Source organism: Bufo bufo, chromosome 6, assembly GCF_905171765.1.
Source record: "Bufo bufo chromosome 6, aBufBuf1.1, whole genome shotgun sequence".
NCBI classification, from domain to species: Eukaryota; Metazoa; Chordata; class Amphibia; order Anura; family Bufonidae; genus Bufo; species Bufo bufo.
This window is the reverse complement of record NC_053394.1, coordinates 285,420,944-285,565,122: the sequence shown is the minus strand read 5'-3', so window position 1 is coordinate 285,565,122 and position 144,179 is coordinate 285,420,944. Positions and strand designations below refer to the sequence as shown.

The following is a 144,179-nucleotide window of genomic DNA, read 5'->3' as shown; positions in this document are numbered from 1 at the left end:
TAACATGTATAAATACAAGAATACATAACTGTTATATATATTGTGTATAAATACAAGAAACAGAACTGGATCGCACATCCTCAATACTATGCTTTTATCTAACTGCTTCTCAGCATAATAAACATCGCTTCTCAGCGTAATTTATCGTATACCTACCCCTATGCTGCATGCTAGACATGAGGCATTAGTATACAATTTGATCAAAAAGCATAGGCCCACTCACCGCTACAAGGTTGTCTCTTTGAATGGGACCCTATTCTAGATTTGGTGCAGCACTGCACAGCGACCACCGATGCCGCAGCACCACTCCAGCAGGCAGCGGGACCCAGCAGTAAAACAGCGCCCCTGCTGTATGACAAAGCCACCATGGCACTGGGCCCCACCAACCCGTCAGGACGACACCAAAGCAACAATGGCCGCCGTGCAGTACCGCACCATGTGAACAGGTGTAGAACCAACCCCATCACATACACTCACCATGTGAACAGGTATGGAACTCACCCTATCACATACTCTCCGGAACGCCAACTGAGAGGTAGGAATATATACCCTTATGCAGTCTCCTGCTAATTAAAAGCACCTGTGTCGAATGGGGAGGAGTGCTGATACCAGAAGGGAACTCATGTCTAGCATGCATCATAGGGGTAGGTATACGATAAATTACGCTGAGAAGCGATGTTCATTATGCTGAGAAGCAGTTAGATAAAAGCATAGTATTGAGGATGTGCAATCCAGTTCTGTTTCTTGTATTTATACACAATATATATAACAGTTATATGACATCCAAACATGAAGTAACAGTAAATAACTCTGTTTTTGTCTTTAACACACAAACATAGGAACTGTATTAAGGTTGTTGGCAGGTTTAGCTGTATAAACACACAAGCTATATTAGCAACCTAGGACAGGTCTTAGCTGGCCAGCTACACTCCCACCAAAATTACCTAGAATTCTATGTTCTTAGTGGTAGGACTTGAACATGAATTTGAGGAATTTTCCATCAGGTTCTCAACTTCCAAGTGTCCTTTGTCACTCTCAAGTAGAACAACTAACTTCTGTAGAGGACGTTCCAACTTGAGTGGAGTAGTGAGACATTTTCCTTTTTTGTCAAGTTTTGAGTCTCCTACTTGTAACAACACTCTTCTTACTGTCTTCATCCTTTTGAGCTTCTAAAACTTTGGCTAATTTCCATTGACTTCCAGGTAAATCTTCTTCTTTCAATAACACTATGTCACCAACTTGGACAATTCTTCTGGGTGTTTGCCATTTACTTCTTAGCATCAGATTGGCTAAGTACTCTTTTCTCCATCTATTACAAAACTGTTGTGATAGATATTGAACTCTTCGCCATCTCCTTTTAGCATATAAATCCTCTTTGGTGAACTTGCCAGGTGGTGGCTGTATGTAATCAGACTTAAGGTGAAGTATATGGTTGGGAGTTAAAGGGTCCAAACTTGTTGGATCGTTGATGCTATCAACTGTAAGTGGACGATAGACATTACTTCATAGAACAGGGTCCTTAAGCATCATCCATTCTTCCGGCGTTCTTTTTAAACACTGAACTTAACACATTTCTTACAGTTCTGATTTGTCTTTCCCAAACTCCTCCTGTAGGGCTTGCATGTGGAGCATTCATGTGAAAATCATACTGTTTCTCTAACAAATACTCAGTTACTTTTTCTTTATCGATCTCTTTTAGAGCTTTTTTCAATTCATTCTTCGCTCCGACAAAATTAGATCCTTGGTCAGATCTAAGCTCTCTGACAGTAACTCTAATGGCTATGAAACATCTCAAGGCGTTGATGAATGCGTCAGTTGACATATCTTCTAACATTTCCAGCTGAATTTCTCTGGAGCTTAGACATGTAAATATTAGTCCATATCTTTTGTACTCCTTGTGGTTCTGTTTGCTGATGAATGGGCCAAAACAATCCATTCCGCTATAAAGAAATGGTGGTGATGGGTTTACACTATCTGCCGCTAAATTTTCCATTCTTTTTTCTTCGGTAGGTCTACATGCCTTTCTGCAGACTACACATTTACTTATATACTTTGCTATAACTTTGCTTCCTTTCACTGTCCAGTAACCACCTTCTTTCAAACAGCTTTGGGTAAAGCTTCTTGCTTGATGCACGGATTTGTTGTGGTAGTGATCAATAATCAATCTTGTGAAGGTAGAGTTTTTGGGTAGAATTACTGGATGCTTCACTCTGATAGGTAACGATTCATTTTCCAGTCTCCCTCCCACCTTCAGTATACCATCCTGCAGAACAAGAATAAGCTTGTACAGTGGGTGGTTGTTTGGAAGCCTTTTAGGTTATTGACTAAGTCTCTTCAACTCTTCACTGTAGAATCTCTGTTGAATGAGTCTTATGATTCTTCAGCTTTCATTCTTTCTTCTACATTCAACAATTCCTTCTTTTTGATTCCCTTTGCCAAACATTGAATTTAAGCTACTACGTTTATGACCGTATTCCGTTTTGAACATCTGGCTAGTCTTTCAAGTATGTCATCTTGACACTTGGCAGCAGTGCTCAATGTTTGTACAACTTTTACTTCTGGATTACCCATAGAGAATTCTGTGTAACCTTTACTGGGCGTGATTTCCTTTTCCCAAAGGAACTCTGGACCTGTGAACCAATTAGAATTTTTTAATTCTGTTACATTCAGGCCTCTTGAAGCATGATCTGCTGGGATATGCTTTGTGTCAATGTGATGCCATTGTTCCGGATTTGTTATTTCCCAAATTTTCTCAACTCTGTTGGTGACAAAGATATGGAATCTCCGAGCTTCGTTGTTTATGTATCCTAGGACAATTTGTCAGCCTGTCCAAAAATATTCTTCATCTGTTTTCAATTCCAATTCTTCTCTCTGAAACTTGCTTACTGATGCTGAAACAACAGCTGCTGTCAGTTCAAGTCTTGGTATTGTCTGAATACTGGTAGGTGCAACTCTGGCCTTTCCCATAACCAGGGAACAGTGTATCTTTTCTTCTCCTATCACTCTGATGTAGGAGCACTGACCATAACCATAGCTACTGGCATCTGAAAAGTGATGAAGTTCTATTTTCTTGTACTTTCCGAAATCATGAGGTACAAAACATCTAGGTATTCAAAACTCTCTCAAATTTTGCAGGTCTCTTATCCAACTCTCCCACCTTGGCATCAAAATTTCAGGTATGGGCTCATCCCATCCCAACTTCTGTCTGCATAATTCTTGTAGTATTTATTTTGCTCTGAGGATTACTGGGGCCAAGAATCCCAATGGATCAAATATAGAAGCCACTGCGGAAAGAATGCTACTTCTAGTTGCAATTTTCTCTTCAATAGATACTTCAAAGAAGAACTTGTCATTCTCTACATTCCATCCCAACCCAAGTACACTTCTGGACTGGAAGATTATCATAATTGAGATCTACATTCTTCATAGTTTTTTTGTTTTGTTTTTTAAATTGAGTTATCTTTATTTTATATCCAAAACATAACAATTTAGATAACATGATGGTACACAAATACAATAAATATCCACAAATGTGCTCAACTTATCTATCATGAATACTAAATTCATTAAAAAAAGAAAATAAAAATCCTATTTAATCCTACTCACCCACCCCGCCACCCGCCCTCATTGTCTCGGAGCACATCCAAGGCAAACAGGACCTTATAGCCATGCTGACCAAGTTCTATCCCATCTAATTCTCTGACTCTTATTATGAATAGCGAGTTTCTCGTATTTCTTCACTTTATCAAGATACAGATACAGCCAAAGGGTTATTCGAGCCCCAGTTCCTGGCAATTACAACCCTGGCCAGCATCAGCGACTTCATCCAAAGCATATTTTCTCGTCCCTGCCCATCAAGTAGGGGGGCACCTAAAACAGCAGTAGTTATATCTGCATCATAGTTAAGTGAGGAGCATCTACAAAGCTCAGAAAAGAGATTGGTCCAGAAACCCTGAATCACCGGACATAACCAGATAAGATGTATAAAATCCTCTCGTTGAGCCTGGCATCTACGACATCTATCTGAGACATTATTATAGAAGCGGGAAAGAGAGAGGGGTGTATAATATAAACGGTGTAGAATCCTAAACTGAATTAACCTGTGATTCCCAGATATAGAGATTTTCCGAGTATTTCTATATATTGCATCCCATTTTAATGTTTTATTATTCCCTATTTCTTGAACCCATTTCACTTCACTTCTAAACTTATTCATTTTACCCATTTCCACTCTTAATTTACTATAAATTAGTGAAATAGACATACTATTCTGATATGAGTTAAGACACCAATCCATGAAGTCATGTGATTTGATCGTGAAAACCTCTTTATCTTTAGTACACATAAAAACGTGTTTAACCTGCAAATATTTATACTTATCTAACATATTAACTATGCCCAAATATATTCACTAAAGTCCTGATGTCACCATTGTGTATCATTTGCTCAACCCTAATTATTCCCTTCCTTTCCCAAAATTCAATATCATCAATCTTATTAAATTCACTGAAGTGCACATTATGTCATAGCGGGGTAAAATTAAATGCATGAGTGATTCCCAAAATTACTTTAAAGTATAACTGTCGTATTTTTTATTTTTTTTGGAGTATTGGATTGTGGTGATTAATATCTCCTTGGTGGCCCTATTTCAATTTTTCACTGTGTATTCAATTACCCTTTAATTTCACATTTTTGTCCCCTGTACTTCCTACTTTTACCTGTGCTTAACCACTTCCCATCTGGGCCATTTGCCCCCTTCCTGACCAGGCCAAATTTTGCAAAACTGACATATCTCACTTTATGTGGTAATAACTTTGGAACGCCTTTATTTATCCAAGTCATTCAGAGATTGTTTTCTCGTGACACATTGTACTTCATGATAATCATAAATTTGAGTCAAAATATTACACCTTTATTTATGAAAAAATCCCAAATTTACCCAAAAATTTTAAAAATTCGCAATTTTCTAAATTTCAATTTCCCTGCTTTTAAAACAGAAAGTGATTTATGTTGGCATCATTTTGGAAATGTCATTTTATTTTTTTAGGACGTTAGAAGGCTTAGAAGTTTAGAAGCAATTCTTCAAATTTATAAGAAAATTGCCAAAACCCACTTTATAAGGACCAGTTCAGGTCTGAAGTCACTTTGTGGGGCTTACATAGTGGATACCCCCATAAATGACCCCATTGTAGAAACTACACCCCTCAAGGTATTCAAAACCGATTCTACAAACTTTGTTAACCCTTTAGGCGTTCCACAAGAATTAAAGGAAAATGGAGATCAAATTTTTAAATTCACTTTTTGGGCAGATTTTCCATTTTAATCCAATTTTTTCTTTAACACATCGATGGTTAACAGCCAAACAAAACTCAATATTTATTACCCAGATTCTGCGGTTTACAGAAACACCCCACATGTGGTCATAAACTGCTGTATGGGCACACGGCAGGGCGCAGAAGAAAAGGAACTCCACATGGTTTTTAGATGCCATGTCCCATTTGAAGCCCCCTGATGCACCCTTACAGTAGAAACTCCCAAGAAGTGACCCCATTTTGGAAACTAGGGGATAAGGTGCCAGTTTTATTAGTACTATTTTTGGGTACATATGATTTTTTGATCATTCATTATAACACTTTATGGGGCAAGGTGACCAAAAAATTGGTTGTTTTAGCACAGTTTCTATTTATTTATTTTTACAGCGTTCACCTGAGGGGTTTAGTCAAGTGACATTTTTATAGAGCAGATCGTTACGGACGTGGCGATACCTAATATGTATACTTTTTCTCATTTATTAAAGTTTTACACAATAATAGCATTTTTGAAACAAAAAAATTATGTTTTAATGTGTCCATGTTCTGAGAGCTATAGTTTTTTTATTTTCTTATGTAGGGGCTCATTTTTTGCAGGATGAGGTGACGGTTTTATTGGTACCATTTTGTGGGACATACGCGTTTTTGATCACTTGGTGTTGCACCTTTTGTGATGCAAGGTGACAAAAATTGCTTGTTTTGACACAGTTTTTTTTTTTTTTTTTTTACGGTGTTCACCCGAGGGGTTAGGTCATGTGATATTTTTATAGAGCTGGTTTTTACGGACGCGGCAATACCTAATATGTATACTTTTTTTTATTTGTTTCACTTTAACACAATAATAGCATTTTTGAAACCAAAAAAATGATGTTTTAGTGTCTCCATGTTCTAAGAGCTATAGTTTTTTTATTTTTTGAGAGATTTTCTTATGTACGGGCTCATTTTTTGCGGGATGAGGTGACGGTTTTATTGGTACTATTTTGTGGGACATACGCGTTTTTGATCACTTGGTGTTGCACTTTTTGTGATGCAAGGTGACAAAAATTGCTTGTTTTGACAGTTTTTTTTACGGTGTTCATCCGAGGGGTTAGGTCATGTGATATTTTTATAGAGCTGGTTTTTACGGACGCGGCAATACCTAATATGTATACTTTTTTTTTTTTTTCTATTTTTTTTTTTTTTTTTTCATTCCTTACTTGGGGACTTTTTTTTTTTTTACATGTGAAACTTTTTTTAATTTTTTTATTTTCAACCTTTTATTTTAATTTTTTTTATTTTACACTTTTCGTCCCCCATAAGGTCATACAAGACCTCTGGGGGACATTTACTTCACTTTTTTTTTTTCACAGTTGATTTCTCCTGTAACTTCAACAGGAGTTGAAGGTGTTGCACTTTTTGTGATGCAGGGTGACAAAAATTGCTTGTTTTGACAGTTTTTTTTTTTTTTACGGTGTTCATCCGAGGGGTTAGGTCATGTGATATTTTTATAGAGCTGGTTTTTACGGATGCGGCAATACCTAATATGTATACTTTTTTTTATTTTTTCTATTTTATTTTTTTTTTTTTCATTCCTTACTTGGGGACTTTTTTTTTTTTACATGTGAAACTTTTTTTTATTTTATTTTTTTCAACCTTTTATTTTTATTTTTTTTATTTTACACTTTTCGTCCCCCATAAGGTCATACAAGACCTCTGGGGGACATTTACTTCACTTTTTTTTTTTTTTTTTTCACAGTTGATTTCTCCTGTAACTGGGGCTGACATAGTAGCCCCAGTTACAGGACAAATACACCCCTATAGAGGCTGTACAGCAGCAATCCAGCGCTGTACAGCCTCACAGCAGGGCTGATCGAGGTCTCTGAGAGACCTCACACAGCTCCTGCACACTCGGGTCACGGCGGTCACATGACAGCGCTTCCTTCTCTGCAGACACAGCGCTCGGTGAGCGCTGTGTCTGCAGCGATCTAGAAGGCAGGGACACCTGGGCACTGTCCCTGCCTTGTCTTAGGGTTGCCCTGCTGTCACTGACAGCGGGCAACCCGATCAGCAGCTGCACGATTAGCATGCAGCTGCACTTTCTGAACGGACGTTCTGGAACGTCCGTTCAGAAATAGACGTCCACCCATAGGACGTTTATATCCTATGGGCGGACGTGAAGCGGTTAAAATAGGGTTGCTAGGCATGGTCCGTCCTCTTTTGAAGGAGGACGCAGAAGCAGGCTGCGTGCAAGGTCAGATTACTGACAGCCAGGGACTGTAAGTAAATTATTAAAGCCAGGTCCTCCCCAGCAGCTGATAACAGGGCATGGGCTGTGTGCACTTCTCCCTGTCCCTGCGCTTGGCAGACGCTCCCTCACTCAGCAGAGCTGGAGAATGCAGAGTCGAAGCAGCGCAGACCAGGGAAGGGAGATCTGCCGTCTGCTCAGTGTATAAATGAAAGCAACATGTGGTAAGAGGACCCCTTTGTGCTGCAGGAGATTAACCCTTTAGGGGGGGAGTGCTCTGGTTACTGACACTTTTGGGGGGCTATTGTTACTGGCTAGTGCATGTGAGGAGCTCAATGCATTGTGGGTAGTGAGGGCAGGCGGGATTAGCCTCAGGGGGAGGGCAGTGGCGGCCATCTTAACTGAATAGTGAAATTGCAGTTTTATGCAGACTGGTTGCTAAGGGCTGAATCTTATTAAATATGGGGTAAGTCAGTCTAATAGTAACTGATTCTGGAATATCATGTTATTAGTAACTACATATATGAAAATTGAAATTAGGGTCTAAGTGTGACAGTTATCTTTTAAGTGAGTTCCAGACAAGCTGCATAGAGTGTGATATAAACATTTTTTTCCCCCTTTCTCCCATATATCCAGTTTCTAGAATACTAAATATATCCCGCTGCGATCCTTTATAATCTCTGATAAGTTGGGGGTATATATTAAAGGGAGCAGAAAGATACCATTGTATTTGAGAAGCCAGGTAGTAGCCCCGCAGATAGGGGAGGGATAAACCCCCGTTCTCCTCTGCTAACCATAAATAATTCTGTTTAATACGTACTCTTTTTCTGCCCCAGATTAGTTCATTAAGCAATCTCTCCAGAACTTTAAAATGCGCATCTTCAATCCATATCGGGCAAGGAGCCAGTTGGTATAACATTTGTGGGAGAAGCACCATTTTATTTAAGGCAATCCTATCTGCCTGACCCATCGTCAATTTTTGCCATACACGTACTTTATTTTTTATTTTGTCTATTAGTGGAATGATATTCAATTTAGTAGAATCTCTCACCAAGGGACCAATCCGAACCCCCAGATATTCCAGTGAGTCAGTTAACATTAGATATCTAGCAACGGCCACTGTGACTGGGGGGGCCCTATTTAGCGGTAATAAGGCAGATTTCTGCCAGTTCACTTCATATCCAGAGAAAAAAACTAATTCGTTTATTATCTTCATAACATGGGGCAGGGCTGAATATCCATCCCTTAAATATATAAGAACAACCTGCATAAAGACTGATTTTATCCTGCAAATCCTGGCCTCCAAAACCAAGCATATGAATATCCTGTCTAACTCGACATGCCAGGGGCTCTAGAAAAATAGCAAATAAGAGAGGGGATAAGGGACAGCCCTGTCTAGTACCCCGATGCAGTTCAAATGGGTCTGATAAGGAGCCATTCACATTTATCCTTGCCATAGGAGATTTATATAATAACTTAATCCACTGAACAAAGTTAGGGCCAAAGTTCATCCTATGCATAACTTCCCATAAAAAGTCCTACTCCACCCTGTCAAAGGCCTTTGCGGCATCTAGTCACAGGATGGAGCGGTCTTCTCCCTCTCCTAGATAGATATTCATTAATGTTCTACGAATATTGGTCTGGGCTGAACGCCTTGGTATGAATCCCGTTTGGTCAGGATGGATTATTTTAGCTATTATCCTCTTGAGTCTATTAGCAAGCACTTTTGCACCAATTTTATAATCAGTGTTGAGTAAGGAGATGGGTCTATATGACCCCATATTCAGTTCATTCTTTCCCTTTTTTAAAACCAAGGTGATAATAGCTTCAGACATTGATGGCGGTAAACGACCCTCTTTCCAGGATACCTTTAATAACTGCAGTAAGTGAGGTAAGAGCCCATCACTATACAGCCAATATAGTTCAAAAGGGAGACCATCAGCCCCAGGGGCAGAATTGCCTCTAGTTGATCTCAGTGCTTCTTCCAATTCCAAGAGTTGGATAGGAATCTCTAGCGCAGTTCTATCTTCCTGAGAGAGAGAGGGGAGATTGATTTTATCCAGGTATAGTTTATGATTGACATGTCGCCCATTTAGATCCGATCTGTATAAAGTAGCGAAATAACTGACAAATTCTTGTTCAATATCTGCCATATCTGTACGTATCTTTCCCTTAGGAGACCTGATACTTTTAATTATAGTGGTAGTTTGAATCAGGGAGGCTAGTAATCTCCCTGGCTTTCCTGCCTCACAGAACTGTTTTTGACCTGAAAAAAAATCTTTTGTTGGCATTTATCTTGAAGGTGACAATTATATTCCTCCCTAGCTTTAAGTAGGCTCTGTTGTATGTTTACACTTTGGTCCGTAGCTATTATCCCCTGCAAAGAATGGACTCGCTGTTCCAGAATAGTCTCCTTTTCAGCGTAGGAAGCTTTAGCTTTTTGAATTCTGGAGTAGAGAATGCCTCGAGTGAAGGCTTTTAAAGTGTCCCAAATATAATGTATATGAGCAGAATTAGAGTTATGTTTCCAAAATTCTTCAAGCTCACTCTTTATTTCTCCCTGCTCTTGAATTATATTAAGCCAATGAGGGTTAAGTCTAAAAATGCGAGATCTCCTAACATCTTCCCGTTTTTTTATTGCTAGGAGAATTGGAGAGTGGTCCGAGATCGTATGTGGCTCATATTTCATACGAACAATCCTATTAATAAAATTAGCCGTTGTAAAGGCAAGATCTATCCTGGATAGGGCAGTACAGGAACGGCTATAGCAGGAGTATACTTTTATATTGCCATACAAATGTCGCCAAATATCTATTAGCGCCATTTCTTGGCATATATTGGATAATAACGAAATTCCTCCTGTTCCCGGACTGCTCTGGCATCCTGAAGAGATCCTGTCTAATCCACGGTCCATGACATCATTAAAATCTCCCAGCAATATAATTGGGCATTCATCTCTTTGGCTTACAAAGTCAAAGAGCTGAGAAATAATATTCAGAGAAAAAGGGGAGGAATGTAAACAAACGCCAGTATGCAAATTGTCTGAAACCACTTACAGTGAAGAAACACAAATCTGCCCTCTTTATCTATTCTTTGTCCAATGGGTTCATACTGTACTTTATTATGAATATACACACTGACCCCCGAAAATAAGAAGAAAAGCAAGAGTGATACTTCACTTGTGCCCACTTTTTTTTTCATGCAGGAGACTTTCTCGGGGGTCAGGTGAGTTTCAACTAAGCCCACTATCGCGGGAAGGTGTTTACTAATTATATCAGAAACAATCACTCTTTTAGTTCTATCAGCCAAACCACGGACATTCCATACAAAAAGTCTTTGTGTCATTAGATTATGACTATCCTGTGTCTAGGTCAACCATTGGAGGCTCAAACCTCCAGAACCTATCTACCCTGGATGTGCCCCGAGACCGCGAGTTCCCTCCCCCTATCCACCCCCCTAGCCCCCCTTCCTGGTCACCAGAGAGTGGCATCCCTCCCTCTTCCTATTTGCACTCCCCCCTCCCAGCCCTCGCCACCCACGCCAGCTCCATAATTTTAATTAGCAATACCCTCACGCTCCATCCAAGATATTAATCCTTCTAATTTGGGGAAGAATAAAGTCTTCCCTTCATATATTAGTCTAAGGGTTGCTGGATACATAATGGAATATTTAATTTTTACGGACGCGAGCTTCTTTTTGACCTCTCAAAATTCCCTGCGTTTATCTTGGGTATTTTTAGAAAAATCTGGATAAATCTCAATCCTGCTGTCATTAAACAGTAGATCTTTAATATCCCGCTTTTCCCTCAGGATCTTATCCCTATCTTTTTGGGACAGCAGTCTAACTAACATTGTCCTTGGGGGGGGGAACCAGAGTTTTTTTTTTAGCTGGGATCCTATGCGCCCTTTCCACACTAAAAGAAGGCGAAAGGGATTCTATCCCAATATTGTTTACCAACCAGCTTTGCACAAACTCTTCTACTGCATCACCCTCAACCCCCTCCGGAAATCCTATCAACCTCAAGTAAAATCTTCTGGACGTATCCTCCAGGGAAGCCAGTTTGTCTTTTAATAATTTATTCTCATATTCCAGAGTCTTGGCTTTCCCAGAGGTCACGTCCAGCTCTATTTTCATTTCCTTGGTAAATCCCTGCAGTTCCTTAACTTTATCCCGTATCTTATTCATTTAATCTTTTATAAGGGAAATATCAGATTGTACAGAGGCCATTGTTTATAGCACAGACCTTTCACTTACCAGTAGGAGGAGCGCCCAGCCGGCCACAGACACGGCAGGTAAGTATAATGCTTCTAAAATTGATAAGTAACCATGGCAGCCAGGACTGCAGTAGCGTCTTGGCTGCCATGGTAACCGATCGGAGCCCCAGCGATTAAACTGGGACTCCGATCGGAACTCTCCGCTGCCACCAATGATGGGGGGGTGATTTTAATTAGGGGGGGGAGAGGGGAGGCCGCACTGGCCACCAAAAAATTTAATACTGGGGAGGGAGGGGGGGGCCGCACTGGCCACCAATGAATTTAATACTGGGGAGGGAGGGGGGGGGGCCGCACTGGCCACCAATGAATTTAATACTGGGGAGGGGGGGACCGCACTGGCCACCAATGAATTTAAAACTGGGGAGGGAGGGCCCCCTGCTGCCTGGCAGCACCTGATCTCTTACAGGGGGCTATGATACGCACAATTAACCCCTCAGGTGCGGCACCTGAGGGGTTAATTGTGCGGATCACAGCCCCCTGTAAGAGATCGGGTGCTGCCAGGCAGCAGGGGGCCATTATGTACACAGTTCTTAGTATATTCTAACTTGAAGCGTCCCCATCACACGCCTCTGGGAACGCTTCTGTGTTAGAATATACTGTTGGATCTGAGTTTTCACGATGTGAAAACTCAGATCTGAAAAAGCTGTTTATGCAGACAGATCCGTTCTGAACGGATGCAAGCGTTTGCATTATAGGTGCGGATCCGTCTGTGCAGATAGAGGAAGAAATATACATATAAAACAAAACAAAATCACAGAAATATCGTGGCAAATATGGGGGAACTGCTCAAACCCCAAACACTGTAGCGTGTTTTTCATTGCCACAATATTTCTGTGATTTTGTTTTTTTTATATGTAGTGTATGTGCCTTTACCTGGCATTTAAACACTCCTTTGCACCTGGTAACCTCCATCACATGGTCTGATATGGGTGTGGCTTACAGTCTTGCTTTGTTCACATTGCACTAGTTGTCCTGCTAGGCGGTTGTGTGGAAGCTTGGCTGTGAGTTGGATTTCATAACCTTCAGACCTTGTTCACACCATAGTTAGCGTAGTGGTAGGACCCTTGCCATGCTGAGAGACCGTGACGTGGTGCATGATGGGCTCCGATATTTTCCTGACAGGAATATATTGGCAAAAGTCTCAGCTTTTAATATCTGCATTTATGACTAGCCAGTATAGTCAGTGGCATATCCATTTGGTGCATTTTTTTCTGTGATTCATCAGATATTAGTTACAATTAGTACAGTTAATATTAGTAAGGTCAGATTATTTACAATTTTTCCCGCCTTGCACCCCTTTCCCCCTTCTCCCTCCCCCAAATGGGAAGAGAAGAAAAAAAAAGGGGGGAAAGGTCCATCCAAGGCCCCAACAAACTCCACAGGTTTTCAGTGGGAGCAATTACATCTGGTGGTATATTGGTTAAATCAATAGTTAGTTGTAATTAACTATATTGACAGACAGGACTCGTACAGTCATTTAGCCGACAGTAGGAGGGGAACCTGTCCAGCTCAAGCCAGTCCCCAACCAAGGGATCCCCCACACAGGCCCAAACCAACCACAAGAAGGGCGCCCCAGCGCCGCACACGTGAGTAAAAGTAAGAGTTCCAGGGAAGCAGATTGGGTCATCTATAGCGACATATACCCAGCGCTATTGAAAGCGCAGATAGAGCAATTTCATATGCCGGGACATATCCACACACATCTGCCCGTCCGGTGCCACCATTCAGGTCTAGATCGACTCGGTTGCAATCGAATCACAGGCTTTAGCTGCAGGTAATCCAGGGCCCTCCTCGGCCTCAGCTTCCAACACCCCAGAGTCCCGCCTCCATCGGACGGGAGACAGCGGGTAGCCGGCAACCCGGACTCACTCACAAGCGGGGGGGGACAGGCCATACAGGCCATACATGGAGCCATACCCGGAGACCGGAGCGAGGTAGGTGAGGAGAAGGAAGGAGACCACGGCACGTCTACGTCACTACGTCATGCCGCACGCACGCCTTCTAGTCTAGTTGCAGCTTTCTCTTCAATAGATACTTCAAATAAGAACTTGTCGTTGTCTACATTCCATCCCAATCCAAGTACGTTCTGAACTGGAAGATGATCATAATCTACATTCTTTATTGTTGATGCAGAGTTCAGAGTCACTGCAAGGTTCAGAGTCACTGATGGATTCCAGTACCTCTCTGTTGTTTGAGATAAATTTGTGAAGGCGCAGGTTTCCTCTTGTGCATAACTCTTGGCTTTTTTTCACTAGTTTGATTGCAGATTCTGTGGACTCTAGACTTATAAGACCATCATCTACATAAAAGTTTTTCTTCAGAAAATTTGCTGCTAATGGGCAATCCTTTTCATTCTGATTGGCCAGGTACTTCATACCATAATTGGCGCAACCTGGAGATGATGCTGGTCCAAACAAGTGTACTTTCATTCTGTATTCTGCTGGCTCTGTATCTGTATCTCCGTCCTCCCACCATAGGAACCTCAGGAAGTCTCTATCTTCATTCGTCACATGAAACTGGTGGAACATCTTTTCAACGTCACACATGACCGCTACTGGATACTTTCTGAATCTACAGAGTACTCCAGGCAGAGTGTTTGTAAGATCTGGTCCTTTTAGTAGATGATCATTCAATGCAACACCATCTGACTTTGCTGAGCAATCAAATACCACTCTAAACTTATCTGGTTTCTTTGAGTGGTAAACACCTTGATGTGGGATGTACCACACTTCTCCTTCTTTAGGTTGGTTATTAACTTACTCTGCATGTCCTTCTTCGAGGATGCCTTCCATGAATTTTAAATAATCATTCTTGAGTTTGGAATCTCTTCCCATCCTTTTCTTCAAAGATTTCAATCTTGCTAGGGCAATATTTCTGTTATTTGGCAGACAAGGTAGTTCTCTAAAAGGTAAGGGCATTTCAAGATGACCTTGTTGATTCTGCTGAATACTTTCTTCTAGAGTGTTTACGAACTTTATGTCTTCTTGGGATACACTCTTTTCTTTAGAACTTATGTCTGCAAAGTCGGATTCAAGGATCTTGATTACTTTTGCTGGACTCACAGTTGGTAACTCTTGGACAGATATTCGATGACACAATCCTGTCACCTGTCTTGAGTTTGCAATCTGCTGTTTTCCTCCAACAACACCCCATCCTAGATCAGTTTGAACAGTGTAGGGTTCACCCTTTACTCCTGTGATTACCTTTCGTGGTACCAAGGCTTCGGGACAATCGTAGCCTATCAACAGTCCAACACCAAACTCATTGGGGACATTTCATGAGATATGACAGATAGGTGTTCCTATTTATTGCTGTTTCACAGGTAGGTATGCGATCTCGATCTAGAGGTATATCGTCTTTTGTATAAGCTGGAGGTAGATCTAATGTGAAGTTTGAATGAAGTCCTCTAACTCTCAGTACTTTGACCCTTTGACTGTTCACTACTATGTCTCTCCCCGTCATTGTGGTGAGATTGAGCTTCACTGGTTCTGTAGCCACTTGTAATTTCTTGCAGATTTCTTGATCAATAAAGGTGACGTCACTCTAGGCATCCAGTAGCGCATAGGCGTATACCTTCTTGTTTCTCCTTTTAGGATTTGAAATGCACACTGGTACAACCATTGATGTGCCGTTGCTTTCTCCTTCCCTCACTCTGCAAGAGAATACCAATACTTTCTTTTCTTCCTCAGTATCTTTAAGTATTGAGGATTTAGCTTTTTTGGATGTTCTTCATGCAGTGGTGTAGGATGGCATCCTTTGCAAACGCTGCATGTCGCCTTTTTCTTACACTCCTTAGTAACATGGCCTTTTCTTAGACATCCGAAACACAGTACAATTTATTTATTTTCACCTGGGGACTTCTCCTTCAATTGTTGTCACTTATGTATGGAGTGGTTTTCTCCACAGAACGTACAATTGAAGGTATTCTGAAGATTTGTCAGTTCTGTCTCTGTACTGATCCCAGTAGTAACTTTGAACTTGCTCTCATAGGTATCTGGACCTTTAGCTGCTGCGTTGGTTGCAAAGCTAGTTGCTCTTGCGGGTCTTATCTTTCTTGCAGGCCTTTCTTCTAAGGATTTTAAGATGTAAGCAGGGGCGTACCTAGAGCATTTGGCACCCGGGGCGAACCCTTTGTTTGGCACCCCCCCCCCCCCCCCCCCCCCCCAAGAAAGTTAAGAAAACATGCACAAACTTTTTTCAATGTTTTCAATAATATTTATAAATAAAAATAAAAACCCTTAATAAAATAATAAACCTCTGCACACCCCCTTAACGAAATAAACCCATTAACCCCCCTTAATAAAACCCATTAACCACCCCTTAATAGACCCCTTAACCCTTCCTTAATAAAATAAAAACCTGCACCCCCTTAAACCCCAGTATAATAAACATTGGTGGCGCAGTGCGCCCCCCCTCCCTAGTATAATAAACATTGGTGTGGTGGTGCAGTGCGCCCCCCCCCAACACCCTAGTATAATAAACATTGGTGGCGCAGTGTGCCCCCCCAACATAATAAACATTGGTGGCGCAGTGCGCCCCCCTCCCTAGTATAATAAACATATAAACATTGGTGGTGCAGTGCGCCCCCCCCCAACACCCCAGTATAATAAACATTGATGGCGCAGTGTGCCCCCCCAACATAATAAACATTGGTGGGCAGTGCGCCCCCCCTCCCTAGCATAATAAACATATAAACATTGGTGGGCAGTGCGCCCCCCCTCCCTAGCATAATAAACATATAAACATTGGTGGTGCAGTGCGCCCCCCCCAACACCCCAGTATAATTAACATTGGTGGCACAGTGCGCCCCCCCCCCCCCAACATAATAAACATTGGTGGGCAGTGCCAATGAGGGTTAAAAAAATAAATAAAAATTAACTCACCACCTCCAATTGATCGCGTAGCAGCCGGTCTCATGTACTTTTTCTTCAGGACGCAGGACCTGTGGTGATGTCACTGAGCTCATCACATGATACATCACATGATACATCACCATGGTAATGTACCATGTGATAGAGGCTGGAGCTCAGTGACGTCACCACAGGTCCTGAAGAAATTACAAGGAGACCGGCAGCAGCTACGCGATCAATTGGAGGAGGTGAGTTAATTTTTTATTTTTTAACCCTCATTGGCACTGCCCACTGCCCACCAATGTTTATTATACTGGGGGGGGGCGCCACAATCAATGTTTATTATACTGGGGGGGGGGGCCACTCTGAAGATAACTGAGCTGTTAATACAAATACAGGAGGCGGGTGCCGGAATCAAATAGCGGCACCCGACCTCTGTGACAGGGAGCGGCACCTAAGTGGTTAACTGCAGCTGATCGCAGCTCCCTGTCATAGAGGTCGGGTGCCGGCTATTTGATTCCGGCACCCGCCTCCTGTATTTGTATTAACAGCTCAGTTATCTTTATTGGTGGCGCAGTGGCCACAGCCCCTCCCCCGGCCCTGTCCCTCTTCTTATTCGCCGCGGCGGCAGCAGCACAGGGGGAGGGAGAGACCATCTGGAGCCCTGCCCCTATCACAGTGCCACGCCTGGGCCGGCCCACTCGCCACATATTTTTATTTTTTTTTTTATCCTCAGTCGCGGCTGGCACCCCCCTTGTGAGTGGCACCCGGGGCGGGCCGCCCCCCCCCGCCCCCCCATTGGTACGCCACTGGACGTAAGATTATGTTACTGGATTACATGCTATCCGTGCTTCCTTATTGACGAACTCAGAGAACTCTTTAAAACTTGGGAAGTTCTTGCCTAGATCTAACTGTTCAGTCACATAGCGATTCCATCTAGAAGCCACTTCTTCAGGTAGCTTAGCTAGCATCCTGTGGTTTTCTAGATAGTCGTTGAGTACTTCTAGTCCTTGAACATGTGGGATGGCATTGCTGCATGCTTGCAGGAAGTCACCATACTTTTGGAGTCTGAAGTGTTCTTTAGATATCTGAGAGAAAATCTATGGCACACCAATTTTGACTGATATTACAGTGTAGTTTTATTCATTCTTTTTTTGTACACTTTGTGTCACATTACATCCAATATTATTTCAAGGCATAGCATGCGATTATGTACAGTGGTCCCGACGTTTCGGTCACTAATGACCTTTATCGGGGGATCTAGAGACAAATATCATAAAGAAATGTAAATAACACAAAATGTAAAGCTAAGCTCGGGAAACGAAAAAGGGGATATTAATATATATATAGGCTTAGAAAATATATAGCGAATATATAGCAGAATCATTATGGTAAAATATAAGATATGAAGGAAGGCAATGTGCAATATACAGCACGATATAGCGCACAATATAGCATATACCGCATACACACTTATAGTTATGAGCTTTTGACCGTATGGAAGTATATACTGTGGGTACATGTATAATATTGAGCAGTTGTATCAATACCAGGAGGAAAAAAACAATTCACAGGATGTAGAGCAACTTGAGTGATACAGGAAAAAAAAATCAGCATGTTGTGAGGCAACCAAGTAATAAGTCTGTCCAAGATCCATGGGTATATAGCAGAACTATTATGGTCAGATATAGAATATGTAAGGAGGCGATGTGCAATATATTGCACAATATAGCATATACTATAGCTTTAAACGCATATAAAAACATAGTTGTAAGCTATTGACCATATAGGAGTATATACTATTGAACAGTTATGTCAGTGCCAAGAGGAAAAAACAATTTGCAAAAGTTGAGCAATTAAAATAATACAGAGAGGAAAGCATCTTGTGAGGCAATGCAAATAATGAGTCTGTCAAAAATACATGGGTCTAGGTTGGTGTGGAGAATATAACAGTATGGAGAATCGAGTTGTTATCTATATCAAGGAGCCAGATACCTACAATCCATGCGCCTGGGAGAGAAGGGACGTGTACACTAGCTCGGCGTGCGAGTATGAGTAGGTTAAAATGTACCGTCCCCCCGTATGGGGTGTGTGGGTCACGTGGTTTGCGTCATAGCGTCACAGGTAGCGTGCGCAGTGTGGATGGCCAGTAAAAGAGGGCAAGAAAGAAATGCCCATAATTGTGAAGTTGAATACAATCATATTAAATGAACCAATTATTGTAGGGGAGCGAAATAAGTACTAAAAGGAGTACTAGTAGTGTGAATGAGAGTATGTAAGTAAATAAGATGTATGTATTAGAAGGTTATGGACATACTAGTATAATAGGTATGATAAGGGACATAGTAAGTAGATGTAGGAAATATGCACAGAATCTAACTGTTCAGTCACATTGCGATTCCATCTAGAAGCCACTTCTTCAGGTAGATTAGCTAGCATCCTGTGGTTTTCTAGATAGTCATTCAGTACCTCTAGCCCTTGAACATGTGGGATGGCATTGCTGCATGCTTGCAGGAAGTCACCATACTTTTGGAGTCTGAAGTGTTCTTTAGGACCTATTTTAGGCCAGTTATTCAGTTTCTCTCTAAAGGCTCTTTGTACTAGGAAAGGATGACCATAACTTGCATTAAATTTTTCCCAAGCTTGTTTGTAGTCTTCTTCGTCTTTTCTATAGAAGTTACCTTCAAGAACTTCCTTGGCTTCTCCACCAACATATCTCTGAAGGTAGAATAACTTGTCAACTGGACTGAAGCAATGATGCTCAATGATTATCTCAAAACTTGCCTTCCACTTTATGAACTTCAGTACGTCTCCTGAAAATAAAGTAGGTTCCGGATCGGAAAGTCTAGCTAGGACTGTTCTCTGTGGTCTTGCTGGGACAATGGTTTTAACATTCTCCTGAGCATTGCTATGACATCTAGGAATATAATCATCCGGTTCTATTTTCTCTCTTAGTTCTGAATTAGGCGAGTCCCTTTCTTCATCTTTTCCGGTAGAGATAGAGGGTAAATTCACACACCTTTTTCCTAGTACTGCACTAGGCCTCTCTTTGTTTTTCTGAGCAGGGATGGAAGGATAATGACTTATTTCCTCACTACAAGCTGGAGATTTCCTTCCATTCTTCTGGGCGTATGAAGAAAAGTAGGAGTACAGATTTGAGTTCACTTAGTACAGATTTGAACCTACTCTGACTCCTATCCTCCTCGTGTACTCTGAGTCTGGCTTCTATGATCTTAACTTCTTTTATGCCTTTCCAGACTTTTTATCTGTTGGCACTGTGCTTCCATTTCAGCTTCCATCTGATGGCGTTGTGCATCCTTTTCAGCCATCAGTTGGCGCTGTGCCTCGATGGCAGCCTCCATTTCAATTTCTGCTCTCTTGACCTCAAGTTGTTCAGCTAGTACCTTTCTTTTGGCTGAAGTATTTGAGGACTCTGATATGTGGGTGGCACTTCTGCTAGCGAAGGAAGTCACACTTGAGATTGTGGTACTACTAAAGGACCTAGCATTGTCTCTCATAAAAAGCTCATTCATTCTATTTTTGCTTTAACTTCATCATAATCAGCTCCATATGAAAGTTCTCTCATGAACTTTACAAAATTTTTAGTGACCACAGTACATGTGTCCATGTTCCTTACAATATCCTGGGAAGGTGTCGTAAACGAACGCAGATTGACATATGCTACCATAAGCTCTGGTTCAGATTCTTCTACTGTCTCTACCATATCACTCAAGTTCCTTTTTATACTTTCTTGCTTTAGCTTTTTTACGAATGTCTTTAATGTATGATTTCCACCTATCATACATTCGGGCAAACTTTTTCTCTTTTAATGCTACTTCTTGCTCCAAATTTTCTTGCTCCAAATTTTCCAGCATCTTTGAGGTCGGTTTTGTGGCAAGTGATGAACGTCTTAGTTCATCTGTTTGGGCTATCTTTGTTTGAGGCAAGACTAATTCTGCATCAGACTCTTCTACCTCAGACAGGTTCCCTTGCTCCTCAACTTCTACCCTATCTATCTTTGTATCTTCTAACAGTGACATAGTAATACTAGGCTCAGACATTTTACTTTAAATGCAATACTGACAATCAATACGAACAATAAGATGCCTTTCACTTTAATTGCAATATTGACAAATGCAGAATTAAATGACTTTCACTTTAAATGCAATAGAGTCAGTGTATTACAAACTGTCCTTTGTCTTTTATTCCTGCACATGAAAATGTCTCTTTATACCAAAACCTATGTGCAATGATAAATAATAAAAGGAAAGTTCTGACCTTATTCTGAAGAGCAGGAACAAATGTCAGTCTTAAAGGAGACTTCTCTTTTCTTACTGTGATACGATGCTCTGCTCTGACTTTTGCGATGCTCTGTGATGACTTGCGATGCTCTGTGATGACTTGCGATGCTCTGTGATGACTTGCGATGCTCTGTGATGACTTGCGATGCTCTGTGATGACTTGAGATGCTCTGTGCAGACTTGCAATGCTCTGTGCAGACTTGCAATGCTTTGTGCAGACTTGCAATGATTGCGATACGCTGGCTTGGATTCGCTGCTGCAGGCTTTGGGCCTAGAGGCAGAAAACTAGCTGGCTGTAGTACGTGGTCTCTCCGTGGATAGCTGTGCGGGTACTCTAGCTCTGGACTTTGGCCTCCCACCATGCGTCTCTTTCTCTCTCTAGGGATCGCAGGAGGGTTGGCGCTCTTTCTCTGACTATTTTGCCTTTGCCGTTCTGCCACTTTAAGAGTCGGCAGCAGTTTGACTAATACACACGTTCTATGGCCTCTATTGTAGCTCCGCGGAAGTGTCTTTGCTTGCTCACTCAGGGAACAGTTGCTGCGCGGCTGTATATGCTGGCGCTCTGCTGCTCTAATGCGCTCTTTACTGTGCAAGTTGAAGAGCGCTATCACTTCGCCCTCTGAGGGTAAAAGTTCCACTTTGGCAGGCGCAGCACTATGAAGTGCCTTTTGCGCTGTGGCATTAGAAGAATTCTGATATCTCTGACTTTTAGTCTAACCAGACTGTCTATTACTCTGTAATTCCTCTAACGCCGTTCTATGGAAACAGTAGGTTTAAAGAGCACACCAAATGCTTGAAATAACTTCTTTATTAACTTCAACTTTTCTTCATATACAGTATAACACTGCCGCTTCCGCAGCAGATAGTCCATGTACATAACACGTTTTGAAAAGGTATCACAAAATGGAGGTATGCATAAGCTGGTGGTTCAACTGTTCAATCTTGTCATTTAACATAAAATGGTGGATATATTTCTCTCTTGAGTATCTGTACTCTCACTTTAAGTTATTTAAGCACTTTATGATCTCTCTGAGAGGTATATCTGAGGTCTAAATAATAGTTCACTTGCTGAATTTGGTCGCAATTTGCAATATGCAGTTAGCAGTAACTATTTGCAGATTGGTTGAGTATGATCTGGTATGGTTGTATGCAATTTGGATTGCAATATGGAATTTGAATTTGGATTGTGAACTTTGTAGTTTGCAGTTGGTGGAACTGTAAGTAAACACAAATATAACTGGTTCAGTATACAGTTCTAATCATTATATTAACAGTAGGAAAATTATATAACTATTTTAAATACCTATTTTGGCCTCTCTGCTTCCATAAAACACAGCTCTTAGTGGAGTGAATGTCTGTTCAGCTCCTCTCTCTGGTGAATAATGATTCCAGCAGCTCTTGCTAGGGGAATTTCCCACACAAGCTGTGTGTTAGGCTGGCTGTGATTGGTCAAAACTCCTGCTGTGTGTGAGGCTGGCTGTGATTGGTCAAGACTCCTGCCCAGCAACAACAGTTTAACTCTATGCTTTCTGTTGCTTCTGCTGTGTCATTGAGCTTACGTTACATTATATGATTGTCAGTATGGGATCTGCATCTCCACTGCAGGGTGGCAGACCGCTGTCTACACATTGCAGCACTATGGGTCCCAGTACTGGCTTACCTTATAGGAGACGCAGGTGCCCGCCAGCATACCGCCGCATCCGTCCTCTTTGCCAGGTGTCATCTGATGTGCTATAGCATGCGCGCGCGCACCTCTCCCTTTCTTATAGGAGTAGGCAGCTGGTTCCTGATTACCATCCCCACCCGGAGGCGGGACTATTTGTATTTAAGGCAGCTTCACTCATCATGAAGTGCCCAAGCGTGGTTGTTGTACCTCTTGACTCCCGCTGAAGCATTCATCTGTGTCTGTTTATTGGATTTCCTGGATTCTGACCTCTGCTTCGTTTGACCACGCATCTGCCTGCTGTCTGTTTATTGGATCACCTGGATTATAGATATCTGCACTGCCTGACAACGAGACTGCTTATATCTGCACAGCCTGACTACTCATCTGCCCATCTCCTCCTGTAAGTCTGCCTGGATCCAGATCCTGCACTGCCTATGAGACTGCTTATATCTGCACTGCCTGACAACGAGACCGCTTATATCTGCACGCTATATTGCTCTGAACTTTGTGTTGCCTGTATCTGTCAAGTGACTTTTTGAATATTGTCTGCCAGTAAAGACCATCTGTTCCTTTATTCTGCCTTTGTTGGACTCTGTTCACACTACTGCAGGTAGCTGCATTCAAGGTAACCAGTGCAGACACCAGGGTCCTGTCTCTGAGAGTCAGCAGTCAGCAATATTGGACTAATTCCCAGTCCTCTATCAGCTGACACAGAGGATCCACATCCTCTGGTCGTAACAGTACGCTTGGGCCATGGATCCCGCTGGCTCTAAACCAGGAATGTCTGAAGTACTACATGAACTTGAACAACAGCGTACCACCCAGAAACAAGTGATTAATTACTTGCAGCATGTAGCTGCTCGCCTGGACTCCCTTTCTACTGCACAGTCTGCACAGGCTCCTACTGCTTCTGCTGTCCCTGTTGCGGCTGCAGCACAGCCAAGCGTTTCCGGACCACGATTATCTGCTCCGCCCCGTTACAGCGGCAACCCGAAAGTCTGTCGTGGGTTTCTTAACCAGTGTACAATTCACTTTGAACTGCTTCCTCATCACTTTCAATCAGACCGCGCTAAAGTGGCGTTTATTATCTCTCATCTCGAGGGTGAGGCTCTGGCCTGGGCGAATCCAATATGGGAGAGATCTGGTCCTATCACCAATAATGTGGCACTATTTATGGACTCTTTTAAGAGGGTGTTTGAGGAGCCAGGTCGAGCTTCTTCTGCGGCCTCCTCTCTGCTGCACGTCCGTCAAGGAAGCTGGTCGGTGGGCCAATATGCGATTCAGTTCCGCACCTTAGCGTCTGAAGTTTCGTGGAATGAGGAGGCTTTGGTGGCGGCCTTTTGGGAAGGTTTGTCTGGACGTATTAAGGATGAACTTGCAGGTCGTGATGTGCCTACCTCCCTTGAGGCTCTGATCTCTCTGGCTATTAAAATCGACATACGGTTTTCGGAGCGAGCTCGGGAGGCCCGTCGAGAAAAAAGACTTCCACAACGCTGTTTAAGTCTAATACGTCTCAACCTCCATTACGCACCTCCTTTTCGGATCCTGAACCCATGCAGGTGAATTCCACTCGGCTCTCGGATGAGGAACGTCGTCTTCGCATGTCTTCTGGACTCTGCCTCTACTGTGGTGGTCCGGGTCACCGTGTCCGAAACTGTCCCCAGAAGTCGGGAAACTCCAATGCTTAGGGTCTTTGGGAGAGGCGGCCCTAGGCGAAAACTGTTCCACTCTTCAAATTCCTGTGACTCTGGTTCTTGGGGGCACCAAGGTCTCCATATCTGCTTCCTTAGATTCCGGGTCTGCGGGGAACTTCATACACCAAGCTATGGTGAGTCAATACCACATTCCTGTACGCCTGCTTAAAAATCCCCTGCTGGTGACTGCCGTCAGTGGACAAGTACTGACGGATCCAGTCCGGTTCATCACTGAGCCGTTGGAACTGCAGGTAGGGTGGTTACATGTTGAAAAGATTTCTCTATATGTGCTCCCTGAACTGTCCCATTCTCTTTTGCTGGGGTTGCCCTGGCTTAGGATGCACAATCCAGTAATCGAGTGGAGCTCTGGAGAGGTTCTTCAATGGGGTCAGCTGTGCCAAGGCAAGTGCTTATGTTCTATTCAACGAAGGGTCTCTATATCCCTCCCTAAAAACCTGGAGGCCTTGCCGGTGGTCTATCATTCCTTTGCGGATGTGTTCGATAAAAAAGAGGCTGAGACACTACCTCCCCATCGCCCCTATGACTGCCCAATTGATTTACTACCTGGGACTTCTCCTCCTCGGGGTCGTGTTTATCCTCTGTCTCCTGCTGAATCGCAGGCAACGGCAGATTACATTAAGGAGAACCTTGAGAGGGGTTTCATCAGGAAGTCTTCCTCACCTGCAGGGGCAGGATTCTTTTTTGTGAAAAAGAAAGATGGGTCTCTTCGCCCCTGCATAGACTACCGTGGTCTGAATAAGATCACCATCAAGAATAAATACCCTTTACCGTTAATTTCAGAATTATTTGATAGACTCCGTGGGGCTCGGATCTTCTCTAAGCTGGACTTGCGGGGGGCATATAATTTAATACGGATCCGTGAGGGTGACGAATGGAAGACAGCTTTTAATACCAGGGATGGCCACTATGAATACCTCGTGATGCCCTTCGGGCTCAGTAATGCCCCTGCTGTCTTCCAGGAGTTTGTCAATGACATTTTTCGAGATCTCCTCTATTCTTGTGTTGTTGTCTATTTGGATGATATTCTTATTTTTTCCAGTGACATCAGAACTCATCGCAGGCATGTGCAGGTGGTCTTACAACGCTTACGAGAGAATCGTCTGTACGCTAAATTGGAAAAGTGTGTCTTTGAAAAGTCATCCCTGCCCTTCCTGGGGTACATCATCTCAGATCTTGGTCTCAAAATGGATCCTGGAAAGGTGGCAGCAGTGCTCGACTGGCCCCGTCCCTCCGGCCTGAAGGCAATACAAAGGTTCTTGGGTTTTGCCAATTATTATCGTCAATTCATCCGTAATTTTTCTACCCTGACAGCTCCTATTTCCGGTCTGACCAAGAAGGGTGCCAATCCCAAACAATGGTCCCCTGAAGCAGAGACGGCATTTTCCTCCCTCAAGCAAGCCTTTTCTTCAGCTCCAGTCCTTAGACGCCCAGAACCCAACAAACAGTTCTTCTTGGAGGTGGACGCATCCTCCGTGGGAGCCGGGGCGGTCCTGTCACAGAAGAATGCCTCAGGTCGTATGTCTCCTTGTGGTTTTTTTTCTAAGTCATTTTCCACTGCCGAAAAAAACTATTCTATTGGAGACAGGGAACTCCTAGCAATTAAGTTGGCTCTAGAGGAATGGAGATATCTTCTAGAAGGTTCTAGCCTACCGGTCATAATTTACACCGATCATAAGAACCTCACCTATTTGCAGACAGCTCAACGACTTAATCCTCGTCAGGCCCGTTGGTCTCTCTTCTTTGCCCGATTTAATTTTCAATTGCATTTTCGGTCCGCTGACAAAAATATCAAAGCGGACGCTCTCTCGAGGTCCTTTGAAACCACAGATTCAGAAGACGAACCCCAGTTCATCATTGAACCAACTAAAGTAGTCCCAGTGGCTCCAGTTAACCTGTCCAAGGTTCCCCCAGGTAAGATCTTTGTTCCGGAATCTAAACGAAGGAAGGTTTTATGGTGGGGGCATTCATCCAAGATTGCTGGCCATCCAGGTCAACGGGGGACCTTGAATCTCATCTCCAGACATTACTGGTGGCCATCCATAACCGCGGATATTGTAGACTTTGTGGCTTCCTGTACCTTGTGTGCTCAGAATAAGTCTCCCAGACTGAAACCTGCAGGTTTATTATTGCCTCTTCCGGTGCCTGAGGTCCCCTGGCAGCATATTGGTATGGACTTCATAACTGATTTACCTGTCTCAGAGGGCTGTACAGTCATTTGGGTTGTCGTTGACCGTTTTTCTAAGATGTCGCACTTTATTCCGCTTCCAGGTCTGCCATCTGCTCCTCGTCTGGCTGAACTATTCATTTTACATATCTTCCGCCTTCATGGATTTCCCCTCCATATCGTCTCGGATAGAGGAGTACAATTCACCTCCCGGTTTTGGAGATCTTTATGTAAGTCTCTGAATGTCTCTTTGGACTTTTCTTCTGCCTATCATCCACAATCTAACGGCCAGGTGGAACGCATGAACCAAATATTGGTCAGTTTCCTGCGACATTTCACCAATGCCCATCAGGATGACTGGGTGAAGCTTCTTCCCTGGGCGGAATTTGCTCATAACAATAGAGTCAACCAAGCCACAGGTAAATCTCCATTTTTTGTGGTCTATGGACGACATCCAAGTGTTCCTCTTCCCGTGCGGCCTTCTTCTGGAGTTCCTGCGGCAGATTCCTGTGTGGAGCAGCTGTCTCAGGTCTGGTCTGACACTAAAGTATCGCTTCGGAGAGCAGCGGACCAGATGAAAAGGTCTGCGGATAAGAGGCGCAGACCTCCTCCTCAGTTTGCCATTGGAGACAAGGTATGGCTTTCTTCTAAGAATATCCGTCTCAGACTTCCCTCCTACAAACTGGCTCCGCGATTCTTGGGACCTTTTTCTGTGATCAAGAAAATTAATCCTGTTGCCTACAAGCTCAAACTACCTGCTACCTTGCGGATTCCCAACTCATTTCATGTTTCGTTACTTAAGCCAGCTGTCTTTAACAGGTTTTGCAAAGGCACTTCACAGAACCCTCCTCCTGTCACTATGGATGATGAGTTTGAAGTTAAGGACATTCTAGACAGGAGGATTGTCAGAGGCAAGACCTTCTATTTGGTGGACTGGAAGGGCTACGGGCCTGAAGAAAGGTCATGGGAATCTGCAGAGAATATTCATGCCCCTCTGTTGCTGAAGAAATTCCTCTCCAGGTCAGCCGTGTGGAGGAGGGGGCGTAAGAGGGGGGGTACTGTCAGTATGGGATCTGCATCTCCACTGCAGGGTGGCAGACCGCTGTCTACACATTGCAGCACTATGGGTCCCAGTACTGGCTTACCTTATAGGAGACGCAGGTGCCCGCCAGCATACCGCCGCATCCGTCCTCTTTGCCAGGTGTCATCTGATGTGCTATAGCATGCGCGCGCGCACCTCTCCCTTTCTTATAGGAGTAGGCAGCTGGTTCCTGATTACCATCCCCACCCGGAGGCGGGACTATTTGTATTTAAGGCAGCTTCACTCATCATGAAGTGCCCAAGCGTGGTTGTTGTACCTCTTGACTCCCGCTGAAGCATTCATCTGTGTCTGTTTATTGGATTTCCTGGATTCTGACCTCTGCTTCGTTTGACCACGCATCTGCCTGCTGTCTGTTTATTGGATCACCTGGATTATAGATATCTGCACTGCCTGACAACGAGACTGCTTATATCTGCACAGCCTGACTACTCATCTGCCCATCTCCTCCTGTAAGTCTGCCTGGATCCAGATCCTGCACTGCCTATGAGACTGCTTATATCTGCACTGCCTGACAACGAGACCGCTTATATCTGCACGCTATATTGCTCTGAACTTTGTGTTGCCTGTATCTGTCAAGTGACTTTTTGAATATTGTCTGCCAGTAAAGACCATCTGTTCCTTTATTCTGCCTTTGTTGGACTCTGTTCACACTACTGCAGGTAGCTGCATTCAAGGTAATCAGTGCAGACACCAGGGTCCTGTCTCTGAGAGTCAGCAGTCAGCAATATTGGACTAATTCCCAGTCCTCTATCAGCTGACACAGAGGATCCACATCCTCTGGTCGTAACAATGATGAATCTTAAAGGCATATTATCCTTTCTGCTTCTGAGAACACAATATATATAACAGTTATATGACATCCAAACTTGAATGGGGTCCGCAATCAGCATCCTACGGTCCGCACCGCAAAAAATTAGTGCATGCACTACTTTTTTGCGGGGCGGAGGCACGTACTGTAAGCCAACGGAAGCACTCCGTGGGCTTCCGATCTGTGCCTCAGTTCCGCATCTCCCGGATTGCGATGCACACGGCCGGTGCCCGTGTATTGTGGAACCGCCGTATGCGGTCCGCAGCACGGGCACGGAGCCCTTACGTTCGTGGGCATGAGCCCTTACCCATGTACAGTAGCATGCAGAGTGCAAAGACGCTCAGTTTGTCACTGTCTTATGCCTCCATACTGTACCTTATTCTCCCTTACAAATACTAGGGCACAATACTTTTGTAATACAGAATTTAATGCCACAATTGTTTATTTCTCAAAAATCACAGGGAATCTTTGAGAACAAGTTCTGTAAATGCCTCCATGTGACACCAGAGGTATACAGAGCTCCCGTGGGTGCTGTATTACCATTTTGTACATCATGGTTACATATTTTGTCAGCATACATAAGTCGTTACAGGGAATCTGTCAGCTCAGAAATACCCCCCAAAACTAGAGCAAGTGGTGTATAGCATAAGTGATACTGAGTCCGGTTATGTCATTTTTATCTTCATAATCACTTGCATTCTGATGCTGTGATCCAACAAACCAGCAGGAAAATGTATTGAGAGGACTTCTGAGCTCACACACATAATGGAGAGGACTCAAGAATGAGTCTTCTCAATGTTTTTTACTGCTGGTTTTGGGGAGCACAATGTCAGAATGGAAATGTGTATAAAGTTAAAAATGAAATAAATGGATTTAGCACAACGTACTATATACACTACTTTGGGAGGGGGGGGGGGCAGGGAGTTTTGGAGCTGACAGATTCCCTTTAAAGGGAAACTATCACCACAAAATACAATGCAATCTGCAGGCAGTATGTTATAGAGCAGAAAGAGATGAGCAGATTGATGCATAGTTTTGTGAGAAAGAAAATCAGCAAAACTTGTAATTTATAAATGTAAACCTCTACTCTTTTTGAGCTCAGACTCAGATGTACACGGAGGGGGTCTTTTCAGTTTCAATGTGTGAGATGGCAGTCAGTCACTGATAACATTACTGAGAAGCAACTGAGCTCAGATGAGCCTTTTCCCAGAAAACTATATATCAATCTGCTCAGCTTCTAATGCTGCATAAAAGTGTCTCTCAACCTTTTAATTCCAATTAGCCATAGTGACAATGAGTTTAAACAGAACAATCCCGCCTAGGGAACGATCAGTGATAGACCTCATGCACACGACAGTTGTTTTTCTCAGCCTCCATTCCGTTTTTTTTTTGATAGGATGGGGACCCATTCATTTCAATGGGTCAGCAAAAAAATGCTGATAGTTCATCCGTTTGTGTTCCGCGTCCATTGTCCGTGTTTCCCTTCAGCAAAAAAATAGTGCATGTCCTACTTTTTTCACATTTGCGGACAAGGATAGGCATTTATTACAAGGGATCTGTGGAAAAAAACGGATCCTCCAAAAATAACGGATGCCGCATCCGTTTTTTTTGGCGGACGCAAAAAACATTTGTCATGTGCATGAGGCCATAAAGTTATGCCTCATTCACACGTCAGTGTTTTGGTCAGTGATTTCCATCAGTGATTTTGAGCCAAAATCAGGTGCGGCTCTAAACACAGAACAGGTGCAGATCTTTCCCTTATACCTTATGTCTGTGTAGCTTCACTCCTTGGTTTTGGCTCACAATCACTGATGGAATTCACTGACAAGTTAATGAGCCTTAGGCCCCTTTCACACGGGCGAGTATTCCGCGCGGATGCAATGCGTGAGTTGAACGCATTGCACCCGCACTGAATCCTGACCCATTCATTTCTATGGGGCTGTGCACCCGAGCGGTGATTTTCACGCATCACTTGTGCGTTGCGTGAAAATCGCAGCATGCTCCTCTTTGTGCGTTTTTCACGTAACGCAGGCCCCATAGAAATGAATGGGGTTGCGTGAAAATCGCAAGCAAGTGCGGATGCGGTGCGATTTTCACACACGGTTGCTAGGTGACGATCGGGATGGAGACCCGATCATTATTATTTTCCCTTATAACATGGTTATAAGGGAAAATAATAGCATTCTTAATACAGAATGCATAGTACAATAGGGCTGGAGGGGTTAAAAAAATTATAATAATAATTACAGAAGTTCAGGTTTGGGTTAGTTGTAGTGTAGATTGTATTATTTCCCCTTGGTTATAAGGGAAAATAATAGCATTCTGAATACAGAATGCATAGTACAATAGGGCTGGAGGGGTAAAAAAAAAAAAAAAAAAAAAAAAAAAAAAAAAATGTAACTCACCTTAATCCACTTGTTCGCGCAGCCGGCATCTCTTCTGTCTTCATCTGTGAGCAATAGGACCTTTGATGACGTCACTACGCTCATCACATGATCCATCACCATGGTGATGGATCATGTGATGGACCATGTGATGAACGCAGTGACATCATCAAAGGTCCTATTGCTCACAGATGAAGACAGAAGAGAAGCCGGGCTGCGCGAACAAGTGGATTAAGGTGAGTTACATTTTTTTATATTTTTTTTTTTACCTCTCCAGCCCTATTGTACTATGCATTCTGTATTCAGAATGCTATTATTTTCCCTTATAACCAAGGGGAAATAATACAATCTACACTACAACTAACCCAAACCTGAACTTCTGTAAAGAAGTTCGGGTCTGGGTATCACAGTCGGTTTTTTTTAAGTGCGTGCAAAACACATTGCACCCGCGCGATAAAAACTGAACATCGGAACACAATCGCAGTCAAAACTGACTGCAATTGCGTTCCTACTCACGCGGGTTTGCCGCAATGCACCGGGACGCATCCGGACCTAATCCGGACACGCCCGTGTGAAAGAGGCCTTAGGCCTCATGCATACGGCCGTTGGGCGGCCGTGGCCGTGGCCGGCCTTGTGCACCCCGCATCACGGATGCGGGCCCATTCACTTGAATGGGTCCGCAATTCCGGAGATGCGGAACGGAGTCACGGAACAGAACACCGGAAGCACTACGGAGTGCTTCCATGGTGTTTCTTTCCGTGGTTACGCACCGCAAAATAATATGACATGTCAAGTTGAATCGATCCGGCCCGCTGCACGGATGTTGCCCGTGCATTGGGGACTGCAATTGCGGTCCCCAATGCACGGAACGGCCGCACAACTGCTGTGTGCATGAGGCCTTAAAGGGGTTATCCCATGTTTTCAAGTATGCTTAAATCTGTTGTTTATGCAACCACCAGCAACTTACCCAATACATGTTATTAGCGATTCCTCCTCCTTTCCTCTATAAATGACCTTCTTTTGCATCCTTATTTACATCTGGTAGTTATTAGTTACGGCCACCCCAGCGATGCTGGCGCGGTGGCTGCGCTTGCGAGCTATCCTCCTGTTTTTTGATTCTACGCAGAACGACTTGACTCACGGGCTTGAGCATTTTCACGCATGCGCGATCAATAACTTTCCTCCGTCCTGTTTTTTTTTTTTGAGAGAATTCTCTGTGCCTGCACGCTAGTTATTTCTCCTGCGCTTGTCAGTCCACTTACCATGGGTATCTAGTTGCAGGAAGGGATAGGAGAGTAGGAGCGCAGAGGCGGCTGCTGGAATGAATTCTGACTCACATGGGAGCGCGCACGTAAAGAAAGGAGGCAGAGTCAGTAGATCAGCAGAGCGCTGATCCCACTGTCATTCAATAGAAAGAACATCACCCTCTGACTGAGCAGTTTCTTGAAGAGGACAGAGTAGCAACGGCATGGAAAGCAGAAGGTAGGATAACCCCTTTAAGGCTATTCCCAAGCCGCTGTCAAAGGCTGTGTTCTAAACCTCTATCAGCAGTTCCTTCAGATTTGACAGAAAGAATAGTGCAGCATGCAGCACTAATCTTTGTCATAATGACAGACACCAACTTAGGACCCATGATAGATGATCAAACATACAGGAGAACACAGCACTACATACCTTTTACCTCTAATGATGTCTCCTCTGATATAGATGTTTTCTTTCCTCATCTTCTCCATTCAGACCAGACCGCCATGATCACTTCTTTCAGTCATGTCTCTTCTCTGCAGAGTTTTCTACACAGACATCTTAGGTTCCTACTTTTCTATCATCCTCCCTACCTTCTCAACACCCCATCCCATTACTCCCAATACTGTGTCTGCAGCGCTCCCAGTACTATACTGCTTAAACAGATAGCCCGTGAAAATACTAGTGCCACACAGATAGTTCCTCCTTCAATAAATTGTAGTAATAAAGCCCCTATAGTATTCCCCAGAAGTAATAATGCCTGCCTATAGTGCCCTCAATAATACCAATGCCCCCTATAGTGTCCCCAGTGGTAATAAAGCCCCCATAAAGATTCCCAGTAGAAAAAATAATATATAATGGTGTCAGTAGTACTAATGTCCCCATAGTACCCCCCAGTAATTATAATGCCCCCTCCCCCCTCATAGTGGCCAAATAGCACTGCCTCAAACTGCCAAAGGAAAATAATAAACTCAAATACTCATGTCACTGTCTGCGAAACAGTACAGGACACTGACCCCTCTGGCCTCTTCTGGCCTGTGTCTTGAGTTGCTTGCAGCCCAGCTTAGGCAGTCGCTATGATGATGATGTCATCATGCTGCTTGCTCCAACCTCTGCCTAATGGCCTTCAGTCTATGAGAGTAAACGGTGAGGCAGTGAGACATCGGCTACTGTGCCCTGCCACACCTTTAAACTGTATCACTGTCCTCAGGACAGAGATACAGTTAAATATCAGCACAAAAACTACCCCCTTATAATGTGCGTCAGTGAAAATACTACCTTTACAATGTGCGCTACTACAAAAAATATCCTTTTACCTTTCAGATCATACCCCCATATCAGACCTCAGATTAGACCCCCATATCAGATCCTCAGACCCTCATATCAGATCAGACTCCCATATCAATCCTCAGATCAGACCCCATAGGACCTTCATGTTATGCCCCCATATCAGACCTCAGATCAGACCCCTTTTTGACCTCTATGTCAGACCCCAATATCAGAACTCAGAGCAGACCCTAGTTTCAGACCTCAGATCAGACCCCCATTAGACCTCTATGTCAGACTCCCTCCAATATCAGACCTGAGATCAGATCCCCATTGGACATCCATGTCAGACTCCCCCCAAATCAGGCCTTAGATCTCCATGTCAGATGCTCATATCAAACCTCAGATCAGACCCCTTTTAGACCTCCGTGTCGGACCCCTTCCCCCCAAGTATTAGACCTCAGATCAGACCTTAAAATAAATAAATTAACTTACTTTTCCTGCTCCAGCACTCAACTCTGGGTCTGGCGGTCTCCCCTGCATTCTTAGCTTCCAGTCTTCTCTGGGCCTGTGCTGCACTGCTACCTGAATGCCTCCAGCGTCAGGTCATGCAAATATGCCAAGAATTGGCTGGACTAAAACCGCTGTGCATTAAAGTTAATGGGGTTGGTGGGTATTCGCTGCACATTATAGTTACTGGGGCCGGCGGGTAGCGTTCGGTAGTGCTGGATCCAGACAGCTCCAGCTGGCTGCTCCCTGCCAGAACAGCCTGCCGCAGATGTCTAATGCTAAGAAGTTTTTTTTTTTCTTCCAGTCTCCCCCTCTCTGGGGGTTAGTTACTCTCTTAATACCTTTAAATGGATTATGCTGTTTCCTATAGTGATGACCTGAAATGCTGCCGAGTATAACAGTAATGAAAGAGCCTGATGGGTATTTATACTATCTGTGGTTTGGGCAGCATGAAGTGGGTAATAGTTTCCCTTTAATCATAAACTCTACTGTCATAATTACACACAAAGATTAGATAAACAAGACAGTGTATAGGTTATTTGTGGTTTAGTTCAAAAAAGTTAAAGAGGTTGTCTGGGATTTTTTAACTAATGACCTGGTTAGGTCATCACTATCTGATCAGTGGGGGTCCGACACCCGGGAATGTGCGCCGATCAACTGTTTGAGAAGGCACTGGCGCTCCCAGTACCATTCATCGCTCACATGACCTAGGCCCATTCACTTCCATGGGGCTGAGCTGTGATACCAAGCACAAACAATATACAATGTACGGCGCTGTGCTTGGGGAGGAAGGAGAAGGCCACAGCGCTACTGTGAGCATCGGTGCCTTCTCAAACAGCTGATAGGCTTTCCTGGATGTCGGACCCCCACCTATCAGATACTGAGGATAGGTCATCAGTTAAAAAAATTCCGTAAAAACCCTTTAAGGGGCTTCCTCAAGGGCCCTTTTTGTGTGAAGGCATCATTTACATCTCAGAACTGCAAATGGACATAGAGAGAAAGTCATATATGGGAGACCCCGCCTTAAAGGGAATGTATCATCAGAATAATACCTGTTGTTTATATAAAATTTTGTTAAAATGATGTTATTTTAAATCGTATATTTAAAAATCGTGCAGTTTCGCACTGGCCACTAAGCCTAATATTAGCCACCATATCTGGGTCTGTATATATGACTTTACTGCAGTTATCTCCTTTTCATTACAGGCAGGATTGGAATGACAGGTACACAGGATCCACAATTCACAATAGGTGATATCACAGCTTATCTACTCCCTCCTGACCTCTCAGGTCACAGAGCAGGGTGCCTTAGTGGTAAGCACTGGTGACTTGCAGCGGTGGGGTCCTAGGTTTGAATCCGACCAAGGTCACCATCTGCTGTTCTCCCTGTGTTTGTGTGAGTTTCCTCCGGGTACTCCGGTGTCCTCTCACACTCCAAAGACATACTGATACTGAACTCAGCGTGATGCTAATGTCTGTAAAGTGCTGTGGAATATGTCAGCGCTATATAAGTGAGTAAAATAAATGCCTAGAAGACTCTCCCATCTATGGCTATGGCCCATATGACAGCTGTAAAGCATATCTCTAAATGCTGTTAACATCCGCTCAGGCAAAATGGCTGCCCTCATAATCATCTTCAGGAAACAGAATTTAAAAATACATTTTTATTTTTTAAATAAAAACACAAAATGGTATATGTGTCACCATTCGGGATGAGCAATTCACATAAAACTTTGTTCCAATACTGTACGGGGCAAGCGCTCCGTACAGTATTAGAATGTATTGGCTCTGATGAGCCGAAATTATTACTTTGCAAAGTCTTGCGAGACTTCGCATAATAACTTCAGAAATTGATTTATACTGTAAAAAAACATTTCTCGAACTCGGGTTCGGTTCCAAAGTACCACTTGGAACCAAACCCAAGTTCGGGAAATGTTTTTTAACAGTATAAATCTCTACGGTGGCTTCACTTACTTCTGGTTTATCTCATTATATTAACACTTTTACATATTTGAAGGCTTGCACAGCTCATTTGTGAACTGCAGGAACTTTCATTGCCACTTACATTAGATGTAAGTGCTTTGTATTCAAATATAGACCACACCCTTGGAGTAGCATCATTTAAAGGGTTCTCCGGGCTTTTAATATTGCTGACCTATCCTCAGGATAGGTTATCAATATTAAATCGGCAGGGGTCCGACACCTGGCACCCCCATGATCTGCTATATGAAGGGAAGGAGCAGCCTCCATTCTCTCTTCCTGCTTACTGCTTCTATGTCTATATCTACTGCACACACCGGGTGTCGGATGCCCACCTATCTGATATTGATGACCTATCCTGAGGATAGGTCATCAATATTAAAAGCCCGGAGAACCCTTTTAAATATTACTTGGAATCTGATCCCAAAATGTCCACTACACAGATACATTTTTTTGTTCATTGGAAATTATTTTATTCTTCAAAACAATTTTTCTTCCTTTGAGGGTCAGTTGTATCAGCAGAGACGGGGCTGTGCGATGAGACCTTGATTTACTCCGACTTATGCTAATTTTTTCATGGGGCGATTTGAGTCCCAATTCATTAAGCAGTCCCCACTCTGCAATCACCTTTACACTGTAATGTTTGGGGACTGTCCTTTACCTTCAATTTTACGTCTAAGGGCTCATGCACACAAACGTATTTTCTTTCCGTCTCCGTTACGTTTTTTTTGCATTCACTTCAATGGGTCCACAAAAAAAAACGGAAGTTACTCCGTGTGCATGCCGTTTCTGTATGTCCATATTTCCGTTATGCAAAAAAGTAGAACATGTCCTATTATTGTCTGCATTATGGACAAGGATAGTACTGTTCTATTAGGGGCCAGCTGTTCCGTTCCGCAAAATACAGAATGCACATGGATGTCATCCGTATTTTTTGCGGACCGCAAAATACATAGAGTCGTGTGTGTAAGCCCTAAGGCTACAGTCACACGACCGTATGTGTTTTGCGGTCCGCAAAAAAAACGGATGACGTTCTCTGGTTTTTTTTGCGGATCCATTGTAACAATGCCTATCCTTGTTAGCAAAACGAACAAGAATAGGACATGTTCTATCTTTTTTGCGGGGCTACGGAACGGACATACGGATGCGGATAGCACACGGTGTGCTGTCCGCATTTTTTGCGGACCCATTCAAATGAATGGGTCTGCATCCTATCCGTAAAAAAAACAAAAAAAACGGAACGGACACGGAAACAAAATACGTTTGTGTGAATGTAGCTTAATAGCATTGATTTTTAAAAAATGTAATTATAAGTAAAACGGAAATGTTTAAATCAGTTGACATTAATAGTTTCATTGATTATCGTAGTAACCATTACTATAAATGGCTTGACAATATTCCATTTGGTCAGTTTCATAGAATTAAAAAGAATTGTTCTCTAGAATCTAACATCAATCAACAACCCTCTATTTTACATTAATGCTTTTTACAAAAGGCTTACCCAAAAACTGCATATCAGAGAGCTAACTCATTTGATCAGAAAAAACTTTTGGGACCCCGGTCTATTCCTAAAAAATTGGAGAGAGATTTTAAATATATTTTTTATTACACCTTTTAATACTGCCACTACTCAAATCCAGGGAATATTACCCCAACACTGGCATTTAGTTTCAAAAGGCTTTATTAGGAAAAAGTTTCAAATGGAACAGAAAGATAATACCTGCCAGCTGCAGAGAAGAGGCCCACACAGAAGATCGTGCTACTATATCACAATCTGGATGTCACGGTCTATAGTGCTGAACAGGAGTGGCAGGACAGGGGGCAGCCCAGCCACATGCGGTAGTCCCCAGGGGCTCACCTGCCATTAGAGAGAAATCATGGAAGGGGAATGGGAGGAGGATACTCACGGCTGCCATAGTCCCGTGACTACCTCAACTCTCTCTTCACCAATGGAGATCATCTTTTCAAAGCCATTTTGTCCATTAAGGTTTTGACCGCTGCCACAAAAAGGGTAGATGAATTTAGGCCAGGAGGAGGAAGAACTGAGCAAGTTTGAATGGGGTAAATCTCATTCCTATGGGTCTGGCTCCCAGGAGGCACACAGCAAAAGATTTGTGTAATGTAGTACCTAAAACCTCAGTTAAGAGAGCATATAGAGGACCAAAGGGTGCTCAATACTGGGCAGGCCCATTAAGTATGGCACATAGACCTCGCCACTACACAACCGCTAAAGCACATTGGAGAAACCAATGGTTATCCAACAATGGCATTTATTGTTACATGATCCTCTATTAAACATAGTTATTTAAAAAAAAAATGCTATTACTTTTAGATTATGACAGTCCCTAAAAGAATACTAGCGCCCAGTTCTTTTGAAACTTGTATTTCTATCATGTGAATATTTCTGCATTGTACTTTCACACAAATCCATTTAATAGAGAAAGGGGCAACTAGCACATTTTGAATTCCCTTTATTTAAAAAATCCACCTGAAAAAAGAGCTGTGAAGTCATGGTCACTAAGAGGTCTCACTTCCACATAATTTGCAATTCACTGCCTGTCAGGTAAGATCCTTCCCTAGTTACAGACACAGAAGACAGCAGTGAAGATGTAGGGGAGTGTCAGAGCTAGCAGAGAGCCTGAGCCTAATTAAGAACTGCTTTTACACTGCTTCTGAAGATCACAGGAGCCTGATGCCTTTCTGTAAGTGTGATCTCCTCCTCCTTTATCTGTTCTGTGAGCTCCGGAGCTAAAAAACAAACATAGTGGACGTCACAGCAGTACAGTGCTGTCAGATTCCACAGAAGGGAGACACCCCCCTGCTTGTGAAAGAAATGCATCTAGCTGTTCAGCTGAAACAATGAATAATATGGCTGAAAGAGACACTAGGGGGGACCAAAAAGTCAAATTACTTAACAGTTATGATTATACAAAGAAGCACAGCCATTAAGCAAAGTTTTTGAAAACTCAGTTATGCTTTCAAGTTAGGTTCCGAGAGTATAAAAATCCCCCCGATATGCCAGGCCCCTCAGACTGAATATACATACCTGGCTCCCCACGCCGCTCCTGGTCCCCGCACCGCCGCTGCTACTTCTCCCCGTGTGCGGATGAAAACATCCTGTGTTGGGGAGGGGGGGTCGGTGGTGCAGCCAATGGCAGGCGGGGACGAGCCTCCCTAGCATCACCCGCAATGCTAGGGAGGCTCGTCCACATCCCCGCCTGCCATTGGCTGACCCCCCCATCCCCCCGACACCAAATGTTTTCATCCGTGCACAGAGAGAAGCAGCAGTGGCGGTGCGGGTCCCAGGAGCAGTCCAGGGAGCCAAGTAAGTATATTCAGTGTGGGGGGCCCGGCATATGGGGGCTTTTTATACTCTCGGATAACCTGTTTAATGGGGATGTAAAAAAGTGGCTATGCTGGTTCAGAATGCTTCACTTCTACCTGGGGTGAGCACTTTGAGATCCGGGGTGCCTTAAAGGGGTTGTCCGGGTTCAGAGCTGAACCCAGACATACCTCCATCCCCCCCCCCCCCCCCCGGCAGGCCCCCTGACATGAGCATCGGAGCAGTTCATGCTCCGATGCTCTCTTTTGCCCTGCGCTAAATCGCGCAAGGCAAAGGCATTTTTTGAAGATCCGGTGATGTACCGGGGCTCTCCATGGGGCTTCCAGGAACCCCGGTGACGTCACCGGCACAGATGGGCGAGATTTAGCGCTGCCCTAGCCATTAAAACGGCTAGGGCAGCGCTAAAGCCCGCCCATCAGAGCCGGTGACGTCACCGAACACACTGCCGGGCGGAAGTTTCCGCGTGGCAGTGTGTTATTGAAAACAAAAGAACCCGTGCCCTGCGCGATTTAGCGCAGGGCAAGGGAGCGCTTTCGGAGCATGAGATGCTCCGATGCTAGCCTCGGGGGGCTACCTGGGTGACAATAAGGGTATGTCCGGGTTCAGCTCTGAACCCGGACAACCCCTTTAAACTGTTTGTCTTCTTATGTTATTTACTTGATTACCGAACTTGTCCCTGCAATCTGCAGCACATTGGTCTCACTGTGTAGCCAATGGGAAAAAAGTCAACAGATTGAATATTAATGCAGGGAAATTTAAAAGCGTTTTCCAGGATTTTTTAACTGATGACCTATCCTCTGGTTAGACAATATGTAATATAGAGCAGCACAACAGTACCTTTGTATGGAACTTCAGAAATGCATCAGCCCATCCAAAGCCCCAGATCCATAGGGGTCAATATGTCAGTATCCAAAAAAAGAAAGCGATGGCAGCATCTCCAGTCCAACAGGGTTTATTCACACGTGGTGCATGAGACAGTACAAAGGTCCATAGACAAGCTTGAAAAAGGCTACCATGTAGCCGAAACGTTGCTGTCTTTGGACCTTTGTACTGTCTCATGCACCACGTGTGAATAAACCCTGTTGGACTGGAGATGCTGCCATCGCTTTCTTTTTTTGGATACTATACTCTAATAGGGTAACAGTATCTGATCAGTGGGGGTCCAACATCCGGGACCCCTGCCGATCAGCTGTTTTGAGAAGGCAGCAGCTTACCAAGCACAGCTCTGTACATAGCCACGTGACACGTGAACGTATCGACAATGGCCTAGTAAAAGCAGTGAGGAGCGCCACTGCCTTCTCAAACAGCTGATTGGCTGGGGTCTGAGTATAAAAATCCTGTCATCTTGGCATCAGACATAATAAAGGTCACAGTTTGATGAACCTAATTATTCTTGAGCAAATACTGCATTGCATAGAGTTTTATGATCAATAGAGAAGCCTTCTGGATGTTCAGGATGCGGATTCTGACACCAGAGGGATTAAATGCAGTAATAGTAAGAATTCGATTTCTCTCTATTGTGTATAAGGATATAGAAAAGGAGTCAGTGGAATTATATTTTAAAGGTTTAAAATTGTAAAGGGTTTATTATACAGGTAGATTTGGTAACAATGATGATTGACGATCAAATAGTTGACAAGTCGTTATCGTTCCTAACTGGTTATTATTACACAAGATAATGATCACAGAAGTAATCGTTATTGCGATCGTTCTAAAGTTTAGAATCGTTTGTAAATGCAATTACTTACAAGGATTATAGCACTTGGAGGTTTCACTCCGATTCCAATCCTCTACTATTATGTCTTGACGATCAGGTGATGACTTATTACACACTTAGATGTCATGTCAATGGACGATAATTTTTTAAGTTGAAAGGTGTGGTTGAACGAGAATCAAACGTTTTCACGATCGCTAGTCAGTATTACACACTATGAAAATTGGTGTATAGCGAACGATATCACGATTTTTATGATGATAATTGATTTGTCTAATACCCCCTTAACTTTTTAAGAACTTCTTTGTATTTCGAATGGTTTTATGCAGTATTTTATAAACTGTTCCAGTCTATGTTTTTGAGATCTCTTGTATATGTGTTCTATATATTGTCCCCTGTCCCATGCTTTTGTTGTACCTGAAGAAAGAGGCGGCCCATCCTCTGAAATGCATTGTATGTTAGAAGCAACCTCTTTTTGTTTTACAATAGTATCCTGCGCCCAGAAGCCTGCATTTTTACTTCCTTGTTCATAGACTAGGAGACAGATATGCCGTGGAATAGCTGTAAGGATTGCAGCATGCACAACTGCGCCCCAATGGCTTAGGAGACTGGCATACTTGCTGACAAGACAGGGACAGTGGTGTGATGACAGATAATACCAATTATACCAGTTTTGATCAAACTCTAGAAATGTATAGAAAATGTGATACATTGTGATGTGAACATGACACACTGTATGGTATGTTACATGTACGGTACATACATGTCAGTGCGTATGAGGTGGTGGATAAGTAAGGATCCCCTGTAATTATAAGTTTGATTTATTAGACACTAATACTGGTGTTTTTAGTGAAAAAAATTTTTTTACGAGACAGTAAGCACGCACGCACTGTGACAAGATGGGATTAAGTAAGTAACACATCTTTAACCCTTTTGGAGCAGGTCTAGAAGATGCCAGTGGGTTAAGGCAAGAGGTGTTTGCCAAATTCAACATTCATCATTCTTCCTTTCATGTGTGTTATAGAAGCCCAGCCTGCGACCCTGACTACCCTTCCCAGGCTCTTCATGGAAAGAAGCCCAGTCTCCCTTGTACATAAAGCACCTCTGTGAGAACAGCATTCAGTCCTAGAGAGTGACCCAGAAAGAGAAGAAGACTGGCTACTCTACACAGGCACTGCTAATAGGTGGGTACTGAAAGAACAGCCGTCTCTGCGTTGGGTTATGTAGTTTAATATTTAAATGGGTATATGGCAGTTATCATTGGACGTAGTCATTATTGCGATGCCTAGTACCTGTCTTCATACATCTGTACCATCTCTACCCACTTTTGCTCACATCCCCTTTTATTTTTTGTGCCGCTCAACTGCCAGCCTTGTACCATCCACAATGTAACAGAGCACTCCAACTCTGTGAAAGTGGCAAGATGCCCACAGTTGGGGATGAGTGGGTCCCTGAGGAACAGGAATCTGTAACCGGCAAGTTACAGCGTAAAATGAAGCAGTCTCCTCTTGTTCCAGTGGGTGAGTAACACTCAATCCTAGTCTACTTTCACAATGTGTTTTGCAGTGTCCATCGTAGATATAGTAGGTATAGGTCAGAATGGCAGTGTATAAGCATACAGTGGCGCCTGTTGCCCATAGGCTTGATATAAAAAATAGTATATCACACCAAATACATTTTTAATTGGATGTCTCTGTATGAAATAATGCAATCTGCTGCACTATTCCATACCACAAAAAAAAAAAAAACAACTATCATATACAGTACAGACCAAAAGTTTGGACACACCTTCTCATTCAAAGAGTTTTCTTTATTTTCATGACTATGAAAATTGTAGATTCACACTGAAGGCATCAAAACTATGAATTAACACATGTGGAATTATATACATAACAAACAAGTGTGAAACAACTGAAAATATGTCATATTCTAGGTTCTTCAAAGTAGCCACCTTTTGCTTTGATTACTGCTTTGCACACTCTTGGCATTCTCTTGATGAGCTTCAAGAGGTAGTCCCCTGAAATGGTTTTCACTTCACAGGTGTGCCCTGTCAGGTTTAATAAGTGGGATTTCTTGCCTTATAAATGGGGTTGGGACCATCAGTTGCATTGAGGAGTAGTCAGGTGGATACACAGCTGATAGTCCTACTGAATAGACTGTTAGAATTTGTATTATGGCAAGAAAAAAGCACCTAAGTAAAGAAAAACGAGTGGCCATCATTACTTTAAGAAATGAAGGTCAGTCAGTCAGTCGAAAAATTGGGAAAACTTTGAAAGTAAGGGCTATTTGACCATGAAGGAGAGTGATGGGGTGCTGCGCCAGATGACCTGGCCTCCACAGTCACCGGACCTGAACCCAATCGAGATGGTTTGGGGTGAGCTGGACTGCAGAGTGAAGGCAAAAGGGCCAACAAGTGCTAAGCATCCCTGGGAACTCCTTCAAGACTGTTGGAAGACCATTTCAGGGGACTACCTCTTGAAGCTCATCAAGAGAATGCCAAGAGTGTGCAAAGCAGTAATCAAAGCAAAAGGTGGCTACTTTGAAGAACCTAGAATATGACATATTTTCAGTTGTTTCACACTTGTTTGTTATGTATATAATTCCACATGTGTTAATTCATAGTTTTGATGCCTTCATAGTCATGAAAATAAAGAAAACTCTTTGAATGAAAGGTGTGTCCAAACTTTTGGTCTGTACTGTACATATCCAATGGAAGCCAAAAGCCTTAAGTCTGGTGAATAAGGGTCTATCCATACATCTGACATATGAGCTGGGATCTTTGTGCGTGGCAATCGGATACTGCTAGCAAAGTGTGAAAGCAGCCTTATTATCTGGTTTAGGGGCTTGAGATAAAGAGAATAATAACACTTCTTGCTTATGTCAGGAATAATTTATAGGTATGGCCTATACCAGATACATATAGAGAAGAGTTTGGGCTAAAGAGCACATCTATTGATTTGTAATTACCAGTGCACAAATGTAGACCATGTCCTTAAAGGGGTGTCCGCTTTGGACGTTTGAAGGGTCCCTTGATCAGAGCATATACAGATCAATAGGAACTAGCTGTGCCTAGGCCATGAGACCAATGTACAGTGACCAGGGGTGGACTGGGAACTTAAAGTGGCCCTGGAAAAAAACCTAAAAGAGGCACCATGCTGTCGGCGGGTCCAAATTGACAGAAGACAGACAACAGAAGTAGGAAGGGCCAGCAATACCTCAGTGCAGCACAAAATACCACCCCAGCAGAACCAGATAACACAGTGCAGAACAAAATACTGCCACAATTTAAAGGGGAATTCCGGTAGGTACAAGTTACGATAATAGGTGCCCCATTCCCACTGCAGGCCCCTTGCCGCTCCACTAAAATGAATGGAATGGCCACACACATGTGCGACCGGCCACTCTGGTCATTTTAGGGGAGCAGCAAGTGGCCTGAAAGGGGGTATGGAGCCCCTGTTCTCATGATAGGTGGGGGTCCTAGCGGTTGGACCCCCACTGATCTGAAAGTTATCCCCTATTCTGTGGATAGGGGATAACTTTACCTACCGTAAATCTTCTTTAATTCATGCTGAAAGCATCCGATCTTTATGGACCTGGCTGGCAGACAAGAGGAGGGCTTGGGTGGCCCTTCGGCCATCAGCCCACCAGGAAATTTGCCTGTAGGTTCTATGGCCAATCTGCCCATGACAGTGATGTCAGTGGCCTAGGAAGAGGCGCTCATGGGTACTGGGAGTTAGAACTTCAACCTATCAGATATTGAAGACCTATCCTGTGAATGCACCATCAATATAAAAATCCCAGACAACCCGTTTAGTATTAGCTCATGGGTGAGAGACCACTTAGCGTGTCTGTCACTAATTCATGCTGCCCTCAGTGACGGCAGCATAAAGTTGATGACAGGAGGACCAGTATTCCATGAGATTTGCTCTACTGCATAAACCAGACACCATGGCAGGGTTGTGTTCAATTATTTCTGCTCTCTTCAGGTCTGCTTGGATTTGCTGTGATTGTCGTTTATGGACTTTACAGACTGAAACAACGGGGCAATGTAAAAATGTCAGTTCACCTGATTCATACACGGGTAGCTGCACAAGCCTGTGTTGTGGGAGCTACTGCCTTAGGTAAGTCTACCATAATACATTGATCACCTGGAGAAGATAGTGACCTGTGCAAATCGCTATGTTTGACTAAGTTTATTAGGTGTGATGACTGTTCTTGGCAGTATGTTCTCAGTATTACTCCTTATATCATACATTCATATGTCAGCTTTGCCGCATCATGGCACAATTCCAGCTAAAGAGGGGGCTCTTAACTCAAACTTCTTGTCGCACCCATTGTTTGATTCGAGTGGCACTGCACAGGTGAAACTCGAAAAATTTGAATATTGTGCAAAGTTAATTTATTTCAGTAATGCAACTTAAAAGGTGAAACTAACATATGAGATAGACTCATTACATGCAAAGCGAGATATTTCAAGCCTTTATTTGGTATAATTTGGATGATTATGGCTTATGAAACCCCAAAGTCACAATTTTGAGGTACCCTTTGCTCAAGGGGTATGGATTAGTTAGATGACTAGCGTGTGACACTTTGAACCTAGAATATTGAACCTTTTCACAAAACTCAAATTTTAAAGAGGGCCTTTCACTACTGTACAAACTAAAAACCATCTATATCAGTAGGCAGAGCGGCGCCCAGAGGTCCCCCTGCACTTACTAGTATGTCTGGGCGCTGCTCCGTTCGCCCGGTATAGGCTCCGGTGTCTGCGCTCCCTCTGACAGATTTTTTGTATGAGGCGTGTCCCTTGCTGCAGCGCTGGCCAATCGCAGCGCACAGCTCATAGCCGGCTATGAGCTGTGCGCTGCAATTGGCCAGCGCTGCAGCAAGGGACAACCCTAATACAAAAACTCCGCCCAGTACAACAGAGGGAGCTGCAGACACCGGAGCCTATACCGGGCGAACGGAGCGGCGCCCAGACATACTAGTAAGTGCAGGGGGACCCCTGGGCGCCGCTCTGCCCACTGCTATAGTTAGTTTTTAGTTTGTACACTAGTGAAAGGTCCTCTTTAAGCTGCATTAATGCAACTCCTTTTATGTTGAATTACTGAAATAAATGGACTTTTGCACGGTATTCTAATTTTTCGAGTTTCACCTGTACTGTAAGTGGAGGAGAAAAGTCACACAACTGCATTGATCTTCACTGGGCTGATGCCACATTATACTGGGATGGAAAACAGTTTAGATCAGCAGAGGGTCTCCACCTGTTGCAGTTTCATGTCACCTACAACCGATAGAGAAGGGGTGCATGGCTAACTTCAGTTGGGGCCACACTTCTCAATGGCTCAGGCACTGGATGTAGAACCACAATCATAATGTTTCATAGAAATTGATCTAGGAACAGCTCCTATGAAGTGTCAATGACTAATCTATTAGTAATATGGCTCCCTGCTGCACCACTGGACATGTGGCTGCGTCCTTCCTTTCATGCCTTTAGCACAAGAGGATGCATCTGAGGGGCCGCTAAAAGCATCAAAGACTTTTCTTCCAAGGGTTTGCGTATGCAGAAAAGAGCAGGAAACCTGATAATTACATAAAGAATTCATCAAATCTATATAAATGTGGAAAATCCCTTTAGGCTGGTGACACAACAGCTACTATTACTTGAACTTTTCCCGAACCACTAGGCATGGTCATCTGTAGACGGCACATACGAGACAGGGAATATTCTCATATCACATCAGCAAACATGCTGGCATTTTTTAGGCTGGGTTTCAACACTCCACAAATCCACTTGCGTTTTAGTCTACTTTCACACGCGTTTTGGCTTTCCATTTGTGAGATCCGTTTAGGACTCTCACAATAAGTTGTTGCGGGTATCAAAATTTCGATACCCAATCGATACTTTTGTCCCGGTATGGATACGATACCGGGATTTCCATTTTTTCGATACTGGGCTGCACTCCTGCGCAGTCTAGTATCTCTGAACATGAGCCCGCTGCTGTCGGTGCGCTCAAGTTCCCTCAGCAGCACAGGGGAGAAGGAAGCAGTCTCTCCCTACCCCCTGTGCTGCTGCTGCCACCAATGAACGGAGAGAGGGGCCGACGCACTGCGCCACCAATAATAGGACTTTTCCTTGGTCCAGACTTTAAGTATTAGGCTACACAGAGCGGCGCCCAGCACTTACTATTATTCCTGGGCGTCGCTCCATCGTTCGCCCTCCGTGCCCCATTACGGTCTCCTGCTGCGTATGCTAATTACTATCGGAGCACTGGGGAGGAGACATCAGCTTCTCTGTCCAATCGCAGCGCAGGGAGAAGGAACGCCAAGGAGAGAAGCTGATGTCTCCTCCCCATTGCTCCGATAGTAATTAGCATACGGAGCAGGAGACAGTAATGGGGCACGGCAGGCGAACGACGGAGCGGCGCCCAGGAATAATAGTAAGTGCTGGGACATCTCTGGGCTGTGTAGCCTAATACTTAAAGTCTGGACCCATATAAGGTAGTCTTTAATACAGGAGGCAGGTGCCGGCAGCAGAATTGCATAGCCGGCCCCCTGCCTCTGACAGGGAGCTGCGATCAGCGGCAGTTAACCCCTCAGGTGTGGCACCTGAGGGTTAACTGCCGCTGATCTGCTGCCAGTACCCGCCTCCTGTATTAAGGGGGCAATTATCATTGGTGGCACAGTGCGCGCCCCCCAGTATTAAAATCATTGGTGGCAGTGGCCACAGGGTCCCCTCCTCTTCATTGGTGGCAGTGGCCACAGGGTCCCCTCCTCCTCTATGGTGGCAGTGGCAGTTCTGATCGGAGCCCCAGCTGTGTAATCCTGGGGCTCCGATCGGTTACCATGGCAGCCAGGATGCTACTGAAGCCCTGGCTGCCATGGTAACATCCCTGATGCTGTGTGCACAGATCACAGGGCAGCAGGGACAGTGTGAGATCCTATTCACCCTAATAGAGCTCTATCAGGGTGAATAGGACAAGGGATGAAAAGATCCCAGGTTCTGGCCCCTAAGGGGGGAAATAGTTATTAAAAAAAATCCCACCAAAATATTAAAGGGATTCTGTCATGACATTTGAGGCCTATAACCTAAACATATGGCCAGGTCCCTACTAATAACCTGAATCCGAAACTGTCCTTATTAAATGTGGCGCTGAGGTGTGGGAGGCGACTTCTAGTGGGATGGCGGCGCTGGGCACCAGACGGAGATGGCTGCAGCTGGGCACCCTGCATGATGAGACGTCCCCTTGGACACATTAGGTAGGTGAATGACAGGTTATAAAAACCTGTTTTATGAGCTAATAGAGCCACAGGCACATTTAATGACCGTTTCGGATTCAGGTCATTAGTAGGGACCTGGCCATATGTTTAGGTTATAGGCCTCAAATGTCATGACAGAATCCCTTTAAGCATGAATCACCCCCTTTCCCAAATAAAATATATAAACAATAAATAAACATATCACATATCGCCACGACCGAAAAGTCCAAACTATTAAAATATTTTTTAAAAATTATGCGGTGAACGCCAAAACAGATAAAAAAAAAAAACCTGCGCAATTCGCCATATTTTAAAATGGGGAATGCACGTGGCTTTCTTGGTTTATTTGTTTCTTTTTTCGCGTGGTATCGAATATCGCAATAGTTTATGGTATCGAAATTGAATAAAAAAATTTGGTATCGCAACAACTCTACTCACAAGCGGTCCAAAACAGATCAGTTTGCATTCGGAATGGAAAAGGATCTGCTCAGAATGCATCAGTTCAGTCTCCATTCCGCTTTGGAGACAGACACCGAAACGCTGCCTGCAGCGTTTTGGTGTCCGTCTGATGAAACTGAGCCAAACGGATCCGTCCTGGCACACAATGTAAGTCAATGGGGACGGATCCGTTTTCACTGACACAATAGAAAACGGATCCGTCCTCCATTGACTTTCAATGGTGTTCAAAACGGATCCGTCTTGGCTATGTTAAAGATGATACAAACGGATCTGTTCTGAATGGATGCAGACGGTTGTATTATCTGAATGGATCCATCCATGACGGATCCGCACAAAACACGATTGTGAAAGTAGCCCTACTGAGAATTACCACATGGTCAGGTGAAACGGCTTTTAAAAATGAATCACAACGCACACTACTGCTACGTGGAAAACACAAACCTTGTCTTATTATAGGACATAATCACAAAAGCTGCCCATACACAAACTGCCGGATGAACGCGTGTCCAGTCCAGAGCCACTCCGTCCAGCGTGGATTAAAGGAGAAATGAATCACAAGTCCCAAAAATTTATTTATTATCTTTATTAAGAACACATATGTGACATTCAAGTGTCTTGTGTGATTGAAGCAAAGAGAATTTGTAGGAATAATCTTGTGAAAATGAGTTTTGAAGAGCGACAACATGGACTTTTCAGTCCATCCCAGGTCTCTTCTATTCAGCAAGCCCACATATTTTAATGGTGAAAGGCACATACACCTCTAACAAGAAAGAATTGAGCATGTTGAAATCCAACATGACCAATCCTTCTTTCCTCCCCAACATCTGCCGTGAAGGGGGGTTGGGGCATCCGTACACACCACCGATCTCCCCACAATTAAAAGGTTTCGCACACAGACTTCCACTGGCTACGAACTACAAAGCCGCAAGACACACAGCATGGCACCATGTTATTAGTCTTTCCTATGAGCACTAGAGAATGCCACAATTCATACAGAATCTGACAGAACACAAGACTCTGGGGGTCATTTATCAAACTGTTGTAACGTAGAACTGGCTTAGTTGCCCATAGCAACCAGATTCCTCCTTTCATTTTGGACAGCTGCTTTGGAAAATAAAAGGAGGAATCTCATTGGTTGCTATGGGCAACTAAGTCAGTGCTATTTTACACCAGTTTGATAAACCTGCCCCTGTATAAAGTAGGAGGTGAAATAGGCCTGTTTGCATACACAGCATATCTAAGGGTATGTTCACATGGGATGAATTGGCTGTAGGTAGATCATACTACAATAGCTTCTCATTCATTTGCTGCTGAAAGAATCAGCGGCATTAAATGACCTGTAGCATGGATTTTGAATCCGTAGAACGTCAGTTTATGCTGCAGATTATACCCTTTGCAACGCACTGGGCGAAATTCATGGTCCATAATAACTCATGCTGATTTTTCCACCATAAATTGCATACTGTGGACAGCCCCTTAGAAGTACCCAAACTAATGACCTCCATCAGCTATGACATTTAAAGATGACATTTCCCACGGCCATTGCTTCCTCTTCACGTCTTTTCCCCCCGCATTGAATACTATAGTGTACTTCTGATGACAGCTACTGTACTTCTGTACCTTTAATAGTGGAGACTGACCCCCTCTGTTGCTGCAATTGCAGTGTCTGCTAGCAGAAATCCAGACAGCTGCATATGGGTAATTTTATCAGACTATGTAAAGCTTTATAGAACACATCCAGTTGTATGCAACAGTCCTCCTCCTACAGCAGAATGTCTGCATGTTGATTTGTCTATGTGACTATTCCCCATGCTTCAGAACAGAGTTCAAGAGTTAAATTTCAGGAAATGCAAAAGACATGATCCCAGGAAGAGGGTAAATTCCAGAATGCGCATTGAGGGATTAAAGAGCCCCGAGCAAGGGCACAGAAGGAGCACGTGTCAGCGGAAACAAGATCATTATAAGGAATCGTGTATCATTCCAAAATACAGTGTAATGAAGGAATAATTGATATCTTAACATTCAATAATCTCCTTCAACTGCACATATGAACTTTAATAATGTAAGTCTCAATATCTGTTAAAAGTGGTTATCAGATAATACAAATATCCCCCCCACACTGCCCAGGCCCCCTCCTATAGTCGATACTTACACAGTTGCCGGCGCCCGTGTCCATCCGGATCCTTGCACGGCCACTGCTGCTTCTCCCCATCACACGGATCAAAACATCCAGCGATGGGGAGATGCGGTGAAGTTGAGCAGCCAATAGCAGGCCGCAATGGTGACCCTCCCTAGCATTGCAGCATTGTGGGGGGGATTTGTACTATTGGATAACCCCCTTACGTAGCTGTGGGTAGCTATAATGCCCATCTTTTCATGTCCTTCATGACAGGACTGTCCATATAGACATGTCTGTGGGTTATATCTCCTATTGATCACAAGAACAGGTAGCACGAACTGCTGCTCCATTCATCTCTACGGGAGTTCTGGAGACAACCAAATACAGCACTTGGCCATTTCAAGAATTCCTATAGAGATGAATGAGCATGGCCGACCTGCTACTCCATTAATTTCAGGGCACTCTGGGGAGTATAGGGTACCTATTCTTGTGATCACTGTGGGTCCCAGTAGTAGAACATGCACCAATCTAAGTTACTCCCTATAACTTAACTGGAAGACCTTTTTAAAAGGTGTTCTCGGTTCTGACATACCCCCATACCCTTTATAGGAGTTCCTTGGCAAATAAAATTACAAAGTGACCCCCTGCTGGGACCCTCAGTTATTGGTTGTAATTTGCCGGGAATCCCAGCAAAAAGTGTTCAATTCCCCTGCAGCGCCACCAAAAGAAAAAGCCAATCAAGGCAGCTACAAAAGCACTTCTTGCCACATAAACCTTTAGACTGGCCGAGAGGAATGTGGGCCACACCCCGTGACACCACATAGCCAAGACGTACTTTCAGCCCACTTTGGGGTCTGTTTAAAGGCTATGGACAGCAATGTTTTATTATTGCATTCTACTTATTCTGGGCTAAAGATAATTTTTTTAAAATTAGTCTTTATAAAAAAATGTAAGCCGTTTCCTTGTACAGCTGTTAGCTTCTGTATTCTTGCAGAGTAGTGGGCTTTCCGTTTAAGAGTCCCATCAGAGAGCATCTCTGACAGCTCATGTGTAGCCCTCATCTCTGAACTCCTGATGGCTCAAAAACAGCTAAATTCTTATCCGCTTGATAAGAATATGGCTTAAATAAGTGTTTATGAGCGGTCAGGAGTTGTCTGACAGGACTCAGTGTAAACAAAGTCTGCTGACTCTGCAGACCAATTAAAAAAATTATTGTTAGCCCAAAAGGAGAAGAATGCAATAATTAAAAAAATAATAAAAAAAAATTACCGCCAAAGGTGGATTCAATTACACTCACTAGCAAAGCATCAGCCTGACCTTGTAGTTTACAAAGTTGTTGGACACCCTGAACCAAACTTAGAGATGCATGTTAAACCAAATTTGGTTCAGAAAAAAAAGGAAGGGGTATTACTTCCATCTGATACTGCTGGGTACTAGGGAGTTGGAACTGAATCACAGTTTGGGAAATAGTTTTTTTTACAGTAAAATTAATTTCTGAAGTTATTGCGCAAAGTCTCGCGAGAATTTGCGAAGCAATAACTTCGGCTCATCGGAGCCAATACACTCTAATACCGTACGGAGCTCCTGCTCCGTACAGTATTAGAACAAAGTTTTATGTGAATCGACTTCGGATGTTCCATCCGAAGTCGATTCGCTCATCCCTACTGGGTACGTTTTAACTTTCATCTTTTGTATCTGCAGGAACTACATACGCCATGTACAAGGAATACAGGGAGAAAAAGGCAACTGAGAGAGAAGCTGTGAAACAAAATGGAAGACGTTCTACCAAGGAGTAAAGGATGTGTCTCATGACCTAACCAGGCTATGACTCGCACCTAGGAGAGATCTGCTCCTTTTTTCTGCTTTTATAGTTTTACTTCCAGAGGACGATTATAAAGTACATTACTCTGGCACTTGATAAATTATTCTTCCATATCCCAGATAACCATAGAGGACAGCACCGAAATCTGCAGACTAAGCAGTATAGAAAAAAACTACGTATTTACTCTCCTTACGTAGCTCTGGGGCCATTGTAATGCATTTGTAGATGTAGAATGTGATTGGGACAAAAAAAGAAACAAAGATAATACACGATTTCTGTACAGAAACAGTGACATTGCAATAACCAATTTTCTGCTATTACTGGATCAACAGCTGATAATACATGGTACATATATATACAGATGTAGCTGAGCCAAAATTGACTGATAACCAAGATAATGCTGTGCCATGTCTTTTCTCGTGACAAAAGCCATTTAAAAGTTATCTTATTCTTACCATACTTTACTTAACGTGTTAACCATGAAGTTTAGCTTGGCTGCATCTGTAGTTAGATTATATACCCACATATTTTTATGTATGATACACACATTTACAGTGTAAGTATCAAGTACTCATTGATATTTCAGTAGAACGATTCCATCACTGTCCAATTACTACAAGTCAGTTGCTTTTAGAACAATCACAGAGAGCTCCTATTTTTGTGTGTGACATCAAGGCCAGATGTAGTACGTGCCTTGCTCCCTTCCCTGCAGCTGTGCCGCCGAACATACCCAAAAAAAAAAAAAAAAAAAAAAAAAAAAAGCAACAGAAACTTATAGTAGACAGATGAAAAAGTTTATTAAAAAAATAAACATTATGTACACACAGCAAGACCTGGGTAAAATTTTCTACACAAAACTCAATATGTAGAGAATATTGACTGAGATCGAATTGACTGTCGTTGCCCAAAGACACACTATGCAGATATGGGAAGATCTGTCTTGTAGCCATACAGTTAAGGACTCTCATACACATTGGTGTATTGACGGGTGAACCTGCTGAGAACTGCGGGTTCCGCTAAGTGTCTGATGTGTGTGGGGAACTCCCGACCCATCCCAAACAAATGGTATTTTCTTCTCCCTGGAAATAAGCTGCCAGAAGTGTCTGGCAGTGGCTTTCTTCCCAATGAATACACATATATGTTTGGCTGAGCCAAATGTGTATGTGTATGGGGGAGGCAGTTGAGTTGGGAGAGAGCCGTTGGCCAAATGACAGCTACTGAATGTGTATGGACGCGCTTAGCCAGATGTTAATTGTAGCCAATTGTAAAACGTTCGGGAACTAGCCTCCCATTGTGCTCACATGGGATAGTTCAGCACTACATCCTGTTTGGCCAATTCCAACAACATAGGGTCATCGAAAAACTTGCTGATGCTTACGTCTTCACTTAGACCCTGCAAGGAAGAGACCGGTTATTGATACTAATAGAAAATACATTTTTCCCAAAACAAAATACTTGCATCAGGCATATCAACGGATAACTAATATGTAAACTCGTTTAAAGGCTATGTACACCTTTGGAGTCCATTTTTTTATGATTGCATTTAACTTATTTTTGGCTACAAATCATATTTTCAATTGGCGTTTATTAAAAATATTGAGCTGTTCAGTCACAAAGGGTTAACAGTTTTTCTAACTGTGTGACTGGTACTTTGTGCCTCTAATTACCCTGATCTGTAAACTACCAAGAGGTCATAAAACACTTATTTAAGCCACATTCTTGTCCGTAAGATATGGATTGAGCTTTAATGACTGTTTATAAGGTATAAGAGCAGAGATAAGAAGTCCGACTGCTCGTCGGATGACGGAAAAGAAAGAATTCACAGGCAGCCAGTAGAGCATGTCAGTTCTGTACACAAAAAAGGATTTCATATTGTTAATAAAGACCAATTGAAAAAAATATTTTTTAGCTCAAAATAAAAGTATAATGCAATAATAAAAAATAAAAATGCCTCCAAAAGGAGTACATACCCTCTAAATGAGTCTATAGGAGATGACAATGCTGGCATCGAGTCTAGACAGAGGGACCTTTCTGAACCATTCTAACCAACTATGTTTGCCATATAAAGTAAAAAACAAACAAAAAAAAACTTTTTTCCCTGAATGACCACACACATATACTTTGCATCATTTCCATATACTCAACTCTGAATATGAGCCATACTGGAAGTTATGAAAAGCCTTTGATATTCTTGAACATGTGCTGGTCAATGGTTATGTAGTTTTGTGATCTTTAAAGGTGTCATGATACTTTCATGGACCTCAGTAATCATGTGCTCTTTAAAGGGATTCTGTCACCAGGTTTGACCCCTGTCAGCTAAACATATGCTGATGTTCAGGGCGTCTTCACGATTCCTAATGTGGGCTTATAAATGTCATCTGTGGGCTTATTTAGCTAAAAAACAGCTATTACTAACCTGTCAGTCAAACAAATAAAGTGCCCAAGGGGATGTTAATGGATGCAAGGTGCCAGCCGCACCCGCCGCCGTTCGTGCCCTGTGCCGCCTTTCCAGACTTCTGCGCCGCCTCTCGCTCTCCCTCCCCCCGCTGTAAGATCTCGCGGATACAGGGGTTGAGCGAAGTGCCGGCGCATGCACACTTCGCTGTAAGAAGCCAAATGGAGAAGTGCGCATGCGCCGGCACTTCGCTCAATCCCTGTATGCGCGAGATCTTACAGCAGGAGGAGGGAGGGAGAGCGAGAGGCGGCACAGAGGATTAGGAGGAGGCGCAGAAGTCTGGAAAGGCGGCGCTGGGCACTAACGGCGGTGGGTGCGGCCGGCACCTTGCATCTATTAACATCCCCTTGGGCACCTTATTTGTTTGACTGACAGGTTAGTAATAGCTGTTTTTTAGCTAAATAAGCCCACAGATGACATTTATAAGCCCACATTAGGAATCGTGAAGACGCCCTGAACATCAGCATATGTTTAGCTGACAGGGGTAAAACCTGGTGACAGAATCCCTTTAAGGCCACTTTCACACGTGTGCATTGTGGTCAGTATTTTGCCTCGGTACTTTCAAATCAAAACCTGCAAGAGGTGCAAATCGTTCCATTGTACTTTTCCCCTGTGTATGTTCTATTTCAGATTTTGGCTTGGAGTGAGGAATGGTTTTAATTTAGATGTTTATTCCAGCTATAGCACGTGATGGCATACCGCTATGCTGTCACTGGCTGATGTATGGGACTTGCAGCAAGTGTTAGAATGAAGAGGCAGAGGGATTGTGTAGAGTACTGCAGCACCTTTGGAGTTTTAGGGTACCTGCACACTGCAAATTACACAAGTTTTTTAGTGTGGATTCTTGTGCAGAAAAACCTCAACTAAAGGGCTCATTCACACGAACGTGTGCTGCCTGTTGTCGTTTTGCGGACCGCATTTGCGGATCCGCAATACAAGGGCACCGTTCTGTGTGCATTCCGCATCATGGATGCGGACCCATTCACTTCAATGGGTCCGCAAATCCGGAACGGAACACTATGGAAGCACAACGGAGTGCTTCCTGGGGTTCCGTTCCTACGCACCGCAAAAAGATAGAAATTGCTCTGGGCCATTTGCAATTTGCGGTCCACAGCACGGGCTTCACACGGTCGTGTGAACAAGCCCTAATACATTACCAGCAAAGTGTATGAGATTAGACAAATGCTTTATTCTTCTGTGCTGAAAACAACCTGCTGTGCAGATTTTTGCAATCCGCAGCATGTGAACTATTTGTGCAGTTGTTTTGTGTGGATTTCACCATTTTCAATGGAAGGGTGAGACCTGCAGCAAAATTGGTGCAAATCTGCACTAAAACTGCAAGTGAAGTATTCGTTGTTTGGTGCGGGAATGCACAGTAAACTACACAGAAGTCTGTGTGGATTTTCTATTAGTAAACCTGTGCGCAGGTACCCTTACTTAGCATGTTGCCATGGCCAATCCAGTTGCTTTGATTATCAAACTCCCACAGATCAGCAAAAGTTACAGTAAATCTATTCGTATTCACCCACTTGCTATGGATGGAATACCCCTTCAGGGTTCTCTTGAAAGACAACCTGTAAAACCAACTTTTAGGTAATGAATTTATTCAAGAAACTTCTTACATACCTTCCTACGTCTTGTTTTGATCATAAATTCTCGGGCAAGGTGAGGTGCTGGCTGAGGCTCCAGAGGTCGTATAATGATGCTTTTATCCAAGGGGTCTCCTGGCACAATCTGCAATGAATAAGAAAGCCCAATCAGTGCTTGGTACTCAAGAAATAAATAAAATTACCTAATAAAAATGCTTCCGACCATTAACTCCTATTTTACCTGCCAGTGATGAAAGACAGACAAGGAGAAAGCCTGTCCTTGAGTGTGAGTGCGCAGATCTGTCTCAAAACCAAATGAGTCTATTGCTGGGATGAATGCTTTGATGGTATAGAGCGGTGAACCAGGAATAGGAGCATCTTGTGTGACATGGCCTCTGCAGGACAGAAGCATCCATGTTATTACTGTAAAATAAACATGTTTAAGCCAGATTTACACAGTCGAAAAATGAATCACTAACCTTCTTCTGGCCAGAACAGTATACACAGCAGACACACAGTCAGCAGGAGCTTGCACTTCCACAAAGTAATACGGCTCCATGAGACGTGGGGTGGCCTGTAAGGTGATATGGGTGAAGTGACACACAATGAAAAGGGCCAGTCACAGTAGAATTGTCAATGAATCGTAAAACACTGGCACGGCTTCTTCCATATAGTACTATGCTGGTACATGACATCTACAAATGCATGCAAGCACCATTGTATACATTTTCTTTGCAGGCATAACTAAACATAGGCACAGGGCTGGGCAACCTGGTAACAACTAACCACTGTATTTCTAAATCAAACTAAGCCAACAGAGTCTATGCTGACAATCCTTGTTAATTGTGTGAGACTATGGACGAGGTCCTCATTAATTTGCAGAGTTTGGGCGCAGTGCCCGCTGAACACATTTAGCTCCAGTGTGCCATGATGTAGGACACGCACAGCTGAAAACAAAAAATGCTTATGCAATATAAAACACTGTGAACTTGATTCACAGACGGAGCTTATAACACAGCAGAAGGCATGATAGGAATGAATGATCCGCTTATGTTAGTAACCCATGTGTCCAAAGAAGAGAAACAATAAGAAATAACCTTACCATCAGGAAAGCAGAGTATACGACTCTGCGGGCTGTTGGAATGATCTGCCCACCTCCCCGATGCAATGGCTCCTGCGCAATGACCGCATCCAGTATTTTAAACTTCACATTTCTGATCACTAAATGGAAAATACATGCATATGAGAAGAGTCAAACGTATTTACAGAGAAGACAATGGACCAGATTTTCTAACTCTATAAATGACGGCTGTCTAGACCTGCACCAGATTTATCACAGGGGCTCAGTTTGGATGATAAATGAGGTGTAGGAATAGAAACTTTTGTTTAAATCTATACTAACTATTGGTTAGCTGAGACAGATTTTTTTTATGTCAGAATTGTGGCGCAAAATAGCACATCTCTGTAAAGCACCACCCCTTTCCCTACCTCCTTTTCAAGTGAGAAAAAAAAAGAAATTGTGACACTTTTTAGGAACAGATACACTAGTAAATCTAGGCCAAGGTTTCTTATCATATTATAAGACATTGCAAAATACTCACACTCATCACACAAGGGGCCTTCCCTTGTCCCCCATTGGAATCCCTGTACAATGCTGTCCTTTACCGAGCTCAGCAAAGCTTTATCCACCTGTAGCAACACAAAGTAAAGGTTAGGGGGAAATGGAACATTTCATAGTAGACCCGGGAATGGGCAAGTAGGTACAGCAGAGGGATCTATACTGCGAGTTTATATTTAAAAAAAATGCCACCACATACTGTAACTCTCTAAAGTATCATTTTGCCATTAACAATATAACAGACATTATTATTTTACCTTTAAATGTAATGTAATGAAATTTCATAGGGGATCATTTGAAAAGTACAACAAAAGGTCCAGAGACTACATTAAAGGAACACAGCAGGCAAAACATATAAAACTTGGTCATATCCAGTGCAGAGCCCGAGAAGGTAAAGCACGACACAGGGAATGAAAAATATAACAGTGTATGCATTTGGTCCACAGTGTTCCTTTAATATCAGGATTGCTGCCTAGAAAAAAAACAAAAAACACAATCTTGTGAGGTCTTATTAAAGAGGACCTCTAACCTCTCCTGACATGTCTGTCTTAGTAACTAATTGCGCTCCCCATGTAATAATAATTCTGGAGCATCATTTTTATGACTAATGTGTAATTCTTGCTAGAAGTTTCTGTGATGGGATATGTGGTAGATTTTGCAGACAAAATCCCTTGTGTGGCCCTACCCTTAGATCAGGCACTTACCTCAGAAGGCAATGTGTCATCTACCAAGATGTTGGGACCAGTGGTGTCTGGCCCAAAAGCCCAGATAGAACGGGCAGCCAGAAGATCCCAGTCATATTTTGTTTGAAAAAATTCGCCCAATTTCTTCCTGTGAATTAAGATCAGAGAGGATACTAAAAGCAGAGCCAGACATTTCAACAAACTAAAGGAACATTGGGTCAATGTATGGAAGATTTCATGTAAAACACGCAACACCTCTTGATAAGATGTATCCTATTCCAATGCACCTCCATTATACATAGAACTTGAAAGCCGATCGGCAATTTCAGTACACACTTTTTAGTCTTACCTGTTCCAGGAGATCTGCACCACTTCATTTTCAATATCTTCAGCAAGGCCTTTTTCCAACGGCTCAGCAATCATTGTGATTTTATTTCTGCAGAGAAGACATTAAGGGTAGGAAATGTGGACAAGTGGTTTCACAATCGTGGTTGGAACAATATTACCATGAGAAACATGGATACCTTGGTTATTTGGGGTGTATAGATATAAACTTACTTCTTATTTGGGGTCTCAGCAAAACATTTCAGTGATGAGGTTTCTACTACAGTCTCGCAAAAAGTCACCACAGGATCTGCCACCTGAAAGATTATAGGGGTGATAAATAAGCAATACCATTAAAGGGCTATCCCATGAAAATATTATTTATAGTTAAACTCATCGCTTCATGATAAACATTTTTGTATTTATAATTACTTAAAAAAAAAAATGAATGATGTTAGTATGGTGCCACCTGCTACTTCTATGGAACAGCATTTGTGTGTCCACCTGAGTAAATGTGCCAAGGTGGACACACATGCTCAGTCTTTCTTCTCTGTTCCTTCAGGTATGTTGAGGGATCCCTGGTGTGTGTCAGCTTGCTGAGGCAAAACCCAGACCTGAAATGTTAAAATAATTCAGCCTGTTCTGATAACAAGCACTTCCCCATTTCAAAACTCACCTTAATATCAATTTCTGAGTACATTTTGCGGAGGTCGTGCATAACACAGTCAAGGTACAGCTCTCCAGTGCCAAGAATGACATGCTCCCCAGACTCTTCAACCTACATAATAAATGCAGACAATTACCACACAGGACATCCCAAGTCAATTCCCAATATAACACCAGAAATCGGTGGAAGTCAAAATAACAGGATATTATGATATAACCCAAATATCATCATGGTAACTATATAGCTGGATTCATGCACATTATTATAGAGATGATACCTTGGTGGTGAGAGAAGGATAGCTCTTGTTGACTTTCCTAAGTCCATCTAACATCTTTGGCAGTTCTGACGGGTTAACGGGCTCCACAGCAATTTTAATGACTGATGTGGTGTTGAATTTTAATGGCCGGAAGATCTGAGCCTAGAAGATAATCAAATCATAATTTGTGAAGGCATTCATCAAAAGAATTCAGATTATTAGGCGTAAAATAACCATAAAAGTAAGGCATTACAACCCCACCTAATCAAGGTCTCATCAAAAGGAGACTTTTGTATTACTTACCAGTAAAGTCTCTTTCTCGCTCTTCCTTGGGGGACACAGGAAACCATGGGTATAGCTCTGCTCCCTAGGAGGCGTGACACTAAGTGAAAGCTGTAAGCCCCTCCTCCATCAGCTATACCCTCAGCCTGGAGAGAGAGACTACCAGTTGCGTGTCCAAGTAGTGAAAGATAACCACCAACCGGAAAAAAAGGAACTGTCAAGCCCCAACGGGGGCAACCAAGCCGGAACCACAACTGTAAACCCAAATGAAGGGCGGGTGCTGTGTCCCCCAAGGAAGAGCGAGAAAGAGACTTTACTGGTAAGTAATACAAAAGTCTCCTTTTCTCGCCCATATTCCTTGGGGGACACAGGAAACCATGGGACGTTCCAGAGCAGTCCCAGAAGGGAGGGACCAGAACAAACTAGACCAACACCGGAGGCATCAATCAACTGCCGCCTGCAACACCAGACGGCCTAAAGCAGCGTCAGCCGACGCATGAGTATGCACCCTGTAGAACTTGGTGAAGGTGTGCAAGGAGGACCAAGTGGCCGCCTTGCAAATCTGCTCCGTAGAAGCCCGATTCCTCTGAGCCCAGGAAGCCCCGACCGCTCTAGTGGAGTGAGCGGTAACACCGAGGGGCGGAACCTTGCCCTTGGCGAGATAAGCCTCAGTAACAGCCATCTTGACAAAACGGGCGATAGCAACTTTGGATGCCGCCATCCCTCTGCGCGACCCCTCCGGAACCACAAAGAGCGAGTCAGTACGCCTGAAAGAGCTGGTTACCTTCAGGTAAACCTTGAGCGCCCTGACAACGTCCAGGCGATGAAGCTCCCTCTCCCGGGGGTGGGAAGGGGAAGGACACAAAGAGGGGAGAACGATGTCCTCGTTCAGATGAAAGGCGGAGACCACCTTAGGAAGGAAGGAAGGGACCGGACGAAGGACCACCTTGTCCTGGTGGAACACTAGGAAAGGTTCCAGACAGGAGAGTGCAGCCAATTCGGACACCCTCCGAAGAGAGGTGACGGCCACAAGGAAAATAACCTTGCAGGACAAAAGTCGCAAGGAAACCGTCCGCAGAGGCTCGAAAGGAGAAGCTTGGAGCGCTGAGAGAACCAGGTTCAGGTCCCAGGGCGGTACCGGAGGGCGGTACGGGGGAACCGCGTGAGCCACGCCCTGAAGGAAGGTCTTGACAGGACCAAGGGGGGCCAGTGGGCGCTGAAACAAGATGGACAGCGCAGACACCTGACCCTTCAAAGAACTAAGACCCAGACCCTGGGCGAGTCCGCTCTGCAGGAAGGACAAAACAGTAGGGAGAAAAAAGCGGAGCGGAGGAATCCCCAGATCGGCACAGAACCCCAAATAGGTCCTCCAGGTCCTATAATAGATCCTAGAAGAGGACGGCTTGCGGGCACGGATCATGGTGCGGACGACGTCCGCAGAAAAACCCCTACGTGTCAAGACGGTGGTCTCAACAACCACGCCGTCAAACGTAGGGACCTTAAACGCGGGTGGAAGATCGGTCCCTGAGAGAGAAGATCTTCCCTGGCGGGCAGCGGCCAGGGCGCGTCTGCCAGGAGCAGCATGAGGTCGGCATACCAAGACCGGCGGGGCCAGTCCGGAGCGACCAGAATCACCGAGACGCCCTCCGCCGCGATCTTCCGAAGGACCTTGGGCAGGAGTGGGATGGGAGGGAATATGTACGGACGCGCGAAGCCTCGCCAAGGACGAACGAGGGCGTCGGCTCCGCAAGCTCCCGGATCCCTGGCCCTGGACAGATAGGCGGGGACCTTGTGATTGAACTTGGAGGCCATGAGGTCCACGTCCGGCATGCCCCAACGAAGGCAAATGGCCTCGAATACCTCCGGGTGAAGAGACCACTCGCCGGGGTCGACAGTGGTGCGACTGAGGAAGTCCGCCGCCCAATTGTCCACCCCTGGAATAAAAATTGCCGATAGAGCCGGGACGTGGGCTTCCGCCCAACGGAGAATGCTGGTGACCTCCCGCATCGCTGCGAGTGCCCCCCTGGTGGTTTATGTATGCCACGGCCGTGGCGTTGTCCGATTGCACACGAACTGGATGACCCTTCAGCAGATGAGTCCAGTGTCGCAGAGACAGAAGGGCCGCTCTCAGCTCCAGGACATTGATCGAGAGTTTGGACTCCGATGGAGACCAAATGCCCTGGACGGATCGGGGAGGAAACACGCCTCCCCAGCCCAAGAGACTGGCATCGGTTGTAACCACCAACCAGTTGAGCGGCAGAAAGGACCTGCCCAGAAGAGGGGACTGTAACCACCAGCGGAGAGATGACCGCACCGGAGGCGATAGATGGAAGGGATGATCCAGAGACTGCGGCGATTTGTCCCAGGAGGAGAGGATCGCCCGTTGGAGAGGGCGGGAGTGAAACTGCGCAAATGGGATCGCCTCGAAGCAGGCAACCATCTGCCCCAAGACCCGCATGCAGAAGCGGAAGGACGGTCGACGGTGGAGAAGGAGACCCCGAATCGCCCGGCGGAGGGTCAATCGTTTTTCCGAGGGAAGACGTACCTCCGCCGCTCCCGTGTCTAAAAGCATTCCCAGGAAGACCAGTTGTCTGGAGGGGGGAAGGGAGGACTTGGGGAAGTTGATGACCCAACCGAACCTCGCCAGAGTCTCTAGAGAGAGATCCACGCTGGCAACCGCTTGAGAAAGGGACGGAGCCTTGATGAGGATATCGTCCAAGTACGGTAGCAGAAAAACACCCCTGGAACGGAGTAAGGCCAAAACCGGGGCCAGGACCTTGGTGAACACCCGGGGGGCTGTTGCCAGCCCAAAGGGAAGGGCGACAAATTGGAAGTGGAGGTCCCCCACGGCGAATCGGAGGAAGCGATGGTGACACCGGGCTACCGGAACATGGAGGTAGGCATCCTGTATATCGATGGAAGACATGAAGTCTCCCCGCTCCAGGGAAGCCACCGCGGAACGGAGGGACTCCATCCGAAACCGTCGGAGGAGAAAACGGTTGAGCTTTTTGAGGTCCAAAATGGGCCGCACCGAACCTCCCTTCTTGGGAACTACAAAGAGGTTCGAATAGAACCCTTGGAACCTTTCCTCTAGAGGAACGGGGGTAATCACCCCTCTGTCCAGTAAGGCTTGAACAGCCGCGGAGAACGCAGCCGCGCTTTTCGGGTCCCGCGGCGGGCGGGAGCGAAAGAACCGATCTGGAGGGAAGGACGCGAATTCGATTTTGTATCCGGAGGACACAATTTCGAGAGCCCAGGCGTCGGAGACGTGAGCCATCCAGACGTCCCTGAAAAGGAGGAGCCGGCCCCCCACCCGGGTGGGTGGGGGCGCGCCTTCAGGCAGAGGACTGCTTTGCTGCGGGTGTGCGGGCAGCCTGCGGCCTGCGCCAGGAGGGCTGCGCCCGAAAAAACGGCTTCCTACGCTTATCCTGGGGAGGGGCCGAAGCGGCAGCTGCGGGGGGAGCCCCAGAGTTCCTGCGGGAGGACCGAAAACGAGACGCACCGGGGCGTCCGCGGGGGGCGCCCCTGGCTTGGGGTTGAGGAAGATGGGTGCTTTTACCACCCGTGGCCTCCGAAATAAGCTCGTCTAGGCGGACCCCGAAAAGGCGGGAACCCGCAAACGGTAGCCCCGCCAAGGAACGTTTGGAGGCAGCGTCCGCTTTCCAAACCTTCAGCCAGAGCTCCCTCCTGACGGAAACCGCCAGGGCGGAGGAGCGTGCAATAAGGGCTCCCGCATCAAGGGAGGCCTCACAAACAAAATTCCCGGCCCGAATAATAAGCTGGGCCAAGGAACGTAGGTCCTGGATGGGGACGTCCGAGTCCAACTCCTGTTCCAGCTGCGCACCCCAAGCAGAGATTGCTTTACCTGCCCAAGCAGAGGCAAAAACCGGTCTGAGGGCAGAACCGGAGGCAGCAAAAATGCCCTTGGAAAGGGTCTCCATGCGACGGTCCTCCGCTGACTGAAGAGAGGACCCGTCGGGAACAGGGATGGCCGTGTTCTTTGACAAACGGGCCACAGGGGGGTCCACCTTGGGTGGGGACGACCAGGTGGCCACGACATCGGCCGGAAAAGGATAGCAAATGTCCAGCTTCTTGGGGTTGACAAAACGGGCGTCCGGGCGAGCCCAAGCCTTAGACACCACGGAGGAGAAATCAGAGTGGATTGGAAAAACTTTTGAGGCCTGCCTGGGTCTGATAAAGGAGACGCTAGCTGCGTCAGAGCTAGGGGGGTCATCTTGCACCTTAAAGGTGTCACGAATATCAGAGATGAGCTGACTCATCGCTGAGGCTAGCTTGGACGGCAGGGCCGAGTCCATTTCCAAATCTGAAACCGCCAATTCACCTTCAGAGAGCGAATCCTTTGGAGAGGAGAGGCTCGTCTGAGTGCGCACGCGTGGCGGGGAGAGGGAGGCATCCGAGGAGGAGGCTCGCTCTACTCTAAAACGCTTCTGAGAGTGCCTAGCTCGGGAAGGGTCACTAAGAGAGGGTGAACCCGCCGCAGCGGCAGAAGCGATGGACCCGGAGGGCGCGACAGTAAGAGTGGCGTCCTGCGGGGTAGGCGGCCTGTCTATTAGGCGGCCCACGACCTGAGTGAGGCTTTCCACGGCCTGGGACAGGGATCTAGCCCAGTCAGGCGGGTCAGAGGAAGCAGGGAGCGACACAGCGGGCGACTGAGGCTGCGGTGGAGCTCGGCATGCAGGACAGTGCGGATCAGACTGCCCCCGGGGAAAGGCTTCCCTACAAGCGGTACAGGCATGGTACCAAGGCTTGGCAGCTGCAGAAGGGTCTGACATGGTGGAAAAAAAGTTGCACTTAAAGTGGGAGACCCCAGGTGAAAAAACGGGGATCACACCCAAGTAACAGTACTGGTGGCACGGATGGGGTTAACAGTCCTACCAGACCCAGATGATGCAAGCGGCAGACAGCAAGGGCAGCAGACTGAAGGGAGGCTGTGGAGGAGAGGCGGCAGGCACAGAGGTGAATAGCTTCAGGATCGGACGGCAGAGAGAGAGAGAGAGCTCCACGCAGCACCTGAGATGGGGAGCCCGACGAACCAGGAAGTAGCGGAGCGCATGTAGAAAGCTCCGCCCCCCCCTTTGCCGCGCTGAAGGAGAAGCAGAGCCGCACGCGCGCGCGGCAAAATGATTTAACCCCCTAGGTAGATGAAGTGCCGGCCATGAAAAGGTGCCGTTCGCGCCAAGTAAGCGGCCCCCGCCTGAATGTGACGACTCCTCATACAGCCGTCCCCCTGACTGCCCTGCCGTTGAAGTGGTAGTCACCCCCCTAAGAACCAGCTTGTCCTGGGTCTGCAACACCAGAACGAAGTCCCCCCCCCAAATGATGGCCGGTAAAGTTGCCGGCCCCGATATGCCCATGGGGGAGGGGAGGGATGGGGGAGGGGAGGGAAGGGGGGGGGGGAAGATGGACACCACGGAGAGATGTAGCAGCGGTGGGAGGGAGGGAAGGGGAGGCTGGAGCAGCCACTCTCACCATACGCTGTCTTCACCCTCAATCCATCCAGCAGGGTCGCCCCTTCAGCCACTGGCACCGCAGTGGCAGGAAGCCGGGGGAGGGACTTGGCGTGCGGGCGACCCTTGAGCTGGCGGGACGCAGGGGAGCGAGGCTGCCCTGGTCCACCTTGTCTTCTGTGGGGGAGGCGGCAGTGCGGTATTACCGGCACTGGCGCGACTCAACCCCGGGAGAAAACAGAGGGGTCTAGTGCGCCTCTGTTGTCCCTGTAAGTAGAAAAAAACCGAATTAAAAACAACAAATAACGCAAAAATAAAAAATTATAGGAAAACAACCCTGCCTAAGCAGGGAGTGTCTTGCCTCCTTGGACACTAAGCAAAAACTGGTAGTCTCTCTCTCCAGGCTGAGGGTATAGCTGATGGAGGAGGGGCTTACAGCTTTCACTTAGTGTCACGCCTCCTAGGGAGCAGAGCTATACCCATGGTTTCCTGTGTCCCCCAAGGAATATGGGCGAGAAAATATTATTCAGTAATAGTCTGATTATTTGCCATCCGTTTACCTCCTCATTGCCCCTAGGTTCTGTGATTGTGGCTGTCTTTACTATAGGCTGATCCACACCTTCAATCAGAACCCAATTCCCGGCTGGTACTCTATTCACTTCAATATGGTACCTAGATGGAACAGCAAATGATAAGGACACAAAGTACAATTATCAATATCCATTAGAGATCTCTCTTCAGTACCAAAACTTACCTGGCCACAGACACCCACAGCCTTCCAACTGTGCAGACCTGGGAATCCTCCTCATCTTCTAAAGTATAATTCTCACCCAGTACCTTAACTGGTTGCCCAGCATGAATAGTCCCACTCAGCACACGGCCAAAGGCATGAAACTGTACTCCATCATCTGTGCTGTACATCTTGGTTGTATGACACATCAGCGGACCCTTATAAGAGATAACCACCAACCAAATTAACCTTCAGACAGACAGTTGCTATAGAGGCCCAAGTCTCTAAGCATATTCCGAGGCTATAAATTAAAGGGGTTGTCTCACTTCAGTAAATGGCATTTATTACGTAGAGAAAGTTAAGTCAAGGCACTTACTAATGTATTGTTATTGTCCATATTGCTTCCTTTGCTGGCTTGTCTAATTTTTCTATCGTATTATACAATGCTTGATTCCAGGGGTTACAGCCACTGCTGCAGCGCATGCGTGTCTATACACACTCCCACAGTCCCGGTTGTCACCAGAGACGCACAGGCTCTTTTTCTACAGTGTGCAAGCACGGCCTCAATTGCTGAGTGGTCGTAACCACTGGAAAAGAGCAGTGTATAATGTGATGGAAAAATTAATCCAGCCAGCAAAGGAGGCAATATGGATAGTAACAGTATATTAGTAAGTGCCTTGTATTAACTTTGTGTACATAATAAATGGCATTTGCTAAACTCCTTGAACATAAGAAATTAGGAGAATAAAAATGGATCCCATTAAGATAATTTGGTTACGAATATATATGTGCATTTTGTAATCATGGTGGTGCAGCTATCTTATATGCAAGAATTGCTGCTTATACAGTTAGGTCCATATATATATTTGGACACATTGTTTTTTTACCTGTTTACTAAAACATATTCAAGTTAGTTATATAATGGACATGGAATTTTAGCTTTCATTTGAGGGTATCCACATTAAAATTGGATAAAGGGTTTAGGAGTTTCAGCTGCTTTACATGTGGCAACCTGTTTTTAAAGGGACCAAAAGTAATTGGACAATTGACTCAAAGACTGTTTCATGTGCAGGTGTGGGCAATTCCTTCATCTTTTCATTCTCAATTAAGCACATAAAAGGCCTGGAGTTAATTTGAGTTTTGGTTCTTGCATTTTGAAGATTTTGCTGAGAAGTAAACAAACTGTCAAAAGGAGCTCTCCATGCAGGTGAAACAAGCCATCCTTCATCTGCTAAAACAGAAAAAAACCCGTCCGGGAAATTGCTACACTATTAGGAGTGGCAAAATCTACAGTTTGGTACATCCTAAGAAAGAAAGCACTGGTGACCTGAACAATGCAAAAAGACCTGAATGCCCACGGAAGACAACAGTGGTGGATGATCGTAGAATAATTACCACGGTAAAGAGAAACCCGTTCACAACAGCCAAAGTGAACAACACTCTCCAGGATATAGGCGTATCAATATCCAAATCTACAGTAAAGACAAGACTGCATGAAAGTAAATACAGAGGGTTCACTGACCGGTGCAAGCCACTCATAAGCCTCAAGAATATAAAGGCTAGATTGGACTTTGCTAAAAAAAAAAAAAAAAAAAAAAGCACACTTCTGGAAGAACATTCTTTGGACAGATGAAACCAAGATCAACCTCTACCAGAATGATGAAAAGCAAAAAGTATGGTGAAGCTCATGATCCAAAGCATACCACATCATGTGTAGAACACAGCACAGGCAGTGTGATGGCTTGGGCATGCATGGCTGCCAGTGGCACTGGGTCCCTATAGTGTTTATTGATGACACAGGACAGAAGCAACTGGATGAATTCTGGGGTTTTTAGAGACATACTGTGTGCTCAAATCCATCCAAACTGATTGGTCGGCGTGCCATAATACAGATGGACAATGACCCAAAACATAAAGCCAAAGCGGAGTTTATTAAAGCAAAGAAGTGGAATATTCTTGAATGGCCAAGTCAGTCACCTGATCTGAACCCAATAGAGCATTTCACTTGTCAAAGACTAAACTTCAGACAGAAAGGCCCACAAACAAACAGCAAGTGAAAACTGCAGCAGTAAAGGCCTGGCAGAGGATTAAAAAGGAGGAAACACAGCGTCTGGTGATGTCCATGAGTATAAGACTTCAGGCCGTCATTGCCAACAAAGGGGTTTCAACCAAGTATTAGAAATTAACATTTTATTTACAATTATTTAATTTGTCCAATTAATTTTGAGCCCTTGAAATGAAGGGATTGAGTTTAAAAACATGTTTTAGCTCCTCACATTTTTATGCAATCATTTTGTTCAACCCACTGAATTAAAGCTGAAAGTCTGAACTTCAACTGCATCCGAATTATTTTGTTCAAAATCCATTGTGGTAATGTATAGAACAAAAATTACAAAAAGGTTGTCTGTCCAAATATATATGGACCTAACTGTAAATTGCCCAATCATCAATACTTATCTTTATCAGTCTAAGACAGCATTCAGGCACACTAGCATTTAGGATTCGGCAGGCTGTTCCAGCAGGGGATCTCTTTGGATTCCAGCATTGGCAGTAGCTTGAGCATCCCTGTCTGGTCCCATTAACTATTATGGGGACCAGCAGTGATCTGGCCGCAACCTGGCAAATATGCAGAGAACTGGCTGGAAGGAAACCACTGCGTGGAGATCCAGCCAATTCTAATTCAAGTTTCTGGCACCCCGGAATGCAGAGATCCGGCTGGCAGTTCCCTGTCTGAACAGCCTGTCTTATCCTAAACGCTACTGTGCAACTAGCCTAAAGCCAGAATGACAAAACACAAGTACATATATACATCTATAAATACCAGCTAATTTAATAAAAGAATGAAAATGTACGCACATCAGGATCACACTGGCTCATCTCCTCTCCTAGTTCAGAATCCATACCCCCAGTATAGGTGTGTTCAATTTTGGCTCTTGCACCAGCCTTTGGAGATGGAATGTGCTGAACACACATATCCACAAAACCTTCAAAATGAGAAAATGGGAGCAAATCGATTAAACCTAATAATTTTACATTACAACAAAACATGAAAAACACGTCAAGCGCATTGTAAAAGTAAACCTTATATGATTAGCTGCTTGCGTATTCAGCATATATGTACAGCATGCAAACTAGAAGGTCAGAGTATAAAACTTACCTGTGAATTCCCCAAAGAAGCGATTGCATACAAGCCTCAGTAGTGGACGGATATTAAGCTTCAGTTCCTCCTTTGTGAGATGAATGCCCAAGTCTTCCAGTGTCTGTGGCAGAGTAGTATCTACATCCCCCACTACCTGTAAGGGAACAAAAAAAAAAATAATTAACACAAGCTCTCAGTAAAAGAACAAATCTAAAAAGAACACAGAAACCAGTGCTGACCTGAGCCAAAATCTTATACAAAGGCTCCAAGATGAACTCCACGAAACTTCGCTGAGAGCTGCTTGTTGGAGCTTTCTTGGTAAATTTACGCCTGGAAGAAGTAACAGAGTTAACATTCCTTTATTTTAAACCTGATTACAGCTGCCCCTTCCCTCTAAGTCTTGTGAGCACAGGAGCTACCCCCCAACCTGATACTATACTGACTTTAAAGGGGGATGTCTCACGAAAAATATTGTTTAGTTAAATTCAGACCAATATTATAAACAATGTTTGCATTTACACATCTCCAGATAATACAGAAATATTAGCGCCACCTGCTGTTTCTATTGAACAGCCATTCTGTGTGCACCTAAGCAATTACAGTAATGCTGTCTTACTTGCTCAGCATCGCCTGACAAGCAGAGAAGATGCTGCAGCTTTAAAAGAGTCCAGCTTACCACACCAAAGATCCCTCCACATGACCGAATGAGCAAGACGGAGCATGTGTCTACAGATACATTTTACAACATGGACATAGAATGGCTGTTCAGAAGAAACAGCAGGCGACGCTATTCTAACAGTCTGGGATATGAGCATTAAAGAAGTGCAAATACAAAAAATATTTATAATAAATGGGCTGGATTTAACTATCACCAATATTTTTAATGAGACAACCCCTTCAATGCTCTTCATAAATGTGATATACAGGTGAAACGCTAAAAATTTGAATATCGTGCAAAAGTCCATTTATTTCAGTAATGCAAATTAAAAGGAATTGCATTAATGCAGTTTAAAAGTAGAATTTTGTGAAAAGGTTCAATATTCTAGGCTCAAAGTGTCACACTCTAATCAGCTAATTAATCCATACCCCCTGAGCAAAGGGTACCTCAAAATTGTGAGTTTGGGGTTTTATAAGCTATAAGCCATAATCATCCAAATTATACCAAATAAAGGCTTGAAATATCTAGCTTTGCATGTAATGAGTATCTCATATGTTAGTTTCACCTTTTAAGTTGCATTACTGAAATAAATGAACTTTGCACAATATTATAATTTTTCGAGTTTCACCTGTATTATCTGCAAGTACTTACGTTTTTGGATTGAAATAGATATCACCCCACAACCGCTTGGCAAACTCTTGATAATTGATATCACCTGCAGATCAGAGAATTTTAGACTGTAAAATACCACTAGAGGAGGAAACTAAATTGGCAGTTACTATAAAAATGAAGCCTTACAGCACTATCCTCAACAAAAATAATTATTTTCTATGTTTAAAAAGGTTTCTCCCCTTTGCTAGAATATGGAAATCCCAACATTAATTTCAATGACATCCCAGAGAATATCTATGAAAAAGTCAGAAGTGAACATCAGATAATATTATTTGTTTTTCTTCTGCAATTCTGCAGCTCTCCAGTAGATGTCCTCAGTTATACGAGAAAAATCTTTTCAATAATAGAACTAGAAATGAGAAAATCGATTCTAACAAATCAATTCTTCTCATCAGCAAGGCTTCTTTATCTGTGGGGCGCTGTCCCCGCAGGTGAAGAAGTGCCCACCTGCAGACATTTAGCCCATCCCTGTCAATTTCCTGCCTGCGGCACTACTCCGATTGGAGTGGCTGCATCTGCGCAGTCTGTCCCCTTGCTCAATCGTAGCAGTGGCCCAGGCAGAAAATTGACAGGGCCGGGCTAAAATTGTCTGGCCCTGTCAATCTTACTGCAAGTGGGCACTTCTTCATCAGTGGGGACAGCCCCCCACAGGTGAACAAGCCCAGCGGATGAGAATGAGAATTGATTCACTCATCTCTGGTTCAATTATTTAAGACTTTTTTTTGTATAACTGACCCCTACTGCGGAAGAAGTGCAGAAGAAAAACTGCAATAATTGCATCCGAGATTAGCGTCTGACCTGTCTCCACAAGTGAAGAAGCCCTACTGATGAGACAAATCGATTCGCTCAGAACACTTCAAAAACTGAACCATGAATCAAAAGTATAAAAGCACTGTCCCAAAAGACGGTATGGTTAGTGTTCCCTGGAGCAGTTGCTTTGCATTTTTGACAGTAAACTTTATTTTGGCGTTGATGGTCAAAAAATTCCCTTGGTTCAGCAGGCGGTTTTATTCTGGAGATGCAAGACTGTCTAAAATTTTACTTCCATGATAGGAATGTTATAAGTGCTAGTGAAAACTAGTGCCTCACCCTTTCTATAAATTCTGAATTGTTAAAGTGCTTCCCAGGGAATCATTTAAAAGGATTCTGTCAGCAGATTTAACCCCTCTAACCTAAACATATGCTCATGTCCAGACTAATAAGAAGAATCCTAAGCTGGCCTTCTTAAACCTCACTGTGGCTCTATTTGCCCCAAAAAAACAGGTTTTTATAACCTGTCAATCACTTACTTAAGGTGCCCAAGGGGAGGTCCGTTAATACAGGGAGCCCGGCGGCACCCCTTGCCGTCCAGTGCCCAGCGCCGCCTTTCCCATCTTCAGCGCCGCCTCCGCAATCCTCCCCATCCCTCTGCCAGATCCCGCCCCTGCGCACTAGGCTCAGCCTGATGCGCCCGTGTGGACTCCTGGCAGTGGCTTCGTTGAGCGAAGTGCGCATCAGGCCGGTGCATGCACACTTCGCTCAACATCCCTTTAAAATAGTTGCAACTTGTCCTAGCTTGTGACTAGGACTGGTTACCACCACTTGCAAAAAATGCCTAGGGGCTGTGGACTCACTACACACTTCTCTACAACAGATGGTAATAATGCAATCCTGCCTACGATATGCCATCATGGCTGATGGCCAGGTTGTTTGCGGCCATTTTAAAATTATTCCCACAAAAACCCTTTAATATAAAGAGCTCACACATTTTTGTGCAATGTATTTAACAGGACAACAGCACTCTACATCTTCAGACTAAAGCACAGATTGTCTGTTGCCATAGTTAATTCCAGTGGACACTTATTACTAGTCTGCTGCGTATGGAGTTAGGCCTCTTTCACACGGGCGTTGCGGGAAAAGGTCCGGGTGCGTTGCGGGAACATGCGCAATTGTTCCGCGCAAGCGCAAAACATTGTAATGCGTTTTGCACTCTCGTGAGAAAAATCGCGCATGTTTGGTACCCAAACCCGAACTTCTTCACAGAAGTTCGGGCTTGGGATCGGTGTTCTGTAGATTGTATTATTTTCCCTTATAACATGGTTATAAAGGAAAATAATAGCATTCCGAATACAGAATGTATAGTAAAATAGCGCTGGAGGGGTTAAAAAAATAAATAATTTAACTCACCTTAATCCACTTGCTCGCGCAGCCCGGCTTCTCTTCTGTCTCCTTCTTTGCTGATTGCAGGAAAATGGTAAAAGATCATGTAATAGACCATGTGATGACTGGAGTGACGTCACCACAGGTCCTTTTCCTGCACACAGCTAAGATGAAGACAGAAGAGATGCCGGGCTGCGCGAGCAAGTGGATTAAGGCGAGTAAAATTATTATTTTTTTAACCCCTCCAGCGCTATTTTACTATGCATTCTGTATTCAGAATGCTATTATTTCCCCTTATAACCATGTTATAAGGGAAAATAATGATCGGGTCCCCAACCCGATCGTCTCCTAGCAACCGTGCGTGAAAATCGCACCGCATCCGCACTTGCTTGCGATTTTTACGCAACCCCATTCATTTCTATGGGGCCTGCGTTACGTGAAACACGCACAAAGAGGAGCATGCTGCTATTTTCACGCAACGCACAAGTGATGCGTGAAAATCACTGCTCATGTGAACAGCCCCATAGAAATGAATGGGTCCTAATTCAGTGCGGGTGCAATGCGTTCAACTCACGCATCGCATCCGCGCGGAAAACTCGCCCATGTGAAAGGGGCCTTAGAGAATTTGCCTATACAGAAGACATATGGGGAGGTGTACAGCCCCAAATTTCTAATTTTCTGGAATTTCAAAACATCCAAAAGTTTACTGGATCTATTATTATTAACATAAAAAACCTAACATACACTAGTGAAACAGTTGTACTCGCAGTTTATAATAATCCAGTAATGTGCCCCATAGTAACAAAACTTTAACATACCGTATGTGTCAGAATAGATCTTGGCAAATGAGCCCAGCGTGAAGCAGATGCTATACTGTGAACTTGCAAAGCATACGTTCCCCAGGAGTGGGGATAAAACCAAGTTCTCATCTGTGGAATACATGCTGCAGAGAGACAAAGCATTATGAATGCAGAATCAAGTCACTAATTTCTAACTATTTCCTAACTAAACATCCCCTGTACCTCAGTAATCCATTAACCTCATCCACAATGTGTCTCAGCTTGTAATAAGCATCAGTAGGCGGCAGCTTCAGCTCCAGAATTAACCGGTCTATTTTATTAATGCACACTGTGACAGCTAAACGTTCCTGTACAGCGTGCTTGATCAGACGCTCTGTGTTCAGCATTACCTGTTAGGGAAAATTTAAGAAGTGGATGCAATTATTGTTCCATCTGAATTAGATGAAGAGCGAGCAGAGAGACAAACAATGATTCCATCAGTCCGAACACGGGCATAGACGGCAACTTTTCCTATTTTCAGGGCCTACACGCAACTGATCAAGAATCTATTTTAGCAAAACGCTAACAGTATAGACCAAGAATCTTACCCCCTCTGCTGCGTCAATGAACAACACAATTCCATCTGATATTCGAAACCCAGCCGTGACCTCGTCAGAAAAGTTCACATGACCTGCAAAATAACGACATACTGAAGCGAAGCCTAAGATGTATAGCATTCTTAGGATGTAAGAACATAAGATGAAAAAGTGGTGGGGTGGAAGGAAGAAGGTTGCTATAAACTTGCATTCACATCACAATGTACCTTCAGTACCTGCTAGACAAAGATGACTTAAATGTTTTTTTTTAGTAATTTTATATTGATGGCTTGTCCTCAAAATAGGCCATCCATATCTAATCAGTAACTTTGATGCAGGTACTACACAATTGCTTCCACTGTGTAGAAGACTTCAACAGGAGCAGCGTTGCATTAACCAGCTACGCCCCCTACACAATGGATGGAACGCTGTAGTTCCAGAGCTGGAACTACTGTAGAATAGCTGATTGGCGGGGGTGCTAAACCCCCACCGATCAGATACTGAGGATATCCTTAGGCCTCATGCACACGACCGTTGTTGTGTTCCGTTCCGCAAAATTGGGTTCCGTTGTTCCGTGATCCGTGTGTCTTCCTTTATTTTTGGAGGACCACCAGACAAAGGAATGTAAAAAAAGGTCTAGGACAGGTTTGCCATGCAAATGATAGGAAAAAAACAGACGCGGACGTTGTGTGCCTCCGCATTTTTTTAGCGGTCCCATTGACTTGAATGGGTCCGCAAACAGTTTTCCGTGAAAATAATAGGACAGGTTATATTTTTTTGATGGACGAACCACGGACGACAAACTGTGCATTGGCTGAGTTTTCAACGGACCCATTGAAAATCAATGGGTCCGCATAAAATCACGAAAAACGGCGCAACGGACACGGAATAAAACAACGGTTGTGTGCATGAGGCCTTAGGATAGGCCATCAATATAAAATACATTTGATGTACAAGAGGTACAGCAGAGCAGAGTTGTAAAATAACCTCAACTAAACAATATGATCTCATCCATCAGATTATGAATACCTGGAGTATCCATTATATTAAACAGATAGGATTTTTCCTTGGTGTCGGGCAGAACGATGGTCACAGGTGTACTTTTCATGCCAACGCCTCTCTGCAAACAAAGAAGAATACAAATTGCATAAAGGGAGACATTTAAGACTGGTTATTCTTGTTAACTCTAAGACTAGGTTTATCTGTCTAGCGTATTTTGTTAGGCTAGTTTCACATTAGCGTAAGAGGCAGAGAACAGCCCGCCCGAGCTCTCTGGATCTGACTAAAATGAGCTGCAAGCAATGGTTTTTGTCTGTCCGAATCCCACTATATTTGCTGAGTAGTGGCCGGATCCCATTATAGTCCATGGGGGCTGGCGGGCACACAGTAACCTCCGGCTATGCTGGATCTAGAGAGCTCCGGCAAGCTGATCCCTGCCAGAGCAGCCTGCTGGACAGCTCTAATGCTAATGAACAAGGTTTTATTCTGTTCCCCGTCTAGGAACAAAAAGGATAAAAGACAGCAGTGCCAAAATCCGTCATATTATGGACAACAACATTGTTACTAGAGCCCATTGTTTGTCATTCTGCATAATAAAACAGTGCGGTTTGCTGCAATCTTTTGTCCTGCCTTATTTATGGAAACTGTGAAGATATGAACCTATCCTAAGTAAAATTATTTTACCTGTGCTTTATTGGCCACTTACCTCCTGTTCGGTAAAAAGGATATCGGTGTAGCAAAGCTGAAAAGAGAACAAAAAGACATCCACATAAAGCAATGGACAACTGCACAAACCAAAATTATATTAAAAGCCAGCAAGGTGTATGAGGCTGTATTACAGGAGCCTGATATAGTGGAGGAGCTGTTTCTGTAGTCACATCCCTACTCATTATCATAGAAACATTCCATTATGGCTGTGGAATAATATATTTACATCTTAGATAAGCATTATCGAGAAACACTGAACCAAGTGGTGCTGGCAGTGTGAGCATATTGCACACTGCAGATATTAAAGGGGTTTTCCCATCTCAGACAATGGGGGCATATCGCTAGGATATGCCCCCCCATTGTCTGATAGGTGCGGGTCCCACCGCTGGGACCCGCACCTACAATGAGAAAAGAGCGGGAAAATGAACGGAGGGCGCACTGCACATGTGCAGCCGCCCTACATTCATTTCTATGGGGCGCCGAAAATAGCCGAGCGCTGGCTCATCTATTGGCGTCTGCCCCATAGAAATGAATGGGAGCATGAGCCACGCATGCGCGGTGCGCTCCCATTCACTTCTATGGGAGCAGCGCTTGGCAGGGTCCTCCAGTCACAGCGCTCCCTGCTTCGTTCTCGTTGTAGGTGCGGGTCCCCCCCACCATTGTCTGAGATGGGAATACCCCTTTAATGTAGTTAAACCACAGATATGAAAGCAACAGGCAAATACTAATACTTACATCCTGGTCATGGTGCTTGCGGATCTCGGGATGCGTTTGCTCAATTAGACAGTCCACAAAACAGGTCTAGTAACAATCATGAAAAGAAAATGGTCAATACAACATCTGTTTTATGAAATGCAGGTAAGAGCAGTGAGACTATGGAACTCTCTGCCTGAGGAGGGGGTGATGGTGAGTACAATAAAGGAATTCAAGAGGGGCCTGGATGTATTTCTGGAGTGTAATAATATTACAGGCTATAGCTACTAGAGATGGGTTTTTGATCCAGGGAGTTATTCTGATTGCCTGATTGGAGTCGGGAAGGAATTGTTTTTCCCCTTAAGTGGGGAAAATTGGCTTCTACCTCACAGGTTTTTTTTTTTTGCCTTCCTCTGGATCAACTTGCAGGATAATAATCCGAACTGAATGGACCAATGTCTTTTTTTGGCCTTATATACTATGTAGATGCTGACCTGAAAGTACTGCACGAGAAATGCCATCATTATTTCATGTCCCTGACAGATATGCAGGCCATGATCGTCTTGTAAATGGGACAAACACAGGAGTGTAATATTAGTAGGACATTTACCTTTCCATGATGAAGGTGCCCACAAAGTGTCACGTTCCTAATAAGTTCTGAATTATCCATGAGATCGGCCAAAAAACTGTAAGATATGATTGCACACAATATAAGAAACAAATCAGCCTCTTTACCACAGAAGAGAGAGGTTCATGGAATATACTCACTCCATGGCATACACTGTGGCAGGCAGTCCTTGTTCCATCATGGAGAACTTTTTTGCCTTCACTGGTTTAATAATAGGTTCTGTGATAATAGAAAACACAAGTCTATAGTACAGCTAAAAAAGCATGACAAACACTGGCAAACAGTATACAAGGACTACAAAAATTCCTGTAACACCCCAACATGAAGATAAGGGTTAATTATGAAACAGAAGTACACCTATATTAGTTGTATCTCTGGCGCAGATAGCAGCGCAAAGGTCCTTTGCGCCACAGTCTGTGACTATTCCCTACTCATGCCAGGTCTAACAAAGTGGGCTTGGCGTGGGAAGGGCTGGAAGGCCCATCTCATTTACCATTTTCATTGTCTGTTTTAGGCACAGAAAATGGTCTAAATGCAGAACAGCTAGGACGCCGTCTTACATTTATAAGCGGCGGTGGATCCGCCGAAGTTATCTAGAAGTCGGCGTCTCTACATAACTTCGGTGGATCCACCGCCAGTGCAGGGATTTATTAAGACTGGCGTCTAAAACGCTGGTCTTAATAAATGAGCACCATAGTGTCTAGCCACAGCAGATCAGTCACTGGAATGGATACTAACTGGTTGGGGGACAGTGCTGCAATAATGATACAATTTTGCGCTGCACTGGATAAGGCTAGGCCAGAGGCACGGTACATCACCCGCACCTTCGTTCAACAGTTAAAAGGGTTGTGTGTCTTATCGCTAGGATATACCACCATCAGACAGGTGCGGGTCCCACCAAGAACATAGCCCCCAAAATGAATGACAGCCCTCCGTTCACTTCTATGAAAGTTCTAAAAATAGTCAAGCGAGCATGCTCAACTATTTTTGGAAGCCCCATAGAAATAAATGTGGAGTGCAAGAGTGGCCACAGCTCCATTCACCCCTATGGGACTGCTGGAAACAACTCTATTTTCAGATTTTCTATAGATTAAATGGTGGGTGTATGTGCATGAGTGGCTGTTCTCCCTTCACTTAGGGGGGCCCTGATCAGGAGACGACTACAGAGATGACATACAAAATAAAAGGAACAGTTCCAGCACTTTATGTTCCGATTATTGCTTCGTCTTTATTTCATTATTAGTTGCAGTTTACATCTTGTGGATATCACATCCCACCACCGCAACAGGTTAACATGCTTCGAGCTCCATCGTTCTTAATCATAACATAGATGACACCCACACCTATCGATATGCCACCAATGCCTCGGGTGAAACAACCTCTAAGGCACAGTGCCACAAATTATCTCTAACACATTGCTGCGGGACACTGTATGTTGGACAAATTCCAGTCTTGCCCAACCCTAACTGGGAAGACAGATGATCTTTGTTACCTTCCACATGTTCCTCTCACCTGTTAGAGGCTGTGTGTCCTCCTCCTGCACTATAGTCTCCACCTCAGGACCATACACTTCCTCAGCAGTGGGGTAATATTTCTTGTCCTCATGGAGAACAACCTCCATCCCTGGACGATCCTCATCAGGATCTCCAATGTATTCATCATCGTCATCATCTTCTGCCTGCACGAAAAAAATAATAAAAAAAATAGAATAAGAGAATAATAAGGGAAATAAGCAGTTAATGTAACTTACACTTTATGACCTCCAGTCTACATAACAGATCATACACAGCAACAACTGTCGCACTACTACAACCCTGAGCACGCATGGACTACTGCAGGCTATCAAGATTTGCTAGGAGTGGTTGTTTTGCAACAGCTAAAGAGCTGCATTGTTGAAGACGACTACCCTAAGTGATATGCTAGTATGTGCAGAAGAAACCATGAAATGGTTCATAGAAGTCACAAAATGGCACCAGAAGGGAGTTGAGTATCGAGTAATCCCCATGACCCCACTAAATCAATCGGTACCAAGATGTAGGATCAACTATTAAAGGGGTTTTCTAATTTCCGGTAAATAAAGCTTATTCATTGTATAATAAAAGCTTTGAATACATTCCAAGTCTAACTGATACAGCTGCACATCCAATTAGGTGTATGCATTACTGCTGTTGTAAGGGGATCTAGGTGCTGGTTAAGAGCGATCAGACAGACTTGTTTGTTTAAAGGGGTCCCCGCGTCGGGGATCATATTTACCTCTGCTGGGTTCCAGCTCCTTTGCTCCCATGCAGCTCCTGGGTCTCCATGCATCAACATCTGGTTTGATATGGGTCCCGTGGCAGCTGTAGTCAATAAATTGCCCATTGACATGACGCATGAGGGACACGTTAATGGGTGTAATGGCTGCGTGACCTGCATCAAACCAGGTGTTTTGACGCGAGGAGAACCAGGGGCTGCGGCGCGGACTGAATGCAGCAGAGCAGATCAAGTATGATTCCCACTGCAGGTCCAGCCATACTGGGCGGTCTACAGAAGAGATCACAAGCGGTGAACAACCCCCTCTACCAGCTGTAGCTTCCTTCCTGGACTGATTTATCTTACTCCAGTCCATGATGGAGTTCTCATTTGTCACTGATGCTGAGGAGTGCGATTCCCTTCCCCCTCAATGGTTTCCAGTGGGTGCTCTGCTTTCTATCTACACTTGAGCATCTTTCCCTGCAAACTGGCTTGCATGTGGCCATCAGAGCCTGCAAGTCTCCTACATATAAGCGATTCACTTTCCTTTCACGGTCACAGAGCTGTGCTAGGAACAGAACCTGTAGTTTTTACTGCACACACATCACTTTCCTGCCCCTGTCAGCCATCAATGTGAACAACTTTCCACTGCTGATTTTGTCTGCAGCACCCTGCCGTCTCTCTCCCCGCTTTTTTCATTCTGGCCTGTGACAATAATAAAGAGGGGGGCGTTCAGACTAGTGTCAGAACTCCATTAAAAATGTATGCTAAGAAGTGAGGTCAAGGAAGTTCCAGCATATCTAGTGTGTGCAGAATCAGGAAGAGCATTCACCTCCTGAAAATGGGTTGATGGTAACAAGTGCATCAGAATCGGGGCAATTTCTGGCACCAAAAGCTGCAAACCCATGCTTTTCATTCGGTCTTGGTTGACAGGTACACTTTAAAGCCAATACAATGCTTAGTGCCACTATGGAGAAATGTTGGGTGCAGCTTGCACCACTGCAGCACTTTTAGGGGTTTCGTAAAGAGCCAACCACGTTTATAGGGGTTGTTCAGAATTGCTGCGCCATATTCAGCATAGGCTCCTGCTGATGTGAACAGGAGCAGCGCTGCAGCTAAGGCTCCATTTACACGTCTGCAAATTTTGTTCCGCATTTTGCGGAACGGAATTGCGGACCCATCCATTTCTATGGGGCAGCACAATGTGCTGCCCGGACACGGAAATGCGGATCCGCACTTCCGTTCCGCAAAAAAATAGAACATGTCCTATTCTTGTCCGCAATTGTGGACAAGAACAGGCATATTCTATTAGTGCCGGCAATGTGCGGTCCGCAAAATGCAGAACGCACATTGCCGCTGTCCGTGTTTTGCGGATCCGCAAAACACGTTACGGACGTGTGAATGGAGCCTAACAGCTGAGCTCACTACAGAATGGACAGATCTGTGGAGTGCCAGCGCTACAAAGTATCAGCTAATCTGCAGGGTTGCAGACACCTGCCATTTTGACGTTGATAGCCTATCCTGAAGATAGGCCAGCAATATGTAAATCCTGGACAACCCCTTTAAACATGTCTACATGTGGAAAATCCTATTTCCTATTTTCGCCATTTGAAAAGAGGACTTTCTGAAAGTCTATAAACTTTGGAAACTGAAACATGACAGCCATTTGTAATTGTGCACATGCAGGAAAGAATCAGCCATGTTACAGAACCAAAAACGGGAATGAGGATGGAAAAACTGGACCATACAGGACACTTGTGCCTTACCACATCTACATCCCTGTCATCTCTTCCCATGTCGTCATCATCGTCGTCGTCATCAGAGTCCAGCTCAGGGCCAATGTAATTACCAAACTCATCATATGGGTCAGCATCCATGTCTGCAGATCCTGAATGTGCAGAGGAATAAAACAGGCTGAATAAAGATGCTTCATGTTACAAGTTATTCTGTAACTTCATCTCATCCTATTACCTACTGTGTGTATGGTCACACAGCCAGCTTGTCGGCCACTATAAACAGTAACACAAGGGTCTCAAAGGTGCTTCTCCCTATCATGATGGCGCTGCAGAGGCTGAGATGGGGGTGGGGTACTTGGCTCCTGGGATTTATTCAGCTCTGATACAGAAGTAGTTAAAAGGGTGTTCTAGATTTATGTGAAGATTATTATATACTGAACAGTTAAAGGGTTTCTGTCACCAGATTTAACCCTATTAAGCTAGTTGACATTAGCGATGTGCTAATGTCAGCTGAACCTAACTAGCCTATTCCTACTTTTATCTATGCTCCCGTTACGCCACAAGTCTAACTCTTAGGCTGGGTTCACACGGGCGTTGCGGGAAAATGTGCGGGTGTGTTGCGGGAACACCCGCGATTTTTCCGCGCGAGCGCAAAACATTGTAATGCGTTTTGCACTCTCGTGAGAAAAATCGTGCATGTTTGGTACCCAAACCCGAACTTCTTCACAGAAGATCGGGCTTGGGATCGGTGTTCTGTAGATTGTATTATTTTCCCTTATAACATGGTTATAAAAGGGAAAATAATAGCATTCTGAATACAGAATGCTTAGTAAAACAGCGCTGGAGGGGTTAAAAAAAAATAAAATAAAATTTAACTCACCTTAGTCCACTTGATCGCGATGCCGGCATCTCCTTCTGTCTCCTTTGCTGAACAGGACCTGTGGTGAGCGTCCATTACAGGTCAAGGACCTTTGATGACATCACATGATCCATCACCATGGTAAAAGATCATGTGATGACCGGAGTGATGTCATCAAAGGTCCTTGACCTGTAAAGAATGCTCACCACAGGTCCTGTTCAACAAAGGAGACAGAAGGAGAAGGCGGGGTACGCGATCAAGTGGACTAAGGAGAGTTAAATAATTTTTTATTTTTTTTAACCCCTCCAGCGCTGTTTTACTATGCATTCTGTATTCAGAATGCTATTTTCCCTTATAACCATGTTATAAGGGAAAATAATAATGATCAGGTCTCCATCCCGATCATCTCCTAGCAACCGTGCGTGAAAATCGCACCGCATCCGCACTTGCTTGCTGATGCTTGCGATTTTCACGCAACCCCATTCACTTCTATGGGGCCTGCGTTGCGTGAAAAACGCAGAATATAGAGCATGCTGCGATTTTCACGCAACGCACAAGTGATGCGTGAAAATCACCACTCATCTGAACAGCCTCATAGAAATGAATGGGTCGGTATTCAGTGCGGGTGCAATGCGTTCACCTCACGCATCGCATCCGCGCGGAATACTCGCCCGTGTGAAAGGGGCCTTATAATATGCTAAGTAGCCTGCTAATTGTTCCTGCTCCTAGAGGCTCCGTTCTCCCACCAAGTCCTGATTGACAGGGCCAGGCAGCGCTCGCATCTGTCTGCCAGCCCTGTGCTCTGGTGAAATCTCGCGCCGTTCAGTATTCGGCGCAGGCGCGGTGAGGAAGCTGGCAGCCTGCAAGCGTCTTTCCCTCACAGCTCCTGCGCTGAATGCTGAACAGCGCGAGATTTTACCAGAGCACAGGGCTGGCAGACAGATGCGAGCGCTGCCTGGCCCTGTCAATCAGGAACCGGAGGGAGAACGGAGCCTCTAGCCTGTGAGAACAACGCCCCCCCTGCTCCTAGAGGCTAATTAGCATATTATAAAAGTTAGATTTCTGGCGTAAAGTGGGCTTAGATAAAAGTAGGAATAGGCTAGTTATGTTTAGCTGACATTAGCACATCGCTAATGTTAGCTAGCTTAATAGGGTTAAATCGGATAACAGAAACCCATTAAGCCTCGTTCAGGTGGCTATGGTTTATAGCTGCTACAAGAAAGGACATTATTGGCACGGTTGTAAACGTGGCTGCTGGAGGGTTCATGGTACAGAATCCGTGCCAAATGTCCGTTAAAAGACACTGTGTGAACATATTCATATGCTTTTATTCTGTGCCATAATCAAATATTCTCGTATCCGTTCTGTAAATATACAAGTGTAGACAGGCTAGACAATCCTTTACGCGTTAAAGGGGTTCTCTGGGATTTTGAGATTGATGGCCTATCATCAAGGATAGGTCATTAATATCAGATCACTGGGTGGTCCGACTCCTAGCACCCTGCCCAATAAGCTCTATGAAGAGCCGCAGTGCTCAGTGAGAGCTTAGGCCTTTCCTAGACCACATGACATCACGTTCATCAGTCAGTCCCATTTAAGTGAATGGGGGCCGAGCTGCAGTACCAAGCACAACTGCTATTCAGTGTATGGAGGCTGTGGCGCTCACTAGAGCTCTGGTGAGCGCCGCGGCTGATCGGAGGTGGTGCCAGGAGTCAGATTCCCGCCGATCTCCTATTGATGAGCTACCCTGAGGACAGGCCATCAATATCAAATTACCGGATACCCCCTTTAAACAGATACACTGAAGCAAACTGTGAGGACAGGCGATTTGTGCTGCTTAGGCCACGTCCATATCTGTGTGCCCCTTGTATTCTGTCAAGAACACTGCACAAAATAACAGCATGCAGCACTATTTTGTCCCTAAAATGCCGGTTTCCCTAACAGAACCCAACAGACCACACTGACAATGGGGTCCGTCCGGCGGTCACATTCAGTTATGTACCAGATCCAGCCATTCGGTCATTTTCCTTGTTCTGCTCCTACAATGGAGAAGAACACCAGAAACAACAACACTGGTGTGAACCTGTCCGTTTTTTTTTTTTTTTTAAGGCTCCTGCACACGACCACTGGGTGTTTTGCAGTCCGCAAACTGCAGATCCACAAAACTCTGATACCGGCCACATGCGTTTGGCATTTTGCTGAACGGAACAGCTGGCCCCTAATACAACCGTCCGTAATGCGGACAATAATAGGACATGTTCTATTTTTTTGTGGACCGGCCATGCGGACACAGTTCCGTTTTTTGCGGCCCCCTTTGAAGTGAATGGTTCTACAAACAGGTTACAAAAAAACGGAGCAGACATGGAACAAAAAAATACCGTACATTTGGGTGCACGAGCCCTTATTTTGCTCCAGAGCCGACTGTCAACGCCAGACACTATTGGAAAAAATATTATTTGAAAGCAGGACTAAGGCCTTAATCACACGGTTAGTATTTTACTGAAACCCTTGAGGACCCTGTGATTTTCCTTTTTTGCGTTTTTCATTCCCCGCCTTCCCAAAGTCCTGACTTTTTCCATTCAGCCTGCTTGAGGCTTCAGGCTATTTCAGCAATGTAATATGTTCCCCGATCTCAGCCGGGGAACGCTGTTACAGGAGCGGAAGCACGCGGCTTCCGGACTGCTCAAATGCCGCGGTCACATTTGAACACGGCATCTGAAGGGAAAACGTATGTGATCAGCCTAATGGCATACATGTGCCGCCCGCTGCACGTGAGAGCGGGCGCCATGTTTAAAGACCGGACTACATGTACGGCGGAGGTCCTGAAGGGGTTAAGTATTTGTAAGCCAAAACATGGAAGAGGGACAAATATTTCCATTTTCCTTTATCTCTGTGGGTTCCAATCCTGGTTGTGGCTTCCAAATATGGATGAAAAATCCATCTCATATCCAGTGGTTACGACCACCCTGCAATCCAGTGGTCAGGATCGTGGGCGCTCACATAGGCCGGTGCTTTTTCCTGTAGTGTACAAACATGTCCACTGCTGCTGGATTGCAGGGTGGGTCGTAACCATGGATGCGAGCACTGAATAATATGGTGGAAAAATGAATGAAGCCAGCAAAGGAGGCAATATGGACAATCACAATACATTAGTAAGTGCCTGGTATTAACCTCCGCTACATGATAAATGCTATTTGCTGAAGTGAGACAACCCCTTTAAGGCTGTATATCACAGATTTCAGCATAAAACTGAAGCATGCTACAATATTGTATGGAATAAAGACAGACATAACAGAAACCGACAGCCACCCTTATATTCAAAGTGGTCTATCAGACGCCGATGGTGTCCGTAGTATGATGGATCCAGCACTTCTATTTTTTTTTCTCTTCCAGTTTTAGACAAAAACAGAAAATCTTGACTCTCACTGAATATTTAAAGGGGTTGTCTCATCACAGACAATGCGGGCATATCGCTAGGATATGCCCCCATTGTCTTATAGGTGCAGGTCCCACCGCTGGAATCCACACCTATACTGAGAACGGAGCAGGCAAAGTGGTAGCTGGAGGACGCCGGTCCGGCCACCACCAAACGCGCTCCCTATAGAAGTGAATGGAAGTGCTCCGTGCATGGCCGGCCACCTCTCCTGCTCACTTCTATGGTCCTGACGGAAATAGCTGAGCCAGCACTCAGCTGTTAGCGGCGGCCCCATAGAAAATGGAGGGCGCATGCGCAATGCACCCTCCACCACCTTGCGGGGCTCCATTCCTGATATAGGTGCAGGTCCCTGCGGTGGGACACCTATAAGATAATGGGGGCATATTCTAGTAATATGCCCCCATTGTCTGTGATGAGACAACCCCTTTAAGCCTATGCTGCAAAGATTCTATTCACTGGCAGCAAGCAGACATAAGAAATTTGCCTAACGAGACAATGAATAAGCATCACTTACATACATTTACTCACTGAAAATAAAAAAGAAATAGTGATCAGGTTGCACTGAAGAGCAGAAGCAGCTGTGGAACTAAAAGACCCAGCAAGCCCCAATAATATAAGTAGTACTATGTGATGTATGGCTGTATGACGGTGGTATATACACACATGAACCAGGACCACTCGACCTTACCTGCAGGTTCCCGCTCACAGCCCGCACACACACGTCTCTCGTACGTTCTCCACACACGCCGCTCTCTCTCACGCACTCTTCCTGCGACACCGGCCGAAAAGGACCCAGCGCGCCGACCACAAGTTCACTGTGCTGTCCCCCGGCTGCCTGAACCAATGCGGTGGGAGGTGGGGGCACAAACATAGTGAACATCTCTCCACCCACACTCCGTTTAATTCCAATGCCTTATCATTTAAGTGAATTATAGCATTGTGCACAAAATGGAAAGCAGAATTCTACACGGCAATAACTTAAACACCTATAAAAATACGGAAGTATTGTAAGCCCTTGCCGTGACGCTCTGCCTTCTGATTGGTTAAATTGTCCCCCATACAACCGAGGGAAGTTTGTTGCTATGGTGATAGCGTTCTGGCTGAAATGAAGGAGGAGCTGCGAGGTAAGCGGGTGGTGTAACGGGAGAATTCAGATATCAGCGATGTTCTGTGGGGTACACAAAATATTCCAGTCATGTGCCATCTTAATGCCCCTAAAGAGGCCCAGTCCCCTCTCCTGACTTGTCAGTTTTAGTAACATTCCCCATGTAATATCAATTCCGGAGCATCTATTCTTATGACTCTATCATGTGCCATTCCTTTATTATTCCTGCTAGAAGTTATGCATGAATTACTAGCAGTTTTCAATGAAGGTCCATCTAGGTGTTACCAGTTTGGGGTGGGGGTACAATCTGATACTGGTAGCACTGATTTCATATTGTCAGACTGTGCAAGTCTGCGGTTTTTGTCCGGCTGCATGTTTGCCGTGCTGCGGCCGGACTTCCGGCCCGCTCCCATTATAGTGAGTGTGAAAGTAGCCTTATTCATTCTTATTGTCTAGCAGGAATAATAATGGTATTACACACCATAGAGTAATAAGATGCTACAGAATTGGTATTACATGGGGAATGCAAGTACTTACTATGGAGCCCCCCCAAAGTAGTGCCAACTGGGGAGCGCCCCCCCCCCCCCCCCAATAATGCCAGTTACAGAGAACCCAAAGTAGTGCCAAACTGCAGTTCGGCCCCAAAAGTTCTAGCCACAGTACATTTACATATATTAAAACATCATTTAATCAGCAATGTGGGTACATATGAATATGGGGTCTCAGAGGCTGGACCACTCCACCAATCAGATGTCATGGCAAATCTTAAGCTACTTTCACATCTGCGTTTTCTCAGCGAATCAGCAAAAACGCGTCCGGTCAATAATACAACAGTCTGCATCCTTTCAAAACGGATCTGGTTGTATTATCTCGTGTCAGAAAAAACGGATTCGGCACCATTGACTTACATTGTTTTCATGCTGGATCCGCCTTGCTCAGTAACCCATGACACACACAAAAACGCTGCTGCAGTGTGTACGTGCAGCGAACAGAAAGAGAGATGAGAGACGGCATGTGCACACTGCGCGTTCCTTCCCTTCATATAGCTGATCAGTGGGGGTGCCAGGTGTCAGGCCCCTTCTGATCTGATATTGATGACCTATCCTGAGGATAGGTCATCAGTATTAAAGTCCGGAGAACTCCTTTAAAGGTGCAATTGAGTGATACAGTAATTGCCTGTCTAAAGATTTGTGCATCACTATGGGGCTAGAACTAGTCGGGGATATAAAGCAAAAGGCTTTATATAAAAGAGAGGATCAAAGAAAAAAATTCAAATGATTATTGATCCTCGAGGTGGACATATATAACATCTCAAAAAGAGTTTGATCGGTTATTTAATTATATTTTGCAATCAATAAAACAAGGTACAAGCATCTATGCAAAAATATAAATGATTTATTATACAATAATTTAAAATACAATCAAAGATTAATCAATGTGAAATTCAATAATCTGCAATGATACACAGTGATATGCAGTACCCAGAATTCACCACTAGATGGCACCAACACAAATACCAGCGTGTACACAGTACCTCTCAGACAGAAGAATATAATACAATCCGTCTCAACCACAATTTTTAGATATAAAAACGTAATAATGTTAAAGGATAGATACGAACCCTTGCTCTGCACAAACCATGCCAAATCTCGGATAATCGGGTAGGATGGTCACACAACTTATAAATTATCAAGCTTGGTATTGACTATGGAATGAAATTATTCCAATCAGAGAGTTACCTCCGAAATCAATATTTAGGTCTTTTATTCAGTAATATGCATCTTTACTAAATAGTGACAATATTGATGTAGCACTTTTAACAACTATACATCCGCTAACAGCGGGGAGTTTGCTGAATATCAGGCTGATTAATTTATATCAATACTAGACAAAATAAAGTTATACATTACCGAGAATGCAGATGATGTGCAGACACTAAGGGAAGTGAGCTCTAAGGTATGATCTGGTCATTAGGAACTTTCTCCTGGGTTTTCTTTGTTTCTCTGTGTTTTCCTGGTTCCCCCTTGTCTTTTTCGTGTTGCTCTTTTTGTTTCTGTTCTGTTCCCTCTCCCTCATGTTTGTGGTTTATGATCACAAACTTATCAGTTAGACACACCTTCCTAGCTTGCAGTTTTGCAATCATTGTCGGCTAGTCGTGTACATATGATAAGGACTGTGATGTCATCGTATTACCCAAAATGCACTTTTTCTATTGGTGTAATGTTACTCATTTACCCCTAGGTGACACTATTACCTAAGCTATTAGTATCATTTGCAACAGCTGCGTCTAGAAAATATTCTTATCTGAGCCATAAATCCATAAGGAGACAAGAATGACTTTTCTCAGACTGGTACATGAACTGTGTCTTTCCGATGAACCTCTTTCGGCCTACTTTAAAATACATGACATAATGGTGAATATAACACACATGGCCTATTATATATCAAATCCACTATAATAGGATATTTTGATATAGATATTATATACTTATGAAAAGGCACAGCAAAGATTGCAGTATCGCGGTTCTACATTTCAGCATAATGAAAGTGAATCTGGTCATGTTGGAGCAGGTTTGGAGTTCTGCTGACTTGCATTTTGCCACATAATACTAATATACAACCACATATACTAGTATTATGTGGCAATGTAGCATCTCAATCTCAGGTTGTGTGACCTATACAGCGCTAGCCTTACTCTTATATTTTGTTTACTTAGCAATGAACGATTCAGAAGTGCTTGATTTTCGGGAGCTGGAACGGGAGTTGGCCAATGCTGTGGCTGCAGATGAGAAGTATCAGAGGGAGAATGCTGCTAAATTTCGTGCCATTCATCAGAAAGTGGCATCATACGAAGAGTTCAGGTATGTCACTTAATAAATGACCTCTTCTGGACACTTTATGACCGGCATAAAGATCACTAATAGAAGGTGCTCCACTGTACTTAAAGGGGTTGTCCTGGATTTAAATATTAATGACAGTTTTACTGATAAGATCAAGACTCTTAAAGGGGTTATCCCATGACTAATGTAAAAAATGAAAATCGGACATCATATAGTACATGATGACCTCTTTCTAACAAAGTTAAAACCAGCCCTGTACCTCACATGGATCCAGAGATCTCCCCATTCATAGCTCTGGTAGATTTATATCAAGCTGACAGCTCAAGGGGAGTGTCTTTTCTGCTGTAGCTAAGGGGGCGTGTCTCAGCTCTTCCTATCACAGCTCAGGAGGCAGTTGAAGCATGAAACTGAACATGTGCGGCCATCTCAGTGAGCAGGTCAAAGAAATAAGAAAAAAACAAACAGCAGGTGGCGCTATACAGATACTGTATTTTTCGCCCTATAAGACGCACCTGCCGATAAGACGCACCTAGGTTTTTGAGGAGGAAAATAAAAAAATATATATTTTGAACCAAAAGGTGTGCTTTTGGTGGGTTTTGAACTAATGATGGATTGTGGATGACACTATTTGTCCGTGAGGGGCATGGCGAGTTCATATAAGATTTTTTTTTTTTGGCACAAGTTAGCGGAAATTGATTTTGTTTTATTTTTTTCTTACAAAGTCTCATATTCCACTAACTTGTGGCAAAAAATAAAATTTTACATGAACTCACCATACCCCTCAAGGAATACCTTGGGGTGTCTTCTTTCTAAAATGGGGCCACTTGTGGGGTATTTATACTGCCCTGGTATTTTAGGGGACCTAAAGCATGAGAAGTAGTTTGGAATCCAAATGCGTAAAAATGCCCTGTGAAATCCTAAAAGTACTCATTGGAATTTGGGCCCCTTTGAGCATCTTGGCTGCAAAAAAGTGTCACACATGTGGTATCGCCGTACTCAGAAGAAGTAGGGCAATGTGTTTTGGGGTGTATTTTTACATAAACCCATACTGTGTGTGAGAAATATCTCTGTTTGAAATCTCTTTTTATTAGATAAACAAAGATCTCTGTAAATGACAACCTTTTCCATTTTTTTTTTATACAAAGTTGTCAATTTACAGAGATATTTCTCTCACCCAGCATGGGTATATGTAAAAAGACACCCCAAAACACATTGCCCTACTTCTCCTGAGTACGGCGATACCGCATGTGTGACACTTTTTTGCAGCCAAGATGCGCAAAGGGGCCCAAATTCCAATGAGTACTTTTAGGATTTCACAGGGCATTTTTATGCATTTGGATTCCAAACTACTTCTCACGCTTTAGGGCCCCCAAAATGCCAGAGCAGTATAAATACCTCACATGTGACCCCATTATTCTGTGAGGGGCATGGCGAGTTCATAGAAGATTTTTTTTTTTTTTTTTTTTGGCACAAGTTAGCGGAAATTGATTTTATTTTTTTTCTCACAAAGTCTCCCATTCCGCTAACTTGTGACAAAAAGTTCAATATTTCATGGACTCAATATGCCCCTCAGTGAATACCTTGGGGTGTCTTTTTTCCAAAATGGGGTCATTTGTGGGGTGTTTGTACTGCCCTGGCATTTGAGGGTCTCCGCAATCATTACATGTATGGCCAGCATTAGGAGTTTCTGCTATTCTTAGCCTCATGCACACGACCGCTGTTTGGGTCCGCATCCGAGCCGCCGTTTTGGCGGCTCGGATGCGGACCCATTCATTTCAACGGGGCCGCAAAAGATGCGGACAGCACTCCGTGTGCTGTCCGCATCCGTGGCTCCGTTCCGGGGCCCCGCTAAAAAAATATAACATGTCCTATTCTTGTCCACGCTTTGCAGACAAGAATAGGCATTTATATTGCTGTCAGGAAACACGGGCGCCTTCCGTTTTTTGCGGATCCGCGGTTTGCGGACCGCAAAAAAAGGCACGGTCGTGTGCATAAGGCCTTAAATTGAGCATACGGGTAATGAGATTTTTTATTTTTTTTCGTTCAGCCTCTGGGCTGAAAGAAAAAATGAACGGCACAGATTTCTTCATTCGCATCGATCAATGTGGATGAAAATATCTCTGCCAAAAAATGTGCAAAAAAAAAAAAAGAGGGGAAAGGACATAGGAGTTCTTACGAAGTAAAGCTGCGATCGCTAATAAAGATCCAAAAAGCTCAAAAGTGATCTTTATAGCGCCGCAGCGATTTTACGGTGTTTTTGCAGTGATCATAAAAAATTTTTTCGGTCACTGCGGTGGGGCGGACTGAACGCAAGTGCGCGCACAAGATCAGGCCTGATTAGGCGAACACTGCGTTTTTTGTAGAGCCTAAGGTGACCCTAATGTACTGATATAGATCTGATTGCGATCAGTCTTGATCACTTACAGATACTATATAGTACTAGTGCTGATTAGCGTCATTGCTGTCGCTAATCAGCGACTAATCAGTGACTGCGGTGCGGTGGGCTGGGCACCAACTACCTAACAAGTAGCTAACTAACTGGCGGTGATAAGGGACCCTTAGGCCCCATTCACACGTCCGCAATTCTGTTCCACATTTTGCGGAACGCAATTGTGGACCCATTCATTTCTATGGGGACAGACTTTGTCCCGCTCGGATCTGGAATTGCGGATCTGCACTTCCGGGTCCGCACTTCCGTTCCGCAAAAATATAGAACATGTCCTATTCTTGTCCGCAATTGCGGACAAGAAAAGGCATTTTCTATATAGTTCTGGCAATGTGCGGATCCGCAAAATGCGGAAAGCACATTGCCGGTGTCCGTGTTTTGCGGATCCGCAAAACACATACGGACGTCTGAATGTAGCATTACAGGGGGGTGATCAGGGAGTCTATATGGGGTGATCAGGGGTTTAATAAGGGGTTAATAAGTGACAGGGGGGTGTGTGTGTGTGTAGTGTAGTGTGGTGATTGGTGCTACTTACAGAGCTGCCTATGTCCTCTGGTGGTCGATCCAAGCAAAAGGGACCACCAGAGGACCAGGTAGCAGGTATATCAGACGCTGTTAACAAAACAGCGTCTAATATACCTTTCTGATGCGATTTTTATTTTATTTAATTTTTTTAACATCTACAGCCTGCCAGCGAATGATCAGCACTGGCAGGCTGTAGATCAACTTGTGAACTGCGCGATCCTGTGAGCGCGCGTTCACAAGAAATCTCGGGTCTCACAAGATGACGCCAATAGGCGTCGCTGAGACCTGAGAGTGCCGCCGCACTGACTCCTATCGGCGTTAGTGTGACGGCAAGAGGTTAAATAGGAGTCAGCATACACCTGCCATCATTTAAAGTGCCTCTGATTAACCCCAAATAAAGTTCAGCTGCTCTAGTTGGTCTTTCCTGAAATTTTCTTAAGTCGCATCCCACATCAAAAGCCATGGTCCACAGAGAGCTTCCAAAGCTTAATTTAATTTGAGGTTCTGTTAAAGTGGCTGTGCTTAAATTAATTATGGCATCTTGTGAATTTTCTGTATTTATCTCCTGTTGTGCCTTCTTTGATTTCCTCTGTCCTCTTCGGATCTTTCTTTTAGTAAGTCTTGACTTTGTCTATAGTGTTGTCTTTGTGAAGTTTCCTGTATGTGATCCAATCTGTAATATGGACGCGATAGTGATAATTTCTGTGTTCCCAATCTTGGTGTGCATGTCTGTTCCTCAAGTTAGGGGGGGAACTAACTCTCCTTAGGGAGAGAGCGCCTTAATCAGCATGAGGAGACTTATAGGCCATACATGCTCCTCTGGAATTCTGGGAGGGAAGAAATGCAAATGAGCTCTTAACAAGCTCTGCCTCTAACGCCATCATATGTAAGGCAGCTATCCTATAAGTCAATGTTCAGCTACAGACACAGGCCTCCTACCCAGTTAAGCCAGTACTCTCTGCTCTGCACTGATGAGGGGCAATCACCCCGAAACAGCTGTCTGCAGATGAGGTGCTGGCTTATTTAATATCCAAGTCCTGTATCAAGGCTTATTTTAAGAGCTGAACATTGACTTATAGGATAGGTGCCTTACAACTGGTGGCATTAGAGGCGGAGCTTGTTAAGAGCTCATTTGCATTTGTTCCTCAAGTTGTACTGGTGGGGGGTTGGTGAGGGTGAGTGTTGTGTTTGGTTTGGGGATTGGTGAGCTGTTTGCCGAATACGTATTTTGTGATGAGGCGGTGTGTGGTCTACAAAATGTTCTTCTCTGAAACCTATTAGTGATTGGAACATTAAATTTTAATTGAGTGTCACTATTATTAAAGGGAACCTGTCACCTGGATTTTGTGTATAGAGCTGAGGACATGGGTTACTAGATGGCCACTAGCACATCCGCAATACCCAGTCCCCATAGCTCTGTGTGCTTTTATTTTGTAAAAAAAAACGATTTGATACATATGCAAATTAACATAAAAGAGTCATATCTTACTTGTGTGACCAGAGAAGAGTCATATTTACAAGCTCTGACTCATCTCAGGTTAATTTGCATAAGTATCAAATGTTTTTTTTTACACAATAAAAGCACACAGAGCTATGGGGACTGGGTATTGTGGATGTGCTAGCGGCGATCTAGCAACCCATGTCCTCAGCTCTATACACAAAATCCCGGTGACAGGTTCCCTTTAATTGTAATGCCTTCACTATCATATTTATTTTGTGCCTTCTGTTGTTTATTAGAATGTATAATTCCTGAATAATAATAACTCACTTGAATAATACGGTAACTCACTTCACATTGTTGCGAATTAATGAATATTGAACTTACGGTAATAGTATATTGCCACATGTTGGCTATACAAGACGGAGGTGATTTCAGATAGATCTGATGCGGACTGACATCTGATCCATAGTGCCAGCAAAATAATACAAGATATTGCTCTTTATTTTATTTCATTTTATACATTTCCTTTTCAGGTGATCACATTGTATTTTGTCCCATAATCAATACCTTTGCATTTATTTCATCCTATTTTATTTGATTTATTTGTGTGTTTTCATACTACTTGCATTAAATTATATATATATGCAAATCTCTGCGTGACCTCAGATTTAGAGTGCCGGTCTTCATATCAATCTTTTTTGTATTCTGTAATATGTATGTATGTAATATGTTCTGTTAAGTACTGATTTACCTCCGTGATGAAAAGCAGCCCCGCCCTGTGAAAAAAATGTCTTGCATTAAACCGGTCCTGGGTGCGAAAAAGGTCCACACAATCACTTTTTTTTACACTAGTCGTGTACGGTCGACAAGGATCCATATTTATGGGAAGGAGAATGTCGTACACTGGTCGTATTACAGACAAACTAGATACTAAATTTGACAACCAGCTGCAATGTACAGGCTTGGTGTCTGTGACCGGTGCAGGTTACAAGAGCTGCCGTCCATTGGAAGTAATAGATGTCATAAGCAATATTGTCTGCTATAGTTCACACAGTCCATTTTCTTTACACTAGTCAAATATATGGTCGACAAGGATCCTTCTGAGTGGTAGTTTGGAGCCAGTGTACAGATGTGGTGTCTATGATCACTTCATGATACAAGACTGAAATGGTGTGATAAGCACATGTGGAGAGATTAGGGAAGGATTAGCTCTCCGAGATATGCTGACCAGAAATAATGCAAGGAGCAGACAAATCACCGTTATAGCCTTACATGTAACGGAATACTGTGTCATTTAGAACATGATGAGTAAAATAAACAGTTACCGCGTAATTAAGGCTACTTTCACACTAGCGGCAGGACGGATCCGACGGGCTGTTCACCCTGTCGTATCCGTCCTGCCGCTATTTTGCCGTGCCGCCGGACTGCCGCTCCGTCCCCATTGACTATAATGGGGACAGGAGCTGCGCTGGAGCTCCGCCCCCGTCCCCATTATAGTCAATGGGGATGGAGCGGCAGTCCGGCGGCACGGCGAAATAGCGGCAAGACGGATCCGACAGGGTGAACAGCCTGTCGGATCCGTCCTGCCGCTATTGTGAAAGTAGCCTAAACTGCACCATCCTGATGTAGTTGCATTGGATTGGATTGGATATTCTTTGGTACTTCACTATTGCGCAGTCTAGGTTCAGAGAACATGAGCACGCTGCTGTAACGACCACCCCCGTTTAAATCAGACTTCTGACCACCAGGACGCCCCAGTGTGGAGAAAAGCCCAACCGAGGGTGGACCGCGACAGGGGGGGGATTCAGAATTACCCAAACAGTCAATCCTGCACCCACCTTATTTTCTGCTGCCACCACGTTCGTGAGTGAACGACTCTATAATTGTAGGGATAGGGGTTCGGACCACTCACAGATCAGCCCCACTATCACGCTACAAGCTAACACCATTCGAGTCATAAAACAGTTATGTCTCTAATATCAGTCTACTATAAAACAGGTAGGTCTCTTCAGGGCGTACGAGTACTTTGTTGCAGTGGGGCTTAGAGCAATAAGAGAGAGAGACAATTTAAAAGATATGAAAATATCTTTTACTATAAGTAACACAGAAGTGAAACAAACAATGCATACAAAAATTTACAGAAAAATATTACAATAGCAAGCTGGAATCATGTGGAAAATAAACAGGGATAAAAAGAGAAATACTATCTTGGATTTTGCCTATGCAAAATCCAGGCACAAACTTACGTTCCAACGGACAGCCTATCGGCGATGTGACCACAGGGCAAAAAAGGTCTCTTCTCCCATTGCGCACTGACCTTTATGCCCCATTCTGTGGGAGGGTAAGGGGGGTTGGCCCAGCCAATCGCTGGCCAAGGGCTGCACGGTGGGTGTTCCCGAAGGAGGGTTTTGGGAGGGCTTGTTCGACCCTCCCTTCTGCTGGCCAGGCCACTTTTCCCTAATTTTACAAAAGAGGCCCATAACTTTGCCGGCGTAATAAATATGAAAAACCGGGCACTTGTGCGGGGTCCCCCATGAATTTATGGACGATTCTATGGGTGACACACCACCTCTCTCCCCTCCAGGTGACTAGTAACCCATTTCCCAGTCTGGGAAGACCCCAGAGCTGCCAAGTTTGGACTCTCCTGGTTCCTCTGGGTGAGAGGTGCACTTTGAGGGTACCTACATTTTTGGGTCATAACTCCAATATGCTTTTTGGGGTTCTCAGAGCACGGTTCACATGTCTCTCCTATGTGCTCCCCCCTCCCAGCTATCTCTGCTTCTGATGTGTAAATTGAGCAGGCTACAAGGAAGGGCCAACTAGCATGTGTTTAGCTTTCATGGTTTCAAAGGTGGGCAGGAGACGCATGGGCTGGGGCCTGTCCTTAGAAGCTTTCCAAGGTGTGAGGTGATCTCAGCAGGGGGTGATTAGAGTCTGTGGTCTCCAAAGGGCTACAGGAACGACCATATATGGACGTCCTGTTTCCAGATTAGATGTGGTTAATTTTTCTAAACTGACAGTCATTTTTTTAATAAGATCCGGACAGGGACGTGACATCGCGTCACAGCTGCTCTCAGCGTTCTCCGAGTTCTCCTCAGCAGCACAGGGAAAAAGGAAGCGCTCTCTCCCTCCCCCTGTGCCGCTGCCACCAATGAGGACAGAGGGGTGGGCGCACTGCGCCACCAATCAAAGTAAATGTAGGGGAGGGGGCGCACTGCGCCACCAATGATTTTAATATTGGGGAGGAGGGTGCACTGCGCCACCAATGATAATATAATTAACATTTAATACAGGAAGCGGGTGCGGCACCTGAGGGGTCAACTGATCCCCGCCAGCACCCGCCTCTGGGTTTTGTATTAAAGAGGACCTTTCATCTGGCAAAAAATTCTGAACTAAGTATCATGATATGTACAGCGGCGCCCAGGGATCTCACTGCACTTACTATTATTCCTGGGCGACGCTCTGTTCTCCCGCTATGTCCTCCGTTATCTTCGGGGACTTGGTTATACTGGGCGGAGACTGCCCTTGTTCTCTTTGGCGTCTCCTTCTCCCAGGCTGTGAGCTCTGCGCTGCGATTTGCCAGCGCTACAGCCTGGGAGAAGGAGACACCCAGGAGAACAAGGGCAGTCTCCGCCCAGTATAACCAAGTCCCTGAAGTCTCTGCCCAGTATAACCAAGTCCCCGAAGATACCGGAGGACATAGCGGGAGAATGGAGCGGCGCCCAGTGATAATAGTAATTGCAGTGAGATCCCTGGGCGCCGCTGTACCTCTCATGATACTTAGTTCAGAATTTCTTTTTGCCATATGAAAGGTCCTCTTTAATACAAATCCCGGAGGCGGGTGCTGGCGGGGAGCTGCGATTAGCATCAGTTGACCCCTCAGGTGCCGCAGCCGCTTCCTGTATTAAATGTTAATTATATTATTATTGGTGGCGCAGTGCACCCTCCTCCCCAGTATTAAAATCATTGGTGGTGCAGTGCGCCTCCTCCCCTAACCCCCCCCACTATTAAAATCATTGGTGGCGCAGTGCACTCCCCCCCCCCCCCCCCAGTATTAAAATCATTGGTGGCAGTGGCCACAGGGCCCCCTCCCCCTCATTGGTGGCAGCTTCTGATCAGAGCCCCAGCAGTGTAATCCTGGGGCTCCGATCGGTTACCATGGCAGCCAGGATGCTACTGAAGCCCCGGCTGCCATAGTCAGCTCCCTGCTGCTGTGTGTACTATGCACAGGGCAGCAGGGAGAGTGAGAGGTCCTATTCACCCTAATAGAGCTCTATCAGGTTAAATAGGACAAGGGATTAAAAGATCCCAGGTTCTGGCCCCTAAGGGGGGGAAATAGTTAGTTAGTTATTCCATAAAAAGTAAAAGAAAAAGTAAAAAAAAACACACCAAAATATTAAGTATAAATGACCCTCTTTCCCAATTTTACATATAAAATATATAAACAAGAAATAACTAAAATATTACATATCGACACGTCAGAAAAGTCCAAACTGTTAAAATAATTAAAAAAACTCCTATGCGGTGAACGCTGTAAAAGAAAAAAGAAAAAAACGCACGATTAGCCATTTTTTTTTTATTTTTTTTGGTCACCTTGTCCCCCTAAAAAATAGGATCGGACTGTTCTATTATGGGCCGGACGTTCCATAAAATGCGGAATTCACGCTGCTTTTTTTGGTGTTTTATTTTTTTCGCGTGGTATCGAATGGTATCAAGTATCGCAATACTTTTTTATGGTATCGAAACCAAATCAAAATTTTGGTATCGAAACAACCCTAATTTGAACACCTGAGAAAATCAGTGTTAATATTTGGTACAGAAGCCTTTGTTTACAATTACAGAGGTCAAACGTTTCCTGTACTTCTTGACCAGGTTTGCACACACTGCAGCAGGGATTTTGGCCCACTCCTCCACACAGATCTCCTCTAGATCTGTCAGGTTTCGGGGCTGTTGCTGAGCAACACAGAGTTTTAGCTCCCTGCTCTGGATAGCTTCATTTGGTTTTGGAACAGCTGGAGTGTGGTTCTTGTTGAAGTCCTGTTCACACATCATCCTCATAAGTTAAGTGCTCCGCTTGTTGTGTTTTGTATTGTATTAAAAAGTTCTACTTTGGTCTCATCTGACCACATGACTTTCTCCCATGCCTCCTCTGGATCATCCAGTTCCAGATGGTCATTGGCAAACTTCAAACGGGCCTGGACATGTGTAGACTTAAGCAGAGGAATCTTCTGTGCAATGCATCATTTGACACCATGACGGCGTAGTGTTCTACCGACAGTGACCTTTGAAACTGCGGTCCCAGCTAGGGGTGGGCGATACGGCCTAAAATCTATATTGCGATATAATTTTAAGCATGTGCGATATGCGACATATATATCGCGATATATTGTTTTCTATATTTGGGGGGGGGGGGGTGTTTAAACTTTTTTTTTTTTTTTACTTTTTATTTAATAACTATTAGCCTCCTTAAGGGCTAGAACCCTTGTCATATTCACCCTAATATAGCTCTATTAGGGTGAATAGGACTTTACACTCTCCCTGCTGTCCTGTGCTTTGTGCACACAACAGCAGGGAGCTGACCATGGCAGCCAGCCTCTGATCACCCCCCCCCAGCCTCTCATGTGCCCCCCAGCCTCTGATAAGCCCCCCAGCCTCTCATGTGCCCCCCAACCTCTCCCTCTTATCAGCCCCCTCTGGTAACTCAAACCCACCCTCCCCAGTATTAATCATTGGTGGCAGTGGCCACAGGGTCCCCCTCCTCCCCCCCATCATTGGTGGCAGTGGGCAGTTCCGATCGGAGTCCCAGCAGTGTAATGCTGGGGCTCCGATCGGTTACCATGGCAGCCAGGACGCTACTGAAGTCCTGGCTGCCATGGTATGTTAGTGAGCAGCATTATACTCACGTGCGCCATGGCCGCCGGGCGCTCCTTCTCATAGGTCTGTGCGGCGCATTGCTAATGCTATAAGCATTAGCAATCCGCCGCACAGACAGAAGAAGGAGCGACCGGCGGCCACGGCGCACGTGAGTATAATGCTGCTCACTAACATACCATGGCAGCCAGGACTTCAGTAGCGTCCTGGCTGCCATGGTAACCGATCGGAGCCCCAGCATTACACTGCTGGGACTCCGATCGGAACTGCCCACTGCCACCAATGCAGAGACTGAAGAACATTCCCGGCACCCGACCGGATCGCAGCGTGCAGTCATAGGGGCCGGGATATGGCGTTGGTATTCGGGCATTCATTGGTGGCGCAGTGGCCACAGTCCCTCCCCTCCTCTTCCTACTCTGTTCTTATTGGTGGCCAGCGGCAGCCGCGCACAGTGGGGAGGGAGGGACTCCCTCCTTCTCCACTGTGCCGGCTCAGGAGAACATGGTGCGTGCCGAGAGCGCGATCATTCACTACCGCTCCGTGGTCATATCGCGGTCCGGCGATATAGGCGATATGCACAAAATCCATATTGTGGCACAAATTTATATCGCATATCTCGTATATCGCCCACCCCTAGTCCCAGCTCTCTTCATGTCATTGACCAGCTCCTCCCTTGTAGTTCTGGGCTGATTCCTCACCTTTCTTATCATCAGTGATACCCCACGAGGTGAGATTTTCATGGAGCCCCAGTCCGAGGGAGACTGACAGTCATCTTTAGCCTCTTCCATTTTCTATCAATTGCTCCACCAGTTGATCTATTTTCACCAAGCTGCTTGGCAATTGCCCCGTAGCCCTTTCCAGCCTTGTGGACGTCCACAATTTTGTCTGTCTTTTGACAGCTCTTTGGTCTTGCCCATGGTAGTAGTTGGCGTCTGACTGACTGTGGGGTGGACAGGGGTCTTTAAAGAGCTCAGACAGGTGCTACTAAGTTAGATTAAGTGGAGTAGAGGTGGACTTTTTAAAGGCACAGTAACAGGTCTTTGAAAGACAGAATTCTTGCTGTTTCTCAGGTGTTCAAATACTTATGTTCAGCAGTGCAAGATAAATAAATTCTTAAAAAATCATACAATGTGATTTCCTGAATAGTTTTTTTTATTTTTTTATTCGGTCTCAGAGTGGGAATGCACCTACAATGTGAATGTCATCCTCCTCCATGATTTCTAAGTGGGAGAACTTGCAAAATCGCAGGGTGTTTAAATACTTCTGTTCCTCACTGTATATATATATCCCGGAAAACCCATTTAATAAAGTTTTAATGTGTAGGATATTTCTGTTATAGTGCTTACATATTACTCGGCTCTGTACAGAGATTATCATCACTCACAACAGTCCCTGTTCCTAATGCAGGGCTCGACAAATCCCAGGCGCCAGGTCGCCATGGCGATCAGGAATTTTTTCCTGGCGCTTGGGTATTTGTCAGCCCATTTTCAGAGGTGCCTGGGCGACGGGTGCGGAGCGCGGAGGGGTGCCCGTTCTGTCCAGAGGCAGCAGGAGTGGAGATGAGCGCCTCCATTGTGGAAGCGCTCATCTCCATATTCATCTGTATCGCCATCCTCAGGACAGCGATACAGATGAATGGTGCGGAGGAGCAGGGGAGAGGCGTCTCCCTTGCCCGTTCCTGTGATAGGCTACAGGCACTATGCCTGTAGCCTATCAGAGGCCGGTGCAAGTGGCGCGATGACGTCATCGCGCCGCCTGAGCCGTACAGTGCGGGACACAGGCCGGAATAGGCCTGCATCGCATCATTGACAGCAGCATAAGGTAAGTATATGAGTTTATTGTTTTTATTATTTATAGTATACTATGGCAAGAAGGGGGCCTTATATACTGGCACAATATGGGGGGAACGGGCACTATGGAGAAGAGGGGAAGCACGATGGGGCCCTATATACTGGCACAATATGGGTGGGGGCTCTATGGAGAAGAGGGGAAGCACTATGGGGGTCCTATATACTGGCACAATATGAGGGCACTATGGAGAAGAGGGGAAGAACTAATGGGGCCCTATATACTGACACATTATGGTGGGCACTATGGGGGCCCTATATACTGACACAGTATGGGGGGCACTATGGAGAAGAGGGGAAGGAGCACTATGGGGGCATCCACTGGGGGCCCTATGTACTGGCATGCATTATTGGGGGGCGCTATGGAGAAGTGGGGGGGGGGGAGCACTATGGGGGCATCTACTGGGGGCTTTATGATGCGGCTCCGCCTTGCTCCTAACTTTTTTAGCTGGCTCCTAGATAAAAAGAAAATTTGTCAAGCTCTGCCCTAATGTGTATGGCCACCTTTAAAGGGGTTGTCTTACTTCAGCAAATAGTATTTATCATGTAGACAAAGTTAATATAAGACACGTTCTAATGTATTGTGATTGTCCATATTACCTCCTTTGCTGGTTTTTATTCATTTTTCCATTGCGTTATATACTTCTCATTTCCATGGTTACGACCAGGCTCGGACTGGCCCACAGGGGTATAGGTGAATCCTCAAGTGGGCCCCTATTCCCCCCTTCCCCCGCACAAGTGGCACATGTTTCTATATACATAAGGGGAATCAACACGGTAAAAGAGGAGAGAATATTTAAAAGAAGAAAAACTGCTACAAGAGGACATAGTTTTAAATTAGAGGGGCAAAGGTTTAAAAGTAATATCAGGAAGTATTACTTTACTGAGAGAGTAGTGGATGCATGGAATAGCCTTCCTGCAGAAGTGGTAGCTGCAAATACAGTGAAGGAGTTTAAGCATGCATGGGATAGGCATAAGGCCATCCTTCATATAAGATAGGGCCAGGGGCTATCCATAGTATTTAGTATATTGGGCAGACTAGATGGGCCAAATGGTTCTTATCTGCCGACACATTCTATGTTTCTATATACATAGCACAGTAGACTTACTTCACCTAATACATATATTCAATGTACAGCACCTCAACCAGCCGATGTTCATAGAAAAATCTTGATAGATTATTAAAAAAACCTCCCCAGTTTATTATTATAGACCTGATCAGAGCTGAGATGTCTTCTAGGTATAGAGGAGAGCTAGCCAGTGTCCTTTTCTCCCCAGGACCTACCTTCTCAAAGTTGCTGCAGGGACCCCAATATTCAGTCATCTGGTAGCGTCTTGCTGCTGTGTAAGCAGGTAATATTTAAATGTATCCGTAAGGTTGGCTCCCAAAATAAATTTTACTGGTGGGCCCTAGGTACCACACTGGTTACAACTAGGGCTGAAACGATTACTCGATTGAATCGAGTAATTCGACACCAAAAAATCCTCGATGCAAATTTTTTGCATCGAAGATTCGTTTCTGTCACATGACAACGGAGCGTGAGTGAAGCGCTTGCTATTACTCCCGCTCAGTGGTCTTCCGCTGGCCCGCAATACTCTCCTTTCCAGCAGGGGGCCTTCGGAAACGTCGCAGCACATCCATGGTCCCGCGCTGCACTGACCTCCTGAGGTACGCACGCCGTGAACTGAAGCACTGTGTGACGTCAGACGCAGAGCAGCGTGGAAAGGTAAGTGTGACTAAGGCCGGGCGCACGGAGTGCACAGCATCATAGCAATCAATGACGCTGTGCACTCCAGGTGTCAGGAGGAGCTGGGGGGGGGGGGGGGGGGGGGGGGGAGATGCTGGCGCAAAGGGGGGGGGAAGAACTCATGGCTCTGGGGTGGGGGAGAGCTGAAGGCTCTGGGGGATATTGGAGCCAATGGCACTGGGGGGAACTGAAACACTTGGGCTGATCACACAGGGGGGAACGAAGGGTGTTGGGGACTGATGGCAGGGGGTCTTCTTGATTGATCAGGAAGCTAGGTTGCCTCTGAATCCTATGTTTTTTCACTTGAACGCCGTCTTCATGGGTAAGCAGCAAGCCAGGTGATGGGTCATGATCCGCTGCCCGCTTTCCTGATAGTTATGGTAGAAAAGCACCAGTATCGGTACCAGTACTCGTATTCTATAACAAAAAAATGGTATCGGCTACGATGCACCGATATATTGTCTGCCGAAACATATCGGCCGTGAGGTGCTAAAGTGTTCGGGTTTGGCTTGAAGAAAAGGTGGCAACCCTAAAGTGGGCGGCGTAGGTGCATGACTTAGTGAGTGACGCGCCGCCTGCCTCCTCCCTCCTCTCTGCTACGGAACTTAGTTGTAAGTAATACAGCTGGATTACACATGATTATTATATATATATCTACAGGTTAGATAAGATTATACAACAGTGAGCGGGGCCGATGCATTAGAGTACAAGAACTGTACAGGTCCCCGTTGTCATTCCTAATCCAGATGCCGGCCCCCAGCCCTGTATTGGGGGTCATTAATACTGCAGGGACACTGTTATGGGGGGGATCTGTGGATGGCACCTAGCATAAGATGCTATATATGTGTCATCCACAGATTCCCCCCCCCATAGCAGTGTCATCCACAGATCCCCCCCCCATAACAGTGTCATCCACAGTTCCCCCCCATAGCAGTGTCATCCACAGATCCCCCCCATAGCAGTGTCATCCACATATCCCCCCCATAGCAGTGTCATCCACAGATCTTCCACATAACAGTGCCATCCACAGATCCCCCCCATAACAGTTTCACCCACAGATCCCCCCCATAAGTGTCATCCACAGATCCCCCCCCATAAGTGTCATCCACAGATCCCCCCCCCCATAAGTGTCATCCACAGATCCCCCCCCCCATAAGTGTCATCCACAGATCCCCACCCCCCATAAGTGTCATCCACAGATCCCCCCCCCCCATAAGTGCCATCCACAGATCCCCCCCCCATAAGTGTCATCCACAGATCCCCCCCCCCCATAAGTGTCATCCACAGATCCCCCCCCCATAAGTGTCATCCACAGATCCCCCCCCATAAGTGTCATCCACAGATCCCCCCCCATAACAGTGTCATCCTCAGATCCCCCATCCCATAACAGTGTCATCCACAGACCACCATTAGTTCAAAACCCACCAAAAACACACCTTTTGGTTCAAAATATTTTTTTCTTATATTCTTCCTCAAAAACCTAGGTGCGTCTTATGGGCAGGTGCGTCTTATAGGGCGAAAAATACGGTATATTACCTTATATTGCTGCTGCTGACTATGGTGTTCTTTAAAAAGTTCCTGTTTGTTCAGTGTTCGGAAAATCTTATTTTAATGAACACATGTTCTTATATCTACTCTATTTTATTTATCTGTTCTGTGCAGTGCTATTAAGAAAATGGCAAGTTTAGTATTTTGTACTTTTGCAGTAAAATGCAAATATGTTATTTAATTTAGTAAAAGATGTTTTATTTTGTAAAACACTGTGCATTTCAGTTCTTGAGTTGAGCATAACTACATTTCGGCATTATCAGTAATTTGTGTGTGCTTTTGCCTTGAAAATCCAAGCAAATAGACCTCTAGCACAATTCCCTTAAAGGGCTTCTGTCAGCCCACTAAACCGTTTTTTTTTTTTTTTTGGTTTAATAATAATCCCTACACTGCGATCTCTGCATACATAAGTAAAATAATAATTTTCGTTCAGTAGAATTTGTTAAAACGCTATTTTTATAATATGTAAATTACCTTGCTACCAGCAAGTAGGGTGGCTACTTGCTGGTAGCAGCCGCATCCTCCGATCCTAATGACGCCCCCTCCGCATTGTGATTGACAGGGCCAGGGAACGGAATCGTTCTCTGCTGGCCCTGCCTGTTTTCATTCAATATCTGGCACCTGCGCCGCGGCCGTACCTATCTTCAATCTGCGCAGGCGCACTGAGAGGCGGCCACTCACTCGGCCGCTCGCTCCTCAATGCGCCTGCGCCGGGTGTAGATGTGACGTCATCGGCGCAGGCGCATTGAGGATGGAGCGGCCGAGTGAGTGGCCGCCTCTCAGTGCGCCTGCGCAGATTGAAGATAGGTACGGCCGCGGCGCAGGCGCCAGATATTGAATGCTAACAGGCAGGGCCAGCAGAGAACGATTCCGTTCCCTGGCCCTGTCAATCACAATGCGGAGGGGGCGTCATTAGGATCGGAGGATGCGGCTGCTACCAGCAAGTAGCAAGGTAATTTACATATTATAAAAATAGCGTTTTAACAAATTCTACTGAACGAAAATTATTATTTTACTTATGTATGCAGAGATCGCAGTGTAGGGATTATTATTAAACAAAAAAACGGTTTAGTGGGGTGACAGAAGCCCTTTAAGATATTGCATCGCATATCGTTATCGCAATTTTTACGGCCCTAATCGCAAGCGCACAAAATTCCCATATCGTGCAGCCCTAGTGCCTTGTATTAACTTTCTCTACATGTTAAATGTCACTTGCTGAAGTGAGACAACCCCTTTAAAGGGAACCTGTCACCGGGATTTTGTGTATAGAGCTGAGGACATGGGTTGCTAGATCGCCGCTAGCACATCCGCAATACCCAGTCCCCATAGCTCTGTGTGCTTTTATTGTGTATAAAAACCGATTTGATACATATGCAAATTACCCTGAGATGAGTCAAAGCTTGAAGATATGACTCTTCTCTGGTCACACAAGTAAGATATGACTCTTTTTTTATGTTAATTTGCATATGTATCAAATCGGTTTTTTTACACAATAAAAGCACACAGAGCTATAGGGACTGGGTATTGCGGATGTGCTAGCGGCCATCTAGCAACCCATGTCCTCGGCTCTATACCCAAAATCCCGGTGACAGGTTCCCTTTAAGGCTCACAGTTTACCTTTCCTATCTCAGGCAAACATATGCTAGGGCCAAATTTCTTTTAAGCCAGTTAACCTATCCGTATGTTTGCTGGAGGAAACCAGTGGAAACACAGGCAGAACATGCAGCCTCCTTGCAGCAGTTGCCTTTGGTTGGATTCAAGCCCAGGACCCATCACTACAAGGCATCAGTGATAACCACTGAGCCACCATGCTGCCTTTGAGACTGTCCAAAAATTGGTTTGGCTACCATGTAAGTAAGACCCAAAGGCACATGTGCTAATTGTACCACAACATCTGGACATTTACTATAATGTTTATTTATTTTCTTCTTCTTTTTTTTTTTCTTTTTTCTTTCTACATTTAGGGATTAAAATGTCTAATTCTGAGTGGAGACACCAGAAAAGTTTGATGTTCTTTTTGCTAGATTAAACTTTTCATTTCTACAGTAAATTCCACTTCCATTTGTCCTCCGCAGAGATATTGTTGCAGCTTCTAACCTGAAACCCTTGGAGTGGAAGGACAAGATTGGAGGCGATAGGAAGCAGCCATGGAACCCGACTGCCACAACAAGCAGCTCGTCCAAAGAGCCGGCTCGTGCCGTGTTACAGGTGAGGCGGAAACTGAAATTGATTACATCTGCTCGGCCCGGCCGCTCACTCCTTTTTTATTTTTTATAAGACACTATTTGAAACTCCATCTTCTCCTGTAATCCAGATATATCCATTTGATTGCCTCCAGCTATTCTCAGCTCCCTTACTGTGGTTTACCTTTGCTTGATTAGCAAATTGTGGCAGTGAAAGATGACTCTTTTAAAAGAAGATCAGCCTGTTGCATACATTTAAAGGGCTCCTGTATAAGGCAGAGGCAGCCATGTTCTGTATGACACTTGCATCGTTGTCAACAGTCCCCAATATGCAAATACTTATTTTTTGATTCATTCCCAGCAAATTCAGGCTGTCCTGCGCCAAAATGGGGCCCCATCCTTAAGTGAGTGTTCCCAGTTGAGTTTGGGTCGTTCCCAGAGCAGAGCTTACATGCCTTGAATATAGGAAAAAGGACAACATTATAAACCAGTGATGAAAGAACCGTATGTACGCAGATGAAGTGAAGGCGGTGGACTCGCACTGTAGCCCCAGATTTGGACTTTCCTCGCAGTTTTGGGGTTATTTCAGTTCTACATTTAACCAGCCTTAGGCCTCATGCACACGGCCGTTGGGCGGCCGTGGCCGTATTGCGGCCCGCAAACGGCGGTTTAGCAATCCAAGGCCGCTGGCCGTGTGCACCCCGCATCACGGATGCACTTGAACGGAGTCACGGAACGGAACACCGGAAGCACCACGGAGTGCCTCCGTGGTGTTTCTTTCCGTTGTTCCGCGCCGCAAATAAATATGACATGTCATATTTTTTTGCGGTGCGGACAGACCACGGACCCATTCAAGTTGAATGGGTCCGGCCAGCTGCACGGATGTTGCAAGAGTGTCCAGCCTGATAATATTTTTTAAGAGAGCAGCAGCCATGTATAAATTTAGTGGAGTAGGATTCCTTTAATCCAACAATTTTGGTACCATATTGGTGCTAGTTTATTTAAATGTAACAGAAATCACCATGATGCTTTGTAGCAAGGAGCTACATTTAAGTTGTTTTGTGACGGAAGGGAAGTGACAACTAAGATGGGGGTGGGGAGTCTTTTATTATGACCCCCCATGCCAGAAACTGGTGTAAAAAAGTTGCACGCGGTCGTTCTGCGACCTTTTTGAACACGCATGTGTCTAAGGCTAGGGCTACACGGCGACACTGTTGTCGCAGCCAGGATTGCTGAGTAGCAATGATCCCATAGAAATGATTGAGCTTGCCACGGCAAGAAATCCAACACATTAATTCCTATGGGATCACCGCTACTTGGCGATCCTGGCCGCGACCAGTGTAGCCCTAGCCGAAACCTAGGCGCATGGAGCTTTCCTAACAAGCTTTCCTATGAACGCTCTTTCGAGATTATCTGGTTGATTCTTGGCTAGTGTAAAGGGCCATTTATTTGCATTCTTCTGGCTTCTGGTCATGGCTTGAGATACCACCACCTTGTTGTTGTACTGGGATCTGCTAAATATTCTAATCTGGTTCTGATCATGTAGCAAAGCCAACTACTTATGTGCCACCAACAGGATTCTGGCACCATGTATAAAAAAAATGGAATCCTCCATTATGTTTATTGACCCGTTTAAAGAGGTTGTCTCACTTCAGCAAATAGCATTTATCATGTAGATAAAGTTTATACAAGGCACTTACTAATGTATTTGGATTGTCCATATTGCCTCCTTTGCTGGCCTGGTTCACTTTTCTATCACATTATACACGGCTCATTTCCAGGGGTTATTACCACTACTGCAGAGCAGATACTAGGTGGCCGGGATGGGAGCTGCTGTGCATGCGTGCCTATGCGCACTCCAGGAGTAAATGCACACGTTCAGGATTTACAGTCAGGTCCATAAATATTGGGACATCGACACAATTCTAAAAGTTTTGGCTCTATACACCACCACAATGGATTTGAAATGAAACAACCTGCAGACTGTCAGCTTTAATTTGAGGATATTTACATCCAAATCAGTTGAACGGTGTAGGAATTACAACAGTTTGCATATGTGCCTCCCACTTGTTAAGGGACTAAAAGTAATGGGACGTAATAATAATCATAAATCAAACTTTCACTTTTTAATACTTGGTTGCAAATCCTTTGCAGTCAATTACAGACTGAAGTCTGGAACGCATAGACATCACCAGACGCTGGGTTTTATCCCTGGTGATGCTCTGCCAGGCCTCTGCTGCAACTGTCTTCAGTTCCTGCTGGTTCTTGGGGCATTTTCCCTTGAGTTTTGTCTTCAGCAAGTGAAATGCATGCTCAATCGGATTCAGGTCAGGTGATTGACTTGGCCATTGCATAACATTCCACTTCATTCCCTTAAAAAACTCTTTGGTTGCTTTTGCAGTATGCTTTGAGTCATTGTCCATCTGCACTGTGAAGCGCCGTCCAATGAGTTCTGAAGCATTTGGCTGAATATGAGCAGATAATATTGCCCGAAACACTTCAGAATTCATCCTGCTGCTTTTGTCAGCAGTCACATCATCAATAAATACAAGAGAACCAGTTCCTCTGGTAGCCATACATGCCCACGCCATGACACTACCACCACCATGCTTCACTGATGAGGTGGTATGCTTAGGATCATGAGCAGTTCCTTTCTTTCTCCATACTCTTCTCTTCCCATCACTCTGGTTCAAGTTGATCTTGGTCTCATCTGTCCATAGGATGTTGTTCCAGAACTGTGTAGGCTTTTTAGATGTCGTTTAGCAAACTCTAATCTGGCCTTTCTGTTTTTGAGGTTCACCAATGTTTACATCTTGTGGTGAACCCTCTGTATTCACTCTGGTGAAGTCTTCTCTTGATTATTGACTTTGACACACATACACCTACCTCCTGGAGAGTGTTCTTGATCTGGCCTACTGTTGTGAAGGGTGTTTTCTTCACCAGGGAAATAATTCTTCGGTCATCCACCACAGTTGCTTTCTGTGGTCTTCCGGGTCTTTTGGTGTTGCTGAGCTCCTTATTTTTATTAATGTTCCAAACAGTTATTTTGGCCACACCTAATGTTTTTTCTATCTCTCTGATGTGTTTGTTTTGTTTTTTAAGCCTAATGATGGCTTGCTTCACTGAAAGTGACAGGATCTCATCTTGAGAGTTGACAGCAACAGATTCCAAATGCAAATAGCACACTTGAAATAAACTCTGGACCTTTTATCTGCTCATTGTAATTGGGATAATGAGGGAATAACACACACCTGGCCATGGAACAGCTGAGAAGCCAATTGTCCCATTACTTTTGGTTACTTAACAAGTGGGAGGCACATATGCAAACTGTTGTAATTCCTACACCGTTCCCCTGATTTGGATGTAAATACCCTCACATTAAAGCTGACAGTCTGCAGTTAAAGCAGATCTTGTTCGTTTCATTTCAAATCCATTGTGGTGGTGTATAGAGCCCAAAATGTTAGAATTGTGTCGATGTCCCAATATATATGGACCTGATTGTATGTGCGGACAATACACACTGAAATCCGTAGGTGTTCGCAGGGAAATCCGTGCAGTCAATCCGCATCAATTGGTGCGGATTTTACCCTCTCCATTGAAGTGAATGGCTAAAATCCCGTCAGGAAAAATAAAATAAATTGACATGCTGCGGATTTTAAAATCCGCACGGAAATAATCTGCATTGTGTGCATGAGAATTTCAAATTCTCATAGAATACAATATACATGACCTACGGTGCGGATTTTCCGCATGCAATCCTGATTGTGTGCATTTAGCCCAACAGTTGCAGCCACCAGAGAGGCAGACACTTTTCCTATAGTGTGCAAGCACAACCACCCGTGATGGATTACAGGGTGCTCGTAACCATGGAAACGAGCAGTGTATAATGTGATGTAAAAATGAATCCAGCCAGTAAAGGAAGCAATATGGATAGTAACAATACATTAGTAAGTGCCTTGTATTATCTTTCTCTACATGCTAGATGCCATTTGATGAAGTGGGACTGCCCCTTTAAATTACTGTGAAATCAGTAGGCTATTTTTGTTTTGTTTTGTATTCTCTTCTGCTAAAGCCATAAATCTCACTGGTCTTTTATTTGCCCATGTCTTTATTATAGGACTCATTGTCAGAACCCAGAAATGCATTTGAATTTTCCCGTGATTGGCGCAGGATAGATATGAAGAAAAAATATGACTTTCTTCTGAAAATTGGGGCTGAGACGTTGTCCCATATCTTCCATGCAGAGGTATGCTCGGGTCTGCTGGGAGAGTTCCTGCTTGTGTTGGAGGAGCATCTCCAGGACAGGCAGGTGACTGAGGTGATGGAGATATTGCAGTGTTTGGCAAAGACTCCTCGCTTCAACCTCAACCTGGACTTCCTCGGTAAGACGGAGATGGTGTGCTGCCATAAGCTGTTGGAGAAGCTGCAAACCTTGCTAAATGATGAAAACGAGGAGGATGGTAAACTGAAATCAACGTTAAAGCAATTAACAACTCTGTATAAGGTCAATGAGTCAATAAACTAATTTACATATTACTGTCATCTTTATTTAAAGGAGCAATAATCAATCCTCCAGTCTCAGATTTCTTCTCTCATTGTAGTCTCCAGGCTTTATTTGTAAAAGCTTCAACAATGACCGTTCTAAAACCAGATTTCAAAGTTGTTGTTTTTTTCCTGCTTCGTATAAAAGTTTGTTTTTCAGTTCTTCATAATTTTCAAAATTCCTGCTTGTTGTCAGTAAATAGAATCCCCCCAAGACAAAAAAAAAGCAATCAAGACCTAATACTTCACATAACTGGGGTTTTGCTACAGTCCGCAGCAAGCCAAACATTCTGAATGCCAGGCTGATACATTTTACCTACTGTGACAACTCTGGGTCACTTAGCTCTCAGGATCGCTGTCTTCTCCGCTTAGGGTACTTTCACAGTAGCGTTATTCTTTTCCGGTATTGAAATCCGTTAAAGGGTCTCAATACCGGAAAAAACAGTTTTAGGCTACTTTCACACTTGCGACAGAGTGATCCGGCAAGCAGTTCCGATCCGGCAAAACATATGCCAACTGATTGCATTAGTAGGACTGATCAGGATCCTGATCAGTCTTAAAAATGCCTGATCAGTCAAAAAAAATGCATTGAAATGCCAGATCCATCTTTCCAGTGTCATCTGGCAAAACGGATACGGCATTTATTTTTTTATCACCTTTTTTTTCGGTCTGGCGCAGACCAAAAGGACTGATCCGGCCTTCTGGTATTTTGAATGGCACTAATACATTCCTATGAAAAAAAAATGCCATTCAGGCAAGTCTTCAGTTTTTTTTCGCCGGAGATAAAACCGTAGCATGCTGCGTTTTTCTCTTTTGCCTGATCAGTCAAAATGTCTGAACTGAAGACATCCTTATGCATCCTGAACGGATTACTTTCTATTCAGAATGCATGGGGATAAAACTGATCAGTTCTTTTCCGGCATTGAGCCCTTTTGACAGAACTCAGTGCCGGAAAAGAAAAACGCTAGTGTGAAAGTACCCTTAGACGGTTGGCACACCTCAAGAAGCCATTCCAACAATGGAGATTTGGGTGCAAACTGGCCACGACCAGTTTTATTGTCACTTTTACAGCAGTCCAAACAAATCATAAACATAGATCCTAGGCCGTCTGGCCACTGACTACACAGTATTTCTCCCTCTCTGTTGGGATCTGGGTCTACCACCCAGCTCCCCAAAACACTGCAGTGCTTACCCCACACAGGGTTAGAGGGTCCCGGCTCCCACAGGCCTTGGCGCAGCCCACATATACCTGAGCTCCTCAGCTGGCTGCTAATTATCTTAATTACCAGCCTAGCTGCTGTATACAGTGGGAAAAACCTATTTTCCCAGCCTTTCTTGTTAAGATTTTAATTGGCCCTCTGGCAGCTCCACTGCCACCCTACACTGATAGATTGTAACAGGCTATCAAGACAGGAGAGACATTTGTACAGCTAATATATTTATATTGAATTGCCTAGACCACTAATTTCAGGATTAACCCTTTCAAGGTTCCGTTTTTGCGTTTTCGTTTTTTACCCCCTGCCTTCCGAGAGCCATACTGTTTTTATTTTTCCGTTCACATAGCTGTATGAGGGGCTTGTTTTTTCGTCGGACAAGTTGAACTTTCTAATAGCATATTTTAATATTGCATTCAATGTAGTAGGAAGCTGGGGGAAAAAAATCCAAATCGAGTGAAATTGGAAAAAAAAAAATCCCACTCTTGGGGTCGGTTTGATTACAGCGATAACTGTATAGTTTTTCTGGTGTTTTTAATACGTAAAAAACAACGATTTTTGCTTTGCATCAAAATATTCTGACCCCCATAACTTTTTTATATTTATGTCTGCAGAACTGTGTGAGACTAGTTTTTTTACGGAGTGATCTGTAGTATTTGGGGAAGTGTAGTGGTTCAAGTAGTGCAATAATGGAGACTTGTTGGTTATGCACACCGTATCAGAGTGACTTGACAGCAAAGGGGATTTTTCTAGGTGGCCTTTCCTGGACTGTTGTGAGCCAATAAGGTGAACCCAATGCCTTCTCCTGTTCTTCCAGCATGGGCATATACTTCCCAAATCAGCAAGAGAGAAGCCAGTACAGAAGGGTAACATTTTCACGGTTTTCAGATATGGTGAAAAGCCAGAAGTCACCAGAAACCAATGCCAGACAAGAAGAGGAACCTCACAGAGCTCCCTATGATGTGAAAGCAATACAAAATGGCACCAGATTGATCACGTTACCTTCCTATGGGTTTTTCCAGTGGGTTGGGACAAGAATAGTGATAATTTCCTGCATCCGCTTTTTTTGGGGACCATAAATTATGGATGATACACGGACACAATACGGCCGTAAATTCAGGATGCAAATATTTTTATTGAGAAACTGAACATAAAAAAAAAATGGATCACACTCACAATGTGAAATTATCTTGGGGGATGATCAGAAGCAATGTCAGAAAATATTGTTTTACTGAAAAAGTAGTAGAAGCTTTGAGCAAACTTCAAGCTTATGTATGCTACATATAAACATATATCTATCACAAACGAAAGGTAAAAAGAAGATAATGTTGGGGCACACTAGATGAGCTATGTGGTCATTCGTCGGGCACCAGAGGGGGAATTGAACACTTTTTGCCAAGTTCTTCTGCCAATTATATTTGCTCTCTGCAAGGTGTCCTACTGTTGGGACCCCCCAAACTGTTTATTTTCCTTAACAAAAAGGGATTGTCCAAAGTGTAGAAGTACAGTAGAATTTAGAACCTTTTTTTTTGCCAACAAAGGAATGTTGGATCATAATGATTATTCTGCTCTATTGGGTCTCTGGTTGCTTCAACGACAAGTCAATATGAGATCCCATTTGATGTGTCATCTATCTTGCCTGCATTTAAAGACTTGGTCAGCCAACTATTTGCCTTCTAGGGCACGATGATTCCCTGTTTTCTCCTTGTGTAACAGTTGCATTCCTCCTCCATCTAATTCCAGCAAGTAGTTTTACCATTGTTGAAAGAGACGACATCTACAGGTCTGTTCAATGCCCGGCATTCTTATTGTTTGACCCAGCTGCCTTACCTTGCAGACATGAACCTTTGAGCTTCCTTGCCATTGCAAGCCTGAGATAATAAAGTCCGTAGTATGGTACTAATCAGAAGAACACGGGTAATAAGAAGACGCGGGTGCTTACGGACTTCAATGGTACAGTCCAACTTGATGTTGAAAATGTTCAGAGTAGTACCGACATTGTTTTCCGGATTCAGTATCCGGATGTTCAGCCTAATTGTATTTAAGGCACAAATAGAAGATTCTGGAATTATATGTGTGGCTCACAAGATGGACACTTCTTTTATGGATACAGTGGTGGATATTCAGGACTCCAAGAATGCCTACGTAGCATTTGAAAACCAACATGGTCACCCCCAACCAGATTTAGTAAGCAAATACTTTGTGTCCTTCACTACATTTTGGGAATGGACAGTCTGTGATCGATGTGATGTAAGGGGGGAGCAAATGAGAATTGGCTTATGCTATATCAATAGTACCTACCTGAACCCCAGATTTCGTGCGGCTCCGAGCGATGTGACTTCTTGTGGCTCAGAAGGTGTTCCACCGAAATTCAAGAAGTTGCTATCTACTCGAAGACCAGAGATCATAGTTAGGAGCTGCATGACTCCATGTCATAAGCCAAAGAAGGGCATTCTTGGTAAATTAAGCACGTTGATGCATAATATAATGAAGCTTAAAGATTATATCCCATGGCTCCCAAAGGTTCCAACCCAGTTACATACTCACCCACTAGGTAGCAGACTGACTATTGCTTGCCCAGGAGCCAAACCAGAACAGGCTGTGGCTTGGGACAAAGATGACAAAAGACTTTATCGCACAGAGTATCTTATTGGAATTAATAAGTCTATGAGAGTCTTTATTGATCATGGAAACCATCTGAACTTTCGCTTTGTTCAATACAATGATAAAGGAATTTATTATTGCTGGCTACAGGGAAGATGAAAGCTGCTTCAGGTTGGCTGTGCAAAAAGATCAGTAAAGAAACGTCATTTCAGTGACCCCGAGTCCGTATTTGCCATGAAGATCATCGGGATAAGTTATGTATTCTTCTTCATTATTTTCATCTTGATTCACAGTATCAAGTGCTGCTTCAAAGACCTGAAGCGCTTGCTGTTCACTGAACAACCTAGCACAATACATGAGGACAGAACAAGACTACCATAAAATATTAAGGCTTTGTCATTACTTCTTGCAGCTTGCTCGCCTTTTATGAAGTTGATCCTTCAGAAATATCAATTCAATTAGCAGAAAACTCTGAGGATCATCTGAGCAAGTAGTCATCAATGACCAAATCTCTACATGTTAAAATTAATAAATCAATACAATAATCCAATATTTGTTGGTTTTAATTATAGAAACACAACTGATTTTGTGGTCTTGAGAAAAGTATTTAATGCCCTTTCTTATTGCCATTTGCTCAAAAGCTGGCACAAAGTTGTGAAACCAGCAGGTGGCAGCAGTGAGCTACGATTCATAGATTTAATTCAAACACAATCCTATAATGTCTCGGCTATGCAGATAATTTTTATATTCAGAATCATTCATCATAAGCCACTTAACCATGAGTATAACTGTCCGTTCCAGTTTTCTTTAGACCCACTGACCAGTCTTTAGTAAAGTAATCCTACATTTTCTTGAAATCATTCTTTACTAAAATGCAAGTTTGGTGCAATTCCTTGGTTCAAGGGTGTAGCTAAAGGCTAATAGAACCTGGTGCAAGATTTCAGCTTGGGCCCCCTTCCTCAGTGCTTGTGGCAGCACATAGCCTTCATGCTGCCTGTGCCAAAAAATTAAACTCTACCCCCCCCCCATGCAAACTCTTAACCTAACCCCTTCCCTCCACCAGAGGTGTAACTTGACTATCATGCACTTTCTATAATACCGGTGTCTTCTTATGCGGCAAAAAGGGTCTTTGGGACAGGCTCCAGGGCCTGGTAGTGACTGCTACCTCTGTACCCCCCGTATTGCTACGCCCCTGCTTTGGTTATTTATGTTGTAGTATCTGGAGCAACTTCCCTTCACTCATGGGGAAGAGATATAGCTAGTATAATTTGGATTTCCTCTCCTCTCTATTGAACCAGTATGGACCAGTAAACCATGGCCTCTGTGGAATATACAACCTTGAAGGGGTGGACCTAGTTCAAAATACCAGGCAAAACAGAATACTCACTGTAATTCATTCTACAGGGTGGGCCATTTATATGGATACACCTTAATAAAATGGGAATGGTTTGGTGATATTAACTTCCTGTTTGTGGCACATTAGTATATGTGAGGGGGGGGAAACTTTTCAAGATGGGTGGTGACCATGGCGGCCATTTTGAAGTCGGCCATTTTGAATCCAACTTTTGTTTTTTCAATAGGAAGAGGGTCATGTGACACATCAAACTTATTGGGAATTTCACAAGAAAAACAATGGTGTGCTTGGTTTTAACGTAACTTTATTCTTTCATGAGTTATTTACAAGTTTCTGACCACTTATAAAATGTGTTCAATGTGCTGCCCATTGTGTTGGATTGTCAATGCAACCCTCTCTCCCACTCTTCACACACTGATAGCAACACCGCAGGAGAAATGCTAACACAAGGCTTCCAGTATCCGTAGTTTCAGGTGCTGCACATCTCGTATCTTCACAGCATAGACAATTGCCTTCAGGATGACCACCAAAGATAAAAAGTCTAAGGGGGTCAGATCGGGAGACCTTGGGGGCCATTCAACTGGCCCACGACGACCAATCCACTTTCCAGGAAACTGTTCATCTTGGAATGCTCGGACCTGACACCCATAATGTGGTGGGGCACCATCTTGCTGGAAAAACTCAGGGAACGTGCCAGCTTCAGTGCATAAAGAGGGAAACACATCATCATGTAGCAATTTCTCATATCCAGTGGCCTGGAGGTTTCCATTGATGAAGAATGGCCCCACTATCTTTGTACCCCATATACCACACCATACCATCAATTTTTTTGTTCCAACAGTCTTGGAGGGATCTATCCAATGTGGGTTAGGGTCAGACCAATAGGCGGTGGTTTTGTTTGTTAACTTCACCATTCACATAAAGGTTTGCCTCATCACTGAACAAAATCTTCTGCGTAAACTGAGGGTCCTGTTCCAATTTTTGTTTTGCCCATTCTGCAAATTCAGTGCGCCGATCTGGGTCATCCTCGTTAAGATGCTGCAGTAGCTGAAGTTTGTAAGGGTGCCATTTGTGAGTAGCTAATATCCGCCGAAGGGATGTTCGACTAATGCCACTCTCCAGTGACATGCGGTGAGTGCTACGCTGTGGGCTCTTGCTGAATGAAGCTAGGACAGCCACTGATGTTTCTTCATTAGAGACAGATTTCATGCGTCCACATTTTGGCAAATCCAACACTGAACCAGTTTCACGAAACTTAGCAAGCAGTTTGCTAACTGTAGCATGGAGATGGGTGGTCTCGTAGGGTGTCTTGCATTGAAATCTGCTGCAATGACCCGGTTACTGCGTTCACCAGACATCAACAAAATTTCTATCTGCTCCTCACGTGTTAACCTCGGCGACATGTCAATGGCTGTAAACAAAGACAAACTTGTAAATAACTCATGAAAGAATAAAATTACATTAAAACCAAGCACACCATTGTTTTTTGTGTGAAATTCCCAATAAGTTTGATGTGTCACATGACCCTCTTCCTATTGAAAAAACAAAAGTTGGATTCAAAATGGCCGCCATGGTCACCACCCATCTTGAAAAGTTTCCCCCCTCACATATACTAATGTGCCACAAACAGGAAGTTAATATCACCAACCATTCCCATTTTATTAAGATGTATCCATATAAATGGCCCACCCTGTACATTTGCTACATTTTCTGAACCACCTTTTATTGCTCCAAGCCTTGATGCACAAGGAATTTGACAAGGATCCTCGTCTAGTAACCAGAGCAGAATGTGGCCACAAAGAGCATCCCTCTGAGAGACCTGGCACATCGGTGCATTATTCCAACAGTCTACTGATTTATTGAGAACTACTTGTAGGGTGCTGCAGAGGAATTCAACGCCTACTGTTGGGTTTTCCCACATTGCCACACAAGATCACTGGGAGTCCCCAGCCCGTGACCACCCTTTGACCAAATGATCCTTGGGGGACATTTATAACAAACTAAGATTACCTGGGTTTGCTGTTTAAAAACATAAATGTAAGTTATGTCCATTAAGGGTGTTGTCCACTGTTTACAACCATTGTTGGAAAAGTCAGTGGTCAGCTGTAATGGCCCATCAGTGTTCAATTCTCCCGCATAACCTGTTGTCCATTTTACTAATGAGCTGCTCTTGTTATTCATGTTAGTTATGTGCTGCATCCTCCAGATCAAGAGGAACTCTTTGTAGTCATGCGCCACGTGGGCTAATAAAGTGTTTTCCTAGTCTTTTAAAGGGGTATGCCAAAATGTTAATAATCCACAGCACACAGGATAGTGAGTAAGTGTCTGAATAATGGTTGCACAGCTGTAGGTGCCCTATGATCACGAGAATGTGGATACTGCGTCCCCCTATTTTAATGGAGAAGTGGTGGAGAATGCGTGCTGCCACTCCGTTCAATGCTGAATATGGCAATACCATAGAGATTAATGAAGTGGTAGTGTGCATGCTTGACTGCCACTACATTTGTCCATGGTGGAGGGAGTTTGGGGGGCCATTGGACCCATATTCTCATGATCTGTGGGGGTCCCAGCGGTCAGACCACAATCCACTATCCTGTGTATAGGGGATATGTTTAAATCTCGGCACAACCCTAGTAAATCCGAATGCCCTAACAGGTTCTTATTTCAGTGAACCCTATTAAACTATAAGACCGGATAGGACTTCATGTTTCATCTTACAAAAAAAAAATTACACAAATCATGGCAAAGCATTCTTGTTAGGCCTCTTGCACACGACCGTGTGTCCCCGTGGCTGTATTGCAGCCCGCATACAGCGGGTCCGCAATACATGGGACACTGGCCGTGTGCATTGCGCATCACGGATGCGGACCCATTCGCTTGAATTGGGTCCGCAAATCCGGAGATGTGATGCGGAACGGAAGCACTGCGTAGTGCTTTTGGTGGGGTTCCGTTCCGTGCTTCCGTTCTGCAAAAAGATAGAACTTGTCCTATCTTTTTGCTGAACGGGACGGATCGTGGACCCCATTGAAGTGAATGGGGTTGCGATCCGCATGTGGCTGGCCCCACGGTCGGTGCCCGTGCATTGCGGACCGCACATGTTCGTGTGCAAGAGGCCTAAGCCTGTCTCACACAGGACTGATACAATCTAATATCGCTTTCTCTGTAAGCTTGCCTTCATATGTGGCAGATTTTGTTGCAGAAATTTCAGCAAATGAGAATCTGTTCCATTCATTTGAATGGAGCTTGCCAAATCCATGTGCTTGAAGCCAAAACAACCCCATTCAAATAAATGAAACTGATTCTCAGTCGTAGAAATTTCTGCAACAAAATCTGCAGCATGTGAAGACATGGTAAGACAACTTTGCAATTTGTACTGTGTCTTTACCAATTAAGCCTTATTATTCTAATTAAAAAAAAATTGCTAATGCTGTAAGTCAAAGTGCATGCACCTACACATAGTGGACGTGCTTCCCCTCCCAAGGTGAACAGGTGTCCATTGAATAGGAACCTTTGACATTACCAACAACCTCCATGATATTATTACAAGTGGAGCTCACAGCAACTCCAGTCAGGAAGAAAGTTAACGGTACTAAAGCATGAAATTCTGTAGCATACCTACAATCCACTGTAGATTTTTATTTTATTTCAGTAAAGGAATTGGCCCATCTCAGACTTTAATGGCATATTGCTAGGACATACCGTTAAAGCCAGATAGGTACAGTGGATATAAAAAGTCTACACACCCCTGTTAAATGTCAGGTTTCTGTGCTGTAAAAAAATGAGACAAAGATAAATCATTTCAGAACTTTTTCCCACCTTTAATGTGACCTATAAACTGTACACTCAATTGAAAAACAAACTGAAATATTTAGGTGGAGGGAAGAAAAGAAAACAACTAAAATAATGTGGTTGCATAAGTGTGCACACTCTCTTATAACTGGGGATGTAGCTGTGTTCAGAATTAAGCAATCACATTCAAAATCATGTTAAATAGGAGTCAGCATACAACTGCCATCATTTAAAGTGCCTCTGATTAACCCCAAATAAAGTTCAGCTGCTCTAGTTGGTCTTTCCTGAAATTTTCTTAGCCGCAACCCACAGCAAAAGCCATGGTCCACAGAGAGCTTCCAAAGCATCAGAGGGATCTCATTGTTACAAGGTATCAGTCAGGAGAAGGGTACAAAAGAATTTCCAAGGCATTAGATATACAATGGAACACAGTAAAGACAGTCATCATCAAGTGGAGAAAATATGGCACAACAGTGAAATTACCAAGAACTGGACGTCCATCCAAAATTGATGAAAATACGAGAAGAAAACTGGTCTGAGAGGCTACCAAGAGGCCTACGGCAACATTAAAGAAGCCGCAGGAATATCTGGCAAGTACTGGCTGTGCGGTACATGTGACAACAATCTCCGTATTCTTTATATGTCTGGGCTATAGGGTAGAGTGGCAAGACAAAAGCCTTTTCTTACAAAGAAAAACCATCCAAGCCAGGCTACATTTTGCAAAAAACACATCTGAAGTCTCCAAAAGCATGTGGGAAAAGGTGTTATGGTCTGATGAAACCAAGGTTGAACTTTTTGGCCATAATTCCAAAAGATATGTTTGGCGCAAAAACAACACTGCACATCACCAAAAGAACACCATACCCACAGTAAAGCATGGTGGTGGCAGCAACATGCTTTGGGGCTGTTTTTCTTCAGATGGAACTGGGGCCTTAGTTAAGCTAGAAGGTATTATGAACAGTTCCAAATACCAGTCAATATTGGCACAAAACCTTCAGGCTTCTGCTAGAAAGCTGAACATGAAGAGGAACTTCATCTTTCATCATGACAACGACCCAAAGCATATATACAAATCAACAAAGGAATGGCTTCACCAGAAGATTAAAGTTTTGGAATGGCCCAGCCAGAGGCCAGACCTGAATCCGATTGAAAATCTGTGGGGTGATCTGAAGAGGGCTGTGTACAGGAGATACCCTCGCAATCTGACCGATTTTGGAATGTTTTTGCAAAGAAGAGTGGGCGAATCTTGCCAAGTCAAAATGTGCCATGCTGATAGACTCATACCCAAAAAGACTGAGTGCTGTAATAAAATCAAAAGGTGCTTCAAAAAAGTATTAGTTTAAGGGTTTGGACACTTATGCAACCATATTATTTTATTTATATATTTTTTCTTCCCTCTACCCAAAAGATTTCAGTTTGTTTTTCAATTGAGTTGTACAGTTTATAGGTCACATTAAAGGTGGAAAAAGTTCTGAAATGATTTATCCTTGTCTCATTTTTTTACATCACAGAAACGTGACATTTTAATAGGGGTGTGTAGACTTTTTATATCCACTGTATGTGCCAGTGCTCTCTATTAATTTCTTTGGGAGTTCTGAAAATAGCCAAGCAAGCAAGCAATATGCCATCAATGCCTGAGATGAGACAACCCCTTTAAAAGGGTTGTCCAGGATTTTAATATTGATGACCTATCCTCAGGATAGGTCATCAATATCAGATCAGCGGGGGTCTGACACCCGGCACCCCCGCTGATCAGTTGCACGAGGAGACAGTCCACGCAGTGCGCACATGCTTTTTCCCTTCCTGTCCACTGCTGTGGTCTATGGTTTTTGCCACAGACAGCAGCAGTGAGCAGGAAGAGATACGCGAGAGGGCATATGCGCACAGAGCGTGCCGTCTCCTTGTACAGCTGATCGGTGGGGGGTGACAGACTTGCTGATCTGATATTGATGACCTATCCTGTGTATAGGTCAACAATATTAAAAGCCCGGACAACCCCTTTAATTTGCATTACGGTATGTTCACACGTAGGGGATTCACTGTGGATTTGCACGTGGCAGCGTTTTACAGTACCATCAAAGTGGATGACATTTTAATCCACATACTGCAAAATTTTGATTTTGTCCACCCGAATCCTGGCACTCACCCCGGAAACCATCCGGATCCACGCTAGGTCTCATTATAGTCAATAGGCTCTGGCTATGCTGGATACGGTTAACTCTGGCTGGCTGTTCATCTGCTGGATACCATAATGCAATGTTCCTCAACTCCAGTCCTCAGGGTCCACCTGTCGATCATGTTTTCAGGATTTCCTTAGTATTGAGCATATAATTAGTGTCAGTGCATCAGGACTTACCACAGATATTTATTCTGTTGGATTTTCTCAAATCATGACCGGCAGGTGGGCCCTGAGGACTGGAGTTGAGGAACACTGCCATAAGGCATATGTGAAACTAGACTTAGCTTTGGGACCAATGATCCACTATCTAAGGGGCAAGATAGGGACAAAGAGAAAGACATTGAGCTTAATTTGATTACATCATGCTGCCTTCAGGTGCCAAAAGCTGGCTTTAATGGGGTTGTCCCATCTGAAACCACTGTGGAGATTAGATTCAATAATCAATCTATATCAAGAATACTGAGAGGTTCAGGCAGCCTAGAGCCCGCTTCCTTTATGCTCTTTCATATGGCCAGAGGTTTTCAGGTTCCTCAAGCATTAAAAGGGTTGCCTGTGGTAAGAACCTTGTTCACATAGGGGCTGGTTGATTTTCCCAGGGGGAAGCCTGACCATTTTTCCTTACTGGGTCATAAGGCATAACCAATTATAATTAATAATCCACATTTTCTCATCAGTATACCATTAAAGTACTTTGTACAGATACATAATATTATTAACAGATCAGTCAAAATAAGCGTCTTGATGTTTCCATGTAGCAGCAAGATTTGTTTTACATTGCAAACAATGAGCTACAGTATGAATATAATAATTGCATTACATTTGCAGACTATAGAACCAATAAAAGCAGAGGCTTGACTTTACACCAGCCCTTCATTTTGTACATATACTGAGCCCTGTTCTTTGAGTCACTATAAATACAAGGGAGGAACTAGAATCAAGGTGAAGCTTTATGACAAGAAGATGCAGGGAGACAAGACGTTGGTACATCTTGGACGTTGTCTCCTGTTGACTCTCAAGCAGGGAGGTGTTTAGTGAGATGTCAAGGTCTCTCCTGAGACCTGACTCATACCCTGCTGCTCGTTCTCATTTACATAATATTTAATGCATGTGGATTTCATGGGTGTTGGCTGTTCCATACATAATGCATATTTTTTTTCTATTCACTGTAGCTTGGTTTTCTCTCTTTTGTCTTGAAACGTTAAAATAATGACATTGGCCTAGAATTGCCTCAGGTTCGATACTTTGTACTTAGTTATTTGATAGGAAAACTTGAATGCTCTTGGTGATACTGATACTAGAGAGTCCTACAATATTTATGCCAAAGAAAGGGTCTGTTAGAATAGGATCAGACAGCTTAGACTTTTTGGCCATATGCCGGTTACTGTCTACTCTTCTCGGTCTTGCCAGTCGATGACAAGCAATCCTTTGTGAAAACTTCATGACTGAAGATGACTTTTCAGGTGAACTGGTTTATGTAGTGTGCCACAGGTTGAATTAATGGGTGATACATAGTGATGATCGAGCACCAAAGTATTCGGGTGTTCGGCCCGAACACATTGCTATATTCGTGTGCTCGACCGAGCAACCGAGTATAATGGAAGTCAATGGGAGACAACCAGGCACCCCCTGCTCTGAAGGAAAAGGTCAGAAAGTGACAGAAACACCACCGAAATGGATCTGGAACAGCATGGGGACAATGTCTGGATGCATCTTGGACTCCCAGGTCGCTGCTGGGAACCATGTTGTCCGAGTTGTACGCAACTTTTACAGACTGACAAAAATACGCACAAAACCCCCCCAAAAAAATCAATTTTACAGGAAAAATTGTTAGTTACATAGTTACATCGTTAATACGGTTGAAAAAAGACAAACGTCCATCAAGTTCAACCAAGGGATAGGTGGGGACGCGAATCCCAGAAGGAAGTGAGACTCACGTTTTCATAAGCATTTATATTTTTTACTTTTAAGAATTCGTCTAAACCCTTTTTGAAACTGTCCACTGCTCCTGCTGTGATCATGTCCTGAGGAAGTCTATTCCACAGATTCACAGTAAAGAAGTTTTGTGCTTCTGGAGACTGAACTTTTTTGTTTTAAGTTGAAGGCAGTGCCCCTTGTCTTTTGAGCACATTTTACATGGAACAGCTTTTCGCCGTATTTTTTGTATGGCCCATTTATATACTTGTACAGGTTAATCATGTCCCCCCTTAGACGTCTCTTCTCAAGACTAAATAAATAAATTCTTTTAATCTTTCATTCATAACTAAGACCCTCCATGCCCCTTATCATTTTATTCGCTCTCCTCTGTACTTGTTCCAGCTGCAGTGCGTCCTTTCTATCTACTGGTGCCCAGAACTGGACTGCGTATTCCAGATGAGGCCGCACCAGCGCTTTGTAAAGTGGTAGTATTACTTCCCTGCCCCGCGAGTCCATGCCTCGTTTAATGCATGACAATATCCTGGTGGCCTTAGAAGCAGCTGATTGACATTGTATACTATAATTTAATCTACCTTCCACAAGGACACACCCAAATCCTTCTCTATAAGTGACTCTCCCAGTGCTACATCACCTAGGACATATGAAGCACAGAGATTATTACTACCAAGATGCATAACTTTACATTTGTCCATATTGAACCTCATTTGCCAAGTTGATGCCCAATCACTCAGAGTGTTTCAAGTCAGCTTGTAGTTTGTGGGACATCTTCCATAGACCGTACAGTTCTACAAAGCTTAGTGTCATCTGCAAAAATAGATATGGTGCTATTAATCCGTCCTCAATATCATTAATAAATAAATTAAAATAATAAGAGGCCCAGCACTGAACCTTGGGGTACACCACTTATAACCCGGGACCATTCTGAATAGGAATCATTGACCACAACTCTGGACACGGTCCTTTAGCCAGTTTTCAATCCAATTACAAACTATACTTTCCAAGCCAGTTAGTTTAACTTCTGTTGTGGGGAAAATGTTTGAAGGAATCTTAAGGGACTATATACAGGAGTATGTGACTATAAATAATATTATAAGTGATAACCAACATGGGTTTACCAAGGACAGAAGTTGTCAGACTAACCTGATTTGTTTTTATGAGGAGGTGAGTAGTAACCTGGACAGAGGGGCGGCTGTGGATGTAGTGTTTCTGGATTTTGATACTGTCCCTTTATAGACGCTTAATAAGTAAAGTAAGGTCTATTGGTCCATAATTGCCTGTGGAGGTCCTTGATCCTTTTTTGTATATGGGCACCACGTGTGCCTTGCACCAATCACTTGGCTCTGTACCAGTCCCTAGAGAATCCTTAAAAATTATAAACAGTGGCACAGCAATGACTGAACTCTTTAAGTACTCTTGGGTGTAATCCATCTGAACCCAGAGTTTTGTTCGCATTTACCCTATTTAACTTCTCTTGGACCATATCTACAGTTAGCCAATTGAGTATATCACTGGATGTACTAACAACCCCGGCACCACAGATATCAGCTCCTTTCTCTTCTTTTGTATATACAGAGCTAAAAAAACTATTTAGGAACTCTGCCTTTTCCTTATCTTCAGTGACTACCCCCCCTTTACCATTATTTAGGGAACCTACCTGCTCAGACCTATTTCTTTTTTGCATTTATATATTTAAAAAACTTTTTGGGATTTGTTTTGCTTTCTTTTGCTACCTGCTGTTCGTTTGTATCTTTGCTAATTTTATCTCCCTTTTGCAGATTTTATTAAGCCCTTTGTAATCTTTAAACGCTACAGCTGACCCCTCAGATTTGTATTTTTTAAATGCCCTCTTTTGTCATTTATTGCTCTTTTGACAGTAGCTGTAAGCCATGGGGGGTTTAATTTAAGCCCTGAAAATGCTGCCCTCAACCCAGGGAAATTACCTTTTTGAAATTCAGTGTCTTTGCTCTGCCCGACCGAGTTTATCTTCTTATAGTTTAGGGGGAATATAATTATATTGTGGTCACTATTACCTAGTGTTTCTCGAACAGTAACATTACCAACAAGCTCTGCATCATTAGAAATTACCAGATCCAACAGAACATTGCCCCTAATGGGAGCTTCTATAAACTGGCCCATAAAGTGGTCCTGCAGCAAGTTGAGGAATTTCTCCCCTTTGCAGTTGAGGCAGAACCATGACCCCAGTCAATGTCTGGGAAGTTAAAATCTCCCATTATGACTACTCTACCAGCCTGTGCCGCCTGCTCTATTTGGTTATACAGTTGCGTTTCTATCTCCTCTGTGATGTTAGGGGGTCTATAGATTACACCAAGTATTATTTTTCAGTGTTTATATCCCTTTGAACTTCCACCCATAAGGTTTCCACATCCTCACCATCCTCACGCACAATTGCCTCTTTCACACTTGTCTTCAGATCACTCCTCACATCAGGCACACACCACCACCTTTCTATTGACCCGGTCTTTCCTAAATAAGTGTAAAACTCTCAATATTAACAGCCCAGTCATGCGAAGAGTCCAACTATGTCTCAGCCACACCAACTACATCTATGTGTTCTTCTAGTACCATAGCCTCCTGCTCCCCCATTTTGCTAGATAGACTTCTGGCATTTGTGAAAATACATTTTAAGTTACTATTACCTGTAAAGTGATTATCCAGGATTTTTTGGTTACCTTGATTAATTTTTGTATGTAACAGGTTCTTGTTACTAACAATTCTATTTTTTATAAATGTATAGTTATTCCCAGTCTTCTCCCTATTTTCCTTGCTAACTCCTGCCCCCACTAAATCCCCACTGTCCCCTTCTATAACCCACTCTCTATGTACACTATCTACCCCCTTATTAGTATGACACCTCCCTCCCCCAGATCCTAGCTTAAAAGCTCCTCCAGCCGTCTAAAAACCATTTTTCTCCCAGGGCAGTTGCACCCTCCCTATTGAGGTGCAGCCCGTCCCTACTGTAGAGCCTGTAACTGACAGAGAAGTCGGCCCAGTTCTCCATGAATCCAAACCCTTCTTCCTGCACCAGCTTCTGAGGCCACTTATTTAACTCCCTAAGCTCCATTGTCGCTCTAGTGGCTCGTGGCACTGGTAGTATTTCTGAAAATACTACCTTGGAGGTCCTGGACTTGAGCTTCTCACCTAGCTCCCTAAAATCATTTTAGGACTTCCATCTCCCACTGACTTTGTCATTGGTGCCAATGTGTACCATGACCGCCGGGTCTTCCCCAGCCCCACCCAGCAATCTGTCAATTCCGATCAGCAATATGCCGAACCCGAGCACCCGGCAGACAACACACTGTTCGTCATTCATGGTCTTGGCGACAGACGACCCTGTCTGTCCGCCTAATAATAGAGTCCCCTAACACCAGCATCTGTCTGACCTTTGCTGCACTCCTTTTCCCATCCTTCCTGCAGCGGTCATCCTCCTGGTTGCTAGGAGAAACGGCCTGCTGCAGTATTGCTGGCCCTGGGCTTTCATCCCTAATAATCAGCCAAACAGGCATATTTACTAGGCATGCCAGCTCAGGACTAGCCTCCCTGGCACTTTTCCCTCTACCCCTTCTTTTCTACATAACCCAACTGCTGATCTGATATTCCTGATCTTGCCCTCCTCCACCCCCCTCCATTTCACTGACCCCAGCCAGTGCCTGCACAGTGAGGTCTAAGCCTCCTCTCAGTTTTGCAATGCCCCTAAGAATTCAAGCTGCTTATTTAGATCCAAGATCTGGGCTTCCAAATATGCAACATGATTGCATCTAGTGCAAATGTATTCACCCTCGAACGGCTCTTCAAGGCATGCATATCATTGCACAGGACACACACTTAGTGGCATTGTCCATGGAGCATCATGTTTAATGGGGATGAACAGTAAAAAAGTAAAACAGTAAATATGAGTTAGAATTAGACCCTGTCTGCTGTAGTTCAAGGACTACCTAGAATCAAGCCAACAACACACAAGTAAATTATATCCAACCTTAGTTTCCTGCTCCTTGTCTTAAACTCCTTTCTTTAACTCCACTTAATCAGAAAGCCCACTTAGTGCGAGCAAGCCTAGGGAAGAGCAAAGGAAACTTTCTTTCCTGTATATTCAATTGTATATGAAGTGCAAGTGCATCAGAAAATTACAAGCAAGAGGCACTCCGAAACAGCCTGTATATCACATAAAGGAGGGCCTCATCACACTGTGGTACAATAGTTCAGTTAGTGGGACTCCTACACTGATAAAGCCTATACACTAAGTGAAAGGGCTGCCAAAAATTACAAGGAACTGGCACTCCAAAACACCCTTTGTTACACATAAAGGAAGGCATCATACACACCCCTGAAAAATTATGATTGATGGCCTGCTGGTGACCCTCAAAAACATTTGGAACAAGGGCCTGCTGATCTGACCATCTAAAACCTTAGGGGCGAGGGCCTGCCGCATTGGTGACTCTAGATAACCTCTGGGCGATTGCACGTCCCCGATCCATTTGGATGTCTGCCTTATCAACTTTTCTGCGCCTACCATGTTGATCACGGGTAACGGGGAATCAGGGTTCGATGCCGGAGAGGGAGCCTGAGAAAGGGCTACCACATCCAAGGGAGGTCAATGGCTGAAATCTGATTGGCTGTTGTTGCCTTGCCCCTTTTTTTTTCCTAATTGTGAACCACCCAGAGAGGGTGGGTCAAGTTATTAAAGCACAAGAATCCAAGGAAGGCAGCAGGCATGTGGCAATTACCCACTCCCGACTCGGGGAGGTAGTGACGATAAATAACAATACAGCACTCCTAAGCGGCCCTGTTATTGGAATGAGTACACTTTCCGTTAACGAGGATCTATTGGAGGGCAAGTCTGGTGCCAGCAGCCAACATGCTCCCGGCCTCCACAACGTTCACTCAGTGTGCCATCATGGTGAGGATTGTGTTGACCATACTCTTGGCTACTGAGACTGGACTTGTAGGTGAGGGCTTGCTGCCGCTTTGTTGACTCTAGATAACTTCTAGGCGATTGCACGTCCCCGTGATGGTGACGATCCATTTGGATGTCTGCCCTATCAACTTTGGAGAAATTTTTCAACAAGGACCTTCTGGTATAGCACCGTTTTGCTTGTCCTCTCCACCAGAGGAATGAGAGATGAGAAGTTCTCTTTGTAGTGGGGGTCGAGAAGGGTGAACAACCAGTAATCCGTGTTGTCTAAAATGCGTATAACGCGCAGAACATGGGAAAGGCAGCCTAACATTAAGTCAGCCATGAGTGCCAGAGTACCAACAGGCAAGACTTCGCTGTCATCATCAGAAGGTGAGCTGACCCTGTAAAAGATTGTAGGTGAGGGCCTGCAGGTGAGCTGACCCTGTAAAACATTATATGCGAGGGCCTGCAGGTGAGCTGACCCTGTAAAACATTATATGCGAGGGCCTGCAGTTGAGCTGACCTCCTAAAACATTATATGTGAGGGCCTGTAGGTGAGCTTACCCTGTAAAACATTATATGCAAGGGCCTGCAGGTGAGCTGACCCTGTAAAAAATTATATGCGAGGGCATTATATGCGATGAATAAGTATGTTGATATGATGGAAGAGGAGGAGGAGGATGAGAAAAGGAAGATTCAACCATATACACATAAAGGAGGGCCTCATTCACACTGTGGTACAATAGTTCAAGCAGTAGGACTCCTACACTCATAAAGCCTATGCACTAAGTGAAAGGGCTGCCAAAAATTACAAGGAACCGGCACTCCAAAACACAGTTTGTTACACATAAAGGAGGGCATCATGCACACCCTTGAAAAATTATGATTAATGGCCTGCTGGTGACCCTCAAAAACATTTGGAGCAAGGGCTTGCTGATCTGACAATCCAAAACATGAGGGGCGAGGGCCTGCCGGTGAGCTGACACTCTAAAACATTATATGCTAATGCGTGCAGGTGAGCTGACGCTTTAAAACATTATATGCAAGTGCATGCTGTTCAAATGACGCTCTAAAACATTATATGCGAGTGAATGCTGTACAGCTGACGCTCTAAAACATTATTTTCAAGTGCATGTAGTTCAGCTGACGCTCTAAAACATTATTTGCGAATGCATGCTGCATGCTGTGCAAATGATGCTCTAAAACATTATATGCGAGTGCATGCTGTTCAAATGACGCTCTAAAACATTATATGCGAGTGCATGTTGTTCAGCTGACGCTCTAAAACATTATACGCGAGTGCATGCTGTTCAGCTGACGCTCTAAAACATTATATGCGAGTGCATGCTGTTCAGCTGACCCTATAAAAAAATTTGAGTTGAGGGCCTGCAGTTGAGCTGACTCATAAAAAATTAGAGTGGAGGGAATATATACAATCTGGATGATGAGGAGGAGAAAAGAAGATTCAACCATATACTCTTTTTTTGTGGTGGAAAAGGTGCATGGGAATACACTACAGTAGATTGAGTACATTATAAATGATAGATTGAAATTGCCTTTATGTTCATCATCAGCTCAGCTCTCCTCTGGTGGAGTTGAGAAGTCAGGGACAATCCAGGCCTTGTTCATTTTTATCTGAGTCAACCTGTCAGCATTGCCAGTGGACAAGCGGATACGCTTATCTGTTATAATGCCACCAGCAGCACTAAATACACGCTCAGACAAAACGCTGGCGGCAAGGCAGGCCAGCACCTCCAAGGCGTAGAGCGCAAGTTCGTGCCACGTGTCCAGCTTGGACACCCAGTAGTTGTAAGGCACTGAGGGATCATTTAGGACGCTGACACAGTCTGCTATGTATTCCTTCACCATCTTCCAACACTTTTCCCTCCTTGTACCACTAGGCCACACTTCAGGGTGAGGTTGCTGGCGGGGTGTCATGAAAGTGTCCCATGCCTTGGAGAGTTTTGCCCTGCCTTTGTTGGAACTGCTGTGTGTTCCCCTTGTCTCCCTTCCTCGGTTGCCTAAGGAAGTACAGACTCTGCCGGCCGCGTTGTCAGATGGAACATTTTGGCGCAATCTCTCAACATGTACCTTCTGGTATTGCACTATTTTACTTGTCCTCTCTACCACAAGAATGAGAGATGAGAAGTTCTCTTTGTAGTGGAGGTCGAGAAGGATGAACAACCAGTAATCCATGTTATCTAAAATGCGTATAACGCGAGGGTCGCGGGAAAGGCAGCCTAACACGAAGTCAGCCATGTGTGCCAGAGTACCAACAGGCAAGACGTCGATGTCGACATCAGGATGACTCTCTATTTCCTCCTCCTCCTCCTCTTCTGCCCATCCACACTGATCAGATGGAATTAAAGTTCCATGGGTACTACCCTCTGTAGCAGAGGCAACTGTCTCCAGCTCCTCCTCCTCATGGTCCAATTTGCGCTGAGAAGCCGAACTGTGGGTGGTCTGGCTATCACCCTGTGTAATGTCCCTTAATTGTGAGCAGCAATCGTTTGAGTAGACACAGCAGTGGATGGTTACGCTGATAATAGCGTCATGGCCACTAACCATCTGTGTGGATTCATCAAAGTTTTTTAAAACCTCACAGAGGTCTGATATCAATGCCCACTGAATAGTGGCAGTTGACTCGAAAGGCAATGACCATGTTGCAGCTGGTATACCACAACTGCCCTCTGCTGCTCACAAAGCCTGGCCAACATGTAGAACGTAGAGTTCCAGTGCGTGCTCACGTCGCACAACAGTTGGTGAGCTGGAAGCCGCAAGGGCTGCTGCAGCGTTGACAGACCGGCTGTGAAGCTGTGGACAACTTGGGCACACACGTTGAGTGCCTTCACTAGTAATTCTGGCAAATTGGGGTAGGTTTTGATAAACCGCTGAACCACTAAGTTTAAGACGTGGGCTAGGCATGGATGTGGTCAGGTTGCCGAGCTCCAAAGCTGCCACCAAGTTATGACCATTGTCAGACACAACCATGCCTGGGTTGTAGGTTGAGTGGCGAGAGCCACAGCTTGGTCTGGTCCCTTATACCCTGCCACAGCTCTGCGGCAGTGTGCTGTTTGTTCCCTAAGCAGATCAGCTTCAGCATGGCCTGTTGACGCTTACCCACAGCAGTGCTACACTGCTTCCAGCTAGCGACTGATGGGTGACTGCTGCTGGAGGTGGAAGTGGAGGAGGAGGCGGCGGAGGAGGAGAAGTGGGGGTTGGAGCCAGTAACATAGCTGGTGGCGGAAACCCTGATGGACGTAGGGCCCGCAATCCTGGGCGTGGGTAGCACCTGTGCCATCCCAGGGTACGACTTACTCCCGGCCTCCACAACATTCACCCAGTGTGCGGTCAGGGAAATGTAGCGTCCCTGGCCACCAGTACTTGTCCATGTGTCCGTGGTTAAGTGGACCTTCCCAGTAACTGCGTTGGTCAGGGCACGGGTGATGTTCTGGGACACATGCTGGTGTAAGGCGATCACGGCACATCGTGAAAAATAGTGGCGGCTGGGGACTGCGTACCGTGGGACAGCCGCTGACATTAGGCTGCGGAAGGCCTCAGTGTCCACAAGCCTAAATTGCAACATTTCAAGGGCCAGTAATTTCAAAAGTTGACTGTGTTATGGACATTTGGACGCTGCGCTGGAACAGGGAAGTGGATGTTGTTGCTGATGGTTCATGCGAAGGTGCAGGGCGAGGGGCATCCGGGCCTGCGCCTTTGACAGGGGATTGGCCAGCAGTGCGTAATACAGGCGAAGAGGAGGCAGTGGTGTGACCCGTAGACCCAAATTGTGGACCCAGGTGTTCGGGCCACTTATTAGGGTGCTTGGATGCCATGTGGCGGATCATGCTGGTGGTGGTGAGGTTGCTAGTGTTCACGCCCCGGCTCATTTTAGTACGGCACAGGTTGCAAACTACCACTCTTTTGTCGTCTGCACTTATCTCAAAAAAGCGAGCACTAAGGGACGGGGAAGTGGGCGCGGAACACCTACCCCTTGGCAAGGAAGATTTACGCATGGGGGTGTTTGGTGTAACAGTTGTGGGCCTGTTTGGTGTGGGCTGACTTCTCCCTTTTGCAACCCCACTGCCTCTGCCAGCCTGTTGCGGTGCTGCAAAACCCTCCCCTCTGTACTGCTGTCCTCGCTCGGCTTTTCACCTTCCCATGTTGGGTCAGTGACCTCATCATCCACCACCTCCTCTTCCACTTCCTCACTCTGCTCATCCTCCTGACTTGACCTAACCACAACCTCAGTGATTGACAACTGTGTCTCATCATCATCCACCTCGTGAATGAATGATTGCCGTTCACAACCGTCATCTTCTTGAGACTGTGAAGGCTCAAGAGGTTGGGAATCAGGGCACAATATCTCAGGTCCCTCTTCAAGTGTGTTGGGCGCGAGGGCCAAATCTAATAGTGGTGCTGGAAAGAGCTCCTCGGAATATCCGTGTGGAATCACTCGTTTGGCAAGCCTCTCCATGGTGGGAGGAAGGATGATCAGAGTCAGGATTCAGTTGACCAGACTCTTGGCTACAGAGACTAGACTTGGTGGAAGAGAGGGTGGTGCTTAACTGCTTAACCGACTGGAAGCATTATCTTCAGCAATTCAACCGACCAACTGTTCACACTGGTCCGACTTGGACAGTGCTGCCCTGCACCGCCCAGCTCAGTTGGACATGAAGCTGGGTACGATAGATGTTTTTTTTTTTCTGGTGCACTGGCAGCAGGCACAGTTTCATTGCGCCCAGGGCCACAGCATCTGCGTGCACCATCAGTATCACGCCCACTTCCCCGTCCCTTAGTGCTCGCCTTCTTTATATTAATGGTTTTGTCACTAGATGTGGCGCAGATTGTGTTAAAGTTTTCGGATACAGGACAGTATATGTCACAGAAACCTACAGAATATGGACACTATATTAGGCGCAGATTATTGGAATCTGCAATACAGACACTGTTTTCTGATGAAGTACAGTATTGGTTACAGAACACCACAGATTATGGACACTATATTAGGCCCAGATTATTGGAATCTACAATACAGACACTGTTTTCTGATGTAGTACAGTATTGGTTACAGAACACCACAGATTATGGACACTATATTAGGCCCAGATTATTGGAATCTGCAATACAGACACTGTTTTCTGATGTAGTACAGTATTGGTTACAGAACACCACAGATTATGGACACTATATTAGACCTAGATTATTGGAATCTGCAATACAGACACTCATAGGCGTGCGCAGCCTATTGCATTAGGGTGTGCACCCTAAAGCACAAACACACGCCGCGTGCGTGTGTATGTATGTATGTATATATATATATATATATATTATATTATATACACATACACACACATATATACATATATATATACACACAAATACACTAAGGGGTATCAGGGTAAATTATACAGGAGTAATATAACTGAGGAGGGCTATCAGGGACATTATACAGGGGTAATATAACTTATATTATATAAGTTATATTACCCCTTTATCATGTCGCCTGAGATAGCCCTCCTCAGTTATATTACCCCTGTAAAATAATGTACCCTGATACCCCTTAGTTTTACCCCCTGTGTGCCCCAGAATTCAGAACACGTACAGTGTGACCTGAAGTCTGCGGCCAGGCTTCGGCAGTGTGGGCCTAATCCTATAGCTTCCCCCCCCCCCCAAACAGATATGTGGATGGACATTACATATAATGGTACACACTATACAGTAGAATACAGCAGCACATACCTGTTACATCCAGTGACGTCTCCTGTGATGTAGACTTTCCTCAACGTCTTCATTCAGAGATAAGACTGCCATGATACCTTCTTTCAGCCGAGTCTCTGCAGAGTTTCACAGATTTTTTTTTTAGATTTCTCACTTTACTATCATCCTCAGAGAACAAACCTCCCCTCCATCCATAGTGCCCATAAGTATAATTCCCTCTGTATAATTATAATATATACTGGCCCCTCTGTGTTATTATTATTCTTAATATTATAATGGCCCCCTCTGTATTAGGCTCCATTCACATATCTGCAGAATGTGTCCGCATCCATTCCGCAATTGTGCGGAACGGGTGCGTACCCATGCATTCTCTATGGGGACAGAATGGATGCGGAAAGCACGGACGTGTGAATGGACCCTAATAGTAATAATTATGGCGCCCTTCAACCCCTCCAGCATACAGTCCCATGTAAAATACATCACTCCCTGCCTTCAGCCCCTCCAACATACAGTCTCATGTAAAATACAAAACTGCCCCTGCCTTCTTCCCTTCCAGCATACAGTCCCCATGTAAAATAATATCACCCCTCCTGCCTTCAACCCCTCCAGCATACAGTCTCATGTAAAATACATCACTCTCTCTGCTTTCAGCCCCTCCAGCATACAGTCCCCATGTAAATAATATCACTTCACCCCCTCTCTTCAGACCCCTCTAACATACAGTCTCCAGTACAAGGATTATTCCTCCTCCCTTCAGCCCGTGCAAAAAGCCCCCCAAGTACACATGACTATGGTATTAGCTATACCTTCACTCGAGCTTACCTTTTTCTTGAATCCCTTCCAATGAACTCACTACTCCTTATCCCAACCAAATAACCACAACAACGACGGTTTGGATTTAAATCGGCCACAGCAGCCGTTTTTTTAATTAAATACATAAATAAATAACCACATAACAGTTAAATAACACAAAACCATAATTAACCCCTGACGAGAGAGGTCCTAGAAGCCCCAAATAACCATACCCAACAAACCACAACCATCCGGCGACTCCATCTTACCCCCAGCCGTTAAACCCAGCTCGGAGGCAACCTTGATGGACGCCTTAAATTCCTCCAATCCCGATCCTCCTATGAGAGTCCAGCCCCTCCCGCGGGGCCCTCCCATCCTCACGTATCAGTATATTTTATCCAACTTCGAGGACCTCCCCCACCTCCACAAATGCGCAGCTTGACTTCCTTAAGCCTCTGCGTCCCTCCACATCCGTAGTGCAATCTCCACCCCCCCCCTGAATCCCTCCTCCAGTCTACACTACAGTGATGCCAGGCAGCGCAGCGGCTCACTCACTGTTCAATCAGTCTCCGGTCTCCTCGCTCCTCCTCTGCCTCCCTGTCCCTCCCTCCTTCTCTCTGATAAGGAAGTCAGGTCCACACAGGAAGTGGCATCAGAGAGAGAGGCAGGGAGGGAGAATTGAAATCATTCTTCTTCAGACTCCAGTCAAGCTCCAGGAGCCTGCCCAAGTAGTGCCCAGCCCAGTGCCCACTGTGCCCTGCCTGCAGAGTGGTTTTTCAACCTGTGTGTGACCAAGACAGTCCTGACACCTGTCCTAGATAGTCACTTCTAAAAAGGTATATAAAACATTAGAAGCGTGTAAATGTAACAGTGTTTAAAGGGTTTCTACCACCAGAAATACTGTTATGTAGCTGACTGATATAGCGATGTGCTAATGTCAGCACTACATAACAGTATGTTTCTAACATTAGTCCCTGCAGCCGTTTTTGCTAAAAAAGCACTTTTATTATATGCTAATGAGCCTCTAGGTGCTATGTGGGCGTAAAATCAGCACCTCGAGGCTCCGTCCACTCACCCCTTATCCCGCCCAGGTCCCCTGTTCTGCCCGCCCTGCTCCTCTTGATTGATGCCACGGTCCACCGCATCGTTGGCGAAATCCCGCGCCTGTGCCGTTCACTTCTGTCTTCGGCGCAGGAGCAGTGAGTGAAGGCCGCTCTCCGGATGCCGGCTTCCTCACTGTGATGTAGTCGGCGCAGGCGCATCATTCACTCACTGCGCCTGCGCCAAAGACAGAAGTGAACGGCACAGGGGCGGGATTTCGCCAACGATGCGGTGGACCGTGGCATCAATCAAGAGGAGCAGGGCGGGCAGAACACTGGACCTGGGCGGGATAAAGCGTGTTAGAAACCCTTTAAACAGGTTTCTGAATCTGTCAATCATCAGAAAAAACGTTATGTAGCTGACTGACATTAGCGATGGGCTGATGTCAGCAGTACATAACAGTGTGTTTTATAACTCCCTGCCTGCCGCTGCCGCCATTCTCTTAAAATAAAGACTTTTAATATGCTAATGAGTCTCTTCAGGGGAATAACGATCGCGGTGTGACAGCGACCAGGGGTGGAGGCGGGAACGGGCGTGGCTGGAGGCGGGACATGGGTGTGGCTGGAGGCAGGGCATGGGCGTGGCTGAAGGTGGGACATGGGTGGGGCCTGGAAGGGGGCCCTCCCTCCCTTCTGTTCGGGTTTGGCTTGAAGAAAAGGTGGCAACCCTACCTGCATCGCATCGCTGACATGGAGGTAAGTAGAAAAGTGTTTTTTTTTTAAATACCAGACTGTTACTTTACTGCCACGGGGGAGGGGGGGCTATTGGCGCCATGATACTGGCACATAGAGGGGGGAGGAGAGAGGCACTTGATACTGGCACATTAGGGGGCAGGGGGATAGGATGGCACTATGATACTGGCACATGGAGGGGGGGAGGAGAGGGGCACTTGATACTGGCACATTAGGGGGCAGGGGGAGAGGATGGCACTATGATATTGGCACATGGGGGGGGAGGAGAGAGGCACTTGATAGTGGCACATTAGGGGGCGAGGATGGCACTATGATACTGGCACATGGAGGGGGAGGAGAGAGGCACTTGATACTGGCACATTAGGGGGCAGGGGGAGAGGATGGCACTATGATATTGGCACATGGGGGGGCAAGAAATGGACGAATCATGAGGGGCAGAAATGTTAAATTTGCCCAAATGTAGATTCGCTACCGGCTCTGGATAGGTGTATAGTGTGAATCCAGCACAGTAGTGTGTGTGGTGTATGTAGCAGAGCTGTATGCGACACAGGGATGTATAATGTGCACAGCAGAGCTGTGTATGTAAAATGTGCAAAACAGTGATATATAATGTGCCACTCAGAGCTGTGTGTGTAGCAGGCTGTGTATGTAAAATGTGCAACACAGTGATATATAATGTGCCACTCAGAGCTGTGTGTGTAGTAGAGCTGTGTATGTAAAATGTGTAACACAGTGATATATAATGTGCCACACAGAGCTGTGTGTGTAGCAGAGCTGTGTATGTAAAATGTGCAACACAGTGATATATAATGTGCCACTCAGAGCTGTGTGTGTAGCAGAGCTGTGTATGTAAAATGTGCAACACAGTGATATATAATGTGCCACTCAGAGCTGTGTGTGTAGCAGAGCTGTGTATGTAAAATGTGCAAAAACCCTGATGCTCTCAAAAAGAGCAAGCAATATAAAACATTGTAGTTTGATACCTTTTACCCCTTAAAGACCGGGCCCATTTTCATTTTTACATTAGCCATAACCTTTTTATTTTTCCATTCACATAGTCATATGAGGGCTTTTTTTGTGTGGGACAAGATGCATTTTTTAAATGTCGCCACTTAATTTACCATGTCTTGTATCAGAAAGCAGGGAAAAAATAAATTCTTTGTGGGTTAAAAAAAATAAAACAAAAAACACACACAATTCCGCCAAGATTTTTGAGGTTTTGACATCACGGCGTTCACTAAAAATGACGTCTTTATTCTGCGGCTCAATACGATACAAAACTTGTATAGTTTTTATTTGGTTTAATTACTTAAAAAAATTACTTTTCTATATTTCGGTCTATGTGAGGGCTTGTTTTTGTGTAACGATCAGTAGTTTTCTTGGGGGGGGAGGGGGCGCCATACAAAAATTTGCTGTGGGGCCCAGTCACTACTAGTTACGCCCCTGCCTAACGCCTAACCACCGAACCACCGTCACATCCTCCCGAAAACCCAACTACCTCCCATTATTCCTAACCTCTGACCTCTGGGCCCCCCAAAACACATAAGAGTGCCCCATGATCCATACAAGAGCAGCCTAAGAACCTGTAACGAAACAAAAGATAAAATTAACTACCTAGAAAAAGGCGACACATCACTCACAACAACCCCAGTCTAACATATGACCTAAAACGCACCGATTCCCACCGCCCAATACGCATTATCACCTCATCGCTTAGACCCAATCTGGCAGCCTCAATCCGAAAGGAATGACCCGAATATCCCTTATTACATACCCCCATTGCCTGCAAACATTTTTTAAACACTGCTAGAAACTGAAAACGTGATAGGTAAGACCCGTCCTCATGCTGTAAAAAAGGGGAAGTACCACAACCCCCCACACCCATATAAGACTCCACACTACAAACCGGACACATGGCACAACCTGGAACCGCAAACAAAACCAACTGTCTGCCTCTGCCCTCATGATCCGTCTTTGACCTCCGAATCCAAACAGACACCCTGTCAACTCGCCACTCTACATCATCGTTCCTAATACCTCCTGCCTTGGTCGTACTGCCACACACCAGTTCCCCCAACCTGAACGCCCCGAAAAATGCCAAACCGAACGCCGCCCTGAACAGGTTAACTTCCCATGCCGAACTACAAATCACCCCCAACTTGTCTCCCAACCCCAGGAGTAACTGGAACGACACCGGCCTTCTTCTGTCCTCCACTTTGTACCCCTTACTCCAACCCTTCACCACTTGTCGAACCAAGAAAGACTTAGTAATATCAGTCGCTCCCCTCATGCCAACCAAAAGCCAACCCGGCCATGAACCTGTTCAACTGCGGAACCATCCAACCTTCTTCCCAAAGGTGCCCTAACAGCAACAATAACCCTATCTCCCCTTCCTCACCCCCCATGCTCAGCTGAGTCTTCCACTGCTCCCATCGTTCCCACGCCTTACCTTATGCCGACCAGGTCCCAGGACTCAACGACCCCCCGCAACAGGCCCATTACCACTCCTCCAGGATCCCCCAAAGCCACTCTGGACAGTCCATACCCCGTTCTTCCGCTTCTGGCACCAGAAGCCAGAACCGCTCCAACTGTGAACGAGAAAGAGCATCTGCCAGTGAGTCACCCCCACCACATGTACCGCAACCACCCAAGTGTTAAGCGACAAACAGTGCAGGACTAAAAACTGCAATCGTTTAACTACTGGCGGGGAAGATGCAGATAAGTTATTAATAGCCTGAACTACCCCTAGATTATCGCAGTGGAATCGCACCTTCCTGTTTCCGAAACGTTTACCCCACAACACCACCGCCATGACAATGGGGAACAATTCTAAACGTGCCAGATTCCTGACCCAACCTCTAGTCACCCAACTCTCTGGCCACCGACCAGCTGTCACGACTGTGACTGATCCAGACAGGTCTGGGAGGAGAAGGTCGCAGCGACTTGCTACTCGCGATAGCTTGTGAGTTTGCTCCGTGGTTCAGGGTATGTCATCCAGGTTTTGCCTTGTGAACCTTTTTGTCCTGACTGGGAGTTTGTAGGCATCCTTCTCAGGTGAGTCCTGTCTGCCACTCCCAGATACTATATTAGTTTCAGTTTCACTTGCAGTCATTGCCAGATATAGTCCTTACTTCCAGTGCTACTCTGACCTTGGAAGGAGATCGTTTGATGGTGTTGCTGTGGAGCTCTTGTCCGGCGTGGACTGTCGTGTTTGGGATCGCCTTCTCTGCTCGTGACTGGATAAGTCTATCTCTGCTGTTGTTTGTTTGTTGCTGTCTTCCCCTGTTGTTTTCCTAGACGTGAGTGATGGTGACTAGCGCTCCCATCGGCCTTTCCCCAGTCCAGTCTTGTTAGGGCGACTGAGGGTTTAGGCATCCTGCTCGCCGCACGGGTTCACACCCCGTCTAGGGTATCAGGGCAGACAGGTGCCACCTTAGGGTTAGTCAGGGGTGGCCATTCTATTTCCCATCCGTAGATAAGGGTCCCCCTTCCCCTCCGTCTGGTGCGACACGACTGCTGCTGAGATAGCGGTCGTGACAGTATATCTGGCCTTTTAAAAATAAAAATAAAAAGTGACATTTTTTTTTTTTTTGCTTGCTGTTTTACTTTGTATTTTGTCTGTTCCACTATGGATCCGGTTTCGGTTTTGGCGAAACAATTACAGGGGTTATCCCTTGAAGTGGCAGGATTAAAAGCAACAGTGCTGCAGCAGCAATCCTTGGGTTCCACCGTTGCTACGGGAAACCAAGGTACTCCTGAGCCAAAAGTGGCTTTACCTGATAGGTTCTCAGGAGGGAGAGACCAATTTGTAACCTTCAGAGAAGCTTGCAAATTGTTCTTCAGGTTACGCCCTAGATCCTCCGGCGGTGAGGAACAACGGGTGGGCATTGTAATTTCTCTCCTGCAAGGAGATCCGCAGGCTTGGGCTTTCTCCCTACCATCAGACTCTCCGGCCTTACGATCAGTGGAGGAGTTTTTTGAAGCCCTGGGTCTCGTATATGATGACCCGGGCAGGGTCTCACTGGCTGAGTCTAAGCTACGTAGACTTTGGCAAGAGAACCGGTCTGCTGAACTATATTGTTCCGAATTCCGTAGGTGGGCTACTGATACGTTATGGAACGACTCGGCCCTTAGGAGTCAGTTCTGCCAGGGGTTGTCTGAATAATTAAAAGACGCGCTGGCGGTATACAAGGTCCCTGGGTCTCTTGAGGCTGCTATGTCTCTGTCCATAAGAATCGACAGACGACTCAGGGAGAGACTATTAAATTTTACGGAGGCCTCTATAGGGCAGGGATCAGTCTGTTATGGTCCAGTCGAACCAATGCAAATAGGGGGCGCCACTAGACGGGTGAATCCTCCTAAGTTCCGCCGTAGGTCAGAGGTTTGTTTTCGTTGTGGGGGGAGGGGTCATTTTGTAAAGGTTTGTCCCTCAGAACCCAAGAGACCACAAACAAAGGAGCCGCCGGAAAACTAGAGTCCCCAGATTGTGCGGAGGAGAACAGTCTGGGCGTATTCGTTTCCTCCATACGCATGTCTCAGTTTTTGTTGTCCGCTACCGTTGAGGCGGGCAATAAAACTGAGATCTGTTCCGTCTTTTTGGACAGTGGGGCGGGGGTCAACTTGGTGGATTCACGGTTTGCTCAGGCTCTGGGTTTTACTCCGGAACCGGTATGCAGAACTATTTCTGTTTTTGCCATCGACTCCTCCCCTCTTACCTCCTGCTCTTTCTGAGGCTTGCTCTGCTAAGTGGCTTCTTATTAAGTGGAGTTAAAAAATAAGGAGTTCTAGAGCTGTGTGTGGTTTTGTGGGAGTGATTGCAGGTGGCTGAGTGTGGATTGCAGCAGAGACCATTGAAAGTTAAGTGTTTGTATTCTTGTACTTGCATTTAAAATCGCTTTTTTTTTTTTTCTCTGCTTAATTAAGGCGAGTGCCCGGGGCAACCAGGTGCTATAAATTGAGCCACTTATGCTCTTCAGAGCCTGCTCTTTCTGAGGCTTGCTCTACTAAGTGGCTTCTTATTAAGTGGAGTTAAAAAATAAGGAGTTTAAGAAAAGGAGTTTGGAAACTAAGGTTGGATATAATTTCCTTGTGTGTTGTTGGCTTAATTTTACGTGGTCCTTCAACTACAGCAGACAGGGTCTAAATCTAAATCATTTATACTGTTTTACTTTTTACTGTTGTAATCCCCATTTAGTATGTGTTGCACAATTTACAACGCAGTCCAGTGCACATCTTGCATGATGTATGCAGTCCTGGAACAGGAGTTCAAGGGTGTATATCTTTGTTCTAGATGTGAGCAAATTACCCGTTTGGAATCGCAGATCGAGTCTCTAAACGGGCAAGTTGCAACACTGAGAGGCATTGACAATTTGCAAAAGAGTTTGCTTCTCACCGAGCAAGCACTCTTTGGGGTAGATGAGGGGGAGGGTGACAGAGAGGAGGCTGAGGAAAGTGAGGTAGCTAGCTGGGTAAAAGTTAGAAAGCGGGGTAGAGGGAAGAGTGCCAGGGAGGCTAGCCATGATCTGACACACCCCAACAAGTTTGCACGTTTGGCAGATGAGGGGGATGTCAGTCCGGGGACGGCACTGCTGCAGCCAGACACTTCCTCTGCCAGTCAGGGGAATGTCAGCTCCAGTAAGCAGGGAACCAGGAGAGCAGGGCAGGCCAGACAGGTGCTGGTAGTGGGAGACTCCATTATTAGGGGAACAGATAGGGAAATCTGTCACAAAGACCGTGATCGCCGAACAGTGTGCTGTCTTCCTGGCGCTAGAGTTCGACACATCGCGGATCGGGTTGACAGATTACTGGGAGGGGCTGGAGACGATCCAGCGGTCATGGTCCATATCGGAACCAATGACAAAGTTAGAGGTAGGTGGAGAGTCCTTAAAAATGATTTCAGGGATTTAGGTCAAAAGCTGAGGGCAAGGACCTCAAA

General features: G+C 44.7%; 4 protein-coding genes across 4 annotated transcripts; 3 read left to right on the top strand and 1 right to left on the bottom strand.

The window, feature by feature from the left end:
• The first annotated feature begins 41,887 nt into the window (after positions 1 to 41,887).
• Positions 41,888 to 53,234, top strand: HIGD1B (HIG1 hypoxia inducible domain family member 1B). Its single transcript, XM_040435348.1, has 4 exons — positions 41,888 to 42,036; positions 42,223 to 42,372; positions 44,839 to 44,973; positions 52,389 to 53,234. Exons 2-4 carry the CDS (start codon positions 42,276 to 42,278, stop codon positions 52,481 to 52,483), a joined length of 327 nt encoding a protein of 108 aa, XP_040291282.1. The 5' UTR covers positions 41,888 to 42,036; positions 42,223 to 42,275; the 3' UTR covers positions 52,484 to 53,234.
• Positions 53,235 to 53,284: 50 nt separating this feature from the next.
• On the bottom strand, positions 53,285 to 86,652 carry EFTUD2 (elongation factor Tu GTP binding domain containing 2). Its single transcript, XM_040435347.1, has 28 exons — positions 86,544 to 86,652; positions 81,591 to 81,712; positions 79,105 to 79,270; positions 77,733 to 77,811; positions 77,575 to 77,650; positions 77,007 to 77,072; positions 76,270 to 76,305; positions 75,594 to 75,684; positions 74,577 to 74,659; positions 74,212 to 74,378; positions 74,008 to 74,132; positions 71,030 to 71,093; positions 69,960 to 70,050; positions 69,739 to 69,874; positions 69,438 to 69,565; positions 66,606 to 66,799; positions 66,412 to 66,523; positions 60,123 to 60,263; positions 59,855 to 59,956; positions 59,413 to 59,495; positions 59,204 to 59,290; positions 58,876 to 59,002; positions 58,155 to 58,242; positions 57,656 to 57,774; positions 57,033 to 57,127; positions 56,795 to 56,948; positions 56,591 to 56,698; positions 53,285 to 53,902 (listed from the first exon to the last, which is right to left on the bottom strand). Exons 2-28 carry the CDS (start codon positions 81,699 to 81,701, stop codon positions 53,807 to 53,809), a joined length of 2,925 nt encoding a protein of 974 aa, XP_040291281.1. The 5' UTR covers positions 81,702 to 81,712; positions 86,544 to 86,652; the 3' UTR covers positions 53,285 to 53,806.
• A 276-nt stretch (positions 86,653 to 86,928) lies between these two features.
• Positions 86,929 to 111,945, top strand: CCDC103 (coiled-coil domain containing 103). The gene is made up of 4 exons (XM_040436545.1): positions 86,929 to 86,979; positions 89,677 to 89,821; positions 107,302 to 107,434; positions 111,527 to 111,945. The coding sequence occupies exons 1-4, from the start codon at positions 86,961 to 86,963 to the stop codon at positions 111,932 to 111,934; spliced, it is 705 nt and encodes a 234-aa protein (XP_040292479.1). The 5' UTR covers positions 86,929 to 86,960; the 3' UTR covers positions 111,935 to 111,945.
• A 1,909-nt stretch (positions 111,946 to 113,854) lies between these two features.
• On the top strand, positions 113,855 to 115,928 carry FAM187A (family with sequence similarity 187 member A). The gene is given in 5 exon segments (XM_040438432.1): positions 113,855 to 113,864; positions 114,882 to 114,994; positions 114,997 to 115,065; positions 115,067 to 115,174; positions 115,176 to 115,928. Coding segments are annotated over 5 exon segments (1,053 nt in total).
• Positions 115,929 to 144,179: the final 28,251 nt, after the last annotated feature.

Coding starts and splice junctions, on each gene's coding strand:
- HIGD1B (XM_040435348.1), top strand. CDS start 42,276: ATGCCCACAGTTGGGGATGAGTGGGTCCCTGAGGAACAGGAATCTGTA. Junction 42,373..44,838: donor GTCTCCTCTTGTTCCAGTGG/GTGAGTAACACT, acceptor TGCTCTCTTCAG/GTCTGCTTGGATTTGCTGTG. Junction 44,974..52,388: donor TGTGGGAGCTACTGCCTTAG/GTAAGTCTACCA, acceptor TTGTATCTGCAG/GAACTACATACGCCATGTAC.
- EFTUD2 (XM_040435347.1), bottom strand. CDS start 81,701: ATGGATGCTGACCCATATGATGAGTTTGGTAATTACATTGGCCCTGAG. Junction 74,379..74,576: donor TCATTGACGCAGCAGAGGGG/GTAAGATTCTTG, acceptor TTTCCCTAACAG/GTAATGCTGAACACAGAGCG. Junction 66,800..69,437: donor TGAGCCAGTGTGATCCTGAT/GTGCGTACATTT, acceptor ATCTCTTATAAG/GGTCCGCTGATGTGTCATAC.
- CCDC103 (XM_040436545.1), top strand. Junction 89,822..107,301: donor GCATCATACGAAGAGTTCAG/GTATGTCACTTA, acceptor TGTCCTCCGCAG/AGATATTGTTGCAGCTTCTA. Junction 107,435..111,526: donor CGGCTCGTGCCGTGTTACAG/GTGAGGCGGAAA, acceptor TCTTTATTATAG/GACTCATTGTCAGAACCCAG.